This window comes from Schistocerca gregaria, chromosome 1 (assembly GCF_023897955.1).
Source record: "Schistocerca gregaria isolate iqSchGreg1 chromosome 1, iqSchGreg1.2, whole genome shotgun sequence".
Lineage (NCBI taxonomy): Eukaryota > Metazoa > Arthropoda > Insecta > Orthoptera > Acrididae > Schistocerca > Schistocerca gregaria.
The window spans coordinates 894,556,216-894,700,394 of NC_064920.1; the positions used below are offsets into that span (position 1 = coordinate 894,556,216).

The 144,179-nt window shown below is 40.7% G+C and overlaps 2 protein-coding genes across 4 annotated transcripts in view; one reads left to right on the forward strand and one right to left on the reverse strand.

Moving 5' to 3' along the window:
* Positions 1–7,273: 7,273 nt before the first annotated feature.
* Positions 7,274–74,473, reverse strand: LOC126273974 (3-hydroxyisobutyrate dehydrogenase, mitochondrial). Of its 3 annotated transcripts, none has more exons than XM_049977072.1 (7): positions 74,406–74,473; positions 67,097–67,179; positions 60,869–61,047; positions 42,707–42,828; positions 39,039–39,249; positions 14,725–14,851; positions 7,274–7,669 (listed from the first exon to the last, which is right to left on the reverse strand). In XM_049977072.1, exons 1-7 carry the CDS (start codon positions 74,425–74,427, stop codon positions 7,487–7,489), a joined length of 927 nt encoding a protein of 308 aa, XP_049833029.1. In that variant the 5' UTR covers positions 74,428–74,473; the 3' UTR covers positions 7,274–7,486. The 3 variants fall into 3 exon arrangements, with proteins under 3 accessions (XP_049833029.1, XP_049833030.1, XP_049833028.1); XM_049977073.1 differs by lacking the exon at positions 74,406–74,473 and adding an exon at positions 73,907–74,107; XM_049977071.1 differs by lacking the exon at positions 74,406–74,473 and adding an exon at positions 73,696–73,842.
* Positions 74,474–99,739: 25,266 nt separating this feature from the next.
* The window catches only part of LOC126274010 (uncharacterized), a 163,131-nt gene continuing 118,691 nt past the window's right edge, over positions 99,740–144,179 (forward strand). Inside the window, exons 1-2 of the mRNA XM_049977074.1 lie at positions 99,740–99,987; positions 132,655–132,827. Of these exons, the coding sequence (XP_049833031.1) occupies positions 99,919–99,987; positions 132,655–132,827 (242 nt within the window). The 5' untranslated portion in view covers positions 99,740–99,918. The remainder of the gene's footprint in view (positions 99,988–132,654; positions 132,828–144,179) is intronic.

Sequence of the window (144,179 nt, forward strand, 5' to 3'; positions counted from 1 at the left end):
CATAGCTGGTTATGCAAATACAGCATGTCCAGTGACACCTAGTGAAAAAGGGAACTACACTCAATTGTTCAACACAGTGCACAAAGGCAATGGAAGAACTTAAAATTACATTTCAGCAAACCATTTATTCTTTCAATAGATGCTTCAAATTTTGCTGCTGGTCTTATTTTGCCTCAAGAAATTCATGGCCATGAACACGAAATATCGTTTGCTTCCAGACAATTAAACATAGCAGAACGTGACTATACTAAAGGAGAAAAGGAGCTTTGTGCTTTGGTTTTGGTACAACACATAACAGATCTTTTTGACAGAAAGAGAATTCACAGTGATTACAGACAGTGCCATGCTTAAATGGCTATTGAGCTTACAGGACCCAAGTTCCAGACTAACAATGTGGGCTTGAAAACAGAGAAAGTTTCAGTTTAAAGTTGTTTGTCGCTCTGTCAAACTACATATACATGCTGACACGATGGGCTAAAAGAAACATATTTGGGGTACAATAAGTTGTGAGGAAGAGTTAAAAGCAAATCAAGAGGTGGATCCTTAGTGTAAAAATATGGGAAATCAATCAACATTTTGTTGAAATCTATGGACTACTGTACAAAATCACTAGTAAAGGACACTGCCTAGTTATTCCAGAAAGCATGAGGGAATGATGCGAGTCTTTTTTATCTGGACATTCTGGTAAAAAAAGCTAAAAGTAAATAAATAAAATAGCTTAAATATACTTGTGGCCAAGCCATAAAGCTGATGTGTTTGAGTTTTTTTCACAATGTGTTTCCTGTAACAGATGGAATAATATGGAAAAACTAAGACACCATTACAAGAACTGACAGAGACTAGTGAACCATTTGAAAGGATAGGACTTTATTGCATTGAATCTTTGCCTAAGACCAAAAATGGGTATAAATATATATTGACCATGTGAGATCATTTCTCCAGATATTGTCTGAGGATACCAGTACCTGATCAGAGTGCTGAGACTGTGGCTAAAGTTTTTGTAAAAGATTTAATTTTAAAGTAAACTACTGCAAGATAATAACACAGTTTTGGAAATGGAAACTTCTTGTTATAACAATTGGGTTAGCACTAAAATGCAGGGAGAGTCCATATTTACTAATTATAAAAAAGAGAGTAATTGTTTCTTAAACCTCTTGCCACACAAAACCTCGATTAGGTGCAAATGTGCCTGGTTTGATTTTGGAGGAAGTTTCCGTCTTACTGTATTTGGTGCTTTAACCAGCAGAGATCTATTGTATGTTAAAGACAAACTTCTCGCCAATGAAGAATAGTCTACTATGAATTCAATTAACATCTCTAATGGAATAATTTTATTAAGGAATATGCAATATGTTTTTATTGAACAAATTGTAAAGCAATTTATTACAAATTCCAACATAATTCATGGTGAGATGAGTGCAATGATTTGTGAGTTGTTTGAAAAATTAAATGCATTGAGTGCTCATTTATATTTAAACACTCTGCTTTTAATAAATACTGACAGTCTATTGAATGCTAGAACTGAAGATCTTAGTTGATTCAAGGCCTGCCATGAAAGCCTTCATTCTACAATCAGTTCTAGGTTGGTTAGTTGATTGATTGATTTGGGGGAGTGGGCAAAACACTGAGGTCATTGGTACCATCAGATTAGGGAAGCATGGGGAAGGAAGTTGGCCGTGCCCTTTCAAAGGAACCATCCCGGCATTTGCCTCAAGCAATTTAGGGATATCACAGAAAATCTAAATCAGGATGACTGGATGAGGGTTTGAACCGCCTTCTTCCCAAATGCGTGTACAGTGTGCTAAACACTGTGCCACCACGCTCAGTCAACAGTTCTAGAATGTAGTTCAAATGATCGCTTAAGCAGTATACTGTTGCATCCAGACAAATTCTTATTGATTGTTACTGTCAATTGAAAGCAAGTTATATTCAAATTCTACTACGATTTACCCTGTTAATTCTTATAATTTGTATGCTTGCTACAAGTTAACTACAACACACTCTTTAATGATTGAAGATGAATTACCCATTACTGTTTCTATACTCATTGCTACATCAAAACATAATTTTGAAATGTATACGACTTACACTTACCCTGTTATGTGGCATGTCATTTATCAATCAAAGGATTATTTACTGACTAAAAATGACTGAAGGCATTTTTTATCTCTGGATGAGCATGATCTGCTTATATGAAGACACAAGTTAATTTGCCCAGAATCAGCAGTATTTTTAGATAAAAAAGTATACAGCTGTGACAAAGAACTATTTATGAATATTTCTCCAAGCAATGATTGCCCTAGGAATTTAATGAAACTGTATCAGACATTTCTTAAAAGAGGCTCTGAAGGTATAATTTACACCGTCAGTTCAACTCTTGATGTCACATTTACACCTACAACTTCTGGTACACCAGATCAACCTTTAACACTCAAATTAAATGACAGTGGATTAATTTTAAATGCCAGCCACTGAGATTTATCATGTTAGCTGTTTGATATACCTTATGTATTGCCAACTACTTTTCTGCAGCTCGAAAGCTCCCATTAATAGAATATTACCAGTTAACTTTAACAAATCGTATATACTAATACATTCAAACAGGTCCCTGTTTTCCCAAGAATAATGATTTAATTACTGATATCCAAGAAAATGTATTGGCTATTACATTCAAGCAGCAAATAAGATTAAGTGTTTTGAATCTTCAAGCAATGTTAATCCATACTTAGCAGTCAGTACTGTGTATTTCTTACTTTTATTTATTTGTCTTGTGTCTACAGCATGTGTCACATAGCAAGTTGTGATTTTAAAAGCCTTCTCATCAGTACCAGTCGTCACTGTGTCTGCAAAAGAATAAGAGTTGCAATGCCTTCTGATGCTACAACGGGCGAAACAGATTCATGGCGCCCAAGTGGTCATCCTGAGCAACATTTGGTAGCTCATCTTCCTTGGGCGGTGTAATGTAAGGGTCACAGACTTGAATGCAGCTGCCTCGGGCGAGTACGAGTGTGACCTGGTGGTATCTTGGAAAGCTGACAAACTGCATATCAGTATAAACTGGCTGCAGAGCACTGCCACACACACAGTAGTTATGTCCCATCACTGGCTGCCTGCATGGGAAGAACTGTTTCTAATGCTTATGGTTTCAATGCAGAATTTATGTCCTTTTAGGCTCACAATGGAGTCTTGACAAATTTGTATTCATTCATGGTAGTACATCAGACACAATTATGAACAAGGGAGGCTCTCAGCCAATGACACTACCTTCATAACCATCCTATAAAATACTTTTTTTATGTATTGACAATATAGGAAAAATAGATTACTATTTACCATTATGATGGCATGCTAAGTTTCAGAAACGCGCAATTAAAAACCTGGAGTTCCCATTGTTTGTTTTTACATATTTAAGTAATTAAGATTTTTATACAAAGCATTGTTTAGATAAATAAAATCACATATTTTTGCGACTTAGGGAATATATTTCTGTTAAATTACTATCAAACACAAAAGTTCATACAGAAACAAGTCAGCTATTCAGAACTGTAAAAACTCTATTGCAATTTATGAAATGTATTCAAAAACAGTGTGTATGTTCAACATTCATTATTGTAAAATTATAAAACCAGCATGGTGGTAGCCGTGTGTGTCTCAGTGATGTAACAGATTTTGTGATGTCAAGACTGTTGCATGATGCAAAAATTTTCCAATAAATGTTTTGAAGTTAAATTCCGAGTTTTCATGCATAATTTCATAGTTACCACATCAAAAATTGCCTAACAATGCAAGAAGATGGACCTCAGGCAACATCTTTAATGGACAAACTATAAAATCAGAAGTAACAGGACTCTCTATTTCAGTGACAGATACCAAGATGAGTAGTTGAGTACTGGTATGTCCCCTTCAAACCTGGAAACATTTCAGCCCAATGTCACAAATCAAGAAATATGCAGTGCACAAAGAAACACAGAGGACACTTAAACTGGTTGTAATACAAAGGTCTACTAGCCATTATAATAGTCAATTGTTTGTAGTGGGAAAACAGAATGAGGAAGTATGAATCATGTTAGATGCAAGGAAAGCAGATCGTATTTTTGAACCAGAATAGAACCACCCAGAAAATCTAGAGAGACCCTCTGCACAAATTTAATGAGACTTTCAATATTTAGCATTCTAGACCTAATGATGGGTTATCATCAAGTCCAATGGCATGACGAATCTTGGGACTCTGCAATCCTCTATTGTGGTAGATGCTACCAATGTAGGATGCAACCTTTCCAACTGAATATACCTGTGGCTACTATTATCCGGACACTGGATAATGTTTTAGAGGACAAATTGCTTAGCATAATCACAGTATGTGACAATGACATATTAATCATTTCAAGGAAGTGGGAAGGAGCATGTCAAAAATAACACGAAATACTATCGCAGAGAAGCAAATGAAATAGCACAGGATGGAAATGAGAACGGCATATTTAAAGTGACAGATAGAAATACCATACCACCCTTTTGGACTGAATCAGGCAGCAAAGTTAATACAAAAGTGATTGTTTGTGAAGGAAATCGGGTGAATAGGGACTGACAAGAGAAATTTAGGGTTTATATCAAAGTGTAGGTTAAGTGGTTGAATTTCTACCAGATCCTTAGGCACAATTTGTTTTTACTTCATGTGTTCAACATGTCAAGAGCTAATGGCAACAGTGGTGGCAATGATAAGTAACAGTCTGCACCAGGTAAAGCTTCCCTTCCACAAAACAGAGAGCTGAGCCCAGTCCAAACACCAACACTGCACAGGTGCAAGATGACTCTGCTCATCCCACACAGTAGCAACATGGAGGCCTCTGGGCTTGACTGTGCGTGTGCCTGAGGTCTCACCCCCGGTCACACTGCCGGAATCAGGCAGGCACCGTGACTACACCTGGCAGACTTATTTGCTTGTACGCTCACGCTAATGAAATAGAAACAGAGAAATTTTGGTGTCAGAATTATGGCAGAGGAAGATTATTGACAGTTCAAAACTGCCGACAAGGCACGCAGCTGGCCAGGTAGAGAACACTTACCTCTGACTACTTACACTAAGCCAGCCTGCTGATGTTTGTAAACAAAATCGCACATGCTGTAGCAAGGGTGTGAAATCAGCAAGCTGCCTTGCCACAACAGCCCACAAGATATATATGATCACACCAACATATTAAGAGTGCTTCTGTGTGTGTGTGTATGTGTGTGTGGGGAGGGGGGGGGGGGGTGCTCTATGTGAGTGTCATAATCTGAGAAAGTGCATTTAATTTCATGTTTTGTTAATATTCCTTCTATTTTCTTCAGCAAACGATTAGAATGTAGAGAATGTGAAAATGAAAACCTAATGGTGACTCAGATTCAATATGATGCAACTGCAAAAATATAATACTTTAATACTTTCACTAAAAAGAACAGAATATTTGTAGAATTGAATTATTGGACTAAAGTTTCATGTCAGGTTGCCTTGTGTAGCAGTTAATCTTGTTATTCGACATTGCTATGTTTAAACGACGGGACACTGAATTTTGCACATAGATTGGATCTATTTGATGCATGCAGAGATGTGTAATGTTTTTAAGGCATTATATGATAAACACATTGGCAATAATATTATAATAATAGTGCATAATTGCAGGTTATATCAGTAATATCATTTTAGTTTGTGTGATTTCAGTTTTCGTGACCTGAAGGGCATTTTTCTATCTTGCATTTTCCAAATTCATAAAAGTGTTCAGTAGGGGAATGTAAGGTATCTTTGTCTTTCTGGGGGTCTTTGGCTTCATCTGGAGATAAGTGCAGGCAGTTGGCAAGTGGTTATTGTGGCTAGTTTTTCAGCCAAAATGGTCTATTTTTCGAAGTTAAGAATTAACCAGAATACTAAGCGAAGGAGATGAAAAATGTATATGCTTTCATTCATTTGTGATCAAGAATAAGTTTCTGTGGCATAAATATTTTTGGTTTAATTGTAGCGTTCAAGGAGTTTATTACTATGAATGTCCAAAGTGGTACAGGAGCTCATGTATGAATATTTGGTATGTACTCCCCACACCAATACCCTTCACAGGGTGGTGTGGCACTATACTACTTGAGTGCTGACAAACTCACCATCTGCCTGTTGGACACGGCAGTGACACATGTGGGTGACAGGAGGCTACTTGCTGACCTATGCATGCTTCACTGTCTGAGAATAGCATTTGCTCTAGGGTCACCCTGATTGATGATGAGATGTAGTAGTATATGAAATTACTGTTTTTATGAGTGGATGTTGGACATCCACATGGTACCTATTCACCACATTGCTACATCCACTCTCAAGGTGGATAGCTGAAGGCATTCCTGATCATTAACAGCCCAGTTCCACCACCCACCACAAACGCCATTCACCCCTGACGTCTACAGTCAAATACAAAATCCATATTGCATAGTGAAGTGAATGACATTTCATTTCAAGTAGTTAATCTACATCTACATGAACGCCCTGCAAACAACTCTGAAATGCATGGAAGGAAATAATTACAATTGTACCTGTATTAGGGCTCTTCCTGTGCCATTCACATGTGGATTACATTATTACCAATTACTGGTTAACAGCTGGCAATGTAGCAGAATGCAGGCCGTTGTGAGAGAGCTGGCATCTTTCTTCAAGTAATCAGTTCATTCAGATTTTTCATAATTTTGCAACATTCATCCATTGGTCAGGCAAATTATGTGACCATATGTGCTGCCCTTTTCTGTATACAATCAATATCCAGACAATTACATGTTGGAATACCAACAACACGAGTAAAAGATAGATTGCTACTTACTGTAAAGATGCCACATTAAGTTGCAGACAGGCACAATTAAAAGTCACTTACACATTAGCTTTCAGCCACAGCCTTCATAAAAAAAAACCATACACACATTCATTCACACAAGCAAGAACACCTGATGCACACATGACCATCACCTCCAACAGCTTGGACCAGAATGCCCGAGCTGCCGGAGATGATGGTCATGTGTGTGTAACGAGTGCTTGCTTGTGTGAGTGGCATTCAGTGTCCTTTATTAGTTTTAAATGTGTATGAAGTAAGACAGATAGGGGGCAAAGCCTCAGGATAGTTCATGATCAGGTAGGCTGTTGACTAGTTAATGGATGGGGACAGAAAGTCTTGTATTTCAGAAAATGTTGAAAAAGAAGCTGAAGCCTTAGTACACATTACAACTGCGTAGGAGAAAGGGACTAATTGCAGACATAATTCCAGGATAGAAATTGTAAAACACATGGTCTCAAATAATATTTAAGGAAGTATTCCTGGTGTATACAAAATCACTTTGCTACTAAAAACTGTGCTGATAACTGTGCTAACATAAAACACATACCTCCATTTTCAATACAAAGTCGATTTTGACATTTCTTAATGTAATACATTTATACAGCCATTTGTATAGGAAACTATGAGTGACATATTAGACAACTGCAGATTTATTTCGCTTCACTTAGAAACTTATATATAACAGAAAAATCTTTCTTTCCATATCCTTGTGCAACTAAAATGCGATAAATCTGATGTGCTAATGAACCTAAGGGAGTAGGCACTTGATTTTTTGTTGATGCTTCTTGTGCAATACCAAGATCCTTTGCCATAAGATGTGTGCCAAAGCCACCCTGCAACAACAGGAAAAAAGTATAATTTAACACAGTAATATCACAGTTTTAGTTACTACCACAACCCTTATTTCTCTATTTTTACAGTAATTGTGCATATGTTGCATGATAATAAATTGCACAGTGAACTAAAAGTATACACAAAAGGAAGGGGAGAAGATTAGGGTTTAACAATGTTGATAATGAAGCTATTATTTTATATTTGAGAAACCTGTTTTTTGTCTTTGCTATATTTCTTTGAACTTAAGTTGTCACTTTACTTCCTCCTGCTGCCTCTATAGTTACAGCACTGTGACTTATTCATTTCCTTGAATATGTTACTCACCCATATTTATGATTGGCTCTGTTTTTAATTTCTAATTATGAGGATTACAACCACAGCCAACACAGTACACATTTTAATTAAATTGTTGCTTTGTATGCTCATAAGTTTATTTTTCACAACTGCAAGCATCGGCCTTGAAATCATTCCCGTATTTATTTTTGCTCTCAACTGTATGATCCACTACAAATAGCATTTTATCCTTAGCACTTCCCCACCATCCCTGCTCTAATCACTATATCAACAACACCTTCTTCGTTTCTCTGTCCTCATAGCTTTTTCCTTAAGGAATCATATGTAAGAAAGTCATCAAGTGTGCAAAAATTATGACAACTGTATTTGGTGGGGGTCCCCACCCCTTGCCAGAGGAGGACACAGATTATTATTATTTTTTTGTGTTGGTGGCTGTGCTGTGAGTGACGGGGGAGGAGGGGGGGGGGCAAGCATTAGAATCATGAACATGTCCTTATGGACTTTCTGTATCTAATTTTAAAAATAAACACACACACACACTCATTACATATACATATAAATGAAATTTGTAAATAAAACAGAAAGAAACTTCCACATGGGAAAAATATATTAAAAATAAAGATTCCAAGACTTACCAAGCGGGAAAGCGCCGGCAGACAAGCACATGAACAAAACACACACACAAAATTACGAGCTTTCGCAACTGGCAGTTGCTTCGTCAGGAAGGAAGGAAGGAGAGGGAAAAATGAAAGGGTGTGGGTTTTAAGGGAGAGGGTAAGGAGTCATTCCAATCCCGGGAGCGGAAAGACTTCCCTTAGGGGAAAAAAAAGGACAGGTGTACACTCGCACACACACACACATATCCATCCGCACATACACAGACACAAGCAGACATATTTACAGGCAAAGAGTTAAGGGCAGAGATGTCAGTCGAGGCGGAAGTACAGAGGCAAAGAAGTTGTTGAAAGACATGTGAGGTATGAGCGGCGGCAACTTGAAATTAGCGGAGGTTGAGGCCAGGCGGATATCGAGAAGAGAGGATATACTGAAGATATACTGAAGGGCGAGTTCCCGTATCGAGAAGAGAGGATATACTGAAGGGCGAGTTCCCATATCGAGAAGAGAGGATATACTGAAGGGCGAGTTCCCTTATCGAGAAGAGAGGATATACTGAAGGGCGAGTTCCCATATCCTCTCTTCTCGATATCCGCCAGGCCTCAACCTCCGCTAATTTCAAGTTGCCGCCGCTCATACCTCACCTGTCTTTCAACAACTTCTTTGCCTCTGTACTTCCGCCTCGACTGACATCTCTGCCCTTAACTCTTTGCCTGTAAATATGTCTGCTTGTGTCTGTGTATGTGCGGATGGATATGTGTGTGTGTGTGTGCGAGTGTACACCTGTCCTTTTTTTTCCCCTAAGGGAAGTCTTTCCGCTCCCGGGATTGGAATGACTCCTTACCCTCTCCCTTAAAACCCACACCCTTTCATTTTTCCCTCTCCTTCCTTCCTTCCTGACGAAGCAACTGCCAGTTGCGAAAGCTCGTAATTTTGTGTGTGTGTTTGTGTGTTTTGTTCATGTGCCTGTCTGCCGGCGCTTTCCCGCTTGGTAAGTCTTGGAATCTTTATTTTTAATATATAAATGAAATTTGTTTTATTGCAGCCATATTTTATCACAGTCATTATTACATAAGATGCAATGAAAGTTTCCTCTTGTGATTCCTAAAAAATTCACTGTTGATGCAATACCGTATTTACTCGAATCTAAGCCGCACCTGAAAAATGAGACTCGAAATCGAGAGAGAAAAAAAAAAAAGCCGAATCTAAGCCGCACCTGAAATCTGAGGCTTGAAATTCAAGGGGAGAGAATAGTTTTAGGCCGCACCTCCAAATCGAAACAAAGTTGGTCCATTGTATTATGAGACACAATTTAGGTCGAATGAATGACGATACCGCTATAGTAGTTTGGTTCGAGTCGTAAGCTTCGCAGTTAAGCTTTACCAGGTAGCCGTTGCTATGCATCAGGCGCTCCGTCCATATTTATACAAGTACCCTTCCTTCTTAACGTGTTTCGTCTGGTTTGAATTGACTGCTTATTGTTCTTTGATCTGACCAGTGCCATTCTCTTTGTTATAGGTGTTTACGTCACTCAAAGCTGAAAATGCATTACTGTACTGTGTCATGTATTGTTTGTCGCATTCTGATAATGAGTGTTTACGACCTGTCGCCGCTCGCGGCATGGCTTGCTTTTAGGTTGGTGCGCGCTACCGCCGCTTACAATTAAGAGAGAGAGAGAGAGAGAGAGAGAGAGAGAGAGAGAGAGAGAGAGAGAGAGAGAGAGAGAGAGAAGGGGGGAGAGAGAGGAATCGTCTCATTAACGAAACAATGGCAAGAGACTGCAATTTGTTGTTACTTACACTGCTTCTTTCTTTGATAATGATCAACAAGAACCAAATAATAGACTGCGTATGATTGTTCTGAACGAGAGTTTAGCGAAAAATTTTCTCCGTTTGAAAATCTTTGCAGACGCCTCTTTAGTACATTACATTCTGCACAGAAATTAGAGTCATCTTAGATTTAAAAATCTAATCACCCATAATGGTTTTTGTCTTTTTAGTGCACTTGGTGCACCAAATCTAACAGACATAGAAAAGTGGTGATTGTGGGTGAACTGTAAAAGCTAACATAGTTTCTTGCAAAATTTTCTGTAGGGGTTTCTGACTTCTATATTATAGTACAACATCAAATTACGTACCCCTTATTGAATGGGCAGTGTGTTGTTGCTGTCAAACACAAATCAGGGTAGTGACATCAATTTGCTTGTTGCAAATATTTCAAGACTTTGATGTAAAGAGTTTGGTCCTCTGTTGGACCTGGAGAAACATACTCATGGTGAAATAGTTTTTACTATCAAAGAATGTGATCAACATTGTCTTTGTTATCAAAGATTGTCGTTTGACATTTTCTGAAATTGGTGATCCAAGTGTCCACCATAAAGCACTTTGATGTTTTTGTGTGGGGATGATACTACCAGCACCAACTTTCTTCCGCAGCAATAATCTTTGACAGAAATATAGATCACATCTGGCTCTGTCCAGTAGGTCAGCAGAAATTCTTCGTTTTTTCTCTTTCTGTTTGTGTGTTAATGTGTGAAGGATGAGTTTTGTATTTAGTTTCCGTTTCTCAAAATCTTTGCTTAAAATCTTATGACTCAAATCTTGATTCAAATGAAGTTCTGATATGGCATGCACAGTCATATGATGGTCTTTTTGCAATAACTGCCTTACATGCTCCACATTTGCATCAGTTTGTGCTGTAGATGAGCAATCAGCTCTGGGATCATCCTGCATCGAAAATCTGTGTTCACAAAACCTTTTGTGCTACTCGAACACATGACTTCTTGGAAGTGTCTCACTTGCATATGCTTGCTTAATCAGTGACCAAATTTCACTAGGGGTTTTCCTGAGCAGAACTTAAATTTCAATCTTTGCTCCAATCAGTAGCTATTGTGTTACCATAACTAATTGGCCAAGAACTCAAAAATGTGTTGCTAAGCACAGCCCTGCTACCTAGTGACTTTGCATGGAAACATGGCCCCAAGGTCATTTCAATGATGCACATATACCGAGTAACATAATAAAGACAACATTTATTCCTTTTTAGTATTGCAAACTCTGAAATAAAAAAAGCCTGCCCTGGAACTTTAATGACAAAGGGAGTATAAATAAATAGACACTATTACTAATCGATGGAGGATATTTCAGAAATGCTTACAGGTGGCACTCAGTTTACGTAGCAGTGTACAGCTGTTCTTTGAACAGACCAACAGACACAATTTTCAGCCACAGCCTGTAGAAGTGTATTAGCATCCGTCAGTAATCACACCTTTTCTCGATCATTTGTTACATGAAATATCATTAAGGCTCCCTACAACCCAGCTAAAAAGAATAGGGCATCTACAAAAATAGCATTTGCAGAACTTTAGTGATAAAGATATACAGCATGTTTGGCAAAATGTTTCACCATACAAAGACGATATCCCTTGATGGTAATTTTGAAGGGAAAGCTACAAATTGGTGTTAGCAAATATTAGAGTCTTGTGTCAGTTACTGTACACATTTCCTGTAACAACCAGAAGTGTGGAGAGACCTTTCTCAACCTTACACAGTCCGAAGACATATCTTCTCAGCAGGATGACAGAAGGTCGTTTAAATGTACTGGTACCAATGCATATCCATCAAGGTACCGTATTTACTCGAATCTAAGCTGCACTTTTTTCCGGTTTTTATAATCCAAAAAAACGCCCGCATCTTAGAATCGAATGCAAAGCAGAAGTTCTGAAAAATATTGGTAGGTGCCGCCACAACTAACTTCTGTCATCGAATATATGTAGCGCTTTGCACGTACAACAATAAATACTGGCACCAAAACCTCTGCGTCAGTAAATAAATTTAAAAAAAAAAGGTGGAAGGCGAGCTTTTTTTTCTCCGCCCTGAGTTTCGACCACTGCATTTTCAAACATTATCCAACGAAGTAAATACAAATTCCGTATTGTTCATATTCGAATGTAGCAGCATTTCAAAGTACTATGAAAATTCGACTGGCAAGACTGTTTGGGATGTTTGTCAGTATGGCCAACTCTGCGTTCTGAATTTTTTCCTACCTGTGAGAAGAGATGGTTGCTAATTGGAACTTTTATGAATTGTGTATCACTTGCAGTATTCTCTTCACCATAATAATAATACGAATATAAACATTTTGTCATGTATACTTTAGTGTTAGCTGCTATCTCATTTAAATCCTGTCTGCCTAATAAACTACGAAACTAGAGTGAGACAACAGCAAACGCAGAAGAATATACATATCATGTCATGTTTACATTCGTATTATTCTTATGCCGAATAGTGATACAGTCAGAAATGAAGCACGGCAATATGTTCTCATGGACTTTTGTGTACATCTTTTAAGATCTACAGTTTTGTATTTCCCAATTTGACATAACTCTTATTGCCTCAGCAACATATTGTAAAAGAGTGCACTGGTTACAAAGATTTTGCTGCTTGATTCACTATTATTGACTGTCAGCACCTTTGCCTATTGATTTAACTTTTTTGTAAATAGCCTTTGTTCTTTCTCAGGATTCAAGCTATCTCCATATCTAATTTCATCACATTTGATTCGGAAGTTCTCCGGTGGAAAGATGACAGAAAGACAGACAGAGTTATTTTCACGTTTATAATATTAATAACTTATGGATTACTCACTGTGTCTTTCAACAACAAAAAACACTCTAAGATATCATGATTGAAGTATGTTGGTTACTGAAAAATGCCAAACAGGACAGAAGATATTATTTACCAACAGGAGAACTTTGGCAAAATGTCAAGGCACATAGAACAACAAATGTGATGACCACAGAAGCCTTATCAGTTGATTGTTATCTCAAAAGAGTATTTCCATCTCTTTCATTACAATGACTTATTGACATTGAGACCAAAGTAAGTATAATGCTGACTGACGGAAAGTTAAAATTTGGTGGTACTAGTTTTTGCTAACCAATAAAATAATGCAGAATGTTCAAATATTTACTGAAAGTATCTGAATGTTTGAGCTCAAATTTACTTCCATAGCAAGTAAAACCTACACAATAGCTCATTTATCTGCTACGCAATTGTGAAATGATAGATGATATCATGTCTTATTACACTTTTCTTGTAAATTTTGACAAAAAAAGAAGGTATAGCACAACAAGTCACAGTTATTCATGGAGGTATGTTCCACCTATGCAAATAAATGAAAGGCAGTTTGTTTATTGCCAAATACGTTTCACTTCTTTTGTTTGTGCAGCGTCTTCAGTGGCCTGTAATAAATGTTTCTTTTTAAACATGTAATAAATTATTACATAGTAGTTATAATATGTTACTATGTTACATTTTGTCATGTTTTTCTCTTGTTTTTCAGATTCAAATAAACTTTTTGTAGCACAAATTTCTTGGGGTGAAATTATTGTTAGGTGTTACTTATGATTTCCAGTGCTGTTAGCACACTCACATTCCATTAATTCCAAGCTTTCTGAATTTTTTAAACTCACAATTACTATAGTGGTGGACACACAAAACTGACTACAATAAGTCACCCACAAGCCATTACTTAGCACACTTTGTGATATTCAATCCACATCTGTGCATTAGAATGATCTGAAGCTTCTCTTAAATCACCTAAAGTCTCATGCAATTGCCCTGTCTGAAACATGGCCAAAGCTACATATATCCTCTGAATATGTACACCTCTGAATGACCTGTTGAGTTGCAGACGGGCACAACAGAAAGACTGTTACACATTATAGCTTTTATTAGCCCCAATAGACCACAACACTAACATCCTTCCAGCCAGAATTTTACTCACTTTCATCTCAATATGAATAAGTCATTGCAATGAGAGAGAGAGAGAGAGATGGAAATACTCTTTTCAGATAACAATCAACAGAAAATAAATCTCAGGATATTATTACATTTCAACACAAATATTTGTCCATTACAACCCACATTCATATGATGTACAGTCACACCAACATAAATGTAATCTTGTAATTGCAACAAAAAAGGTTAACAAAGTAAAAATTATTATACACTGGCTCATTGCCTCTTAGTTAATTACATAATATTTGTGGTCTATCCTGTGAAATTATGCTATATAACTTATCAGAACACTGAACATATGGATTTTACGATTCCAATAGCAGAAATCATTTGACAATAAATACCTCATAGTTATTGGCACTTGGTACATTGCTGATTGTTCCTGGTACAGGATTATATTGTTCTGATGACCAGCAACGTCCAGAGCTTGTGTTGAAGATTTCCATAAGGACATTTGGTTTCAGGCCCAGCCTGCAAAAGAAATAAAGTAACAATGTACATGCTAAGATATATAAGTTAAAAAACTAAATTTAGAAACACATTGTTGTTGTTGTGTTCTTCAGTCCAGAGACTGGTTTGATGCAGCTCTCCATGCTACTCTATCCTGTGCAAGCTTCTTCATCTCCCAGTATCTACTGCAACCTACATCCTTCTGAATCTGCTTAGTGTATTCATCTTTTGGTCTGCCTCTATGATTTTTACCCTCCATGCTGCCCTCCAGTGCTGAATTAGTGAGCCCTCGATGCCTCAGAACATGTCCTACCACCATATCCCTTCTTCTCATCAAGTTGTGCCACAAACTCCTCTTCTCCCCAATTCTATTCAATACCTCCTCATTAGTTATGGGATCTACCCATATAATCTTCAGCATTCTTCTGTAGCACCACATTTCGAAAGCTTCTATTCTCTTCTTGTCCAAACTATTTATCATCCATGTTTCACTTCCATACATGGCTACACTCCATACAAATACTTTCAGAAAAGACTTCCTGACACTTAAATCTTTACTCGATGTTAACAAATTTCTCTTCTTCAGAAACGAATTCCTTGCCAGTCTACACTTTATATCCTCTCTACTTTGACTATCATCAGTTATTTTGGTCCCAAAATAGCAAAACTCATTTACTACATTAAGCGTCTCATTTCCTAATGTAATTCTGATTAAATACTAAATCACCCGATTTAATTCAACTACATTCCATTATCCTCGTTTTGCTTTTGTTGATGTTCATCTTATATCCTCCTTTCAGGACACTGTCCATTCCGTTCAACTGCTCTTCCAGGTCCTCTGCTGTCTCTGACAGATTCAGAATGTCAACGGCGAACCTCAAAGTTTTTATTTCTTCTCCATGGATTTTAATACCTACTCTGAATGTTTCTTTTGTTTCCTTTTTGCTTGCTCAATATACAGATTGTATAACATAGGGGAAAAGCCACAACCCTGTCTCACTCCCTCTCCAACCACTGCTTCCCTTTCATGTCTCTAGACTCTTATAACTATCATCTGGTTTCTGTACAAATTGTAAATAGCCTTTCTCTCCCTGTATTTTACCCCTGCCACCTTCAGAATTCGAAAGAGAGTATTTCAGTCAACATTGTCAAAAGTTTTCTCTAAGTCTACAAATGCTAGAAACGTAGCTTTGCCTTTGCTTAATCTATTTCCTAAGAGAAGTCGTAGGGTCAGTATTGCCTCGTGTTCCAACATTTCTACAGAATCCAAACTGATCTTACCCGAGGTCAGTTTCTACCAGTTTTTGCATTCGTCTGTAAGGAATTTGTGTTAGTATTTTGCAGTGATGGCTTATTAAACTGATAGTTCAGTAATTTTCACATCTGTCAACACCTGCTTTCTTTGGGATTGGAATTATTATATTCTTCTTGAAGTGAGGGTATTTCACCTGTTTCATACATCTTGCTCACCAGATGGTAGAGTTTTGTCAGGACTGGCTCTCCCAAGGCTATCAGTAGTTCTAATGGAATGTTGTCTAACCCCGGGGCCTTGTTTCGGCTTAGGTCTTTCAGTGCTCTGTCAAACTCTTCAAGCAGTATCATATCTCCCATTTCATCTTCATCTACATCCTCTTCCATTTCCATAATAGTGTCCTCAAGTACATCACCCTTGTACAGACCCTCTGTATACTCCTTCCACCTTTCTGCTTTCCCTTCTTTGCTTAGAACTAGGTTTCCATCTGAGCTCTTGATATTCATACAAGTGGTTCTGTTTTCTCCAAAAGTCTCTTTAATTTTCCTGTAGGCAGTATATATCTTACCCCTAGTGAGATAAGCCTCTACATCCTTACATTTGTCCTCTACCCATGCCTGCTTAGCCATTTTGCACTTCCTGTCGATCTCATTTTTGAAACGTTTGCATTCCTTTTTGCCTGCTTCATTTACTGCATTTTTATATTTTCTCCTTTCATCAATTAAAATCAATATATCTTGTGTTACCCAAGGATTTCTACTAGCCCTTGTCTTTGTATGTTCTTGATCCTCTGCTGCCTTCACTATTTCATCCCTCAGAGTTACCCATTCTTCTTCTACTGCATTTCTTTCCCCCATTCCTGTCAATCGTTCCCTAATGTTCTCCCTGAAACTCTCTACAAACTCTGGTTCTGTCAGTTTATCCAGATTCCATCTCCTTAAATTCCCACCTTTTTGCAGTTTCTTCAGTTTTAATCTACAGTTCATAACCAATAGATTGTGGTCAGAGTCCACATCTGCCCCTGGAAATGTCTTACAATTTAAAACCTGGTTCCTAAATCTCTGTCTTACCATTATATAATCTATCTGTAGCCATTGAGTATCTCCAGGCCCCTTCCATGTATAAGACCTTCCTTTATGATTCTTGAGCCATGTGTTAGCTATGATTAAGTAATGCTCTGGGCAAAATTCTACCAGGCGGCTCCCTCTTTCATTTCTTACCCTCATTCGCTATTCACCTACTACTTTTCCTTCTCTTTGTTTTCCTACTATCGAATTCCAGTCACCCCTGACTATTAAATTTCGTCTCCCTTCGCTATCTGAATAATTTCTTTTATCTCATCATACATTTCATCTGATTGTTGCCAGCATCATATTTAAAGTACCAGGGAAGCAGGTTGCTAGCCTTACTTGCCCTGAGTCCCATTGGGTTTTACCCCTAATGGTTGAGGGACTAACCGGTGGATTTGGTAGTCTTTGCCGTATGAGCACAAAGGTGACCACAACTCAGAATATGTCCGAGATGCCCAGCCTTCATCCAAAGTAACTGGTATCCAGACTGTCAGGACCACTTACTTGGCCACTCATACGTTGCCCATGGTTCATGAACTAGGACATTACTACAGGAACCCACACCATGAACCATGCACTGTTCAATCTCTTGACCAACTTTGTTGTATGGGAGCAAAAGCTGGGTGGATTCAGGTTACCTTATCAACAAGGTTGAGGTTACGAATATGAAAGTAGCTAGGATGATTACAGGTACTAGTAGATGGGAACAATGGCAGGAGGGTGTCCACAATGAGGAAATCAAAGAAAAACTGGGAATGAACTCTATAGATGTAGCAGTCAGGGCGAACAGGCTTAGATGGTGGGGTCATGTTACACGCATGGGAGAAGCAAGGTTACCCAAGAGACTCATGGGTTCAGCAGTAGAGGGTAGGAGGAGTCGGGGCAGACCAAGGAGAAGGTACCTGGATTCGGTTAAGAATAATTTTGAAGTAATAGGTTTAACATCAGAAGAGGCACCAATGTTAGCACTGAATAGGGGAACATGGAGGAATTTTATAAGGGGGCTATGCTCCAGACTGAACGCTGAAAGGCATAATCAGTCTTAAATAATGATGATGATGATGATGATGATGATGATGGTACATTTCATCACTCTCTTCATCATCTGCAGAGCTAGTTGGCATATAAACTTGTACTACTGTGGTAGGCGTGGGCTTTGTGTCTATCTTGGCCTCAATAATGCGTTCACTATGTTGTTTGTTGTAGCTTACCCGCACTCCTGTTTTTTTTATTCATTGCTATACCTACTCCTGCATTACCCCTATTTGATTTTGTATTTATAACCCTGTATTCACCTGACAAGAAGTCTTGTTCCTCCTGCCATTGATCTTCACTAATTTCCACTATAACTTACTTTAACCTAACCATTTCCCTTTTTAAATTTTCTGACCTACCTGCCCGATTAAGGGATTTTCCATTCCACGCTCCAATCCTTAGAATGCCAGTTTTCTTTCTCCTGATAATGATGTCCTCCTGAGAGATCCCCGCCCGGAGATCTGAATGGGGGACTATTTTTACCTCTTCAATATTTTACCCAAGAGGACGCCATCATCATTTAACCATACAGTAAAGCTGCATGCCCTTGGGAATAATTATGGCTGTTGTTTCCCCTTGCTTTCAGCTGGTCATAATACCAGCATAGAAAGTATGTTTTGGTTAGTGTTACAAGACCAGATCAGTCAATCATCCAGACTGTTGCAGTGCAACTACTGAAAAGGCTGCTGCCCCTCTTCAGGAACCACACGTTTGTCTGGCCTCTCAACAGATACCCCATAGTAAGTTGGCAGGTTGATTACTGAGGAAATAAATATGATGGGGGAAGATGTGGTGGTGGTGGTTGTTGGCAAGGGTCCAGTCTCTAAGATGTACATGGAACTCCAATTCCTGATAGTATCAAGGACAACTCAAAAAATTTTAAAACATTTTCATATTCAATTTAGTGCTGCCTAAAATAGAAGACAGATCATTAGGAGATTCTAACAAAAAGACTTCGTTTATTTGCTATTACATCTCTGATTAGCAACCTAGAAACAAAAACAAACCATGCAACTGCTATTGCAATCACATGATGTTGATGAAGTCCCATACTCCTCGATGGAGCGTAGGAGAACGATGCGAGAGACCCGCACCGTCGTACTAGGCAAGGTCCTAGTGGAGGTGGTTTGCCATTGCCTTCCTCCGACCGTAATGAGGATGAATGGTGATGATGAAGACGACACAACAACACCCGGTCATCTCGAGGCAGGAAAAATCCCTGACCCCGCTGGGAATCGAACTCGGGACCGCGTGCTGGGGAAGCGAGAACCCTACCGCGAGACCACGAGCAGCGGACATTGCAATCATATAAATTAAGAGAAAAAAAATACATTAATTACATACTAAAATACATTCTAACAATAAAAATTGATTATTTTGCTATAGCTTCAAATTAATAAAATTCTAAATGAAAACTATGATTTGACCCAGTTATCAGCCTGCAGTGTGTTCATTTTACCAAAGCATTTTCTCATGCTCTGGTTCTACATGACACTCACTGGTGATTTCCAGACTGCCACCAAGTCATTATAAACCATATATCTTCTTTTCTATATAATAATTACTTTCTTGTAATTAGTTGTGGTGTGATACACATCACAACGGTTGCATTGCATATTATTGGGACTAACACATCTTGGTATCACCTCACATGTTGTGTCTACCATGAGGCACCCTCAGAAGGCTCTCTGTTTCCCGTGACCCTTGCAGATTGCTTCCAGAATGTGATATCACTCTCAGGTTTCCACTTATATCCAAATTCCTTTGAAACAGTGGCCTGCAATGGCTTCCCCAATTATCTGCATTCATATGTGCTGCAAATATCGTGCCACCTGTTGCACATTATTATTTACAATTTATATACTACTTTGCGTTAATTACCAATATTTTTACATACAATGTGCTTCATATTACCTATGGTTTATATTGTATAGCTGATTAAAACTGAGAAATTATATAGACAGTAACAAAAACTATGGCCTTCTGTGGAAAATACCCAGTACAAAGTAAGATCCGTTTGAAAAATAAAACTCTGGAAAGAGTAAACACATTCACACATTTAGCTATAAGCTGTTCTTTCTTGAAGGAACAAACGTAGATGAAAAATGTGTCAGTTATACAAAAACAATGGGAATTACTAATAATGTAATGACGCCTTCACTGGTCCAGGGGAATACCAAGCGTATACTTTATTAACACCTTACCAAGACCTGTGCTGTGCTATGGCAGCAGAATCTGGATAATAAAGACAACATATGGAAAAAGACTAACAGCCTATGGAAGCAAATTGTTGAGATGAACAGCTGGTCACACCAAACAGGATCACAAAACAATGAAGATTTGTTGAAGGAACTTAAAATGGAGCCCGTCACACGTTATATACAGAACAACTGGAGAAAACATACATAATATATGATGAATAAGTTCAAAGCATCCGAAAATCCATATTATACTACCAACTCAACAGTGCAAGATCACTACATTGATTGAAGAAAAGATAGCAAGAGAGCTTTTCAACAAGGCTATAAAATGCCAGCAGACCTAACATTGGAAGGGAGACCATGAGGCAGAAGACAAATAGCATGTTTAAGCTTACAGAAACATCTGAAACTTTAGCTATTTAATCCTTGCAGCTCCTCTTGAGTGGTATCTAGGCCGCTCCCAAGTATCACTGATGTTCTCCTTCCTATCTTTATGCTATTTCACTTATGCTAGCTGTGCTGTGTGGTATCTTCTTGTAGTTGGATCCTGTCTTGCCAGACATAATTCCAGTCCATGCTGTAACACCTTTTTATATACTTTGTTTAATACCTCATATAATCCTCAGTCGCGAAGTGTATTATAAACACAATTATTTCTCAATAGGTCTCTCTACCCATCTGTGATATTTGCATGTAGGTTATACTCAATGACAATATGTTCAGGGGCTCTCATCAGCCCACAAATGTAGACATCACTTTCACTTCTTTTCAGGTAGATGGGGTATGTACCATGTCCAATATTGAAGAGAACAAAACCTCTTGATGGGTAAATATATTCCATTAACAACCTTTCCTCAACAATAGGAAATATTTTGTACACTCATCTCCCAGTAGTAATCCTTTCTCAGGTTCATTGCCACTCCGTTAATAACTTATTCATGATTCCCTGTTTTCTGTTTATATATTCTCTTAAAATGGCTTTAACTTTCTCTCATCCTTTTTTTACTAGTCAATACACTGCACTTCTGTAGTGTGTGATGTAATCCAGTGGCTAGGGCCCAAGAATAGAAAAATGAGCATCTGCTGCTGTTGTTCAATATGCTTCTTCTCTGTGCCCTTTGTATTACCTGGGCCAACATAGTCCTCAACCTGTGAGCCCATATACTCAGTCCATGTGTTACGATGCCTGATAAGATATATTCATGGCATATCCGTATTAATTGTGAAGCCATTCTAAATTTATTTTATGCTATACTAACAATCTTTTGCATAACTGCAGCTGCTGTAGTACTGGTTTGTTTTGCATGAGCTGGAAAATTTTGCCTTCTATCACGTACAAATCCCAGACCCTACCAGAAACTTCACTTTATAGTGGTTCATTGTTAATTTTATTCTACGATTTCTTTTGAATTATAAGCATCCTTTTAACAATGTATTAACTATTTTCACATAGGCACTTTTAGTTTATATACTTGAAGCTGACACTATTCTTACACAATCTGCATTGTGTTTGTTCCTCTCCCTTCAATTGTGTTCTAGTTGCCCCACACATAATTAGTAGGAGTCATCTGCATTTGCTACACTGTTCTCAATTTCTGCTACAGTACACATTTTCTCCACTAGAGTTCTGACTCTTCATCCTAGAATATGGGCCCACATGCTGGACTCTGATGACAATCCTTCCTTATGCTTTTGGTTGGCCATGTACACTTTGCATACAGATTTCTGTAAATAACCCCTTAGGCTCCCGAAAAGGTGGTATGATATTCTGTTTTATGCATCTGTGAGATAAGGTCAGCCACATTGGGCTGTTAAAGGCACCTGTGATATCTAATATTATTTCCACAGCACAGACTTCAGACCTCATTTGAGTTCTGAACAAAGGTAAATGCCTGGTTTATGACATCTTTGATTGGATGTCCCTTTCTGAACTTATTTATTTATTTTATTTATTTAGTTGGCAGCTTATGATGTACATCTATGGGGTAATTGCAAGTACATATTTGCTTTGTCAGTTTTGCAATAAAATAAATTACTTTTACTGATTCTAACTATAGTTTTGCTAAGACAACTAAAAAATGTTAGCTACAACATTTCTAAAAATTAACATCATAGTTACAAAATTTTAGAAACTGTAAACTGAATGGATTTTATGAAGATACATGATCTGTGTACCTAAATTACAGAACACTTAATTTCAATAATTCCATGCTATGGGTTCATCATTTTATATATATGGTATAATACAGTCACGTAGCACACACATATCCTAGATCTCGTTTTATTTACATAAAAAAAATTAACAGCAATAATACTGTAGAAAAACAAAATCCTTAGATAAAACAATGCTGTTAAGAAGTTAACACAGTTTACTTTTTTTCTCTATATCTGTGTATATTTTTCTTTTAGTGCACTATGCCTGTTTGCTTCAGTTATTTTCCTTTGAAGGAAATTCTCTGATCGAATTTAAAGGGGTTTCTAATAGCAGTTGTTTGATTGACTGTTTAAACTTATTCTTCAATTTGGCATTAGTGAAGTATGGTGGTAAAGAGTTTTACAACTTAACTGCCATGTAAGCACTGCTTCTCTCATATTGAGTTGTGTTTCTGGTGTGGTGGTGGTGTACATCTTCATTTTTGTTGAACTTATCTTTATAATCCCAAGCAAGGAAACATTCCACGTGGGAAAAATATATCTAAAAACAAAGTTGATGTGGCTTACCAAAGAAAAGCACTGGCAGGTCGATAGATACACAAACATACACACAAAATTCAAGCTTTCGCAACCAACGGTTGCTTCTTCAGGAAAGAGGGAAGGAGAGGGAAAGACGAAAGGATGTGGGTTTTAAGGGAGAGGGTAAGGAGTCATTCCAATCACAGGAGTGGAAAGACTTACCTTAAGGGGAAAAAAAGGACAGGTATACACTCGCTCACACACACACATATCCATCCGCACATACACAGACTCAAGCAGACATTTGTAAAGGCAAAGAGTTTGGGCAGAGATGTCAGTCGAGGCGGAAGTACACAGGCAAAGATGTTGTAGAAAGACAGATGAGGTATGAGTGGCGGCAACTTGAAATTAGCGGAGGTTGAGGCCTGGCGGATAACGAGAAGAGAGGATATACTGAAGGGCAAGTTCCTATCTCCAGAGTTATGACAGGTTGGTGTTAGTGGGAAGTATCCAGATAACCTGGACTGTGTAACACTGTGCCAAGAGGTGCTGGCCATGCACCAGGGCATGTTTAGCCACAGGGTGATCCTCATTACCAACAAACACTGTCTGCCTGTGTCCATTCATGCGAATGGACAGTTTGTTGCTGGCCATTCCCTCGTATAAAGATTCACAGTGTAGGCAGGTCAGTAGGTAAATCACGTGGGTGCTTTCACACGTGGCTCTGCCTTTGATCGTGTACACTTTCCGGGTTACAGGATTGGAGTAGGTGGTGGTGGGACGGTGCATGGGACAGGTTTTACACTGGGGGCAGTTACAAGGGTAGGAGCCAGAGGGTAGGGAAGGTGGTTTGGGGATTTCATAGGGATGAACCAAGAGGTTACAAAGTTTAGGTGGACGGCGGAAAGACACTCTTGGTGGAGTGGAGAGGATTTAATGAAGGATGGATCTCATTTCAGGGCAGGATTTGAGGAAGCCGTATCCCTGCTGGAGTGCCACATTAAGAGTCTGATCCAGTCCCAGAAAGTATCCTGTCACAAGTGGGGCACTTTTGGGGTTCTTCTGTGGGAGGTTCTGGGTTTGAGGGGATGAGGAAGTGGCTCTGGTTATTTGCTTCTGTACCAAGTCGGGAGGGTAGTTGCGGGATGCAAAAGCTGTTTTCAGGTTGTTGGTGTAATGGTTCAGGGATTCAGGACTGGAGCAGATTCGTTTGCCACAAAGGCCTAGGCTGTAGGGAAGAGACCGTTTGATATGGAATGGGTGGCAGCTGTCATCATGGAGGTACTGTTGCATATTGGTGGGTTTGATGTGGACGGATGTGTGAAGCTGGCCATTAGACAGATGGAGGTCAACGTCAAGGAAAGTGGCATGGGATTTGGAATAGGACCAGGTGAATCTGATGAAACCAAAGAGGAGAATCTGATGAATTCATGCCTGTCTACCGGCGCTTTCCCGCTTGGTAAGTCTTGGAATCTTTGTTTTTAATATATTTTTCCCATGTGGAAGTTATGATGTGACTTATCAAATGAAAGCGCTGGCATGTCGATAGACACACAAACATACACACAAAATTCAAGAGGTTGTACAGAGTTTCAGAGAGAGCGTAAGGGAACAAATGGCAGGAATGGGGGAAAGAAATGCAGTAGAAGAAGAGTGGGTAGCTTTGAGGGATGAAGTAGTGAAAGGATCAAGTAGGTAAAAAGACAAGGGCTAGTAGAAATCCTTGAGTAACAGAGGAAATATTGAATTTAACTGATGAAAGGAGAATGCAGTAAATGAAGCAGGCAAAAAGGAATACAAACGTCTCAAAAATGAGATCAACAGGAAGTGTAAAATGGCTAAGCAGGGATGGCTAGAGGATAAATGTAAGGATGTAGAGGCTTATCTCACTAGAGGTAAGATAGATACTGCCTACAGGAAAATTAAAGAGACCTTTGGAGAAAAGAGAACCACTTGCATGAATATCAAGAGCTCAGATGGAAACCCAGTTCTAAGCAACGAAGGGAAAACAGAAAGGTGGAAGGAGTATATAGAGGGTCTATACAAGGGCGATGTACTTCAGGACAATATTATGGAAATGGAAGAGGATGTAGATGATGATGAAATGGGAGATACGATACTGCGTGAAAAGTTTGACATAGCACTGAAAGACCTAAGTCGAAACAAGGCCCCGGGAGTAGACAACATTCCATTAGAACTTCTGACGGCCTTGGGAGAGCCAGTCCTGACAAGATGTATGAGACAGGTGAAATACCCTCAGACTTCAAGAAGAATATAATAATTCCAATCCCAAAGAAAGCAGGTGTTGGCAGGTGTGAAAATTACCGAACTATCGGTTTAATAAGTCATGGCTGCAAAATACTAATGTGAATTCTTTACAGACGAATGGAAAAACTAGTAGAAGCCGACCTAGGGGATGATCAGTTTGGATTCCGTAGAAATATTGGAACACGTGAGGCAATACTGACCGTACGACTTATCTTAGAAGCTACATTCAGAAAAGGCAAACCTACGTTTCTAGCATTTGTAGACTTAGAGAAAGATTTGACAATGTTGACTGGAATACTCTCTTTCAAATTCTGAAGGTGGCAGGGGTAAAATACAGGGAGAGAAAGGCTATTTACAATTTGTATAGAAACCAAATGGCACCTGTAAGAGTTGAGGGTAGCAGTGGTTGAGAAGGGAGTGAGACAGTGTTGAAGCCTCTCCCCGATGTTATTCAATCTGAATATTGAGCAAGCAGTGAAGGAAACAAAAGAAAAATTTGGAGTAGGCATTAAAATCCATGGAGAAGAAATAAAAACTTTGAGGTTCACCGATGACATTGTAATTCTGTCAGAGACAGCAAAGGACTTGGAAGAGCAGTTGAATGGAATGGATAGTGTCTTGAAAGGAGGATATGAGATGAACATCAACAAAAGCAAAACAAGGATAATGGAATGAAGTCAAATTAAGTCTGGTGATGCTGAGGGAATTAGATTAGGAAATGAGACACGTAAAGTAGTAAAGGAGTTTTGCTACTTGGTGAGCAAAATAACTGATGATGGTAGAAGTAGAGAGGATATAAAATGTAGACTGGCAATGGCAAGGAAAGCATTTCTGATGAAGAGAAATTAGTTAACATCGAGTATAGAGTTAAGTGTCAGGAAGTCGTTTCTGAAAGTATTTGTATGGAGTGTAGCCATGTATGGAAGTGAATCATGGACAATAAATAGTTTAGACAAGAAGGCAATAGAAGCTTTTGAAATTTAGTGCTACAGAAGAATGCTGAAGATTAGATGGGTAGATCACATAACTAATGAGGAGGTGTTGAATAGGATTGGGGAGAAGAGAAGTTTGTGGCACAACTTGACTAGAAGAAGGGATCGGTTGGTAGGACATGATCTGAGGCATCAAGGGATCTCCAATTTAGTATTGGAGGGCAGTGTAGATGGTTAAAATCATAGAGGTAGACCAAGAGATGAATACACCAAGCAGATTCAGAAGGATGTAGGTTGCAGTAGGTACTGGGAGATGATGAAGCTTGCACAGGATAGAGTAACATGGAGAGCTGCATCAAACCAGTCTCAGGACTGAAGACCACAACAACAACAACAACAACAACAACAACAGGCTTAAGTTTTTATTGTCATTTCCTGGTGACTTTACTGTTTCTCCTTCCAAGTGCTTCTGACTTTGTTGGGAGCTTGTGTAATAACATTTCCATTGTACAGTTTTTTTGCAGCTATTAAAGTTTTATTGTAAATCTTCTTATTGGCTCCGTAATATTCAAGAAAATGAATAGGCCTATCTGGAGCTTACCAAATTGCATGAAGAAGTTTCAGGGTTTTGCAGGATACTCATAGACCTTTTGTTAGCCATGTCAGATTTCTTTGCTTTTTCTTTATTGGTTTAGTTTTGGTTGGCAAACACTCTTCAATGATTTTTAAATATATCTAGGAAACTGTTATATTTATCATTAACACTATTAAATAAGTATATTTCTGTCCATTTTTCATTTTGTAGTTTTTATCTTTAGGTCTGTTATGTTAGAACTTCTCATATCACTGTAAGGGATAAAGCCGAGTGAATCTAATTTCCCTACTTGTTTTATTATTACTGTCTGTGAGTTGTGACCTGATAAATTCATGTCTTCTACAAGGCAGTTATATCTGCCAGACTGAATATTTGTAATTATGTAATCAATGGCAGTTTGAGTGTTAATACCTATTCTTGTATAGTTTTGAATTGTGTTCTGTAAACCATACATTATAAGTAAGGTCTCTAATTCCATTTTATATTTTGATCAATACTAATTACAGTCCAGACCTTTTTAAAATTACCCTGTCTTACATAAAAGGTGCTTGTATTTTTGCCAAATTATTTGTATGGCAAATTGGGCGATATGACTGGGAAATTAGGATCTTTATGTTCCCCCTTTTTTCAAAGATAATAACTTCAGCTATTTTCATGACATTAGGATTCTTTCCTTTTACATGATTTAGACTTGTCAAAAATAGTGTTATGTTATCTTCTTACCCCTCAGAGGACATCGAGGAAAGTACCGTCAGGTCTCAGAGTCTTTTCCTTTTTCTTTTTTTCTCTAACTGTCTGATGATTACTTCCTGCAGTATGATTATCATCCAGCTTTGTCCAAAGATGTTTTTGATTTCATCTTCATCCTGTGCCGTATCATTTGGTAATAATACTTGCACCATCAGCTCAGCAGACTTTTGCCAGGCTTTGGCCATTTCTCCATTCACTCTTTTCAGAGTTAACAGCAATGTAGGTGGTCTTATTTGAGACTACTTAATTGATAATGCAGTTTTTCCTCGAATTATTTCTAATTTTAATAATTTTCTCACTATACTCCTGCCCACCCCCCCTTTTTTTTTTTTTTTTTTTTTTTGCCAAAATGACATTTCCGTCCTCCCTGCCTCAGAGCCATTGATACAAATGTCCACATCAAAATATCATGGTTCTTGCAAAATGACAAAAAAATTGTAATAAGTTTTCAAGCAGAAAATGTTATGTAAATAATACTAACCTATCTTGTGGAGTCAGAGGTGACAATGATTGTTGGTCATATTTACATACCATTCTTGTTTTTCTTGTTTGCTGTAGATGACCTGAGGTGATTTTTTTGGATGAATTGACCCTCTACTACCACTGAACTGTGAGTGACTGACTGATTGACTGACTGCCTGCCTGACTGACTTAACTGACGGACTGACTGAACCCTGTGGTAGCAGCCGCATTGACTTTTATAACTTCTTGACAGTCATCAACTCTAGCATCTTACGCATGTATATCTTATATGGGAAAATGAGGAGATGTTAGATATATTAAGACAGCACATAGAAATGTTTGCTTGTGAATTAATACTGAATTAACTGTAACTTTATGCAGATCCCCAATCGGAAATTTTGAACTGCTTATGATGAATTTGGACACCTTACTATGTTATCTGTCACAGAGCAGTAAGCAATTAATAGTCTGTGGTGATTTCAATGTAGATTCTCTTAATGATTCTGATAGAAAGTATGATCTGGAAACTGTACTGAGATCTTAAAAATTAATCTCAATAATAAAATTTCCATCATGGATGGATAAAGCCTGTAATTGATACTGTTTTCTTTGATTACGCTTAAAACAAGAAAATGATTGTTCATCCAGTAGCAAATGCTTTCTCTTACCATGATAAACAGTTGGTTAAGATAAATAAGATAGTGCCTTCCAGTACTGGTACTCATTAGTATAAATTAGTTAGAATAATTAATGACTCCAGAAGAAATGTTTTCAAGAATAGCTTACAAGAGATGACCTAGGACAAAATTCACAATGAACCAAATGCTAACATATAATTTAATCTATCCCATGATAAATTCACATTATTATTTGAAAACAGCTTTCTGTGTACGCTAATCAGAAAGGACATTAAAGAGCCATGTAAAAAGGGAAAGTATCTTGTGGAAGGAGACAGGAAATGTCTCTGTTAGTGACAACAAGTAAAGATATTGTAGTAGTTGCACATTACACAAACTACTCACAGTTACTAAGATAGGTTATTAAAAAAATCAAGGAACATTCACATTACATCAAAAATCAGTAATTCTGTCAATAGATTTAAGAATACCTGGAATGTAGTGAAACAAGACTAATCAAGGAACAGAATAACATCACTACTGAATTGAATCAAAGGGCTGTAAATGATGAGTCACAACTTCTTAAACATAATAGAAAATATGGTGACAAACTGTTCAAGAGAAAAACCACAGACATATATCGAAAAAGTAACTCTCATAAAACTCAGTCATGTATGAAATTAAGACAATTGCATATTCTCTCAAAACATAAAACTCATAGTTCCAACAGAGTACTTAAGATTTGTTCCCATACAATAAGCCCAGTTTCATCTGAAATATGTAATGCAATGCATCACTTACTGGGGGCATTTTTCCAGAGAAACAAATGTGTCATTGCTAAACTCCTCTATAAGAAAGGTGAGACGAGAGATGTCAATAACTACTAACCTGTTTCACTACTGACATCATTTACCAAAATTTTTGAGAAAGTCAAGTAAAATTTCCAAACATTTAATAAGACAACAGCACAGGTTAATATTTTCTGAACACGTCTAAAGCATTCCACCCTGTGAATTTCACTATTCTCCTTGACAAACTGGAGTTTTATGATAATGATGGTGTAACCAACCAATGGATAATGACATAGCTAACCAAAAGAATGCAGAAAGTTGTACATAGTAATTCAACCAATGTAATCAGGAGAAATTCTTCTGATTGGGAAGAAATCACATATGGGTTTGCTCGATGCTCAATCTTAGGTCCATTATTGTTCCTCATATAAGAGGCAGTCAAATGAAAATGAGACACATGGAAAACAGTAAGTAAACTGTTTAGTATTTCAAAAGAAATCACCATAACTGTTAATATATTTGTCCAACTGTGAAACAATACAGTCAATGGCTTCATAGAAATGTTTGTGGTTGCTTTCAGAACCACGATTGTATCCAGATGTGTATCTCTGCAACTGATGCAAATTGACAGCCATGGATATCTTTCTTCAGGTCTCCAAAAATAGGAATTGCATAGGCAGCGATTGTCACTACTGCTGTGCGTTAATTGTGATGCTATGTTCCAGAAAGTTGGTGAGCAGTGGATTGATGAACAGCATCATTCTGTTGCAAGATAATGCCCGCTGACATGCTGCCAAGACTTTTCAAATATGCTGTAGAAATTTCACTGGGGAGCCTTTATACGTCTTCCATACAGTCTCGACATCCTCTCATGCAATTTCCACAATTTTGGAGTCCTGAAGAAAGACATTCATGGCCTTTGATTTGCTTTGGCCGAAGAGGTGCACACTTGGATACAAACATGGGTTTGTGAGCAACCACAAACATTTTTACATGAAAGCGCTAACTGTCTTGTCTCGCCAGGCAGTCGTCTTCACTCGAAGACTTCTGCCGCCAGGGCTTACGCCGCTCGAAATCCTGGGAGAACCCATCCCATGGAGTGGGACGGCAAAATACCTAGGGGTTACCCTAGACCGCAGGCTCACCTGGAAGCATCACATCCGTGATGTGAAAGGGAGAGCAGTTGGACGCCTCCGCGCCCTGTATCCACTGCTAAACCCGCAGTCAACTTTGCCACCGCAACACGGCATCACGCTTTACCTAACAGTGGTTCGCCCACTGTTAGAGTATGCGGCCGTGGTCTGGGGGAAAGCCACAGATGCTCACATTGTGACTCTGCAACGGATACAGAACCGCGCCCTGAAGACTGCTATGCATCTTCCAAGGCGCTTTTCGACGCGCCAACTCCACAAGGACACCGGAATCCTGCCTCTTTGAGAAAGGTTCCGCGCCATCGCCAGGAAATTCTACGAGAGGACGGAACACTCCCGTAACCGGCTCATCCGTGGACTGGGCCAACAACCACATCACAGGCCAAGCACGCGCTGGCCTGACCTGCTGAGGGATTAAGTTTTACTAATCCCCCAGCAGAGTGTGTTACTTTTCTCTTACAGGTCACACCAGCATGGAAAAATCGACAAGTGTGTTAATATATTTTTCTTTTCTCTTCCACAGGAACCGCAGGAATGACAAATCTGTCTAGACTGCACCATTCTCGAGCCAAGGATCGGCTCGTCTTTACAGCGTCAGCGTCAGCGTCAACTGTCTTGTCTCACAGTGGGATAAATGTATCAACAATTATGGTAACAATTTTTGAAACAATAAGCGGTTTTCAACTGTGCTAGTTTCCACCTTTCTTAACACTATGCAATATAATTAGATGTTTATCAAAATTTTTGAGAAAGTCAAGTAAAATTTCCAAGCATTTAATAAGACAACAGCACAGCACTTGTTAGGAGTTAAATGGAAACAGGGTGACCCAGAAGTCCATTAACATTAGAAAATTCAATTTTCACAGAGTAATGTAGGTAGAGAGACACAAACTGAAACAAAACATGTTTGGAATGAAACAGGGTGCTATTAAAACAAAAAAAGTGCACAAAATAACTAACAGATGGCGCTTTATATGACACAAAAGCAATAATTATTAGGCTGAAGCATAACTTTGTAGCATTTTTTGTTATCCCAGTTGTTATGGCTTAACTAATTGATTGTCATTTTTTATTCATAGTTCCCTGTAGTCTACATATTGTGATTTTGTCATTTGGAAATAGTGAGTGGAGCTGCGTGGACACTAGAATATGGAGTGCCACGTGGAGAAATTGGACCATTTACAACATATTCTTTTGTTTCAGTTCAATAGAGGGGTGGCAGCAGTGGGAGCAGCCAAAACACTTGTGCTGTTTATGGGCCACTGGACAGAGCATGGCAAAAAAATGTTTTTTTTTATTCATTTTATCAGGGATTGTTTTAACATTAGTGACTCTGCAAGTTGTGGGAGACAATGATTGTTTAAATCCATTAATCCACAATGTTCCATGTCAGTGTACCTGAAAACTGGCAAGTGTGTCAACTGTGATCATTCCACCACCATTTGACATTTGGATACAATGGAGAAGGTTCAATAATATACTGCATGCTCCAAGCCAAAATCATAAAAATCTGCGGATGGTTATGTGTGCATCTCTGCTTGCTCAGTGTCAACTGGCTCATGAACAACGCTGACCATTTCTACCCCATATTGTTACTGGTGATGACGAATTGTGTTTTTATAAATTACAGAAAAGAAAGAAATGACTAAGCCCAAACAAAGAAGCAATTCCCGATACAAAGACCAGTGCACATCCACAATAGATATGTTACGCATGTGGTGTAACAGCAACAGTGTGGTGCTCCTTGAGGTGTAACCACCATTGCTGGCATTTGATGTCAGCAACTGAGATGTTTTGTAGACAAAAACCAAGAACAACAACCAGGAACACTGCATGAAGTGATAGTATTCTGTGATAATAACCTTTCCATGATAATGCTCACCCACATTCTGGTAGACAGCAAAAAAAAAAAAAAATACAATTAAGGAGTTGAGTTGGGAAGTCATTCCACATCCAACTTATTCACCTGCTATTGTGCCCTCTGCTTATCACCTTTTCCACTCTCTATTTAATAACCTTGAGGGGACTTCGTTTCTGGATGAAAATGTGCTCTGACCTTGGCTTGACGAGTTCATCTCAAAACACTTATTTTTACAGTCACAGAATTGAAAAGTTACCCCAGCATTGGTAGCCCGTCAGATATAGTGAAGGTGAACATATTACTGATGACTAAAGTCTCTGTTATGTGTATCTGTTGTGTTTATTAAACTTATGGAAAAACTGTTATAACCTTTAATCACAATAATTGCGTGGATATTCACACTCTCTCTTAGAAACAATAGCTGATCACATGATTACAACTCAGTCTCTTGTATTCGACTGCTGTGCCGTGACATGCGGCCGGCGCCGTTCGTAGCTAGGTGGGGCTCCCGCGCTCATCCGATTTGCGGAGCGCCTCTATCGCCGTTTGTGCATACTGTCGTGGCGGCACTGTTAAATGTCGTGGCACTATCACAACACTTTTCCCCCCTTGAAAAAAATAAACACTCACTTCCTTGGAGACATGGACAGCGCAGAGACATCCATGGCCTCTTGTGAGGCCCCGATTAGATCCCGCGCAGACACACGAGAGTATGGTCGAAAATGTCCAGGACGGAAGCTCGTGCGTGGAACGTGCCTCCTGGATGAGATGATGGGTGAAAACTCCGGAGCAGCATCCATAGGTGTCATTGACCTGGGAGTGTGCTCCAGCGAGATGGGTCCCGGAGAAGGCGGCATCGCGACTGGGGCCGGTTCCGGAGTACTTGGAAGCGGCAGCAACGGCGGCTGCATCAACATGGACGGTAGATCGGCAGCAGCGACAGGACTGGCGTCTCGGGCTGGTGGAGGCGAAGGATGGGGGGGTGGCACCGGCGTGGCCACCACTCGTGGGCGCATCTGGTCGTAATAGCGAACAACCGTGCCGCCGCCCGTACGGATTTCACAAAGCCGGTGGCCGCGAAGAGCCTTGACCACCCCTGGAATCCATTTAGGGCGAGATCCATACCCTCGTGCCCACACGTCGGCGCCCACCAAGTATTTTCCCGCACTAGGGGACACAGTACAAGGCCTGACAGGGTGAAGCAGGTGCAGTAGAGTGCGCGGTTGGTGGCCATGCAAGAGTTCAGCAGGGCTACGATCACCAGAGGCGTGAAGCGATAAGAACTCAGAAATTGCAGCAGGGCGTCATCTGTGGAAAAATCACTAAGGAATTTTTTCATCTGGCATTTGAAAGTGCGGACAAGGCGCTCGACCTTCCCATTCGATTGCGGATGGAAGGGAGGTGTGGTAACATGATGAATCCCTTGTCCAGTACAAAAATTATGGAAGGCCTGCGAAGAGAACTGAGGGCTATTGTCCGTGACGATCGTGAATGGAAGACCTTCTAGCGCAAAGATTTTGGACAAAGCCAGCGTCGTCGCCACAGTGGTGGGCTACGGACATCTAACAACAAACGGAAACTTCGAGAAGGCGTCAATCAACAGTAGCCAATAAGTACCAAGGAAGGGGCCAGCAAAGTCGGTGCGCACCCGTTCCCATGGCTGAGCTGGATCAGGCCACGGAGAGGGCATTGTACGAGGTGCCGCCAGTTGTTGAGCACACTGGCCACATGCAGCAACCATATGGGCGATGTCCGAATCAATACCGGGCCAATAAACGTGCCTGCGGGCCAGGGACTTAGTCCGAGAAATACCCCAATGGCCTCCGTGCAACAGTTTGAGAACATCTTTGCGAAGAGAGGCTGGCACCACGACCCGTGGAGATGCCCCATCCGTGGCCAGAAGAACAACACCATCACGAACAGACAGACGAAGGCGCAAGGCATGGTAGTTGCGAAGGGGATCCGATGCCCGGCCCTTGGTCCTGTCCGGCCAACCTCGTTGAACAAAACCGATCACCCGACGCAGGACCGGGTCCCGCGCAGTAGCTGACGCGACCTGCGAACCTGTAAGTGGAAAGCCCTCGACCGCACGACGTTCTTCCTCATCAATGTGGAAACAGAGGAGTTAATCACAATCGAAAACAGGGTCGGGGCCCATCGGCAATCGCGACAATGCATCAGCGTTGGCGTGCTGGGCCGTGGGGCGATAGTGAATCTCATAATGAAAACGAGACAAGTATAAGGCCCAACATTGCAGGCGGTGAGCTGCCTTATCCGGAAGTGACGCCGAGGGGATGAACAGAGAGACCAGCGGTTTGTGGTCGGTGATGAGGTGAAACTTAGAACCATACAAAAAAACGCTGAACTTTTTTAGAGCATAAATGATAGCGAGCGCCTCCTTTTCGATTTGAGAGTAACGCCGTTGCGCCTCATTGAGGGTCTTGGAAGCATAGGGGATGGGTCGGAACGACCCATCCTCATACCGATGGGCGAGAACAGCCCCTAGGCCATACTGTGACGCGTCAGTCGGGCGAGAACAGCCCCTAGGCCATACTGTGACGCGTCAGTCGCCAGAACCAAGTGCTGACCCGGACGGAATGTGGCAAGACAAGGCGCCGACTGCAAATGAGCCTTCAGGTGGACAAAAGCCTGCTCACACCCCTCGGACCAACAGAAGGGGACGTTTTTGCGTAACAGCTGATGCAGAGGATAAGCTACCGCCGCTGCGGATGGAATGAATTTGTGATAATAAGCAATCTTGCCTAGAAACGCCTGAAGTTCTTTGACCGTAGACGGGCGGAGTAGAGCGTTAATGGCCGCAACGTGCTCACGGAGAGGGCATATACCCTCACGGGACAAGTGGAAACCAAGATACTCAATGGAGGGTTGGAAGAACTGTGACTTGTCCAGATTGCACCTCAACCCAGCCGAATGCAAAACCCGAAACAGTGAACGTAAATTACGAAGGTACTCCGCAGTGGAGGCTCCCGTGACAACAATGTCATCCAGATAGTTTATGCAGCTGGGAACGGAAGCCGTGAGCTGTTCCAAAAACCGCTGAAAAATGGCCGGTGCGCTAGCGACGCCAAATGGTAATCGCTGGTACTGATACAACCCACAAGGAGTGTTGATAACGAGAAATTCCTTGGAAGGAGCGTCCAACGGCAACTGATGGTACTCCTCCGATAAGTCAAGTTTGGAAAAGAACTGGCCCCCAGCGAGCTTGGTAAACGACTCCTCAGGACGAGGAAGAGGATAAGTGTCAATGAGGCTCTGAGCGTTGACAGTGGCTTTAAAGTCACCACACAATCGCAGACTCCCGTTTGGTTTAGAAACCACCACGATCGGCGATGCCCATTCGCTGGAGGTAACCGGAAGGAGAATCCCTGAAGCTGTTAACCTGTCTAGCTCAGCCTTGACAGGTGCACGCAACGCCACCGGAATAGGGCGTGCCCGGAAAAACTTAGGGCGAGCCGTAGGTTTAAGAGTAGTGTGGGCTGCAAAATCCTTGGCACAACCCAGACCAGCAGAGAACACGGACGAAAATTCGCAACACAATCCATCCACAGCTGTTGATACGGAATGTCCTCAGATATGAGGTGCACATCATCATCGATGGAGAACCCGAACAACTGGAAAGCATCATAACCGAACAGGTTTTCAGTGCCCGCATGATCCACCACATAAAACGTGAGGGGCCGAACAACAGACTTGTAGGCAGTGGAAGCATCAAACTGGCCCATGATAGGAATTTTCTGCTGATTATAAGTCCTCAGATTGCGCGTAACTGGAGACAAAGGAGGGGAGCCCAACGCCAAATACGTGCGAGAAATAATGAGAGGTACTCCAGAGCCAGTTTCCACTTGCATGCGGATGTCCTTATTCAGAACACGAACAGTAACAAACAAGTTATTTGTTTGAGAAAGCACACAGTGAACATCCATGTCCGACGCCTCGTCCTCGTCGACAGGAACTTTATGGGACTGACACACAGAAGCAATGTGGCCTTTTTTCCTACATGAATTACACGTGGCCCAACGTTTTGGACACGCTGCCCTGTCGTGCTGTACGAAACAACGGGGGCAAGAAGGAAGCGCGAAACGAACCGGCTTCTGTGGTTGCTGGTTTCGCTGCGAGCGTTGCGGCCCAACGCGACGTTGTTTACGCGAGTGAACCGCCGCCACATCTTCGTTCTCCTGTGCAACAGGCAAATTGTCCTTGTCGAGAGTTGACTGTACAGTGCCTACATCACACCACGCATCTATTTGCGCACCAGCAGCGTGAGACACTTCAAAGGATTGAGCGATGCTTAGAACTTCCGACAACGACGGGTTTGGCAGTTGTAGGGCACATTGCCGAACTTCTCTATCAGGAGCAAGCCGTAGAATAGCATCCCTAACCATTGAATCAGCATAAGACTCGTGATGAGTGTCCGTGACAAACTGACATTTCCTACTCAGACCGTGTAGTTCCGCCGCCCAAGCCCGGTAAGATTGATGGGGCTGTTTACGACACCGGTAGAACGCCACGCGGGCGGCAACGACGTGGGTGTTTTTTCGATAATAGGCAGACAATAAGTCACACATTTCTTGGAAGGACAGGGAGGCTGGTTCCCGCAGAGGGGCTAACTGAGATAGCAGCTGATAGACTCGAGGGGAAATCCAAGATAGAAATAACGACTTACACATAGGAGCGTCGACAACGCCGAAAGCCAAGAAGTGTTGCCGCAAACGCTTCTCATAATCCTCCCAGTCTTCAGCGGCCTCGTCGTAAGGAGAGAATGGAGGCGAAGAAGAGGAAGACAGACGATGAGTAAGCGACGTCGACAACGCCTGAATCGCTGCTGTCAGCTGTGTTTGTTGAGCCTGAATAGTAGCCGTCAGCTGTGTTTGTTGTTCAATGAGCGCTTGCATAAGCTGTTCCATGTCTGCCCCGTCACGAACACGCAAATCCACAACGCGGTGAAAATATCCCGACCTCGTCGCCAAAAAGTGTTATAACCTTTAATCACAATAATTGCGTGGATATTCACACTCTCTCTTAGAAACAATAGCTGATCACATGATTACAACTCAGTCTCTCGTATTCGACTGCTGTGCCGTGACATGCGGCCGGCGCCGTTCGTAGCTAGGTGGCGCTCCCGCGCTCATCCGATTTGCGGAGTGCCTCTATCGCCGTTTGTGCGTACTGTCGTGGCGGCACTGTTAAATGTTGTGGCACTATCACAACAAAAACACTATCCACCAACTCAATAACATAACATCCACCAACTCAATAACATAACAACTGATTTTTTACCAAAGATGATGTTCTTTACAACAAATGCTCAAAATGCTATCAGTCATTCAACAACAATACCTGTAGTCAAAGGACAATGATGTTACCAGCACATTACAGCATATCAGTAGGTATGATGAGAAATTGCTTTCAGATGTTGTTTTCCAGCATTCTTAATGAGGTTGTACAATTGTGGTACACTTAAGACATCAGATAAACCCCAGAACCATTAATAACATGGATTGAGGTCCAAGGGCCTGGGAGACCAAGCATGACCGAAGTGGCATCTCAGCGCATGATCCTCACTAAGCGATGTGCACAACAGATCTTTCACACGTGTAGCAATATGGAATGGAGCACCATCCTGCATAAAAAGTCGTACCTTCCAGCAAGTGTAGATCAGACAGGCTATGGATGGTCTGATTCTGTAGCATATCAGTGTATCTCACACCTGTCACTCTGACAGTTTGTAGAGCAGCTCCCTGCCATCCAGTGTTGTCTGTTGGTGAGTTTTTGCAGCCTTTTTGATTTCAATATACACCATGTCATTTCAGTTGTGGGTGTCAAGTTTTATCTCTCTACCTAAATTATTCAGTGAATTAGTTAATTTTGAAAGGTTAACAGACTTTTGGGAAATAGTATACATTTTTTCTTGCGGAAGCCATTTGGAAATCAGATTTGAAAAATCTTAATTTATCAGAAATTTTTTTCTTTCATTCCACTTCCTTTATCTCACACAATATTCATACATTGAAAATATAATGTAACTGGATGGATAAAAGATATACTTACCAAACAGCAGAAGGAGAAAGCATATATAAAAGATAAGTAGATGTGCAAGTTTTCAGAGTTGGTGGTCCCTCCTGGCAGAAGCACTGAAAGGTAAGGAAGAGAGATGATGGAAAAGGACTGGTGAGGTTTAGGAAATGGGAGAGAGTTTGGAAAAGTCATCCAGAATCCCAGGTCAGGGGAGACTTTAATAAATAAATAATTTGCAACACAATTTGTTTACTTTTTATACTCTGTTTTCCTCATGTTTCTCAATGTGTGACAGCCAAAAGTACTTTCTTAAGATAAACAATGCTTATGCTTTTAAGTCTTTCTCCAACAGCAATGCATAATAAGTCCTGTTGGAAATGGAGATACATTGAGTTCATAAAAAAATCTATATTTTATTTAACTGATAATCTGAAATTAGCTAAGATGATTAATAGTGCTGCAGTGGATTACAGTTAACAAAACGAGGTTTAAAGAAAATAGTGAAGTCACTGACCTTATGCCAAGATTCATTGCTTCTGCAGTACCAATCATACTTATTGCCAGCAACATATTATTACACATTTTAACTGTTTGTCCTGAACCCACAGGACCACAATGGACAGCACGTGAACCCATATGCAACAGAAGATCTTTAACAGTTTCAAAATATTTGTCTGGGCCACCAACCATGAAAGTTAACTTTCCTTCTTTTGCTGCAACCACGCCTATAATGAAGACACTGTATGAAATAAATTGGATGATTTCACTAACAGGTAAGTTATATCTTACACACACATTAGGCACTGAAGGTAGTAGCAATTTCTTACAGTTACAGCCTGTAGATGAATAAAAACAGGGGAATTAGGATTAACACTGATGAAACATGCTTGCTTGAGAAACCCTTGAGTATTAGCAACAAGTTGATTTGTAGTGAATTGCAAAGTGTGGTACAAAGTAATTTAGGAAAAATAATTGCAAAAAATATTTCCTACAGAATCAAGGGACAAGAGGAGATTTGGTGTGTCACAAATACAACAGTAGAAAACACAGCCATGAATGTTGGAGAAAAGAGTCACAGATCCATGTTTGCTGATAGATTTCAGAGTAGTTTGTCAACTACTCCTCATAAAGTCATTAAAAAAAGAGGATAAGACACAACAAACATACCTCTTTAAAAAAGACCACTTCAATTAGCAATTACGATAGCTCAAATTTTAAATATGAATGAACCAGTAGTCTTCAAACACAGAGGTTCTGTACACAAAGTCGTGCTTCGGTAGCTCAGATGGTAGAGCACTTGCCCGCAAAAGGCAAAGGTTCCGAGTTCAAGTCTCGGTCGGGCACACAGTTTTAATGTGCCACGAAGTTTCGTATCAGCGCACACTCCGCTGCAGAGTGAAAATCTCATTCTGGAAACATCCCCCGGGCTGTGGCTAAGCCATGTCTCCGCAGTATCCTTTCTTTCAGGAGTGCTAGTTCTGCAAGGTTTGCAGGAGAGCTTCTGTAAAGTTTGGAAGGTAGGAGACGAGATACTGGCAGAAACAAAGCTGTGAGTACCGGGTGTGAGTCGTGCTTCGGTACCTCAGATGGTACAGCACTTGCCCGCGAAAGGCAAAGGTCTCGAGTTCGAGTCTCGGTTGGGCACACAGTTTTAATCTGCCAGGAAGTTTCATATCAGCGCACATTCCGCTGCAGAGTGAAAATCTCATTGTGAAGATAACAAAAGTTTAGATAAAATGAGGCTATTCAGAAATGAAATAGCAAAGTCCCACTGAACACAGGGTCAAAGAAGAGACGTGCAGGAAATGAAGAAATGCACAAATTTAGCCAAACTGTCCTAGTTAATTTCAGGCACGCATTTATTCACAACCGCTTATGAAGCCAACACGTCTACTTCCATCCTTAGCACTACACCATGGTTATAACAGTTTGAGCTATCTTACAAACTTGCTTTCATTAATTCACGTCTTACATTTTATATATCCTAACAGGAAGAGAATACACATGGATGAGGAATGAGACAAGATTATAATAAGAAACTATTATTATACTTGTGTACTCTATTCAAACTTCTTGTTATAATGGTCTTTAGTCCACAGACTTTTTTTGACATACCTGTAGCTCTGCTGAAGTCTGTGCAAGTCTTTCCATCTCTGCATAACTACTGCAACCAACAATCATTTGAATCTGCTAGTAGTCTTCAAGCTATGATCTCTGTCTGACAGGTGTGAATATGACAATGCCATTAATTTAATAACTCACTGTTGCAAAATACTGACAATTTTTTTATGTATGAATGAAAAAACTTGTAGAAATTAAACTTGGGTGAGATCAGTTGAAGATAGGGTACAGAAAGGTATATCTCTGTTTATAGCATTTGTAGTATAGAGAAAGCTTTTGACAATGTCAACTGGACTGCACTCTTTGAAACTTTTATGGTAGCAGAGGTGAAATACATGGAGCGAAATATTATTTACATCTACTAAAGGAAACAGATTGAAGTTATGAGTTTAATGATATAAAAGGAAGCAGTAGTTCAAAAAGGAATACGGCAGGGTTGTAGCCTATCCCCAGGCTTATTTAATCTTCATGCTGAGCAATCTTCATGCTGAGCAAAAAGAAAATCAAGGAGAAATTTGGAAAGGAAATTGAAGTTCATAGAGAATAAATAAACACTGAGTTTTACTGATGACACTGTAATTCTAGCAGAGACAGAAAAGAAATGTTGAATAGAATGGACAGTGTCTTGAAAAGAGATTATAAGACTAACATCAATAAATGTAAAATGAGGGTAATGGAATATAGTTGGATTAATCAGATGATGCTGAGGGAAATAGATAGGACATGAGACACAAATGGTAGTAGGGACTTTTGCTATTTGGAGATCAAAATAACTTATGATGGCTAAAGTAGAAAGGATATAAAATGCACATTGGCAATGGTATGAAAAACATTTATGAAAAATAAAACTTTCTTAACATGGAATATAAAACTGAGTATCAGGAAATCTTTCCTGAAGATATTTGTCTGGAATGTAATCCTGTAAAGAAAAGAAATGCGGACCATATGTAATTCGGAGAAGAAAAGAATATAAGCTTTCCAAATGTTATGCAACAGAATAATGCTAAAGATTAGGTGGATATATCAAAAAACTACTGAGGAGACTCAGAAAAGAAGGATTTGGTTGACAGGAAACATCCTGAGGCATTAAGGAATTGTCAATTTGGTGAGGAATGGAAGAGTGTATGTACTCTCTCTCTCTCTCTCTCTCTCTCTCTCTCTCTCTCTCTCTCTCTCTCTCTCTCTCTCTCTGTGTGTGTGTGTGTGTGTGTGTGTGTGTGTGTGTGTGTGTGTGTGAGAGAGAGAGAGAGAGAGAGAGAGAGAGAGAGAGAGAGAGAGAGAGAGAGAGAGAGAGAGAGTGAGTGAGTGAGTGAGTGAGTGAAAGGGGAGCAATTTGGAGGGGGGGGGGGGGGGGGGGGGGACCTGTACATGAAGACCAAGGCTTGAATATAGTTAGAAGGCTCAAATTGATATAGGTTATAATGGTTTTGCAGAGATGAAATGTTTTTCACAGGAGAGAACAGTATGGACTGTTTCATCAAAATGGTCTTTGGACTGAAGGCAGCAATAACAACAGGTACATATCAACCTTCTCAGACCTTAGAAGATACGGTAAACAGGTGCATGAATTAAAAAGATGTTTCTGGATAGTAGAATGTTGGTTGTGTTAAACATACCTCTGAGTGAAAATTGTCTCTATGGCATATTTGGTAAAAATATTTAACGGACTCTTAGTGTAATTCAGGCAAGAATTCACTTCCACGGATGCTCAAAGCACTTTATTAAGAACAGATATATGAGGTTAATCTTGTACAAACAGGATCAAGGACAAAACATAGACAAGTCAATAATGGGGGTACTTCTGCTGTTAGTTTAGTGTGTCTTTTGCTCTGCATGTTGAGCATATCCATAATAAATTCACACACTATAGCAAATATCCACTAATTTAGGAGAGCTACAAAAGTAATTCATAGGATTTGATTTATTTGTGTGTGTTCTGCATTGCCACTGTTATCTATTAAACAACTCTAACTTTATAAGTATCAAATTATGTGTCAAATTTGTCAAACAGGAAGAAACTGAGAAATGTGAAGTTTATTCATGACACACAAAGCTGCTTACCTCCAGATACTGGGGCATCAAACTGCAAACAGCCTCTTTTTGTAGCTTCCTCAGACAGTTCTACAGATAAATCTCTGTCAATGGTGCTGCAGTCTATCAGAAATGTGTCTCTGCTGACAGATCTGAATAAGATGTTAAAATATACAAGCATTAGTAAGAATCTAATGATCAACATGAACTGAAGAAAAAGTGTCTTCCATTGCTAGCCTAAGCTTTTGCAGTCCTTTGTTCAATCCTACATGACTGCTGTTTCCCTTCATCCTATATCCCAGTAGGTTATTTTATTCATGCCCATGGATCAATGAGACCAAGTTATGGAACAAGACAATACAGATACAGGCCACAGAATGTTGATTAGGAGATAAAAGCAACTGATTTGCAATACTGTATACATATGATTGCTACAGTATAGTGAAAGGCTCTAAATTACTGTGAAGAACTCTTATGCAGAATAAAACAACTGTGCTACAAGGAAGTCTTTCAACTATGATTTACAATTCTGAACCTTATACATTTTTAACTTTTGATGATAACCTATTGGAACAAAATTTACAGAATATGGTGATAGTTCTTGTAGACTAGTTAGAAACATTTTATCCATATGCCAATGTTTTCTTCATCTGATTTTTTATCAAGCAACAGCTGCAAATCCTTTTGAAATCTATATTAACAACCAAAGATCTCATGAGGGAATCTATAATAAACTGAAATGGCAGAATTACAATCCAATGACACTTTAACAGCAATTTCCAGAATGTGCACAGACTGATGCAACAGATTGTGTTGATGTTTCTTATGTGTGCAATAAATATCTTTTTTTATGCAGGAGTTGTCCCAGTATATGATACAATAGACCAAAAATATACAAAGGAAATGAGCTTTCATATTTGACTGTTAGTAAGAGTAGAGGAAACTGTGATGGAGAAAACATTTCAAATAGAGCCCTCCATCTACCTTCAGTTCCATAAATTTGGAATATTTAAATTAACTTATTATTTTACAATCTTCATATACTTAGGTTGTTAGGGTATTTCACCTCAACAGCATAACTTCTGTTGTGCAGTGCCATCTTGTGAGTTGTTCCTTCATCATAACTTTACGAACATACTTCAATAGTGCCCCAAATGCAAAAAAGCATTAATGGTATTATAGCTCTGCAGCGATTCAGGACCATATTTAAAAAAGCCTAGTGACAAAATCTGAAACAAACTTGTAAACCGACATGTTGTAGCGGAACAACTCTCTACCCAAATACACCATAACAGTTTAGTGATCACTGTTGCGTAAGGGGCTCTGAGGCAGGCTGATCTGAGACAGTCACAGCCTTTTCTTTCTGAAATTGAATCTTCAATTGAGAGCTTCTCTCTCCGATATCTCCTCCACACCACCCATTGTCATCTTCTGACATCCTCTTGATCTCCATAACTTTCTTTCAAAACATACGGCATTTCCATACCATTATCTCTATCCCAAGGTCTCTTGCTGTGAAACTCACTCTATGTACTCACCATTCATTACTTGTTCCATCTCCATCACTGATAGGCCTTACAATATCATCAATAGATCAGCTTACAAAACCTTGCACACTGTTTATATTTGACCCATGTCCATTGCCCAATTCTGTAGCATCCAAGTCATTTTTTTAAAATTTTGTAATTTTATTTAAAAACCAAAACAACAATTTTGTTAATTTGTTTTTTGTTGTGGTGACATTTTAAAACAATCTTATTATAATCAAAAAGGTTTTCATAAATCAATTGTGTTAAGGATAAATATTTACTCTTTTTAATGTAACTGATCTGTAACATCTCTGTTCATCATTCCATATCTGACAAATGCACAGTTTTGTACATTGTTGTGTTTTGTAACTAGAAGTCAGTTGCAAGACAGAATTGTGAAATGATTTTGATGGAGTTTATTTGCAAGTATTGTTGAAAATTTTAATGAAGACTAAACTTGTTATCTGATTCTGGAATATCTGACTAACATGATATATGAAAAGGATAGATTGCTATTCACCATAATGATGATACATTGAGTTTCAGACAACTATAATGAAAAGACTGTTACAAACTGAGCTTTCGGCCAAATCCTTCTTCAGAAAAGAAAGGAGAACACACACATATTCACACAAGCAGGCACACACGACACTGACCCTCCCCCAACCTGTACCCTGTTACCCCTCCCGCTTTCCTGCCCCACTCAGGTTCGGTGCTTTTATTCAGTGCAATAGTTGCAGTCTGGCCCGAGCAGCCGGAGATAGTAATGATGTGCATGAGGTGTGCCTGCTTGTGCAAATATGGTCTGTTTTCCTATCTTTTCTGAAGAACAGGTTCACCAGAAGCTCAGTGTGGAACATGGCCAAAAGCTCAGTGTGGAACATGGCCAAAAGCTCAGTGTGTAACAGTCTTTTCGTTGTGCCTGTCTGCAACTCAACATGCTGTCTTTACAGTGACTGGCAACTTATCCTTCTCATAATTGTTGATATTCCAACCTGGACTTTCCATTGTTTAATGTGATAAATTAAAATATAACACTGAACTCAAAAAACCTGAGGAAGCTGTTTAACAATAGGCTATAAGAATTGAATGACTGCAACAACATTAATCAGATTAGTATTAAAAAAGATTATAATGTGCTGAACATTTGCATTACTGGAATATAACACACTTCAAAGTATTAATATTTCATGCTTGTGAAAGAATTAATAAGTTACACTTTCTAACATATTCTTGCATTATCAAACCCTCCTGGACATAACCCCCATTAACATACAATCCCCCTCCCCCTCCCAACTCTCTTTTTCTTGCCCCTTCTCTCTCTTTCTTTGTTTGTTCCCCATCCTCTACCCCATACCTGCCAAACAAGCTCTTTCTCCTTCTAATTCTACATCCATCATTACTTATCCTGTCATCTGTACTGAAATGCACTTCTCTCTCTCTCTCTCTCTCTCTCTCTCTCTCTCTCTCTCTCTCTCTCTCTCTCTATGACACCTTTCAATCATACGCATCCTATCCCTCTTTCCTCCCCATCCCCAATGTATAGTTCTAAAAGATAGGACAGTTTCTTAAGGTTTCATATCTGTCTATCAGCAGTACTGACTTTTGCCTCCTGAAGGTTAAGTACAGGCACACTAGTCTGTCACATAATTTAATAGTATTTTTACTTTCCTAAAGAAACGCCATTAGTCTTTATTGAAGTGACATTTCAATTAAAAATGTTAAGGAAATGAGCACTGATTATCACTGTTCTATGATTAGACTGAAACACTTGCCTGTGAAGTCTCACATCAAAGAAGAACAGAAAAATTATTGTTAAAGTTGTTATTTAATAAGCTTTCATGCATTATTTCATTTATTATCAGCATGACATTAAATTATGTGATTAGGTCTAAATAACTCTTGTATTATTATTATTATTATTATTATTATTATTATTATTATGGAGAATGATATGAAGGCACAAATAGTACATTCAAAGCTGAGAATTAAAGGTTTAGCATTGTATGAATAGTTTCTCAAGCTACATTTGCATGCATCTTAATCTGCAAACTACATAGAATGGAGAACAGACTGTAAGAGGAGTCTGAAACATTTATAGCTGTACACAACAGTTACCATATGGACTGTTTAAAGCAGCTTAAGACAGATTCAACAAATCTGAGAACATCACTTCAAGAAAATTAGCAGAAATATCTACACTAATGCAAGCTTCTTCTTTTTTTTTGCTACAGCTGCAAGTTACAATTTCAAGCAAAAGCAAAGGCTGTTTAAAGATCCTTACCACTGAAAATGCTTCTGAAATTTTGCAATATTTCTGTCGAGCAATCTGAAATAAGCATACAAAAATTTGTAGTTACTGGAGCACAACTTATAGATCAAAATTATTATTTTTCTCTCTTTAAAAAACAAGGTTTTAGAGCTTGCATCTGAGGACCACACTGAAAGTTTCGAGAGGTGTTTTTTTATTTGGTTTGAGTGTATATGTCTTGAGTCATTGCATTTGAGATTATTCCCCTTATTCTTTGGGTGGTTCAGGTCAGGTAACAAGGAAATTCTCTTGAAGATGTAAGTCAATTACAGTGTTTAGTTGGTACTGGAGAAAAAGTGTCTTTAGATAATGATTTAATAGCGTCTTTGTTGCATCTACCAGCACATTCCGTGCACTTTTGGAACTGGATATGCAAGCATCTCTAAGTCGTTACTCCGAATCCTCAAATCGGGAAGATTTGTAATTTATGCATACTGTATTACCCAAAACATCACCAGAAGGCTGAATTTTCAGAAATCTTCCAAGAGATGCTTACTTGCTGTTATTTTTGAAGCTCAAAATCAGTATATGCCAGTTTAATTGGTGACAAGATGTGACTGTAACATAATGAGCACAAGATAAATAAATATTCTATGGATATCCGCCTGGTGCAAACCCTTGCGATTTTATACTTCTTCAGTTCTTTGTGTATCAATTTTGCTGCCTGTTTAATCAAATAACTTCTCAATTGGCTTAATGGGACTGAGTGTAACTGTTACAGATCTTTACATATAAAGAAATCCAAGGTGGTAACTAGGAATCAAACTGGGACCTCTGTCTCTGTAGTGAGAATCACTAAATCATGGAGGTGATTCTCACAGATCAAACAGCACTCATGTATGTGAATATTCCACAGTGGAAGTTACTGAACAGAACTGGAGAAAGTAAGAAATGCAGCAAAAGAACAAAGTAAGACCAAGACCACAGAATATCAAGTCACTATATGTCATCTTAAACCTCTCAAAAGAATCCCACAGCAGTGGGCAAAGAAAGGTTGGCATCTATGAAATCTGCCTCACCACAACAGTGTGCCTGTTCATCCAATGATCATATCAGACCTGCAAAACAAGTTACAACAATCTTCACCATCAGCTAAAACCTACCATAATGCCCCTTTTATCCTGCTCATAAATTAAAGACAAGTCACTGATGAACATAGTTTTAATTTCTTCAAAGAGTCTATGTCCATTACAAAATGTTGTTGACCAACCTTCCCATTACACTGAGGTGACAAAAGTCACTGGATAACTCATAATATTGTGTCGTACTTCCTTTTGCCAAGCATAGTACAAAAACTCAATGTGTAATGGACTCAACAAGTCATTGTAATTGCCCTGCAGAAATATCAAGCCATGCTACCTCTACAGGTACATTTAATTGCAAAAGTGTTGCTGTTGCAGGGTTTTGTGCACAAACTGACCTCTTGATTATGTCTGACAAATGTTCAATGGGATTCATGCCAGGTGACCTGAGTGGCCAAATCATTCTCTCAAATTGTCCAGAATGTTCTTCAAACCAGTTGTGAACATTTGTGGCCCGGTGACATGCCACATTGTCACTGACAAAAAATGCATCGTTGTTTGGGAACAGGAATTCCATGAATGGCTGCAAATGGTCTCCAAGTAGCCAAATGTAGCCATTGCCAGTTATGATTGGTTCTGCTGAACCAGGAGACCGAGCCCGTTCCTTGTAAAAACATCCCACACTGTTATGGAGCCACAACCAGCTTGCACAGTGCCTTGTTGCCAACTTGGGTCCATGGCTTCATTGGATCTGTGCAACATCTACCTCTACCATCTGGTCTTACCAACTAAAACTGTAACTCATCTGACAGGGCAAAAATTTCCAGTCATCTAGAGTCCAGCTGATATGATATTGAGCCGAGGGAGGCACTACAGGTGATGTCATGCTTTTAGGAAAGGCATTCGTGTCAGCCATCTGCTGCCATAGCCCATTAATGCCAAATTTCACCACACTGCCCTAACGGATACATTCATCGCATGTCCCACATTGATTTCTATGGTTATTTCACGCAGAGTTGTTTATCTGTTAGCACTGACAACTCTACACAAACATCACTGCTCTCAGTCATTAAGTGCAGGCTGTTGGACATTGTGTTGTCTGTGGTGAGAGATAATGCCATAAGTTCAGTATTCTCCTTGGCACACTCTTGACACTGTAGATCCCAGAATATTGAAATCCCCAATTATTCCCAAAATGGAAAGGGAGGCACTACAGGTGATGTCATGCTTTTAGGAAAGGCATTCGTGTCAGCCATCTGCTGCCATAGCCCATTAATGCCAAATTTCACCACACTGCCCTAACGGATACATTCATCGCATGTCCCACATTGATTTCTATGGTTATTTCACGCAGAGTTGTTTATCTGTTAGCACTGACAACTCTACACAAACATCACTGCTCTCAGTCATTAAGTGCAGGCTGTTGGACATTGTGTTGTCTGTGGTGAGAGATAATGCCATAAGTTCAGTATTCTCCTTGGCACACTCTTGACACTGTAGATCCCAGAATATTGAAATCCCCAATTATTCCCAAAATGGAATGTCTCATGTGTCTAGATCCAACTACCATTCTGTATTCAAATCTGTTTATTCCCTTTATGTGACCATAACCATGTCAGAAATCTTTTCACATGAATCACCTGAGTACAAACGACAGCTCTATCAAGCTATACCTTGTATGTGCAATACTACTAACATCTGTACATGTGGATATTACTATCCAAAGACTTGTGTCAGTGTAAGTCTTCATTAGAGTGTTTTGCAAACTCAACTGTGCATCAAACTTTAAAGATGTGTAGTACTCTAATAACATATAACAGTAAGTTTTTGTAATAAACGAAATTCGTTTACATTTTCTCAAAACTTTCAGCACGGACCTGAGGAATTTAAGTCAGTAAGATAAGAGGCTCTAAATGAAATTTATTAGCAGTAATTTCTTAGAAACAGAGAACTGTTTAAACTCTTTAAACTGAAATATTGTCCACAACTTTTTATTAATATTTAAGTTATTATGATGGCATTAGTTCATATCATGTGACTGAGGGTAGAACATGGGAAACGGCCACAAGTAATGTTAGATATGGTGCTTCGCACTTTCTTTTGGAAGATGAAAGTTACCTTTCCTACAGTTATCCCCAGGTATATTTCCTCATAGTTTAACCAACAATTCTGTAGACTCTAAACCAGCTGGTAACAATTATAGCAACATATTTCCAAAACCCTGAAATAGCTTGCTTCAAGCCAACTTGAGGACCCCAAATAGACTAGTGACATCAAGGTAAAGGCATCATAAATAAAAGTGTCTTGTAAGTGCATGCCATCTCCATTTGCAGATGCATTAAAATTTCCCAAAATTTCCCAGTTAAAGAACTATTGTTTTCTGCAAATGTCTTTACAGACATGTGAAGCTTCAATTTAAGAAACAATTAAAAGCCACATGGACAGACAGCTGCTCTTTACAGTGGATGCATTAGAATAGTTTGTCTCCAGTGATCTATTCACAATTTGTGGAGAAGTATGTACTGCAATACATAAAATATCCATAACAGCTGAGCCATGGCAGACTGGCGCCAGCTTGGGGTACACTCATTAGATCGTTGCGATTGATTCTGGTAGGTATATGAGATCTTTGCATATCGTATGGCTTTCTTCTAGGTTGGCAGGCTTCAAGAGTTGTATATTAGCTTTTGAAGAGGACAACATAGAGAGACATGGGACATCTCCAGAGAAAGGAGTGTCGACTGCGACCAGGTGTGCCCTATCAGTGTGATATACCATGCAATTGTATTGGTCGGCAAGTCTGTGTTTTGGGGCAGATGGGGCATCCAAGTTTTGTGATTTCTATAAAGGGAAAGGTCCTTGAAGGAATGTGGTTAAGCTGTTTGAGCCTCTGAGTTGTGATGTGTGCAAACATCAAGTAAGTTGGCTGTTAGTGTATGTGGCTGAGCGAAGCTATGAGAGGTGTTTCACTCCTTAGATGATTGTGGAACTTACACAGTCATTAATTGAAAAGTACATGGATGAGCTCCATGTGAGCTGGTTAAATGTTGGCTTTGCAGTGAAGTCTTAGTTATAAGTGTATTAAGTGATTGAAAACTGCACCTAAGTGATATTATTATTATTATTATTATTATTATTGGTGAACCGTCCTTGAGTGGTTTCAATTTAAAGGGTAGTGGTTGCTGTGGACAGAACATTTTGTAGACTGATGCACGTATATCTGATGCAAGGATGCTGCCCTTTATTTTGTGTGTGTTTCAGAGAGTTGCAATTGTCCTGTGTTTGTCAAAAGCTGCTGTAAGCACCAACGCGGGGAATGAGGTGTAACCCACAGCCTAGGTCACACTGTGTTTACATAACCCTGCGACAGCCAGGTTGCTTTGGGCGAAGACTCTATACAAAAGGATTAGTATATCTTTTCCTTCCAAGGTGGGTAAAATGTGTTTTGTAATTTGTGAGTTTCTGATGTTTAAACAAATAGACCAGCAACTAAGTGTAATTTGGGTTTCTTTCAGGCAATATTTCTTGCTTCTGTTACATATCTACGTTCTAGTGAATTGTGGTTAACCACGTGAGATTTAAGTGTTGTTTGGGCTGTGTAGTATTTAAATGCAATTAAGTGGCTGGCCCACTCTGATAGGAACTGTAGTGTTAGTTGTAAGCTTCTGTTAAGTGTGACGAAGCCACGGCAATACTGTGTTGTCTAGTTGTTTGTGAACTGTTTTACATGCATTTTATGGTTATACTTGTATTGTTTCAATAAGAACTTGTACTAAGTAACCTCTGCTTATAGTGAAGATTGTGTGGATTGATCTGCGGGAACCTTATGTTAATAAATTAAGTATGGGTACATCAAAGTACGACTACTAACCATGATTCACCATCCTGTTTCTCATCCTGATAACAGTTGTGGTATGGATTGTGCAAGGTCGTGTTAAAGGGGCCACATACCATTTGGCAGCAGATGATATGGGGGGTGGGGGACTTCTCTTTTGACTCACTCTCCTCTGGTTGGTAGTCATTCTTTTACTTCTTGTATTCTGCTAATTGCTCTTGTATCATTCAGGAACTCACGCACCACGAGTATTCGAACCTGCCCCGGTCTCACCTATTTAGGTAAGGATTAGTTGTTTTACAAACTCCGTATCCACGGACTGCCGGTGGATGGAAATGTTGGTGATTTGGTAGCCCGCCTTCCCACAGTGATCAACACTCCTATCTCCCTACCACCCAGCGTCATTACTGAGATAGGTGATTTGTTGTCTAACATTACAACAGCTTTAGATGATATCGCTCGAACGGTTGAATTTCTTGCCTCTGACCAACTGAAGCATAAGCAGATATTTTGTATACAGGCCCACTTGACCCATTACTGTAATTGTTTGACGGATTTACCCTCCCTCGATCTTGACGATCTCCTGTGGCCCCTTTGATGCAAACCACTTGCTATTGCTCAGGGTTTATAGTCTCGCATGGTAGCACTTGGGTTAGGGGGAGAAGGATTAAGTACTGATGCCATGCCTGAAAGGGAGGTGGAGGTCACACGAGTGAAGGGTATGGAGCAAACTTTGAGTTGTTTTTCCAATCTACCCAATTCCATTATGAGTCTGTTGAAAGACAAATCCAATCTTTATCTTGAAAACTTGGGCCACATTCAATCTTTCCTGTTATTATTAGTCCATCTACAAACTCATGCTGATGTGTTGCATGTGCCACATCCAGTGGCTAGAGGCGTGATTAATTGTATTATAGTCGAGGAACTGAAGCAGCAGGGTACATTAGCACAGCTTCGTCAGCGCATCTTGGAAAGAAGGGTGTTTGGTGCGTATGCGTGTTGAGTTGGAACGAGAATATTACTGGAGAGTGCAGGCTCATAATGATACTCTAGATCAATATTTTAAGATGGTTTGTATGGTTGTACTGGCATTAGATATGCAGGTGTCAGATTGTGACTGCATCGAGCATATGCTGGAGGGCGTGTGTGCTCAGGATTGCTCTATGTCAACTTTTGTAACATGTCCTCAGTCCTTGGAGCAGTTTCAGAGCTTAATTGATTCCATTAAATTGCTGTCATGGGCCAATGAACAGTGGGTCACCATGCAAGACAGAGATATTCCTAGAGTGCAAGCGTGTGATAGACCTAATGATAGCAGTCCTAATTCTGTAATGCGCCATTGCTATCGATGATGTGCTGTAGACCACTTGGTATGGGATTGTCCAATGCCTAGGGGCCCTCGCCTGAACAGTTGACGCCAGAGGACAAGAAGGGGAGGAAATGTACTAATTGGCCAGTAAATTGTAAAGCAATTGAGGGGGCGGATGTTCCGGCTCTACCGTACTTGTGTGCGAGAATAGGGCAAGAGCCAGTCTGCACCTTGTTAGATTCAGGGAGTGCTGTATCTCTAATTGATTATGAGCAGTATCTGTAGTACAGACATTTGTGCAGGTTTTCATCTCCTCAAGCTCTCGTGCAGAGATGTTGGGTGGCTGACAGCTGAAAGTTACCTCTAGTTGGGGGTTGCGGGGTGGGTGCACGTTGACAGGTTCTCATGGCCCCATAAATTTCTCATCACAAAACATTTGACGATTCCAGTATTGCTCGGGTGTTATTTTATTCTCATACCAGGGTGGCAGCAGTGTTGCTTCAGGAACACGAAGGGGAGAGGCATCCTTTAGCCTATGCATCTCGGCGACTGACCGCCCCAGAATCTAATTACTCCGTATATGAATTGAGGCTCTTGCTGTAGTGTTCAAGCTGGAGAAATTTTGTTTCTACCTGGAGCACAAAGAGTTTGTACTAGAAACGGATAACCAAGCCTTGAGCTGGGTTTTGGGCAGGTCGTGGAAGACAGGCTGAATTGCCTGTTGGGCGGTGCATATATCCGCGTTCCGTTTCCAGGTGAGACACATTAAAGGTTCCGATAATGCAATCACAGATGCGCTGAGTCGCATGTTCATGCAGGACTCCCAGGAAGAACAGGACCTGGAAGGGGAGGTTAATGTCGAAGCCATCTTATCAAAATTGCCAAAATTATTTTGCAACCTTAATGAGAAACAATCACAGGACCCCTTGTGTGGAACGGTTCGAGGAAAATTGATGGCCGGGGTTTCTGTGGCAGGTTATTGCCTTAGGCAAGGTTTGTTGTGTAAGCAGGTTAGGGGAGACCAGCAGTGGAGAGTGTGCTTGGCTATTAAGTTGGTTTCCATGGTTTTCCAGCCCTACCACGACTCGGTACTTGGGGGTCACTTGGGGCTATACAAGACAGCCACAGTATGGGAAAATTTTATATGGCCATCTCTTTATCGTGACATCAGGCATTTAGTTAATCAGTGTGACCTCTGTAAAAGGACAAAACCTGATTCTGGGGCTTGTCAAGGCCTGTTGCAGTCTCAGAGGGAACAGTATCCGTTTGACAAGGTCTTCATTGATTACATTGGCCTGTTACCCCGGACCAAAAAGGGCAACCGGTACATCCTGGTTGTGGTGGATGCCTTTTCCCAGTTCACTTGGTTGCTGCCTACTCGTGAGATTACTGCTGTGATTACTACAAATCAACTCTCAAAGGTGATAGCTTGGTTTGGGCCACCTAAATCACTGGTAAGTGATAATGCGCCTGCCTTTCTCTCGCAAGTGTTTAAGGCCTATTGTTTTAATCATGGTATTAAGCACGTTACGACCACACTCTACTACCCTAAGGCGTCTTTTGCAGAGAGGGTTAATAGGGACTTGAAGACCACTTTAACCATCTATTATGCCCGCACCCCGAGTAAATGGGATACCACCCTCCCATGGATTAACCAGGCATTCAATACTGTGAAACACAAGGCAACCGAGGTACCACCGGCCACGTTGATGTTCACGTATACCCTCAGCTCTCCCTCATTTAATCTGTGGAGCATCAATGATCTTTTACCATCAGTCATTACTCTGGAAAGTCTCCGAGAGAATTGGCAATGGGCAAGGCAGAACATTCAATTCAAATCACTGGTGACAGCAACTAAGTTATAACAAGGTTCGCTGGCCGTTTGTGGGGAAGATTGGTGATTGTGTCTTCATTCGTAACTTGGTGGTTCCTTCTAACCAGGACATGAAGGTCAAGCTAAAACCGAAGTACAGGGGCCCTTGTCAGATTTGTAAGATTCTGAGCCCTGTCAATCTGCAAGTGAAAGAACTGGGGTCTGGCAAAGTATTCTGAGTTCACCTGAGCCAAGTCAAGCTTGCATGATCCACAAGAATAGGTGGGCGAGGTTGAGCCATGGTAGACTGGCACCAGCATGGGGTATGCCCGTCATTTCGTTGTGATCGATTTTGGAGGGTATATGAAATCTTTGCATATCATGTGGCTTTCTTCCGGGTTGGCAGGCTTCAAGAGTTGTCCATTAGCTTTCAAAAAGGAACACATAGAGAGATGTGGGACATTTCCAGAGAAAGGAGTGTCGACTGTGACCAGGTGTGCCCTATCAGCGTGATATACTGCAGATTTATATTGAACGGTAAGTCTGTGTTTTGGGGCAGCTCGGAGATCCAAGTTTTGTGATTTCTATCAAGGGAAAGGTCCCTGAAAGAATGTAGTTAAGCTGTTTGAGCCACTGAGTTGTGATGTGTGCAACTATCAAGTAAGTAGGCCATTAGTACATGTGGCTGAGTGACGCGTTGTAGACGTTTCACTCGCTAGATGATTGTGGAACTTACACAGTTGTTAATTGAAAAGTATATGGATGAGCTCCATGCTAGCTGGTTAAATGTTTTCTTCACAGTGAAGTCTTAGTTATAAGTGTATTAAGTGATTGAAAACTGCACCTAAGTGATATTATTATTATTATTATTATTATTGGTGACCTGCTCTTAAGTGGTTTCAATTTAAAGGGCAGTGGTTTCTTTGGATGGAACATTTTGTAGACTAATGCACATATGTCTGATGCAAGGATGCTGCCCTTTATTTTGTGTGTGTTTCAGAGAGTTGCAATTGTCCTGTGTTTGTCAAAAGCTGCTGTAACCACCAATGCAGGGAGTGAGGTGCAACCCGCATGCTAAGTTCTATTGTATATGTGACTGTAGGCTTTCCCGACGTAAACTATTGCTGAAGATTTCTCGGGTCTCCAGCTGGGTGGTAGCGTTGATATCTCGTGACATTTTGGGAAGTGTCGCGAGATATCAGTGCCATCACCTGCCTGGAGACCTGAGAAATCTTCATCAATAGGTTCTGCTGTGTTTATGTTACCCTGCCACGGCCAGGTTGCTTTGGGCAAAGACCCCATACAAAAGGATTGGTATATCTTTTCCTTCCAAGGTGGGTAAAATGCGTTTTGTAATTTGTGAGTTTCTGATGTTTAAACAAATAGACCTGCAACTAAGTGTAATTTGGGTTTGTTTCATGGCAATCTTTCTTGCTTCTGTTACATATCTATGTTCTAGTGAACTGCGGTTAACCATGTGAGATTTAAGTGTTGTTTGAGCTGTGTAGTATTTAAATGCAATTAAGTGGCTGGCCCACTCTGATAGGAACTGTAGTGTTAGTTGTAAGCTTCTGTTAAGTGTGGCGAAGCCACAGCAATACTGTAATTTATAGTTGTTTGTGAACTGTTTTACATGCATTTTATGGTTACACTTGTATTGTTTCAATAAGAACTTGTACTAAGTAACTGCTGCTTGTAGTGAAGATTGTGTGGAATGATCTGCGGGAACCTTATGTTAATAAATTAAGTACGTGTAAATCAAAGTACGACTACCAACCATGATTCGCCATCCCGTTTCCCATCCTGATAACAGTTGTGGTATGGATTGTGCAAGGTCGTATTAAAGGGACCACGTACCGACAGCATTTCTTGCTCATTATTTATAAACCCTTTTCAAGTTTAACAAAATTTCACAGTAGACTAAACCAGTGACATTTTGTTCATTACATGGGCTTCTCCTTTACAAAAAATAACTAACATGGAGCCAAAGTTTTGAACATTTTTATAGTTTTTGAGTGCATTTGCACATGTGTGTGTTACATAGATCATGTCATTTGCTTTCAGGTGTTCATTGCTTGCAATCAAGCAATTAAGAAAAAAATTATTTTCTTGTTCTTCATAATATACAGAAACTGTATGTGTTAGAGGCAGTCAATTATACTTGCAGTATTAAATCAAGATTTTCCAGTACCGATTAGACACACATCTTTTAATAATCCAGGTTGTCCCTTCCAGGAATTGTCCATAAGGCCCAAGGATCCTTACACGTGCATATACTATAAACACAATTTCTTCCCTCTGAAAATCATGACAGTATTTTGTCATACTTTGTTTACTCCTAACTTTTTCATCATGAAAAGAAATAAGTAACTGTTTGTTTTTTCGCAGGCCTAAAATGAAACATAGCATGAAACTCTTGATGGGATTTAGAAATTGTGTACTTACATTTCCATGACAGTAGTGGTAATGTGGTGTATAGTATCATACAAACAACAGAAGACATGGCTGTGCAACAAATGGTGAAGACTATGCATCCCTACGTAAGTTTTCAAAAGGAGTTCTACATTCTGCTGTAAAATTCTTAAATAGCTGCTCAGCAGACACCAGTAAGGAAATTGGAAATCCCTAATATTCAAAAGTAAGCATTCCTTACTATCCAGTACTATAATTTAGAAGAATACTTGACTTGGGGATGTAAATTCCAGTTAACATTAATGTTCACATGAAACAGGCTTTAACTTCACCAGTATACTGATAGCTTATAGTGTTCTGTAAAAGCTACACAAATGCTAAGGATGAAGTAACAACAAAATGGATATACATGCTTCAAAGTATTTATGTCAGGTCTCCAGCCAGAACATATCATCATCTGTACACAATATTTTGGCAGCCGACCTGGCTGCCATCTTCAGGTGTGTAAGCCGCCACACTATCTCACTGGAACTGAAATCAAACACACCGCAGTGGCTTCTTTGTACACCGACTGTGGTCCACCATGCGTGCGTGAACATAACTGCCCTCTAGCAACAACTGCAACAGTACAAAGGTGATGAAAGCTTGTGGAAACTATAAATCAGTATCAAATGCTACTGACAGTTTTCGATGACTGAAACAAGGACTGTTGTTTCTTAATGTCAAACAGAACAGAGTTAAAAATAGTTAAGGCCTTTGTGGCCACTTGTTGAGAAACTGCCTATTGGCTTCTGTCTCGGGTTCTTTGGCCGACATTCATCTAATGATTTTACTGACTTTTCGCCAGCACGAGTGGCTGGCATTGTCAAAGCTTCACCCTCCATTGCCGTTGGTGAACTGGAGCTGAGCTCGTGGCCGCAGACCATATGCACCTGGCACACCATCTCTCACTTAAAGGATACCCCTTGTCTCCATTTATAATATTGTAAGATACCTGGATTTCAATGGCTTCTTTCACTACACAGTCCCAACACCACAGCACAGGGGCATCTACTCATGTCTAATCATACAACATTTATGTCCTTCAGTAAGACAATGTTCCACCACTGCAGATTTTTCTGGCTGAAATAAATGCAGTGGTGATGATGCTCCACCCAACGATCTTAGACTGTACAAATCGCATGTCTGATATAGGATTTTCCGCAATGGCAGGGAACCTTTTAGACCCCGGGCTTTCTCAAACCCAAATCATCCTTCAGTGAACCCAGCAGAGCTCAGGTCTTAGCTGGCAGAGAGAATACACTATTAATATCAAATTTCTTTAAAATTCTTCCTATTTTTGAAGATATGCTCCCCGCAAAAGGTAGGAATGGCACCAATTTGCTTGTATCTTATGTTGGTTCCTGTGAAGGTCCAATCTGTAGAGTATGATGGATCTGATTGTCAGGTTTACCATTCTGCTTGAACACAGTGTTTAGATGATCCAGTTCTTGAGTCAAACTATCTGCATCTGAGATGGTTTAAGCTCTTTTTACCAATGTACATGGGACCCCGTTGTGTTACTACAATGGATGACAACTTGATGCATAAGCTTATGATAAACACTATGTCCTAATGTCCCATCATCCTTCCTGCAGACCAAGACACCTAAAAACAGAAATTTTCCATCCTTGTCAACTTCCAATGTGAACTTAATACTGGAATGCAGACAATTAAAATGATCTAGGAAATGATCCAGAGCATCTTTCCTTTGTGGCCATGCCATAAAGGTATCGTCGATGTATCTCCAGAAACAAGTTGGTTTCAAGAATGCCGTCTTCAGTGCCATGTCCTCAAAATCTTCCATAAACAAATTGACGACTATGGGTGATAATGGACTCTCTGTAGCCACTCTGTCAGTTTGTTCAAAGTATTTGTCATTAAATAAAAAATCCATCAATGTCAACACTTGGCAACAAAGCTTAGCTGTTTCTTCGTCCAATTTTTCACCAATTAACTGCAAAGCATCTTCAGGAGAAACTCTGGCAAATGGAGACACAACATGAAAACAAATTACCAAATCCATTGGACTGAGACACAAAGACTTCAAACACTGAATAAAAACCAGAGAATTAGAAATATGGTGTTCAAATTTTCGGACATGGGGACTGAGAATGGACGCTAAGTGCTTTTCTAAATTGTAAGTAGGAGCACCGAAATTGCTAACAATAGGTCAAAGAGGAACTCCTAGCTTGTGTTCCTTAGGCAAACTGTATAATCTCGGCAGGACTGCAGCACTAGGTCAAGGTTTTTTAAGAACATCATCAAACAAAGTCATCTTCAAAAGTGAAAGCATCTTGCATTTTATATGTTCAATTGGATCATTCTGCAATCTTCAGTATGCCGAGTCTGCAAGTAAAAGGTCCATTTTACCCACATAATTGTCCCATGAGAGAAGAATCATTGCATTGCCCTTGTCCACTGGAAGAATTACTATCCTGGTCTTCTCTGATGGACCGGATCATGGCTCATTGAAGCAAGACGTTATGTCACTGGGGGTGGCACCCGAAACAACATATAAAAGAAATCTTGCCTAACCTCATCAGTTAGATTGTAGGGAAATCTGGACAATGCTTTTTCAATGGTGCATCCTCGGATTGGGTTGACAGTTCGTCCTGGGCAATATTAGGCTGGGCCCATGCAAACGCCATCAGTAGCAATATTTGAAGTTTCAATGGCTTTTTTCTTAGCCTACATAAACGGATGATGACACCTATTGACATGCTGTGATCAATCTCACAACCAAACAACTGGACGATGCTATGCAGGCAGTATTGGGAAAGGGATTGAATTTTGCCCCTACACCCTGGAATTTTCCCATTACAGAATTCATTTCCACTGTTGAACAAGTGTCGGGTGCCACCCTGCAACATAACATATCCTCATTTGAAAGAGCAGTGATCTGGTCCATCAGAGAAAGCCAGGATTTAGTAATTTTTCCAGAGGACAAGGGCAATGCAATGGTTCTTCTTTCGTGGGATGAATATGTGGGTAAAATGGATCTTTTGCTTGCAGACTCAGCATGCCAAAGATTGCAGAACGATCCAACTGAACATATAAAATGCAAGATGCTTTCACTTTTGAAGATGACTTTGTTTGACGATGTTCTTAAAAAACTTTGACCTGGTGCTGCAGTCCCACTAAGATTATATGGTTTGCCTAAGGTACACAAGCTAGGAGTTCCTCTTTGACCTATTGTTAGCAATTTCGGAGCTCCTACTTACAATTTAGCCAAGTACTTAGTGTCCATTCTCAGTCCCCATGCTGGAATATGCGAACATCATATTTCCAATTCTCTGGTTTTTATTTGGCGTTTGAAGTCTTTGTGCCTCAGTCCCATGGATTTGGTCATTTATTTTGATGTTGTGTCTTAGTTTACCAGAGTTCTTCTTGAAGATTCTTTGCAGTTAATTGGTGAAAAATTGGATGAAGAAACAGCTACGCTTTGTCAGCATGTGTTGGCATCAATGTATTTTATATTTAATAACAAATGTTCGTGCACCTGTGATGCTGCCGCTGCAGTGTATTTGATTTCAGTTCCGAAGAGACAGTGCGGTCGCTTACTCACCTGAAAATGGCGGCCAGGTGGACTGCCAAAATATTTTATCCAGATGATGGTATGTTGTGGCTGGAGTCTAGACATGAATTCACCCAATTATTATGCTGGGAAAGTTGACAGAGCTACATGCTTAGTATGTTAGTATACACTATACAAGTAAGCTGTAGGGCCTATATCCATCAGTCAATGCATAATTTGACTTGTTCTACATCCCTGAAAGTTCTCCTTAATAATGAAAAATAATTATGCTTCTATTTTTATTGGATTTTCATATTTTATTACCCTCATATTTGTAATTTCTAGTGAGTATATTGTCCATGCACATATGCATCTTACAATTCTCGTACATATGGGCCATCTTACTTAAAGATTCCTCTCTCTCCAGTATATGTATCTCGCACACTAGCACTGTGGGGCAGCATAGTGACGATGCAGTCCGACTGTGCTGCTACTTCCTCAGGGCAGCTGCAGGCTGTGGCACCTTCTTGTGCAATGGTATTTACAACTTCTGGTTGTACATCAAAGACTGACAATTTTTTCCCCTGTGTTGAATAAAGTTGTTTGTTAGATAACAAAATACACAAGAATGCAGCTACAGTTCTTTTTGACAAGACGTTGGTCATTTACAGTACCTTATTCACCACGAGTAATTGTAAATACAACATAATACTGATGGGGAAAGAAAGGAAACTGGTAACTCTGAAATAAATTAATGCTGATCATTATGATGGAACAAATGAACTACAAAAAGAGATACACTGTTACACTTGGGAGAACATTATTTTAAAGTTAATTGCAGTAAAATGTTTACTGTCAGTTACACATTGAGTAAATTGTTAAATGACTGAAATTGTGTACAAGCACATAGGCAAAATATAAATTACCAACCTGTGGTAACATGAAGTGTCAGCCTTTCGGTGAATAGGTGTTTTGGCAGCCCATTTTACTTAAGCATCAAAACAATAGTTAAAGTCTCATTACCTTTAAGAGCACATCGACAGTTAAACATAATTGTATTCATAACAGCCTTCAGCCTGATGCTTAATGTGTAACAATGTCGTACAAAACTTTCGAAGAGCACACAATGACTGTACTTCCTACATAATACAAATTGACAATGTGCAAATGTTATTCAGTAAGCAAAGGCAATTTTGCAAGGAAAAAAGAAACAGGCTGTAAGATATAATAATTGTGCTTATAGGCAGTGAACAGTAATGACATCCTCAAGTTCATTAGAGCCTCATTCCGTTTCCTGCACCACTAGTAAAATGAGTGAGGGAAAAATTGCCATCTATATGCCTGTGTATGAGTCTCAATTTCTCTTATCTTGTCTTTGCGGTTCTTATACAATATGTATATTAGTGGCAATGGGGTCATTCTGCAGACATTAATCTTCTAAGTATTGCACTGGCTACATTGGCCTGGTGCTCACTTTTGTCAGTACTGCCATGCCCACTCAAAGCTCTTGACCAGCAGCTCGGAGCGGTCAGCCATGCCCAACTACACACAAGGTTCATCTGTCACTAATTCAGGCTGGACACCATTACATGACGTCTCACTGGGATGCTTTGAAATAGCATATCACCATATTCTGTATAAAAATATTGGCCTCCCTCTGAGATCTCGTTATTTTTACACCTGCTGTGTCACCTACAGGTGGCATTGTGGCAATTTTTTTAATTATGTAACTGGAGTTGACCTAAAAAAATCCTGCTCATCACATCTTTCATTTGACACCCAACGTGAACAGAAAGTGTCGGCTCATTTCCCATTAATTAGTCTAGTGCATTATTCATTTTATCAATATGTATTAATAGGAACAGTAAGACACAAAGAATAATCAGTACTCGGGGAGCAACTAAGCAGTGTTTCTGCATGGCAGCAGCAATCAGTGCGGGCCAGGGCAGTGCTCTTGCTGCTGGAGTACTTGTTAATCTTCATGTTTTACTGTTCCTGTCAATACATACAGATAAAATGAATATCACACTAGACTAAACTGGGACCACTACATCAAATGTACACATAAGATTCCACTTTAAAAATTATTTTGTTTGTAATGGGAAACAGTTTGCACAGAAGCAATTCAAAGTCTGCGGCATAACAACATGTGCAAATGGCAAGAGCAGCATGATAACTAACAGTAAACAGCACAGTGTAGATTGATCCTGGGAAATTCACATCGGCCTTGAGATAGACAAGCACCGACGTCACCAGGACTGGCGGTGCTAGTTTCAAGTTGGCACGTGCAGACAGAGGCTGACTGCATTGCCTCTGATGTCGGTCCCCACATCCGCAGCTAGCGAGCCTTAGCTTAGTGCATGAAGTAACTTCTGTGGCACACCAGCGCAGAGTTAGTTACTTGTGCAGCCAGTGAAGTGTACCAATCTGGAGCACAGAGGACGATGAAAGGTAGGGGTAACTATGGGTTTATTACACACGTGGTTTAATAGGTGCAAAACATATACACTCTTGAAATATATTCAATGTTGTTCAATAGATGATCCATCTTTTTCCATTCTTTTTAACTCCTGCATTCATTTCCACTTACAAACCATTCTTCTTCCTTATTCTCTATCCCTTTTCTGTTTTCAGTTGTCTTTCATTCCACCTTATCATTTCTTTCTTTCATCTTTCATGTGCCCTGCTTTCCCTTCATTTGTGTCAATGTTCTTTTTCTCCTTTCCTTGTTCTTACTCTCTACCTTGTAATTAATTCATTGTTCAATTTTTGTTTAATACAAACCTCTTTAACTATTTTGCAGTCATTTTAGTCTTCTGTAGTTTAGTCCAATTTTTGTATAGATATCCCATCATGCAGTCTATTTTCTTGTTTTTTATGCACTTGAACACACAGTAATTGTGCAGTTTACCAAATTGTTAGAAGTTATATCATTTTAATAATTTTTTATTTGTAGCTTCTTCTCTCTTCCCCATTGTTTAGCTACATATTACTTACTGCTTTGTGCTGCTCTGTTGGAACAGTCTCTGCAGCAGTACATAAAAACTGAATGACACACATGAGCACCAATAGAAATTTATTCAGTAAGGAGAGAATAAAATTGCCATTTTATATGTTTTAATCATCACTTTAAAATATACTTAAAAAATTCATTGTTTTGTTTGTTTGCAGGTACATTTCGGCAGTCCTCACACAAATTTGAATCCTCCTGCCAAAGTACAGTAAGAAACTGTTCGAGGAGGGTGGGGAAGAGGGTGGAAGGTGGGAGAGGGTGGGGGAGAGGGTGGAGGGTGGGGGAGAAGATGGAGGGTGGGGGAGAGGATGGAGGGCGGGGGAGAGGATGGAGGGCGGGGGAGAGGGGGGAGGGGGGAGGAGAGGGGGAGGGGGTGGTACAGGGGGTGGGTGGAGGGAGAGGGGCAGAGGGGGAGAGTTGGGTGAGGGGTAGAGAGGGAGAGGGGAGACAGAGTTCCAACATAGAGTGGCATGCTTCATTATGGGCCATTTAGTAAGTGCGAGAGTGTTATCGAGATGCTCAACAAAATATAGAGGGGTCCACTACAAGAGAGGCGTTATGTATCATGGAGAGACATGCTACTGAAATTATGAGAGACTACATTCCAATAATAATTGAGGAAGATATTATTTCCTCCCACATATCTCACAAAATAGCAACCATGGTTCAGGGCAACTTTTCTGAACTCTCCCCATTTCCTACACCTCACCAGTCATTTCCTTCACCCCTTCTCGTTCCATTTCAACACTTCTGCCAGAAGAAGGAGCCACTGGCTCCAAAAGCTTGCAAATTTTAATATCTTTATATGTGTGTTCTCCTGCTGCCACTCGATGTGTACATTTTTTATTTATTTTATTCATTAAGGAGACCTACTTCATAAGACATGGACAGTTCCCCGAGTAGATTTTCTCTTTTATCATTCTTTAGTTGTCATAATGTGTTGCATATGAAAATAGTTTATTCACACTATGCCTTTGGTGGGAACCAGCTCATGAAGATAAAGTAATTCAACTCTTCTTCACTAACACTACTCAAGTGTAAGCAGGGCAGGAAGCAACAATAATGTCAAGTACTACTTCTCTCCCAAATGAAATGAAGTAGATTTTCTATGTGCATGTGACTATGCAGTTCTGGCAGACCAGAAAAACGGTACTCAAATCTCTTTGAGGCAGCAGGGTATGGAGGCTTCAATGATTCCAAGATGTCCAGCATATCCTTTTTGCAAGAGATTAATGATTTCCTTTGCTGTTCTTATACCGAGACCCCTACTAACCTCATACATAGAAAAATGGGTTTTGCCTTCTTAAAAGTGCTGTTTTACTTTATGGGGCAGCTTGTAAAGCATACTATCCTCTATAAACCTCTCAGCTATTTGGTACAATACACATATCACAACACAGAGAAAATTTACTACTTATAGTATTTTTTATAGTATTCCTGTATAAGATAAATTATTTTCTTTTTTATTTCCTAATAACTACAAGCAAATTGATGGAAGCCACTTACCACTGAACATATTGCAAAACATGATGAAAGAAGACAGACAGTTGTTCTGTTATAAGAAATCATGAGCAAATGTAGGACAGAAATAATTAACAATAGCTTCAACACAAAGTAATGATTCAAAAAGGTGCACAATAATTTATAATTCTAGAATAGAATAGAATAGAACAGAATAGAATATTTTTATTAGCCTTTCAGTATTTTTCATACAATTGGCTTCGTCAAAGTTTACAGAGCGTTTTACTTTCAGTACGATATTCAAATAGTTACAGAAAGGGGAGAAAAGGAACTAAAGGCCTTTTCTACAGCATTATGTAAAACAATGTTTTATACAGTAATTAAATACACACATATGAAAAGAATCACAGTAAATAGCTAGCTTATATAATACCAAAACATTTTCTTCATAACTTAGGTAAAACATATATTTTGATGATTAGTTTCTAAGAATTCTTCAGTTGTATAGAATTCGTTGTTTTTTAGCCAGGTTTGCAATGTATTCTTATATTTATTTAGTGGTACTGTACGAGCTCAGCATGGTAACTTATTGAAAAAATTTTATGCTTAAATACTTATAGTCTTGTGGAAGGCAAGTCAAGCAGGTGACTGTTTCTTGTACTGTGTGCATGCACATCACATCTCATGTTCAATTTTTTCAGTTTTTCTCTGGCATATATTAGACAGTTATATATGTACATGCTTGGCACTGTCATTATGCCAAGAGATTTAAAACAATTTCTGCAGGACTCTCTGGGTGCTAACCCCTCAATGCACCTGATTGCTTTCTTCTGCCATCTGAAAATACATTCAGCCCCTGGGGAGTTACCCCAAAGCAATATTCCATATTGCAGTTGGGAATGAAAAAAAGCATAGTACGAGTGGAGTAGCAATTGCTTGCTCACACTGTTTTTTAATTTATACAATAAGAAAAGTACTCGTGCTAGTTTACTACATAGATAATCGGTGTGTCCTTCCCATGAGAGCTTTTGGTCTATGATTAGCCCAAGTAATTTCACTGTTTTGTTTTCATTTTTAGTTACTTTGAGATTAAATATTATTTCTTCTGTTTTTGTTTGATTTACGCACAGCTGGTTAGCCTGACACCAGTAATTAGCCATTTGCATCATTTCTCTATTTTTGTCCAGTACACTCTGTAAGTTCTCTCCTGTACTTATTAATGTCATATCGTCAGCGTATACAGTATATAGTATGTTCTTACACGGTATGTATTTCAAGAAGTCATGTATGTTCTTACACGGTATGTATTTCAAGAAGTCATTAACATAGACAATGAACAGAAAAGGTCCAAGAACAGAGCATTGGGGTATTCCTCTTTCTATAGGGAGTATTTCTGACCTCTGCCTATTTGCATATACAAGTTGTAACCTATTGCTTGGATAAGATCTGAATAGTCGGAGTGTGTCATCTTCAATGCCATAGTATTTTAACTTTTTGATGAGTATGTCATGGGACACCGAGTCAAAAGCTTTACTTAGGTCAATAAGTGTTCCAGACATTGATACCGTTTTTTCATACCCTTCATAAGCATTGCTTACCAAAACTTCTACTGTTTTTACAGTTGATAGGTTTGACTTGAAGCCAAACTGTTGTTCATTTAAAATATTGTTGGTTTCAAAATACCTGTATATCTGCTTATGCACACAATTTTCTACCAACTTGGATATGATTGGTACTATTGAAATGGGTCTGTAGTTATTTGGGAGGTTTCTTTCATCTTTTTTATGCACAGGCAATGTAACTGTGAGCTTAAGACAGTCGGGGAATATTCCTTCATCGAGTACTCTGTTTGATAGTGAGAGAAGTGGCATTTCAATTTCTTTTGCTATACATTTAATGATGAGATTACTGAGTCCATAATAATCTTCTGTTTTGGAATTACTTAATTTGTTTATTGACTTATGAATATCATTTAATGTGATTTGGGTCCAGGTGAACTTCTCACTTCTTGTCTGTTTTGCACAAGTGAGCAATGCTTCTGCATCAGAGGAGATCAAGCATTATGCTTCTTAATAGATAGTATCAGTACTTTAATCTAAATAAGTAACTAATGGTCAGTCATTAGTAAATGTTAAATACAGTATTATGAAATGAAATACCTTTTTCAGAAGATTTCGTGCCATTGGTCCACCCATGTTCCCAAGTCCAATAAAGCCAATTTTGTTTATGCATTTCAGTGTGTCTGTAATACAATAAATAGATATATATTAAAGTGTTTAGGATTTTTACAAAAGTTTTCTTAGTGCTCATATTCAGACACAAGAGATAACATTTCTCATGATTACCACTAATCAATTTCAATGAATTTAATTAACCAAGGCACAAGGAAGTGACCTAACTGTTGTCAGTGGTTTAATTTGAATCATCAGCCATCACTGACACATTAAGTACTGACAGTTTTCTCAGGTTCTTGATGTCATGGATACAGGTTACATTGGATGAATTAAAAGCAAATAAGAGTATTTGTAGGGAGAGTGTTGGAGTTGTGCAGGACAAGCACTGCCTTAGATAAAAGTGAACAAACAGCTTATTTATTAAAATCATTTTAGGCTTCCAGCTGAAAGAGATTTTTTTTTGACACTATGTATTCATACTTGCAATTTATTGGCATTGACACTTGTAAAACAGAGATCAAATCTTTAGAAAATTCTGTTGTTGCAATTTTAAGTCCTAAGACTATATTGTGACAACTCTCCACACTTGTCTATATCAATAATAAAACTGGAGGAACATGTGAAATTTCTATGCTGGCAAATAACAGGAGAAAATTAGCTATAGAATATCCAACACAGTGAACTCTCATTAATTTTCAGTTGAAATACGGTATTGGTCACATTCCCATATCGCAAATGTCGTAATGCAGAAATTATGCCAACTCAAGTGGGAGATGCTCAAGCACCTGCCCTATTATTCTGATCTCTCCCCAGGTGATTATCACACCTTCAGTCCCTTAAAAAGGGCCTTCAAAGGTCAATGACTCCTGTCAGACAAGGATATGCAGCAGACATTTAGAGACTGCTTCACACAGTAGGACAGAGTGTTTTACCAAATGGGTATCTCCAACCTGGTGCTACGGGCAGATTGTTCCTAAATGCTCATGGCAATTTTTCCTGATTAGCATAACATTTCTGGTTGTATGGCTGTCAAACAAACTTTTTGACTGCCACTTATACCCCTTATAATTGCTGTCAGTTACCTTTGGGAGTCAAAATTCCAGTACAGCTGACAGACACTTTTGAAAGTGAAAAAGACTATTCCTAGCTTTTGGAACTATTAGTTCCTTCCTCAGGGACGAAGAGGGATACATTGGGGTGTGTAGAAAGGAGGGGCAGATCACTAACACCCTTGAAAGAGAGAGAGAGAGAGAGAGAGAGAGAGAGAGAGAGAGAGAGAGAGAGAATTGCAATGAGGCTGAAGGGAAACAAAGATTTCTTTTCCCTCTCACCCTGAGGTCTGAAATAGTTGCCCCTCTTTCTAATCTTAACCCACACTTGCCCGTATTTCCTTCCTAAGAAACAACCTAACAGTTCCAAAACCTGCGAATAGTTTCTTTACTTCTGAATATGTATAATTGTATTCATCACAGGAAAACAAGCCCACGAGACAACCTAGATCTTAGAATATGAACTAAGCAGAGTGAGAGGGTGGCTATCACCGAGGAGGCAAACTCATGAAAATTTAGACCGGAATGCCCGCATCCCTTATTTCACTAAAACGCTAAGTTCTGCTTGCTTTTTGTTACTTGTCATTAGTACCATTTGTAGTAGATAGAAACAGAATTGTTCAACTTGGCTTACATCTAGTCTCCCATCCTCATTTTTCAATTAATAATAAGACAAACAAGAAAACTATTTTCACCATATAAAAATGATCAGTCGGGATAATTACCAACAGTTCAAGGCTAATGCTCTCAAAACAATGATTTCAACAGCTAAATATTCTACTGTTGCCATGTGCCTATATATAAAAAAGTGGATTAACATAAAAAAGTACACTGACAGTTTCAAAACTAATTCAGATCTTAATTCCTACAATACAAAAACGTGCAGTGAAATCCATATAGTTCATCATATTTGTATGTGTAGTTCTGAAAGTGATATGTAGAGTTATATACACTTTAAAATCTTTTATGCTATGTTATTTCCCACAACATTCATGCAATGTATAATGTCTCTGGATGAAACTGCTGCTGCTGCTACAACATTGGCTGTACTGGAATTTTGCCTCCAGAAAGTAAGTACTGGTATTGCTCAGCCATTATGTCTCTCTGTAATTTTATAGTTTTCTGAAGTGAATTTTCCTTTTAGTTTTGTTGTTGTTATTGTTGTGGTTTACAGTCCAAAGACTGGTTTGATGAAGCTCTCCATGCTATTCTATCCTGCACAAGCTTCTTAATCTCAGAATAACTACTGTATATCATTATGCAGTAGGTAAAACTACAATGTTGTTGTTGTTGTTGTTGTTGTTGTGGTCTTCAGTCCTGCGACTGGTTTGATGCGGCTCTCCATGCTACTCTGTCCTGTGCAAGCTGCTTCATCCCCCAGTGCATACTGCAGCCTACATCTTTCTGAATCTGCTTAGTGTATTCATCTCTAGGTCTCCCTCTGCGGTTTTTACCGTTCACGCTGCCCTCCAATACTAAACTGGTGATCCCTTGATGCCTCAGAACATGTTCTAATAAAACCATCCCTTTTTCTAGTCAAGTTGTGCCACAAACTCCTCTTCTCCCCAATTCTATTAAATACCTCCTCATTAGTTATGTGTTCTACCCATCTAATCTTCAGCATTCTTCTGTAGCACCACATTTCAAAAGCTTCTATCCTCTTCCTGTCGAAACTATTTATCATCCACGTATCACTTCCAATATGGCTACACTCCATACAAATACTTTCAGAAACGACTTCCTGACACTTAAATCTATACTCTATGTTAACAAATTTCTCTTCTTCAGAAATGCTTTCCTTGCCATTGCCAGTCTACATTTTATATCCTCTCTACGTCGACCATCATCAGTTATTTTGCCCCCCAAATAGCAAAACTCATCTACTACTTTAAGTATCTCATTTCCTAATCTAATTCCCTCAGCATCACCTGATTTAATTCGACTACATTCCATCATCCTTGTTTTGCTTTTGTTGATCATCTTATATCCTCCTTTCAAACCACTGTCCATTCCGTTCAACCGCTCTTCCAAGTCCTTTGCCGTCTCTGACAGAATTACAATGTCATCGGCGAACCTCAAAGTTTTTACTTCTTCTCCATGAATATTAATACCTACTCCAAATTTTTCTTTTGTTTCCTTTACTGCTTGCTCAATATACAGATTGAATAACATCGGGGATAGGCCACAACCCTGTCTCACTCCCTTCCCAACCACTGCTTTCCTTTCATGCCCCTTGACTCTTATAACTGCCATCTGGTTTCTGTACAAGTTGTAAATAGCCTTTCTCTCCCTGTATTTTACCCCTGCCACCTTCAGAATTTGAAAGAGAGTATTCCTGTCAACATTGTCAAAAGCTTTCTCTAAGTCTACAAATGCTAGAAATGTAGGTTTGCCTTTTCTTAATCTAGCTTCTAAGATAAGTCGTAGGGTCAGTATTGCCTCACGTGTTCCAACATTTCTACGGAATCCAAACTGACGTTCCCCAAGGTCGGCTTCTACCAGTTGTCCCATTCATCTGTAAAGAATTCACATTGATATTTTGCAGCCGTGACTTATTAAACTGTTAGTTTGGTAATTTTCGCGTCTGTCAGCCCCTGCCTCCTTTGGGATTGGAATTATATTCCTCTCGAAGCCTTAGGGTATTTCACCTGTCTCATACATTTTACTCACCAGATGGTAGAGTTTTGTCAGGACTGGCACTCCCAAGGCTATCAGTAGTTCTAATGGAATATTGTCTACTCCCGGGGCCTTGTTATGACTTATGTCTTTCAGTGCTCTGTCAAATTCTTCATGCAGTATCATATCTCCCATTTCACCTTCATCTACATTTTCTTCGATTTCCATAACATTGCTCTGAAGTACATCGCCCTTGTATAGACCCTCTATATACCCCGTCCACCTTTTTGCTTTCCCTTCTTTGCTTAGAACTGGGTTTCCATCTGAGCTCTAGATATTCATACAAGTGGTTCTCTTTTCTCCAAAGGTCTCTTTAAATTGCCTGTAGGCAGTATCTGTCTTGCCCCTAGTGAGATAAGCCTCTACATCCTTACATTTGTTCTCTACCCATGCCTGCTTAGCCATTTTGCACTTCCTGTCGATCTCATTTTTGAGACGTTTGTATTCCTTTTTGCCTGCTTCATTTACTGCATTTTTATATTTTCTTCTTTCATCAATTAAATTCAATATTTATTCTATCACCCAAGGAGTTCTACGAGCCCTCGTCTTTTTACCTACTTGATCCTTTGCTGCCTTCACTACTTCATCCCTCAGAGCAACCCATTCTTCTTCTACTGTACTTCTTTCCCCCATTCCTGTCAATTGTTCCCTTATGCTCTCCCTGAAACTCTGCAAAACCTCTGGTTCTGTCAGTTTATCCAGATCCCATGTCCTTAAATTCCCACCTTTTTGCAGTTTCTTCAGTTTTAATCTACAGTTTATAACCAATAGATTGTGGTCAGAGTCCACATCTGCCCCTGGAAATGTCTTACAATTTAAAACCTGGTTCCTAAATCTCTGTCTTACCATTATATAATCTATCTGAAACCTGTCAGTATCTCCAGGCTTCTTCCATGTATACAATCTTCTTTCACCATTCTTGAGCCAAGTGTTAGCTATTATTAAGTAATGCTCTGTGCAAAATTCTACCAGGCAGCTCCCTCTTTCATTTCTTACCCCCATTCCATATTCACCTACTACGTTTCCTTCTCTTCCTTTTCCTACTATCGAATTCCAGTCATCTGAATAATTTCTTTTATCTCATCATACATTTCTTCATTTTCTTCGTCATCTGCAGAGCTAGTTGGCATATAAACTTGTACTACTGTAGTAGGCGTGGGCTTCGTGTCTGTCTTGGCCACAATAATGCGTTCACTATGCTATTTCTAGTAGCTTACCCACACTCCTATTTTTCTATTCATTATTAAACCTACTCCTCCATTACCCCTATTTGATTTTGTATTTATAAACCTGTATTCACCTGCCACTGAACTTCACTAATTCCCACTATATCTAACTTTAACCTATACATTTCCCTTTTTAAATTTTCTAACCTACCTGCCCAATTAAGGGATCTGACATTCTATGCTCCGATCCATAGAATGCCAGTTTTTTTTACTCCTGATAACAATGTCCTCGAGTAGTTCCCACCCGGAGATCTGATTGGGAGACTTTTTTTTTTTTCGCTCCAGAATATTTTACCCAAGAGGACGCCATCATCATTTAACCATACAGTAAAGCTGCGATAGATCCATCAAATATACATAAAATTATTTGATAGAAATAATAAACTGTGTGGAGGTCAGTTATCCAGGTCAGGGACATATTTTTTCTGCATTAGTGACAAAACTGGATAGAACTTTTACTAAATACAAAAAATACGAATTGAATACACATTAAAAGTATTGGCACAACTCTTCTTAGTGAAGAGACCACAGTGAATTTCATATCCTGGAATGCTATTCTCACTGTAGTGATTGAGAACGTGTCTGTGTGTTGCAGTGTAATATCTTCAACTCTGTAAAGGAAGATCGCTGCCCTCGAGGTAGTGGGAGTTAGCATCCTCTGTGTGTTAGCAACACACCTGTTATGTATATATGCTTACTAATAAATAGTGTGGAAATAGTATCTCTATACTGTGTCACTATTCTGCTGTTACACTGCCGGAACCCCATTCCCCACTAATGTAACCAACATTTACAAATTATTTCCAGTAAGTTCAACCTAGATTGCTGGCTTTATTGGCTGTAAATAACATTTCATAATATTCATTTTGTTCATCTCCAGATATTTGCAGCTGTGTACTTGTCTTCATTTTTGGGTCTAGGTTGAGAAATGGCAATGGGAGATGTGGGAAATATATCAATTAAGGGGAGAACAGTATTTCCCAATTTAATAATGTGAATAATATCTATTATGTCATACTTAGAGTGACAATGTTCGCCCTACAATATAGAACACCAATACATTACATAAGAGATGGATATGCAATTGATAGGTCTAATATCAGGCTAGCAAAAGCTCACAACAGTTTTAAACAGATTTTGATCACATGGCTTTTGACAAACAACTTAAGGTCCCAATTAGCTCTTTTGAATGAATTCAAGAGTATACTGACGAAACTTAGATGATACTTAAAGCATTTCATACAATGTGAGAATCACAACAGTGTAATCAAACAATCTAAAAGTTCTGCTGTTTAACTACAAAAAATTGAAGCACCATTAAATAGTAATAATCTGATCCAAATAGTATGCCACACTGTATCATATCAGTACATACAAGGCAAACTGTAATTACACAACAATCTTCAGAGTACGTTCATCAGTAGACCACAAGAAAGTTTATTAAGATGATGATCAGTCTAATTGCTGTCTAGCTACAAAATTTTAATTTTAGTTTGATCTGCAGCCATGACAGTTTTATTTGATATTGTAATTATAGTAGCACAGAAATTTTTTATTACAATACCAAGTGCAGACACAATAGCTTGCTACTGAGTACACACATTCTATTCTAGTTTCAACGCGAAAAACGTACCTCTAACGCGTAAATCATTTTTATGACATTGCATAATCTATGACTATGAAATAAGGTGTTACGTGCCCAAAAAAATGCCAAAATCTATGTTAGGAAACATCGTATAAAATCGTTTATTAATCTCCACAGCAGTAATTTTGTAAGGGTTTTGCAACGTCATTCACTGCAGTGCTATAGCGCGCAAAAGCGGGTACACTGAGGACATACGTACTTGAGATCATTTTCGAGCTTCAGAGAACAATTCAAAGTTTGTACCGTAGCAACTTAGAAGAATACTTAAAATTTATTTTGGTATCAAGGCAAAAATCTGGCAGCTAGAGGACGCTACAGTTCACGCACTCCAAATGCTTCCACACACGTGAAAGCTACGGAAATTACGTAAACAAAGTTACGGAAGGTTAGTAAGCGTTCTTATCTGGTCGCTAAATGGTTGTCTGAAATCTGATAACTGCATTTTATTTCGTGTGCATACTGACTCCAATACATATTTTAAATAGTTTACGACTTTACATTAAGATGTTTTCATTCAACATTACGATGACTGGAAAACACCTGAGTATTAGTTATAATATAAACTGTTAATATAGTAATATAATATAAGTGAAAGTCTCGTTTAATACAGAGAGAGTCAAGACTGGTTTTATCACTAACAAAAGCATATTTGTATAAGCTTGTTTGGAAACACATCTAACAAACAAATCCACATTTACATGTGTCATCGAACGATATCATTTGTTTATTTATTTATTGATGAGCGATTACTGCCACGTGCGTCCACACACTGCCATTTTGTGTCCTACTTGGGGCAAAACTTCGAACAGCATTTGTGTATGCATAATTTCCTGGAAATTGAGGCCGTGCGTGAAGCGCACTGCTTCCCGGCTTCGGTAGGAATCTTTGCGCTTTTTAGCAGACGACAGGTGGCTTGGGACCATATGTGTTTGACTATGCTTCTTTGGCGCTTTTTAGCAGACGACAGGTGGCTTGGGACCATATGTGTTTGACTGTGCTGTCGTAGAGGTTAGGCTGTGAAGCGATTTACATGCGTTGATGTCTGTTGAGTCTGCTGGAGGCACGCTTAAATTGAAAGATGATTACGGAGAAAGAAAAGTCGTATGTAATGCCGCTTCTAAAGATTATTTGAATAAAAAATTTAGATGTGGTACCCTGAGCGTAAAATACTATATAAAGTTTCCGAATATATTACCGTGAAGAATAAAGTGCCATAAGTTTCGAAGTAGGAAAACAGAGAACAATAAGCTAAAAATTTATAAAAAGTATGTATGAAAACTGTGGACGAATATTCATGCTATGCACGGAGTGATGCTACGGCGACTCCTGAACAACAAAAATGTTTGGGTGCGTGTAGCTCCTCAACAAACTACTAGAAATAAAAATGTAGGACACTGATGACGCAACAAGTACAAAAATTGAAAACACAATTTCCGTTCTAGTCTGCGAAATTCCCAAATTTGTCGAGTCTGAGGATTTCAATATACATACAATCTTTCATGATTAAAGTTGTGTAAACAACTATTTTCCTTAAAATGAAAAAAAGAAATGCTAACAGTTAATTAACCTTCACATAACAACTAAGAAACTTCCTTATTTAATTTTCAGGCATAATCGCTGAAATGCTTTGTATTGAAATACGAAATAAATAGTTCTGGTATTTTTATTTAGTATAAGTGGCCGGTTAGTATAGCTAACGAAATGTTATTTCCGGCCTTATCGCTGCAGTTTCCTATGCAGAAAATGGAAAATCTCGCTGTGACCTTATGAAATTTGCAATCAAAACGTTATTTAGATGCTTCTTTATCTACAGTTGCTTTCGCTTTTTCATTTTCTGCCGCCTTTTCATCACACTAAACGCAACACAAGCTTGCAAGTGGATTGACTGCAGACTGTTTGCGCAATGAGGCAACGTGTGGACACGAAAATGCCTATGTGTTCCTTCCACACTTTTTTGTGTATGTCAGCATTACTCTTCATTACTTCCCTCTTCCACCACACGTTCTGACGGTGCTTCCTACTAAAATGGACGAGACTTCCAGATCGCGTGATTTTCGGCGGAGGAGTACGAGATTCTGCCAAGTCTGCAATACATTCACCAGTCTTTTTGTTCTGCGTCTAGTGTGACTTGTCTGGTTTGTACGTACCAGTGTGAGAAATGCAACAAGCGGGTTTAAGGCGATTGATGGAAGTCTATAGTAGGCATCGTGACGCCCTGCCCACCGTGTTTCTGAAGGTCGTTTCACGGAGAGTGTACAATTTAATTTGTATTGTAAAACATCCCGACGGTTCGTCGAAACAGAGGAAAAAGAGTAAATTTGCTGTGAGAAACGGAAAAATGAAGTTGCTTGTGTACAACACTGCTGCAAACGATCCTACTAAGTTGAGGGAGTGGGCTACAAACAGAATGTACACACCGAGAGGATTGATTCGTTTAATTATAGCTTGGAGACCAGAGTAAGTACCAGCCATATTGCTTGCACTGTCGCATGATTGACCACTGTGCAATTTACTTAGGAAATTTATTAATGGAATCAGCTAATTAAACTGAATAGTTTACTTAATTTCGCACATAACTTATAAATCTTTCAACAGGAAATTCATCACTAGATACAACAAAAGACAGCTGATCGACATGTGTAATATTGTGGTGGAGTCTAATATGGTGGAAAAATATTTAGTGTCCTTCACTACATCTATAATATTCTTCACCACCCTTTATGCCGGAATTGATATAAACTTTTCACTCATTTGGAAAGGAAGACGAAATTTCCGCATGTGTGCACTCAGACCCATGGTTGTTACCCCTGAAAAATAGGTATTGTGTGAAACAGTTTTTGACCACACCAACGGCTCGTTTTACCATGTACCCCCAATATTTTTTTATTTTAAACATCTAGTCCCGTAGGACCAAATTGACGAGCAAATGTCCTGTGTTATGGAACGTGTTAGTACATTCAATTACAACATGAAAGTAATAACTGGTAAAATAAAATGTTTATGAACCTAAAAAAAGACAAGCCATAAGTTTATGTATACGCAATCAACAATATAACACAGGAACCAGCTAAATGTTTCAACGAACTCCAAGACAGAATAGAAGGAGTGACCAACGAGGAAACACTTCAGTTTCGAGTTAAAAGCGTGTGGATAACTGCTAAGATATTTGAATTCTTGTGGTAGCTTATTGAAAATTGATGCAGCAATATACTGCACAACTCTCAGCGCAAGAGTCAAAGTAGCAAAACCAAATGCAGATTGGATTTCTGCCTAGTATTAACTGAGTGAACGCTTCTAATGTTAACAAGAAACGAGAACAAAGAATATATGTACTGAGAGGCCAATTTCAGAATACCTGGACTAATGGACAGGGGTCGACAAGAGTTTCGCGAACTTACACCACTTATTGCCCGAACCGCCCATTTCTGAGACAAAAATATCCTTTTAGAATGCGAACAGTTATTCAAAAATATATTACCATACGTCATAAGCGAAAGAAAATAAGCAAAGTAGTCTACCTTTCGTGTTGAACTGCCACTTACTTCAGATACCGTTCGAATAGTAAAAATGGCAGCATTAAGTCTTTGAACAAGATCCTGAACGTGGGATTTCCACGACAGTTTACTATCTATCTCAACACCCAGAAATTTGTGCTGTTCAGTTTCACTAATCATACGCCCATTCTGTGAAATTAAACGTCGGTTTTTGTTGAATTGAGTGTTAGAAAACGTAAAAACTGAGTCTTACTGTGATATAGCATTAGTTTACTTTCTACAAGCCATGAACTTATGTCATGAACTATACTATTTGAAACAGAGCCAATTTTGTGCACAACATCCTTTACTACAAAGCTAGTGTCATCAGCAAACAGAAATATTTTAGAATTACCTGTCATACTAAAAGGCATATCATGAGGAAAAGGAGTGGCCCCAGCACTGATCCCTGGGGCAGCCTGTCTCAAGCAAAGACATTAGTTTCTTGTCTATTCTCCCCGTGATTTGTCCCCTAATTTTGAAGTTTACATGTTTGTTCTGTGTTCAGATAAATTTTCATGGGCAGTTAATCGTGACTGATCGTTTTTCCAATCATTTACTCCCTCATTAGGTTTTGCAGACTGTGATGTTCCATTACACAATAAACATGGGACATAAAATACAATACTCTTGCTTCGACAGTATATTAAATAATTATATTCTTCTTCATTGTTTGTCGCCATTATTCATGGACCTAGAAAACAAATTTTTTGGAATGTCAGTATACTGCCTGCATTTATTATTGAAATTACAATCCATATTCTGTGTCACCTGACCCTGTTTAGCAACATGATCGTGAAGGAGTTCATTCATTATCCATTTCGAAGTATTGTGAGAAACGGAATCACTATCATTGTTCACTTTATAATTGTCATTTGGGTCAACTCAAATGATTGTTCCCACACCATTACTATTGGTAATAATATCGGATATGCCTGACTCAGATAAAGCACACGCTGTTTTTTCGATACTATTCATCAAATTATTGTACACTACACTATTAAACTCTGATGTTTCTAGGCTTGAGCTCGAGCTGGAACTACGGTTGTTAGATTACATTGACAAAATTACCGACCATGTCTTTGTGAAAAAATTTAGCGAGGTGAGGGTGAAAACACATACCTGTAGCAACATTAAAAATTATGAAACTTCCTGGCAGATTAAAACTGTGTTCCGGACCGAGACTCGAACTCGGGACCTTTGCCTTTCGCGAGCAAGTGCTCTACTCTTGGTTTTAATCTGCCTGGAAGTTTCATATCAGTGCACACTCCGCTGCAGAGTAAAAATCTCATTCTGGATTAAAAATTATATTTATTGTTCTTAGTTACAACTGTCAATAAATTTTTGTTACCTTAAAATTTTTGGTAAAAGCCATTGCATGTTGCAGACTTCAAATTACAACGAATTAATAATTATGTTTTTATCATATCGATACTCAGTTTGATTCTTGTGTCAGACCACAATTGATTCGAGCTCCACATACGCAATGCCGCATGGAACTGCCATTATCCTTTTGATAATTTTTTGTGTTAGGCGTTTCTTCTCGAATTAAAAACGTTTTCCACCAAAAAGGAATTTGTGAACGTAGAAACCTAGCTTTGTGAATGTTCCAAAGATTTATTTGGTATACAGATTTCTTGGTATAACCGATCATTATTAATGCTGCTTCAGTACTCAACACTTTTTACGTTTTTTACATATTTTTTGTATGTATAATTTACTTTTTCCTATATCCACGCAATTTAAAATCTTAAAAGGAGAGTCAAACTACTTCTTAAAATAATCGTCGTCTCTTTAATAGGCTACAAGAGCTTCATTCTTGAATTTGTTTCACTCACTGTTATTTAGTTTTAACATTTCTGGGTTAGTTATTGCTCTGAAGAAACAATAACTCTAATGTGATTCAGGATCTTTTAATCTGAAAATAATATTATAAAATTCTACAGGATTTATGTATTTGGATTCCAGAATTTTAATACGTTTCAGAAATAAATTTAGTATACTATGTACAAAACAAATGTAGCACTCTGGGAATCCACTTCCTTCGTTAGCTACAAAAGAGCACTTACAGATACTGCACTCACTTATTAAAGGAGGGAGGTATAGCTAAAGAAATTCTTGGCCATAAAGTAAGGATTATATGTGATTAACATGATCTTGTAACACACTGATATTAACTTGCCAAGTCAGTAGGAATCTTCCTTTATGTTTCATTGCTCCACAAACAGGTTAGATACGCATAGGAAACACTGCACACAGTAACACCAAAATGCAACTGTATTCAGCTATGGCGCTTAGCTGATTAACTGGTGTGAGCTTCGGCTGTAGGGCACGGTTATTTTGAAGGTCAATAAATAAACTAGCGATATGAAAGGAATTCTAAAAATTCCGAATCACCCACACGTCAGTGCTGAAGAAAGAACGCCAGGCTGAAATATCCGAATAGCTCGGGTAAAAAACGGATCACCCAGAAAACCATCCTGTAATTAGCTGGCTTTATTTGATTGTTAAATAACACATCGATTATTACAGTCTTTGTCACAGTTTCCTCTTTGTTCTTTGCTTTATCCTTCTCTAGTTTCCGGTACAGGGAAGCACTTACTCTTCTCTGTCTGTCATCCATTTTCATTAATACTAAAATATAAATCACAAATTAAACACTAAACAAGTAAACTATTGGGTGTTTGAAATTAAACTAAACTGCCAGCCAAGCAGTCGGCTGTTAGAATGCAGGCGAAATTTATTTTGAATTTGAAGTTTAAATTAGCATTGTTGAGTGTTGACACTGGCTATTCCTGTGACAACGTTAGCGGTGTCTTCCATTACAAAGCTTAATTACGAGCAACGAGATTTGCCTTCCTAATGTGCATACCATATGAGACGCAATGACACTGAATAAAGTGAATAATGGTCACATTGTCGCGATGTAACGTCATTACAAAAACAAAATCTTTCCTTTTACAGTGCCGTAACAGACCACTCATGAAGTTTGAGCTCATTTATGCCAATATTATGGATATCCATTTCATTGTGAGTTAAGTTCGCATTCTCTTCTCAAGAGCTGTTAGTAAAATGTCTTAAAAAACAGTATCAGCTGACAATCCACCCCCTTAAAATCCACAGTCCCTTAAAAACCGGAGACCTAGGCAGCTGCCTAGGCCTAAATACGCCTCTGCCCCCTCGCTCTCTCCATATATTCCACCTCCCACTCTCTATCTCCTCCTGCCCTTGCCTTCTGTCCATATGCCACTCCCATCCCCTTGTGCCCATCTACTATTCCCTTGTCTCTGTTCATCTCCTCCTCACCCTTTATTTGTACATCGCCTACGCTCCCATATCTGTGTCCATGGCCTCCTTCCCCCTCTCTATCTGTCCATGTGTTCCTCCTCTTATTCTCCGCATTATCATCCCATTCGAATAGGAGATCCCTGTTTCTTATCCCCACAGTATTTCTTTCCAGACAGTAAGTAATATTTGTGTGATATTCGGCTGAAATCCATCCAGAGGGCTTGGCCCACACTTCACATATATTTAATATATTTCACGCATATTTGTACAGATATTTCATATGAACTATCAAATTTCGTTTCCATACAGCTCAATGTTTATGACATCATATCTCCTGATCTGTGTTTCGGACAATGATATAATTTTGCAAGATACTGCTATTGGTATCCGCCAGGGTAGCCAAGAGCGCTAATGTGGTGCTTCCTGGACTCAGGTAGGCGCGCCGGCCCTGGTTCGAACACGCTTGGTGAATTAACGTCGAGGGCCGGTATGCCGGCCAGCCTGGATGTGGTTTTTAGGCGATTTTCAACATCCAACTAGGTGAATATCATGCTGGTCCCCAAGTTCCGCCTCAGTTACACGACTCTCAGACATTTGAACAAGTTCGCGCTATTACATGGCTTACACTAGATGCAGATAGCTGAGGTTCGCTCATTCTTCCCTGTGGGTTAGGGGGGGGGGGGGAGGGAGGGCACAGGAAGGGCATCCGGCCACCCTCTGTAGCTAACACTGCCAAATCAATGGTAACACCCTGACCCGGCAGTAGGCTGGAGCTGGATCCGGATACAACAACATCTGTTGGTATGTGGGGACACCATCTGCGAAATGTGTCGTGAATATAGTAGTGAAGAAGTAATACATAATAAAACGTCATACCTGATGTAGCCAGTTTTCGTCTGTCTCAGTGTTCACGACGCTATATCTCCTAAACTACTTCGTACAATTATATTGCTTTTTAGGTACTTTCAGTGGCTTTTGTGAATACTCTCGCCAAACTGGTTTGCTAATAGAGTTATTAGTACAATAGTAATAAATCAAAAGGTCATGCCTGACGTGGCAGTTTTGCTGGATAAACAGAGAAGATGTAGAAAGTGATAATTTTTTCCTTTCATCGCTTTGCGAGAGGTGACCGCAATAAAAAGTCTCGCGAAGGTTTCAAATTATGCGCGAAGTTCGTTGCAAGTCACTAAACACTCTCTTCTTAAATACTTGATTAATAGAGTCCAACTAACTGCTTATCCCCCTTTGAGAGGCAGGTGGTTCTTAATCCCACAGTGGTTCTTTCCAGACATTAACAAAGTGATATGTGTACCAACTTTGGATGAAATTGATCTAGTGGTTTAGCAAGAGGCGCGCGCGCGCGCCCACACACACACACACACACACACACACACAGAGAGAGAGAGCGACTGAAGCAACGAATGAAAATATGTACCAAGGCCGGAACTTGAACCCATTTCTCCTGCTCACTAGGCAAACGCGCTAACCAGTACGTCACCCTGGCACAGTGGCTTTGCACAACTGCACTTATTACCCTAGCATATCTCCTTCTTCACTCCAGATTCCATTCACGCCTCAACCAAATAGGTATTTCCTCCTAAACTCGAACAGCATTGCAGAGGCTCTGCTGTTGTACTGAAATAGCAGATCAGTATTGAACGAACTTGGAGACCCTGTCTGAAACCCAGGTGTAATTGCTTTAATCAAATGAAGCTATATGATCCCAGAAACTTTTTTTTCTAGTCTGACACATATATAGTGTATATACGCAGACTGAAGCAACACACGAAAATGTGTACCAAGATTGATATTCGAACTTGGATCTCCAGCTCATTTTGCAATATCCTAACTACTATGCCACCCTGACACAGTGGGTTTGCATAACTGCAAGGACTACCCGAGCATGTCTCTGTCCTCAGTCCAATGCTGTTTAAGTGTAGTGGGAATACCAAGTGGGCTGAGACATGAACAGGAATTGGGTTGAGAACAGAGCCGTTAAGCTGAAGCGTGAATGGGAATTTAGATTGAGGACATATAAGTGCTAGGGTAGTCCTTGCAGTTGTGCAAAGCCATTGTGCCAGGGTGGGGTAAGTGGTTAATGCATCTGTCTAGTGATCAGGAGACCTGCATCTGAATCCTGGGCTTGGTACAAATTTTCATTTGTCGTTTCCATCTGCATACATAAGTCAAAGGATTTTGAGACTTGAAAAAAGATCGGAACCGTAAAGTTTCAATTGAGCCTTATAATATGTACGTATTTGTTGTTTCAGAATGGCAGCAGCATGTTGTTGAGAATGCCCTGTTTGACCTGTTGTTCAAGGTGAGTGGGAGTTTGAAAATCCTTAGATGACATGTAACAAGTTTTAAAACAGATCATTAATACAAAAGATTTTTTCCAAACTTTCCGCCGTTCTCCCATAACTCAGCAACAGTTTTAAATTAGTGTTGTCCCTCACTTGCATATGAGATTAATACATTACCAGGGAATTAAAAAAAAATAAGAGCATGGAGTCTTGACAGCAGACGTTCTTCCTGGGCACCATTTGCGACTAGAATGGGAAAGGGGAAAGAAGGAATGGCACCAAAAGTACTCTCAACAACACACACAGCGTGAGGTGGCCTGTGATGTAGGGATGCAGATTTTGATGTAAATGGAGATCACATTAGGATGAAGAAGAATTTGGAGCAAATTATTTGATATGCGCAGCTGTACAGTTGTTTTATCAGTGACAGCTTTCGATAGTATACTTCGACAAACACACAAATCCCGTGTCAAACAAAATAAAACCAGTAATTAAATAAAAAGTTCATGTACATAGCAGTGGCTGCAAAGACTGACGCGAATGGTGATGCTGCTTAGTATCAGATAGAAAACATGATTTCCATGCACAGTTTCTATTGTTTTTTCACTTTCTTATAAATTATGTAGGAAAGGGCGCCCATAGGATAGTTTGTAGAAGGAGGAGGGTGGGCTACATGTGAGTGTTGGAATATTTTTAAGGTTTTTGAAGGTGAATGGCGACTTGAAAAAATCCATAAAAAAGTTCCAGTTCCGATCCTGCTAAAAACCTGCGTAATACTGACTTTTAAATCATTTTCTTGAAAGAAAAGACATTCTACTATGCTATCTATTTACTTTGCCTGGGAGCAATTGGGGGTGGGGCTGGGGATACTCCCTCCATGCCCCCTTTGACCCTGGGTATAAGCATCCCTGTCTGTAGGTACGAACTCTCTTTGTTCTTTTTTATGTTCTAACTACAAAAAAAGTAGCTATGTGCTCGGCGTTGCCCGAGTATTTATTTATTCCATTCTTCCATTTGTCCAGCTCCTCTTTCTCCCCCCGTCTGTCCGCCTTCTTTTTCCCCAGTCTGCAAAATGTGTTGCAAATAGAGTGAGTAGTAGAGCAAATAGAGTGAGTAGTAGAGAAGTAATGAATTAAAATGTCATCCATGATGCGGTAGTTTTTCATGCATTTCTTTATGACGTCATATTTTCTGAACAATGTGTCGGACAATGATGTAATTTTGCTGTTGCACTTAGTAGTACATGTGAATGGTGAGTACAAAGTGTGTTACGAATACAGTTATCATTAATGAAGATAAAACGGCATGTCTGATACGATATTTTTACTGCATGAACAGCGAAAATGTAGTAAACAGTAAACGTTTTTCGTTTCATGATTTTGTGGGGGTTGTCAGTGAGAAAAAGTTTTGGAAAGGTTTGAAATTGCGCCTAAAGTTTGTTCAAATCATTCTCAAATACTGGGTGAATATAGTATCCCTATTTACGTGTCGTGAGCTATGCCACTTTTCCACCCCTACCCCTTTCAAATGTGGGTGGTTCTTACCTCGCACAGCTATTCTTTTCACACAGTTTTCTTCCAAGTTTGGTTGAAATCGGTCCAGAAGTTTAGAAGGAAATGTGGAACATACATACAAATACGAAGACCCCACAGAATAAACGGGGAAGGCCGTTTAAGTACAAAATGAGTTTAAGCCAAATTCGATATCCAACAGTCGGTACTACAAGGTAGTTAAAACAACTTTCAAATAAAGTAGTGAGGCACCGAGATGTAAAGGGTTTTACTGTTAGTGGTAACGGAAAGAACGTTCTAAATCGACCTTCTCAAAGAAAGAATAGTCCAAGTCCAAGGTTTGCTTCGACTGTTTGCCATACGCCTGTTAGGTCAGCTGGGCTGCTGCTGCAAACATTGAGTTTCTTATAATAATAGCGTGTAATTTGAAGTTTGTTAGTAGTGTGGTCCTCTTTGGATCTTTGAAATGTGTGGATCATCACAAGATGAAGACGAGGAGACATCGGTTAATCAATCAGTTAAAAAGAGAAAAAGTTGTGACAGAGTGAGTAATGTCTGTAGGGATCTTAGGGCATTGTCTCATGAGTTAGGCAGTGATTGCAAATGCCCACTGTTGGCGTGTTTTAAACAAATTGACCCCACGGAAGAGAGCAGCTTATTAATTTATTAGCTGACTGGAGTGAAAAATCGTCCTATTTAACCATCTTAATTTCGGTGATATTCATTGCTCATACAAGGCTTAGGCATGACGATTACAACGTCAGACATTACTCTTTACGATACACTGTAAGAGTCAAAATAAATGGCAGCATGAGTGAAATTCCTGTTTACCAATAGGTTCTATGTTTTGCATGGAATTATCGGTTTCCTATTTCAGCGTCCATTAAATGTCCAACAGTGAAGCAATGTTTTTTACTTACACTGAAGGTTTAAGGAATAAGGGAGCGAGTAAAGTTATTATTTTCTTGCATTATTATGTGAGTGAAATCCTTGATCCAAAAGCAGGAGTTCTTTTAATATTCTGTGACTCGTACTGAGGACAGAATGAGACATTATGCTGTGCTCATATGCCGTCAGTATCTCTTTCACACCATTACATGATTAGGTAGTGTCAAAATAGTATTCCCAATTAGAGGACATTCTAACGTGGAATGTGATAAATACTTTGGTCTGGTACGAAAGAAAGTTATTGCAGAATTACCAAAATGGTTTTGAAACCGCAAGAGTGATTCCAATGCCTTAAAAAGTCATTCCTGTTCAATAAAAAAGTATACGAGACTGAACGACTTCTTTAAAAGCACGCTACAAACGGAAGTGTTCTTTCAAGACACTATCGCTCAGTTTTGATCTAGCTGTGAAGGAAGATAAGCTGTTCAAATACAGGTATACTTACGATGAAGCCTGGACACCAATACATTTGGACCATTCTGTAGACGTTGAGCCTGAGTATCAGCTGCAGGGACCTGACAAATGCTTACTGTCTCATCAACTGGTGTTCTGTAATATACTTTTTGAAAGGTAAATCATGCTTGTTTTGCAGATAACTAATTCTGAGATTCTATTTTCCGAGCTGAAAATACCTTATGAAAAATATGTAGACTTTCAAGAACTTAAACAATTTTGTCGTCAAGACGCAAGAAATTTCTATTCCAGTCTTCCACAAAACGAACCAAAATCCAAGACTAGCAAACAGAAGCTTCGAGTGCTAAACAACACAAAGAAGTTACGAAACTTATCAGTAAGTGGTGGATTTACCTCTTCTTTTCGTGCTGAAGATATTCATCTATTGCATGTAATTTCAATTGTCATTCTTTTCTAAGATACAACCATTAAATGTGACATCATAAATATATTGGTTAAAGTCGACTGGAATGTTTTATGTACTTTTTTTGTAATCCTGAAGTGCCCAAAATGTGACTTACCCTGTTTTCTGTGGACTCTTCATATGTAAACAGACATAGAACCATTTTATAAAATGTATGGACAACGTCCTCCCCCCATGAACCATGGACCTTGCCGTTGGTGGGGAGGCTTGCATACCTCAGAGATACAGATGGTCATACCGTAGGTGCAACCACAACAGAGGGGTATCTGTTGAGAGGCCAGACAAACATTTGGTTCCTGAAGAGGGGCAGCAGCCTTTTCAGTAGTTGCAGGGGCAACAGTCTGGATGATTGACTGATCTGGCCTTGCAACATTAACCAAAACGGCCTTGCTGTGCTGGTACTGCGAACAGCTGAAAGCAAGGGGAACCTACAGCCGTAATTTTTCCCGAGGACATGCAGCTTTACTGTATGATTAAATGATGATGGCGTCCTCTTGGGTAAAATATTCCATAGGTAAAATAGTCCCCCATTCGGATCTCCGAGAGGGGACTACTCAGGAGGATGTCGTTATCAGGAGAAAGAAAACTGGCGTTCTACAGATCGGAGCGTGGAATGTCAGATCCCTTAATCGGGCAGGTAGGTTAGAAAATTTAAAAAGGGAAATGGATAGGTTAAAGTTATATATAGTGGGAATTAGTGAAGTTCGGTGGCAGGAGGAACAAGACTTTTGGTCAGGTGAATACAGGGTTATAAATACAAAATCAAATAGGGGTAATGCAGGAGTAGGTTTAACAATGAATAGAAAAATAGTAGTGCGGGTAAGCTACTACAAACAGCATAGTGAACGCATTATTGTGGCCAAGATAGACACAAAGCCCATGCCCACTACAGTAGTACAAGTTTATGTGCCAACTAGCTCTGCAGATGACGAAGAAATTGAAGAAATGTATGATGAGATCAAAGAAATTATTCAGGTAGTGAAGGGATACGAAAATTTAATAGTCATAGGTGACTGGAATTCGTCAGAGGAAAAGGGAGAGAAGGAAACATAGTAGGTGAATATGGATTGGGGCTAAGAAATGAAAGAGGAAGCCACCTGGTAGAATTTTGCACAGAGCATAACTTAATCATCGCTAACACTTGGTTCAAGAATCATAAAAGAAGTTTGTATACATGGAAGAATCCTGGAGATACTAAAAGGTATCAGATGGATTATATAATGGTAAGACAGAGATTTAGGAACCAGGTTTTAAGTTGTAAGACATTTCCAAGGGCAGATGTGGACTCTGACCACAATCTATTGGTTATGACCTGTAGATTAAAACTGAAGAAACTGTAAAAAGGTGGGAATTTAAGGACATGGGATCTGGATAAGCTGAAAGAACCAGAGGTTGTACAGAGTTTCAAGGAGAGCATAAGGGAACAATTGACAGGAATGGGGGAAAGAAGTACAGTAGAAGAAGAGTGGGTAGCTCTGAGGGATGAAGTAGTGAAGGCAGCAGAGGATCAAGTAGGTAAAAAGGCGAGGGCTGCTAGAAATCCTTGGGTAACAAGAAATATTGAATTTAATTGATGAAAGGAGAAAATATAATAATGCAGTAAATGAAGCAGGCAAAAAGGAATACAAACGTCTCAAAAATGAGATCGACAGGAAGTGAAAAATGGCTAAGCAGGGATGGCTAGAGGAAAAATGTAAGGATGTACAAGCTTATCTCACTAGGGGTAAGATAGATACTGCCTACAGGAAAATTAGAGAGACCTTTGGAGAGAAGAGAACCACCTGTATGAATATCAAGAGTTCAGATGGAAACCCAGTTCTAAGCAAAGAAGGGAAGGCAGAAAGGTGGAAGGAGTATATAGAAGGTTTGTACAAGGGCAATGTATTTGAGGACAATATTATGGAAATGGAAGAGGATGTAGATGAAGACGAAATGGGAGATAAGATACTGCGTGAAGAGTTTGACAGAGCACTGAAAGACCTGAGTCGAAACAAGGCTCCCGGAGTAGACAACATTCCATTAGAACTACTGACGGCCTTGGGAGAGCCAGTCATAACAAAACTCTATCAGCTGGTGAGCAAGATGTACGAGACAGGCGAAATACCCTCAGACTTCAAGAAGAATATAATAACTCCAATCCCAAAGAAAGCATGTGTTGACAGATGTGAAAATTACCGAACTATCAGTTTAATCAGTCACAGCTGTTAAATATTAACACAAATTCTTTACAGACGAATGAAAAAACTGGTAGACGCGGACCTCGGGGAGGATCAGTTTGGATTCCGTAGAAATGTTGGAATACGTGAGGCAATACTGACCCTATGACTTATCTTAGAAGCTAGATTAAGAAAAGGCAAACCTACGTTTCTAGCATTTGTAGACTTAGAGAAAGCTTTTGACAATGTTGACTGGAATACTCTCTTTCAAATTCTGAATGTGGCAGGGGTAAAATACAGGGTAAGCATGAAAGGTAAGCAGTGGTTGGGAAAGGAGTGAGACAGGGTTGTAGCCTCTCTCCGATGTTATTACATCTGTATATTGAGCAAGTAGTAAAAGAAACAAAAGAAAAATTTGGAGTAGGTATTAATATTCATGGAGAAGAAGTAAAAACTTTGAGGTTCGCCGATGACATTGTAATTCTGTCAGAGACGGCAAAGGACTTGGAAGAGCGGTTGAACGGAATGGACTGTGTCTTGAAAGGAGGATATAAGATGAACATCAACAAAAGCAAGTGAGGATAATTGAATGTAGTCAAATTAAATCGGGTTATGCTGAGGGAATTAGATTAGGAAATGAGACACTTAAAGTAGTAAAGGAGTTTTGCTATTTAGGAAGTAAAATAACTGATGATGGTCGAAGTAGAGAGGATATAAAATGTAGACTGGCAATTGCAAGGAAAGAGTTTCTGAAGAAGAGAAATTTGTTAACATCGAATATAGATTTATGTATCAGGAAGTCGTTTTTGAAAGTATTTGTTTGGAGTGTAGCCATGCATGGAAGTGAAACAATGACGGTAACTAGTTCGGACAAGAAGAGAATAGAAGCTTTCGAAATGTGGTGCTACAGAAGAATACTGAAGATAAGGTGGATAGATCACATAACTAATGAGGAGGTATTGAATAGGATTGGGGAGAAGAGAAGTTTGTGGCACAACTTGACTAGAAGAAGGGATCAGTTGGTAGGACAGGTTTTGAGGCATCAAGGGATCAGAAATTTAGCATTGGTGGGCAGCGTGGAGGGTAAAAATCGTAGAGGAAGACCAAGAGATGAATACACTAAAGCAGATTCAGAAGGATGGAGGTTCTAGTAGGTACTGGGAGATGAAAAAGCTTGCACAGGATAGAGCTGCATGGAGAGCTGCATCAAACCAGTCTCAGGACTGAAAACAACAACAACAACAACAACAACAACATGGACAACGTATCTTAGTAGTATATACAGCGTCACCACAAGTTTTCCCAAGTGAACTTTTGTATTGGTCCTGCGTTTGAGCAGAAACTTTAAGCACTGACATCAACATCTTTTGCAATGAACTGTTTTTAGGTTGGAGAAAGCAAGCTACATGGTATATGTGTCTCATTAACATCACTGTTGTTATTTTATCTCAATAAAACGAAAAAATCAGATATCTCTGTATTTTCTTGCAAATAAAAAGACAAAATTAAAATTTATTTCAAACATTATACTCACATTTAGTTTGTGAGATGGATAAATATTTAAAAATTCGCCGAACTCGGTCAAAAATTAAGATATATATCATTATATAGTTACAACACATTTCAATGGAACAGTAACAAGCAAATTTAAACACGTTCCATTAAATTTCGGGCGTACAGTCGCACACATTTAGCCTATACTACTAATATTTCGGCTGTGCAACGTCCAGTCATCTCCAGAATGAGCCGACAGAGAGATGGCTGGACAGTATACAGCCAAAATATTAGAAGAAGAAGCAGATATTATGCGCAGCACGGCCAAAATTTAATGGAGCAGTCATTTTCTATGAAAACATCAAAATGCACAAATTTAAAGGTATTTACTCACCTATGTCGATTAAAATAATAGCAGTTCATCAACATTGTCCTCTGCCTCTTTTTCAGTTGACGTGCTGGATTGTTAGTCTAACTGCTCAGCAGCCATTGAGTCAATTTGCTTCAAAGTGTGCTCTGATGAGATGTAATTATGACAGCACTTGTTCACAGTATTGGAACAAGGGGGATTCGGCGACAAGGTACCGTTATCCAAGATGGCAGCGATAACGTCATCCAAGATGGCGGATTTTGGCGGTAAGTTTGAATTTTGGCGGGAAAGTGCCACGACCTCCTCCGCCAGAAAAATTGTGGGAAGTTCAATTTCCAACATGATAATTCGTCACACCTAGGAAAATAGCGGGAAAAATCCACTTTTCTTTATTATGTAACCAATTTCAAGCATGTGTGTTGGACACTGGGTCTGGACTCCAACTGACTTAGTTCATATTGTCGTCACCAGACAGTGCCACTGTGACATCAGGTCATGACGATTGTACTGTTGTTCAAGATGGCTGCACCCAGTGTATCTACCATGTGGCTTGGTACACTGAGGACACTGTCTTGACGTCAGCTTATCACGTGAGTACCATTATTCAACATTGCTCTGACATCCAGAACACACCACGCCATCTGACAGTTCTCGAGCACATTGGAGCTGATGACAGCTGCCACGTTTGTCTGACAGTTAGCGAGCAAGTGGGACAGCTCGGTCGCTGCAGCTGACGCATGGGACCGCGCTAATATCAGAAGATGCTGTCGTCCTTTTCGCGCCGTAAACCAAGATGGTGAGGGAAAATGGTGGGGAAATGACTCAGCCTGCTCTCGGATGTTGGGGAGAGTAAGGATTGAGTACACTCTATTTATTTTGAAACAACTTATTTGATGATATAGTATATCTATCACACTGATACAAAAGATCCACCCTGATGTGCCTAGGGCCATGTTGCCGAGCCCACAGACACGCAACCAACTCGTAATTTCAGTACACATGAGCCCACTGCTCCTAAATAATTCTTCACACTGATGTGTAGACATGCTCAGTACTCATAAACTGTCCAAATAACGCATAGCAGGGCCTACAGAGCCGCTCGCGAAATAATGCAATCAACGTGTGCAAGCACAGTCCACTGCCCCCTGTCCAGTAGAGTACACAGGAGGTAGTGATAAGTGATGCATCAGTCAGATGTTCAACCGCACGTACCTGCCCCAGCTTGACTGACACATCACCATCTAAAACATTTTCAATGCTATTCTTACGTCACATGGCTTTGTGAAAAAAAAAAAAAATCAGCCAAGCCCAGCTCTCTGTAATTTTATAGTACCCCAGAAATAGTTAACTCTCGCTTTCTTGTTATCTCAGCTTGTATACGCCAAAATTCCTCCCCTAACAGAACCTGTTTACCAAAATATCGCCTAATCCAGTCTTCTTCCCAGACACAATGTGATAGCCTTTCTGCTCTCAACATACACAAATATTCTCAGTACTCCTATATCCCACCACAATCAATCGAGCATTTTCTTTCTGGGGCTTTCTGTCGTTATTTTACAAAGATTGCCAAATTGCTCAATGTATACACCTCCCGCCTGTTCTTTCTTTCTACAGACTCTACAGTCCGTGGCAATCAACTATTTTACACTGATCACCATTTTTCACCGAAAACTAAACATCGCAAAGTTTCCACAGGTCATCAAATATATACGTGACCTGCAAGAATATTGGAGCGTCAAGCCAATCTCCAAACAGGGAATATATCACAGAGTACTGTCTCGATTTAGTAAACATGCAATTGATATCCTCCACCATACCAAATCATCCCTTTTACATCAGCGAACCGAAGTCACTCTCTCAAAACTGATGTTCAAAGACAGGCTCATTTCTCCGTGGCACAAACGTGTTACTGTTTCAGCTTTCTTGCTCGCATTTCTACAGACACATCCATACTCCTCGATTAAAAGAACAACCATTTTTTTCACCATAATATTATACAATTTTCGCTGTACTTCTCGATATCAAGCACACAGCAGTAGCCTCCCGACCGCTAACACGACATAATGCAGTAGATATAGACTGTAAATTATTTCTGCACAAAGACCAAACTTAAGTGAGGTGCAGCATGCTGTAAAACATTGACTAACTAGAAACAAATAGAGTATACTTATATTTGCACTCTCAAATACCGAAGTCGGTGATGTAACAGATTCCAGATGATCAATATTTTTTACAAACCAACTACGGTCTTTCCCACGTCTAGAGAACAGACAGACGTGTGTCCAACACACCACAATCGATATTCCCTCAACTTTAAAAAGGCACCAAATGTACAGAAGCAGTCGACCAAACAATTTACGTGGGAGGGAATAACGCTCCATCGCAATCGCACCATCTTCTCAAAGTTACACCTGATCACGAAAGCCGCCCAGCGCATACAAAGTGTTAGTTCAGTATTGGGTCATCTAGAAGATGGTAAAGTTAACTATGATACATTCCTACACTCCAACAGGCCTCTGCATTCGGAAGACTGCTAGCATTAACATGGGAATGCGAACCAATACCACCATAGACTTTGCATACACGAACACGTTATAGAAAACCCCTCACATATATCTCCTATCATTATACTTACAATTAAATCTTACTATCGCAGTCTCAGGGGACTGATGACCTTAGCTGTTTAGTCCCCCTTATACATCCCAACAACCACCACCACCGCAGTCTCAACTGAACAGTATTCGGCAATGAGTGAAGTGTTGGAAATACACTCCGTTGAACACTGTGGCTCTGGAAATACCTGTAACTTCCTTACCACTGTATATACTCTTCCCTTAGCTATCACATTACTCCAAGTCAAATCCATACCCTCCCTACAACTGCACATAGACATTTCCTTTACACAAACAGATATGCTTTATAAACCTAATGCTCAAATGTGAACATATCACATACCCGGCACTAATACTAAGTATAATATTACTTCCTCAATAACTGGATGCATACGACACCAAATAATACTGACCGAAAATCAACGATGCGGATGCACACAGATTCCGCGAACCCTTACAGGAAATGATAAGAATGTCTTCCACGAGTATTGAGTGTGTTGGGGTGGGACACTACGAATGTAGTGTGTGGACAATCAAGGTGAGAACGTGGGTCTCGCAGGAGGCGCGCCCGAGATAGTCCCTGCAGTCGCACTATCCTCTGTGCCCTCGGTGGCTCAGATGGATAGAGCGTCTGCCATGTAAGCAGAAAATCCCGGATTCGAGTCCTGGTCGGGGCACACATTTTCACCTGTCCCCGTTGATAAATATCAACGCTCGTTAGCAGATGAAGGTGTTAATATAACTGTAATTTCGCTCAATACACAGGTTTCTGTTGCATGCACTGTGTGCATACAATACATGGAGGTGGAGTTTGTTTCTCCCGCCCCATCCTCCCCTCGCAACCCATCACTCCACGCAGCGTAGCTCGCCCGCTCTCCCCTCTGCCCACAAATCCCGCTCGACTGATGCCAAGTTGCAATTCACAAGAAGTATCGTACACTAATTCAATCTGCTCACCGTCCAGAATTCGCGGCATTAACTCATAGAACAAAGCATATTTTTGTTAGTATGTTGTTGGTGCTAGAGGCATGTATCGCATATGTAAACCCAGTTCGAATCCTGGCGGTAGATGATACTTTCGCTGCCAGTATTTGGCCGGCCAGGGAAGGAGAGAGTGCTATTAACAAGGGATTTCAGATCGATTTCGTATTTCTGGATTTCCGGAAGGCTTTTGGCACTATACCACACAAGCGGCTCATAGTGAAATTGCGTGCTTATGAGATGTCTCAGTTACGTGACCTGATTTGTGATTCCTGTGAGAGAGGTCAGAGTTCGTAGTAACTGACGGAAAGTCATCGAGTACAACAGAAGTGACTTATGATGCTCCCCAAGTTAGTATTATAGGCCCTTTGCTGTTCCTTATCTATACAAACGATTTTGGAGACAATCTGAGCGACCGCCTTCGGTTGTTTGCAGATGATGATGTCGTTTATCAACTAATAAAGTCATCAGAAGATCAAAACAAACTGCAAAACGGTTTAGAAAAGATATCTGAATGGTGCGAAAAGTGGCAGTTGAGCCTAAATAACGAAAGGTGTGAGGTCATCCACATGAGTCTACAAGGAACTCGTTGAACTTCGGTTATGCGATAAATCAGTCTAATCTAAAAGCAGTAAACTCAACTAAATACCTAGGTATCACAATTACGAACAACTTAAATTGGAAGGAACACGTAGAAAATGTTGTGGAGAAGACTAACCAAAGACTGCGTTTTATTGGCAGGACATTTAGACAATCTAACAGACATACTAAGGAGACTGCATACACTACGCTTGTCCGTCCTCTTTTAGAATACTGCTGTGCGGTGTGGGATCCTTACCAGATAGGACTGACGGAATACATCGAAAAAGTTCAAAGAAAGGCAGCACGTTTTGTATTATCGCGAAATATGGGAGAGAGTGTTACAGAAATGATACAGGATTTGGGCTGGAAATCATTAAAAGAAAGGCGTTTTCTTTGCGACGGAACCTTCTCACGAAATTCCAATCACCAACTTTCTCTTCTGAATGCGAAAATATTCTGTTGACACCGACCTACATAGGGAGGAACGATCACCACAGTAAAATAAGGGAAATCAGAGCTCGTACGGAAAGATACAGGTGTTCATCTTTCCGCGCGCTATACGAGATCGGAATAATAGAGAATTGTGAAGGTGGTTCGATGAACCCTCTGCCATGCACTTGAATGTGATTTGCAGAGTATCGATGTAGGTGCAGATGATAGTGTTAACTTCCTGATCGCCAGTTTTTGCACCAATGTCTGGATTAAATTCCAAAACTCTCCACAATCTCTCATGAAGAGAGGACATGTGACACTGTCGGTGCTGATTCGTCTGTAGAATGGGGATGTTAAGCTGTTCGAGAGAATTACGTTATGTGCCAGAAGCGAGTCCCAACCTCTCCCTCCTCATCCACAGAAATACAAAAACGGCACCTCAAAGTACCAGCATTCATAACAGTCATCCCCTATTTACAAAAACACGCTCGACACTTCGTGAAAGGTCAGAGAAGGGAAATGGCAAACCACCTCTACTCGGACCCTTCCCAGGATGGCGTTTCAGGATTCGTGCTTCTACTCCCTACACTCAGTTCGTGAGTGCGGGACTCTTACTTGCTATTGTATCTTCGTTTCCAATAGAAATTGGAGCCATTTGCCACCACATAATGTTTACTTTGCTGAGTTTGCCAGTCATCAAAGATATTTGATACTGTTAGCTAAAAAATTGTCTTGTACAATGCTCATTAGGAACAAAATCTAAGGAGTTAATTTCAGTTCAGTTTTCAGTTATGTCCTACATATATTTAATTTGAATGAACAGAACAGAAATACAGCCCGTTTTTGCAACCCGCTGAGTGAAACGTAGAGTTTCAATATAAAATATCCATGGCACTGTCTTGCAGGTGCACAAAGATATGTATTCAGCATAGTTTTATCAAAGGATTTTTTTTTTTCAAAATTAAATGAAATCAGAAAAACCTGTCAAAAAAAGGCCCAGGTTTAATAACATCCGTCAAAAAATCCGTCAACTGTCAAAACTAAATTTTACCCGTCAAACAACATGAAATTCCGGCAAATTTGACGGGAAATCCGTCCAGCTGGCAACGCTGTTGCTAAACTATCGGCAAGACTGCAAGCTGAGGCGAGGGGTAAGAAGGAGAGAAGTAATGGGCATGAGGGAGTAGGGAAGCAGCGCACGTACTCTCCTGCACTCAGCAAGTAAACAAAAACAAGGTTTTTCCAGTGTATTTTTAGATTTTTCTGGTTTTCCTGACACGTATCAAATTCCCTGATTTCCAGAACTTGTGACAACCTTGAAATAAGAACTCCTGTTCAGTTACATAGGTCGAGTAGAAATGAACCCATCACGTACAGTGACAGGTACAGCCATCATAGCAGTTCCCCGAATTGCAGTGCAATGTCTGTCACAGTGCAGTAGACGAAACATGCGACTCTTCTGTAGCTCGCTGCTTTCTGTAATAGTTCTGCAGCCGTTATTTTAGATGGCAGGATTTCCACGTTTGTGAAATTGAGGCATGAGTCCATGCTTACATGCGTTTGGTCTGTGTTTCGTGAGCTCAGTGAGTGACGACATGCCTGACCCCTGCGAAGCAGAAGCCGAGAAAACTCAGCATTTTTTGGAAGAAAGTGATCTCAGGGTTTCCAGTAACGGTGCAGACTATTACAACGTGAGCGAGACATCATTAAAATGATCTGGAAGTACACAAACAAGAGTGGGCAAGAAACGTATGCCGATGTGACAACAAACTACTCTGCGGATTGTTCTAAGGCGATTTATTAGGACTAAACAATGTAGCTAATCATCATAAAACTATTATTTGCGCTGTAACATCTGAAACTGGCGCTACGGTTCTACGACGCCTGGAACAAAAACCTAAAGAACTTCAGATCGTAAATGACTTTCTAATAACGCAATTTTTTTCGACTCCACCCCAAGAGAAATTAACATTTGTGCAAGAAAAAGTCAGAAGATGGGGATATTTTTCAATGAAAATGAGGTCGACTCAGAAAAATACAGGTCTCTCGGAACGATGTAAAGTTTGCTCGTGATCGAGAGCATTGTAGTGAAAATCGTTTTGAATTTAACGCAATTAGGTAAAATTCCCTCTTATGTGGTCAAATGTTTCACGGTATACCAAAGCGACACAAATGAACTATATGTGAATATTTTTGACAAAGAAAACGATTTATGATGCACCGTAAACAATGGAACTGTGTGTAAATGATTATAGTGTTATTAGTCCTTAGACAAGTAAATTCCTTCTTATTTAGTGAAAAATGATGAATATGTGAGCCGCTAAAGTATGTGGTAATAATACTCATACAACTATGACAAATATGCTCTCAAAAAAGACTGGTATGATTCAGCTCTCCATGCTACTCTATCCTGTGTAAGCTCCTTCATCTCCCAGTACCTACTGCAACCTGCATCCTTTTGAATCTGCTTAGTGTATTCATCTCTTGAACTCCCTCTACAGTTATTACCCTCCACGCTGCCCTCCAACACTAAATTGGTGATCCCTTGATGCCTCAGAATATGTCCTACCAACCGATCCCTTGTGCTAGTCAAGGAGTGCCACAAATTTCTCTTCTCCATAATTCTATTCAGTACCTCCTCATTAGTTGTGTGATCTACCCATATAATCCTCAGCATTCTTCTGTAGCACCTCATTTCGAAAGCTTCTATTCTCTTCATGTCCAAACTATTTATCATCCACGTTTAACTTCCATATGGTCACACTCCATACAAATACTTTCAGAAACGACTCTTAAATCCGTACTCAATGTTAACCAATTTCTCTTCAGAAACGCTTTCCTTGCCATTCCCAGTCTACATTTTATATCCTGTCTGCTTTGACCATAATCAGTTATTTTGCTCCCCAAATAGCAAAACTCATTTACTACTTTAAGCATCTCATTATCTCATTCCCAATCTAATACCCTCTGCATCAGCCGATTTAATTGGACTACATTCCATTATCCTCGTTTTGCTTTTATTGATGTTCATCTTATATCTTCCTTTCAAGACACTGTCCATTCCCTTCAGCAGTTCTTCCAGGTCCTTTGCTGTGTATGACAGAATTACAGTGTCATCAGCGAACCTCAAAGTTTTTATTTCTTCTCCATGGATTTTAATTCCTCCTCCGAATTTTTCTTTCGTTTCTTTTACTGATTGCTCAATATACAGATTGGAAAACATCAGGGATAGGCCACAACCCTGTCACACTCCCTTCCCAACCAATGTTTCCCTTCCATGCTCCTCGACTCTTACAACTGCCATCTGGTTTCTGTACAAATTGTAAATAGCCTTTCGTTCCCTGTATTTTACCCCAGCCACCTTCAGAATTTTAAAGAGAGTATCCCAGTCAACAACATTGTCAAAAGCTTTCTCTAAGTCTACAAATGCTAGAAACGTAGGTTTGCCTTTCCTTACTCTATTTTCCAAGATAAGTCTGAGGGTCAGTTTTGTCTCACGTGTTACAACATTTCTATGGAATCGAAACTGATCTTTCCCGAGGTCGGCTTCTACCAGTTTTTCCATTCGTTTGTAAAGAATTCGTGTTAGTATTTTGCAGTTGTGGCTTATTAAACTGATGGTTCGGTAATTTACACATCTGTCAACACCTGCTTTCTTTGGAATTGGAATTATTATATTCTTCTTGAAGTCTGAGGGTATTTCGCCTGTCTCATACATCTTGCTCATCAGACGGTAGAGTTTTGTCAGGACTGGCACTCCCAAGGCTATCAGTAGTTCTAATGGAATGTCGTCTATTCCCAGGGCCTAGTTTCGGCTTAGGTCTTTCGGTGCTCTGTCAAACTCTTCACGCAGTATCACATCTCCCATTTCATCTTCATCTACATCCTCTTCCACTTCCTTAATATTGTCCTCAAGTACATCACCCTTGTATAGACCCTCTATATACTCCTTCCACCTTTCTGCTTTCCCTTCTTTGCTTAGAACTGGGTTTCCATCTGAACTCTTGATATTCATACAAGTGGTTCTCTTATCTCCAAAGGTTTCTCTAATTTTCCTGTAGGCAGTACCTATCTTACCCCTGGTGAGACAAGCCTCTACATCTTGCATTTGTCCTCTAGCCATCCCTGCTTAGCCATTTTGTACTTCCTGTCGATCTCATTTTTGAGACATTTGTATTCCTTTTTGCCTGGTTCATGTACTGCATTTTTATATTTTCTTCTTTCATCAATTAAATTCAATATTTCTTCTGTTACCCAAGGATTTCTAGCAGCCCTCGTCTTTTTACCTATTTGTTCCTCTGCTGTCTTCACTATTTCATCCCTCAAAGCTACCCATTCTTCTTCTAGTGTATTTCTTTCCCCCATTCCTGTCAATTGTTCCCTTATGCTCCCCTTGAAACTCTGTACAACCTTTGGTTCTGTCAGTTTATTCAGGTCTCATCTTCTTAAATTCCCACCTTTTTGCAGTTCCTTCAGTTTTAATCTACAGTTTATAACCAATAGATTGTGGCCAGAGTTAACATCTGCCACCAGAAATGTCTTACAATTTAAAACCTGGTTCCTAAATCTCTGTCTAACCATTATATAATCTATCTGAAACCATAAGAGAGGAAAAGATCTTATCTTTTCTTCAGTTACAGAATTAACAATGTATTAGAATTAATGAACATACAGAACTGGTTAATATTCATACTGCTTGTGTAGCAGTCCTCACTTTTCTATCGTCTCTTACAATCTAGGTCCCGAGCTAAATCTAAAAATAACAGAGAAAATAGTCGTTTTACTGGCGCACAAGTAGTTCAGTAGTCAACAGTAAAGGGAGAAAACAAGAAACAGTCTTCGAATTTCAGACGTTTAAACAGTATTTCCCATGGCTGTAGTGAATGACATTTCCTGTGAAGAAATCCATAAATAGAAGTATCCCGTGACTAAACAACTTGCAGACGGCTAGCGTTAGTGTCCAAAGGCGATGCCCCTGACTGGGTCGCTTAGCGCGCCGTCTCACGAGTTCAGGGTGGCGCTGGTCACGCGGTCCGCTGCCTCAGTTGCGTGTTTACGTTGAAAGCCGAGCGAGCTAGCGACCGTTCGGCACGTTGGAAGATCAGTGAACGGTTCTTTTCGAGGATGCGCCACGTTTTGGTAACACTCATAGTAATCTTTTCTCATGGTGAAGGTGCAGGGTACTACGGACAGGTGAGATATAATCTACTCTATAATTAAGCTTTTGGCGTTGATATTTGCTCGGTCATTGCAAAAAAAATTTGCATGGGCTGCAGAAGCGCCGCGCAATTATTTGTTAATGGACAAGATTTCTGAACAAATCAGTTACTTTGTATAACATATTGATGGAAAAGCAGCGAATGCCGTGTCCCAAATTAGCCACTAATAAGTCCTGTATATTTTATAGGACTACGGACTTACGCTGGGCGTATTATATGTTTGAAGGAATTGCGTGAAAATAAATTTTTTTTAACATACTTCATGGATACTACTACTGTCAGTGATGGGTAGATAAATTTCGACGGGGAAAGGTCAGGATAAACAATCGTTTTGTCGTTTGCTACGTGTAATCTGCCCAATTTCAGTGGAACGATATCCCCTAACTTTAATTGGTTCCGTCGTAATATCATTGTTTTTCAACATTTATTGAAGTCATATAGTTCTACGTTGCAAAAATTAAACATGTAAACAGTTCTAGCAGGAAAATGACGCGGACGAGTCATCTATGCCGCTAATTTTTGAAAGAAATACTCACTCGTAGTAAAAGTCAGCCTCTGGGGAAAGACTGACTTTTGCAGTGTTGAATTATGTAAAGTTTTCTTTGTTGACCAACTTTTGACTAACCTGTAAAATTTGTAAGAAAAGTGTCAGGAAAGAATGTTTCGTACACAGATTTGAATGATTGTGACATGGGACAGAGGACTACAGTGAAATAAGTAGCAAAATTACTGCAGAAGAAATAGTATTGCACGGAAGTAGTTCAAACGATCCACTTAGATAACTGAGTTAAATAGTAAATTTTACCACTCCATAGCCGGCCGCGGTGGTCTCGCGCTTCTAGGCGCGCATTCCGGAACCGTGAGGCTGCTACGGTCGCAGGTTCTAATCCTGCCTCGGGCATGGATGTGTGTGATGTCATTAGGTTAGTTAGGTTTAAGTAGTTCTAAGTTCTAGGGGACTGATGACCACAGCAGGTGAGTCCCATAGTGCTTAGAGCCATTTGAACCACTCCATATTTTCAGACGAAATTATTATAGTTTATGCACTTGTTCATTACGATGTCTCCGGCTGTCACAAAATAAGTGCAAAATGTTGTGTACATCCTATTCTGACAATACCAAACTGGCAGGAATCCAGAATTCGTAACACTTTAGATCGTATATTTTACGAGGGTTTGGTAATCTAGGGTTAAGCGCCAAATACTTCCAATTTGGTTATAGGCGAATATTGCATTGTAACATTTTTCAGGCGAATCATTGTTGACACTGCAGTGAAAGCGTGATAGTTGGCAATATTTAGCTTGCCTGTTGGGGTCAGACTTAGTTTTTGCTCGTAAAGGCAATGCCATCATATTCTGCAGAAGGGAACTTCGAATTGCCCATCCGATAATACTTGTATTTTCCGAAAATTAGTCTAAGTGAATGTCTTGATGTTTCTCTTGCAAGGGGGTTTCAATTTTGCTCATACTGATCCACAGTGTCAATTCTAAACGGCTTCTATCTTGGGCACCTAGCTTCTCTATACTGAATTGTCCTCTACGGACGTTACTCTAATCGTCACTTTTATTTATGCCCTCGACGATTATAAGTAAACTACCAGTCTGGAAGGGTTTTTCTGAAACTTGTCAAATCATACAGCTTCCAATTCTATTTTGCTCCGCAGACTTTCTGTAGCGTGTGTTCCACTGAGAACTAAATTTGTGAAATCGATAGATTTCTCCACTTTTATAGCAGACTGAATTACTTTAAATCATTTTTCATTCATCTGTCTGGTTGATGTGGCCCGCCACCAGTTCATCTTCTGTGCAAAGCTTTCCATCTGAGTAGCAATTGCACCCTGCACCTTCAATTAATTGCTGGACGTATTCAAATCTCTTCCTCTACAGTTTATACTCTCTACCGCTCCCTCTAGAACCGTGGAAGTTAGCCCCCGATACATTAAGATGTCTTATTCTGTCCCTTACTGTCAGTGTCTTCCATATGTTCCTTTCTTCACCGATGTCGTGGAGAACCTCATTCTTCCGTTATTCATCGAGCGAGCGAGCTGAGGATGTTAGCAAGCTGGCCTGTCAGAACGGTTCAAACCCGCGTCCGGCCACCCTGATTTAGGTTTTCCGTGATTTCCCTAAATCGTTTCAGGCAAATGCCGGAATGGTTCCTTTAAAAAAGCACGGCCGATTTTCTTTCCCATCCTTCCCTAATCAGTTCTTGTGCTCGGTCTCTAATGACCTCGTTGTCGACGGAACGTTAAACACTAATCTCCTCCTCCAAACCAACCAACCTTATCACTCCACCTAACACACTTCTGTACCACCACATCTCAAAGGCTTGGATTCCTTTCTGTTCTGGTTTTCCCTAATCTCACTACCATACAATGCTGTGCTCCAAATGTACATTCTCAGAAATTTCTTTAAGTTAAAACCTATGTTTGAGAGTAGCAAGATTTTCTCTTGCCGAGGAATGCCTTTTTCGCCAGTTACAGTCTCCTTTTTAATTTCTCCTTGCTCCGTCCTTCGTAAGTTATTTTGCTGCCAAAGTACCAGAATTCGTCAACTTCGTCTATGTGATCCCCAATTATAAGTGATTCGCTGTTCTCGTTTCTGCTACTCATTACTTTAGTTTTTCTTCGATTTACTCTTCATATTCTGTAGTCATTACTGTTCATTTCATTCAACATAAACTGCAGTCGTTCTTTTACTGAGGAAGCAATGTCACCAGCGAATCATATTTCACCCTGACTTTTAATCCCACTCGTGACCTTTTATTTCCCTCATTGCTTCTTCGATGTATTGAACAGTAGGGGTGGACTACATCTATCGTACACCCTTCTTGGTCGGAGCAGTTCATTCTTGGTCTTCCAATCTTATTGTCCCCTCAAGGTTCTTGTATGTACTGCATATTACCTGCCTTTTCCTATAGCTTACCCCATTTTTCTCAGAATTTCGAACATTTTGCTCCATTTTACATTGTCGAACGCTTTTTCAAGGTAAAGTCCTGTGAACGTCTTGATTTTTCTTCACTCTCGCTTGCAGGTCCCAAATCTGTTTTAGACACTCTTAAAACGACATTCCGTATGAGCCACAGCTGTAGCGGCTGCAAAGAGCTGAAGTATTAGCATTATTATTATTACAATGCTAATTAACCCAGGCTCATTGTGTGGCGCCAGCTAATGATACAGTAGCTAGCTGGTGAGAGGACCCTGCTAGAAGAGCAGTGGTGTTGCACGTAGCGATGTAGTGTGGCACTTGACTATGGGTAACAGTTACGATGAAACGCCAATTGGACTAATTGCTTGTCCCGTAATTCTTGGTGGCTAGGCAGTGCAGTGCAGTGCAGAGCAGATATTTCGAACGAAAAATCAAAGTTTATTCAAAATATTAAGCTGCTTTAAGTTTCTTACCTTTCGGGGCCACTACACACGCACCAATTTATCGACTGGCAGACCAATTTCCTGGCAGGCTACACACATCCCGTCTGCACTCAGTGATTACAGCGCATCCGGATGTTTTATCTCCAGTTCATTGTTTGTTCTAAGGGACCCCACTTGCTTTTACACAGAAATTAAAACGGGGTTTTTGCTTGGCTATTTTCGAGGTAGCAAGACCAAAAAAATTCAGAGAAAGCTGTGGGCAAAGTGGTTAAGGCAAGGAAAGAAATTCACCCACCCTGTGTTACTTAAGCAGCTGGGATCCGATGATTTTTCGTAATTATCTAAGAATGGATGAAGCTTGCATTCCGGAGCTGCTGAAAATCACTCTTCTTAACGAACAAGATTAATAATGAGGTTGTAAGCTGCGAGGAGAGGCTGTTAGTTACCTTGATTTCTAGCGACTGACAGTTTAGAGGGCCTCAAATTAAGTGCTGTTGTATACCCACAATTACTAACTACAGTGATTCCTGAAACGTGATGTATAGTTGACCATGGTGAAACAAAATAAGTAAAAGACGTTCATGTAAACGTTATTAATTTATGCACATAGCATAAAAGATGGCATGTAAGTTTAAGAAATTCATAGAATTCGATGAAGACTCCACATAATAAATAAAACAGATGTGTAAGAAATGAAGTATTTAGCAAATGTAAGACCACGCTTCGCTCATAGCAGAGGGGTTTGGATGCATGGACTTTAACACAACAATGAAGTAAATTTAAGATTAAACGCCCAGTGGATGTAGATATTTCGGTTTTTAGATTTCATAAGAAATAAAACCTAGAAACTGCAACACGGGTCGGTGGACTGTTCTATGTGCCAAGCGAAACCATTACGGATTCGTTAAAAAGAGAAAAGTGCTTCATTTCTTGCACCTATATTTCTTGTCGCACGACGCGTCTCATAAACATTTGCAGTCTTTTAGTTTTGTCTGCCTCGTACACTCTTTCACCCACATCAAAAGTTTTGCATCACCCCGGTTCCCAGAACTCCTGAAGACAGACGTTGACTGTGGATATTTTATCACAGACAGTCCCTTTGACTGTTCGGAGATGTCACTAAACCCGTCCAAAGATGTAAACAACCATGCACGAGCAGCGCCTATTAGACGGTGGGGGACCGACAGCCGATCATTCGTCATTCCACCAGGAAGGAGGTACACGGCTCGTATTTAGTTCAACCATGTCTAGACGATCAATACCGCAGTTCGATCGCGTCCGCATTGTTACTTTGTGCCAGGAAGGGCTCTCAACAAGGGAAGTGTCGAGGCGTCTCGGTGTGAACCAAAGCGATGTTCAGATATGGAAATACAGAGACAGGAACAGTCGATGACATGCCTCGCTCAGGCCGCCCAAGGGCTACTACTGCAGTGGATGACCGCTACCTGCGGATTATGGCTCGGAGGAATCCTGACAGCAACGCCACCATGTTGAATAATGCTTTTCGTGCAGCCATAGGACGTAGTGTTAAGACTTAAATTGTGCGCAATAGGCTGCGTGATGCGTAACTTCACTCGCGACGTCCATGGCTAGGTCCATCTTTGCAACCACGACACCATGCAGCGCGGTACAGATGGCCACAACATGCCGAATGAACCGCTCAGGATTGGCGTAACTTTCTCTTCACTGATAAGTGTCGCATATGCCATCAACCAATCGTCGGAGACGTGTTTGGAGGCAACCCGGTCAGGCTGAACGTCTTGGACACTGTCCAGTGAGTGTAGCAAGGTGGTTTCCTGATGTTTTGAGGTGGCATTATGTGGGGCCGACGTATGCCGCTGGTGATCATGGAAGGTGCCGTAAAGTCTGTATAAGTGAATGCCATCCTCCGACCGATAGTGCAACCGTATCATCAGCATATTGGCGAGGTATTCGCCTTCATGTTCTCCAGACATGAAACCTATCGAACATGCTTGGGATAGATTGAAAAAGTCTTCTATTGGACGACATGACTCACCAAACGCTCTAAGGGATCTACTCCGAATCGCCGTGGAGGAGTGGGACAATCTTGGTCAACAGTGCCTTGATGAACTTGTAGATAGTATGCCACGACGAATATAGGCATGCATAAATTTGAGGACGTGCTACTCAGTATTACAGGTGCCGGTGTGTACAACAATCTGGACCACCACCTCTGAAGGTCTCGCTGTATGTTGGTACAACATGTAATGTGTGGTTTTCATCAGCAGTAAAAAGGGCGGAAAGGTTTATGTTGATCACTATGCCAATTTTCTATACAGGTTCTGGAATTCTCGCAACCAAGGTGATACAAAACTTGTGTATATTAGAACAGCATTTAATTTCGCGCGCATTGGCAGAATTAACTTATCGGAAGGTTGGCACGACCTTTTTGTCTTTTTCATACCTTGAGGAACGACACCGCTACGCTTGGCACAATTTGTTGGGTGGAGTGGTGGTGGTCGGCGTTCGGGTGGTCCTATGTACCCGACATTACAAGAAATGTTCGTCGAACGGCCAAAACGCCTACATGTGGTACTGGTCGCTGAGTAGGTTGGCTGGTTGGTATAGGGCACTTTTTCTGTATGGAATGTTTCCTTAAGGGTATGATATTAACACCACAGACGTTTTCCAAATAAGTTAGACGTGGATGAAATTCCTTAAAATTTTTAACAGGAATAATTTTGGAGTATTAAAGCCACCATGGAAGCGAGTGATATTGTAAATAACTGCAGTCTCTAGAACAGAGCCTTAGCTTCGTGTTGTGGACGCGAGTTCAAATGCCAAGGAAGTTTCACACTGCTTAAATTTACACTTCGCACTTTCTAGCGGCGACTCAAATTCACGAATCTTGCAGTAAAATTGAATCATATTTTCCGTGAGCTAATATGGGTACAGGTTGTACTAGATAACCGGAATAAATAATGGGTTACTTTTACCGACCCCCCCTGACTTACTTAAAGGTTGAAAGAAACCTTGAGTATAATCTCAAATAGGAACTCTAATTATGTAATTGGTGGTGACTTTAATGTACCCTCGATATGTTGGATGATGACAGTGGTAGGCATAGAACATCGCCACTAAAATGAATCTGTTAAACTTCGGTTACACGATAAATCGCACCGATATAAAGGCTGCCAGCTCAATTCCAACGGGTAACCATACAGAGAACTTAAATTGTAGCTATCACATAGAACACGTGGCTGGGAAGGCGAACCGAAGTATTAATTTCATTGATGCCACACACAAAAGATGCAACAAATAGACTGCCTACACTCTTGTCCATTCTTTGCTAGAGTATGTTGTGCAGTATGAGATGTTTACAAGATGGGATTGACGAAGGAGTTGAAAAAGTTTAAAAAATGTTAGCTAGTTTTGTATTACCACGAAGTAGGAGTCACAGATATGATGCCCCCTCCAGGGCTTTGTGCTTGGCCACCACGGGGACCCAGCTTTCGCATCATCTATTCCATTCCGTGCTACGTCTCCCCTCTCGCTATTCTGTTTTCCCTTCCTTGGGAAACATGTCTGGGGTATTATTGGTAATGTTCCGCATTGTCTGTCACTGACAAGAACGGTATGACCACTGTTTTCCGTTCCCTCTTTCTTGCCTTGTCTCCTTTCTCCTGCCGTTCTTCCACTTTGGCATTTGAAGTTCCTGTTTTTCTTCTTCCTCCCTGTGCGATCCTGACGGCTGGCCCTCTCATCTGACGCATAACTACTGACTGGGAACGCGTAATTTCCAGCCCTGGGTCGACAGGTATGGTGCTCATGCAGCCCCAATACAGGCCAGGCCCAGGTAGGGGTAACTGCCTGAGCTGCTGCCTTCCCGAATTGCCGATTGGTCCCTCTGTTAGGTTTTCGGGGGGGTGTGACATGAGATGTGACCTAAGGCAGGTGCATCCCTTCGTGAAGGGGCCCCCCAGTTGGAAGGAGCGCTCCATTGGAGATGTTGGCAATCATAGGGATTTTCCTGCAGTGAGTCAATTATCTTAACACTCAACGTCTATGAAACGGAAACATAATGTGTCTAATGATTCAAAGACCCTTCCTGCTGCACCACAGTTCCTCGTGGTCTCACGTATGGAAGACTGTCCTTTGCCACTGTAAATCCGTTTCTTGTTCAGAAGGATGTTAACGCACTTGCCGACCCTGTGAAATCCTGCTCTAGTTGGCGGAATGGCACTTTGCTTTTGGAGACTACTTCTGATTCTCAAGCACAACTGCTTGCCGCCTCCCGTCTCCATGGATACCCTGTTCATGTTGAGGCCCGTATAACTTAGAATTCTTCCTGTGGTGTTATTTACACTTTGCTACTCGACAGTCTGATGCCGAAATACCATCTTACCTCTCTGATCAGGGTGTCATTGCCGTCCATCGTGTAATGAGAAAGGTAGATTCCTGGGTAGTGCCCACGATCACTCTCTCACCTTTGATAGGGTGGTGCTTTCGTCCAAGATCAAAGCAGGCTATGAAATTATCACAGACTGGCCGTACATTCCGAACCTGATGCGCTGCTACAGTGTCATCGTTTCAACCACACTAGAACGTCTTGACACCCAGCCAAATGTGTAACCTGTGGTAGGATGTGCACGAGAGCAATTCTTTGCCTCCTTTCCTCCGCTATATCAACTGCAATGGCGGCCATGCTGCCTTCTCTCAGGATTGTCCCATGTATCTTGATACCTGGGCTGTCCAGGAGATCTGGGTAAAGGAAAGTGCCTTACCCAGTCGCTCGGAAGTAATTGGCTAGTTGCTGACCCTGTATTTTCCCGTCTGGAACCTATAGTTCTGTTCTTGTTACCCCCTTGCTCCATGAAAGAACATGTCCACGCAGACATACGACCTCCAGTTCACTTCTGAGGTTGTGAAATCGCCCAGTGTCAAGGTAGCATCGCCTTCCCCCCCCATCCAGCTGTGCAACAAGTCATCAAACTCTCGCCTCAAGGGCAAAGGCACCATCTACACAACTGGTTCACTGGAAAGCGCAAGAGTAGCTCTCCCATGAACACTTCCTATATCCTTCCAGCCAACCAACGCCAGAGGCTTCCTCTAGCCAGAAAAGTTGGAAGTCCACCAAAGACAGTCTTCTCCTTCACTACCTCGAAGATCCTCTTTGACAGTGTCACCAGACGATACTGTAGCCCAGCCGCTCTGTCGCCAGTGCACACCACCAACCTTTTCTCAGCATCGGACTCTACAGACTGACCGCACAAGAAAGCCTATGCTTCTGTGGACACCATGGAGCAGGATCCTCCTGCTTTTGTGCCCCATAGCGGGGACTGTTTCACAGGCTGTCACTTGGCAGCTGCCGAGGTGACACCTATACATGACTTCATGACTCTTTCAATGGAACATTCGGGGACATTGGTCCTACAAAGATGATTTACGGCTGCTTTTAGAATCACAGCATCCCATTTTACTCTGCCTTCAGGAAACTAAATTGCGTCCTCACAACTGGTTTGGGGTTTCACGTTTCTGGGAAATGTGCCCTCTGCCCAGAAGCAGTAGTACATGTTAAGCAGAAAGTGCTTGCACGAAAGGTGCTGCAGCACCTTCCCCCTGAGGTCGGTATTCCATCTTGTGGGGGCATCATGCTGCTCATACAGGATAACATATATAGTCAACCCATTACCTGCCTACCCATCTTCAAGCTGTTGCAGTTTGCCTTTTCCTTCCCCATCTGACTACTTACCTCTGTACCATTTATGTCCCTCTGTCATTCGATGTCTACAGGGCAAACTTCCTTCAGCTTTTTGGGCAGCTACCTCCCCCATTTCTGCTACTTGGTTACTTTAATGCACATCATCCCCTTTGGGGTTCTCCCAGAACCTGTCAGAGGTGCTCTCTTGGCTGACCTTAATCAACTTAACCTCTTCTGCCTTAACACTGGAGCACCCTCTTTTCTTTAACTCCTCGCACACCTATTCCCATTTGGACCTATCTTTCTGCACTGCCCAGCTTGCCCATTGTCTTGCGTGGACTGTTCTGACACCTATTCGGACGACCATTTTCTGTGTGTTTCCATTTGCTGACTCCTACCCCATCTGTGTGCACACTCAAATGGCAGCTTACTAAGGCTGACTGGCAGCATTACTTCTCCCTGGCGACCTACGAGGAACAAATTTCCCCAGTTGTGATGACCAGGTGGAATATCTCACAAGCGTTGTCCTTACTGCTGTAGAACGTTCCATTCCTCTCACTTCCTCTTCACCACGTCGTGATCCAGTCCCTTGGTGGACTGAGGCATGCTGTGACGCAATTGGCGCATGGAGATGTGCTCCCTGCGTTTTTAACTGTCATCCTACGAAGGCAATTGCATTCATTAAAAACACACGTTCAGTGTCGTCACGGTCTTCGGGATAGCAAAAGAGTTAGATGGATTTCATTCACTAGTTCTTTCAACAATTCCACCCCTTCCTCTGCCGTGTGGGCCAACCTCCGACGGCTCTGTGGGGCCAAGATCTATTCCTCAGTTTCCGGCCTGACAGCAGACGTCATTTTGGGACCTATTGCTATATTAAACACCTTGGGCTGCCATTTTGCGGACAGTTGGAGCTCTTTCCACTATAACCCTGCCTTCCTACATCGGAAACGAGCGGAGGTGGCTCGTGCGATAAGCTTCTCTTCTCCGAATCGTGAGTGCTACAATACCCTCTTTTCTATGAAGGAGCCAGATCATATTCTCATTTCATCCCGAGACCTCAGCCCCAGGGCCAGACGCCATCCACATTTAGATGTTGCAGCACCTTTCGTGCAAGCACTTTCTGCTTAACACGTACAACTGCTTCTAGGTAGAGGGCACATTTCCCGGAAGTTAGCGTGAACCCACCATCATACCCATACCTAAGCCCAGTAAGGACAAAAACCTTTCTAGCTACCGCCCCATCTATCAACAGCTGCGTTTGCCAGGTGATGGAATGTGTGATGGAATGTGTGATTGATGGCTGGCTGGTAAGGTGACTCGCGTCTTGAAATTTACTCACAGAGGATTTCGAGCGCGGTGTTCTCCAGTTTACAATCTCGTTACTTTGTCCACCCATGTCATGACTACCAGACTGTGGCAATGTTTTTCGATTTGTAAAAGGCCTAAGACACCTACTGGAGAACCTGTATCCTCTGTACTGTTTACACGTGGGGCTTCCATGGCTACTTGCTGTTTCCTTCAGGAATTTTTAGGACAGTTTTCAAAGTGCGTGTGCGTTCTGTCTTGTCGGAAGCCTTTATCCAGGAAAATGGTCTCTCTCAGGGTTCTGTCCTGAACGTCGTCTTTGCTGTCGCTATTAACCCTATAATGGCCTGTCTACCGCCGGGCATCGCTGGCTTTCTTTTTGATGATGATTTCAGTTTTCCACGGATCTGTCACACTGAGCGGCGTCTTCAGCGATGTCTTGGTCTATACTCCTGGGGCATCGACAATAGCTTTCGCTGTTCCACTGACAAATCCGTCTGTGTGAATTTCTGGCGACGCAAGTGGTTTCTTCCATCTTTACATCTTAGGCCTGTTGCCCTTCCGTTCGTTGAAACTACAAAATTCCTGGGGCTCATGCTCGATAGGGAACTCTCGGTCCTCCCATGTGTTTTACGTGGAAACCCACTGTACGTGGTTCCTCAATGCCCTACATGTCGTCAATTGTACTTTCTGGGGTACCTATCGAACCACCCTCAGTTTGCACCGGTCCCTTGTCCGTTCGAAATACGACTAGGGGTGCCTGGTTTATGTATTTGCACGTCCCTCTCTTATACTGCCACACCACTAGTCATCATTGTGGTATCCGTTTGGCCACTTTTGCCTTTTACACTAGCCTGGTTGAGAGTAGCTGCAGAAGTACTCCTGTGCTACCACCGTGACTTTCTCCTCAGTGGGTATACATGCCGTCTGTCTGCCATATGTGTGGTCTCCCATCCTATGCCTCCTTCAATGACTCATTTGATCGCCAGTATGGGGAGTGTCCCTCTTCTGTTACCTTCTAGAGTCCACTTTTGGCACTAGCTATGGTGGCTTGACTTCTCACTACCTGCAACCTTCCCGGTGGGTACGAACTCACCACCACCTTGGCATCATGAATCGGCCCATGTTAACCTTGGCCTTCATTCGCTTCCTAAAGACACTACTCCATCCTCGCTCTATCGCCTTCAGATTCACGACCTACGCATGGAACTTCATGATAGTACCTTTGCGTACACCGATGGCCCTCGGACTGACTGGAGGCGGGGATTGTCATTGTCGCCCGCGTCTTTCGATATCGGCTTCCGGCAAACTGCTCAGTTCTTACAGCCAAGCTCTTCACCCTATATCAGGCCACGGAGTATATTTAGCCAGACTGACTTATCAACTGTGTCCTCTGCTCACTCAGCGCCCTTCAAAATCTTTGTGCGCTGTACAGCGCCCATCCGTTAGCGCAGCGGGTCCAGGAAACCTCACTTGCTGACTCTTGGTGGAGCCACTGTGATGTTTCTGTGGGTTCCTGGTTATGTTGGTCTGCCAGGAAACGAGGCTGCTGGCGCTGCTGCCAACGCTGCAGTACTCGTACCCCAGCCCGCCGTGAGGGGGTCAATTTAACTAGGCTGCGTATTGGGTACTGCCTTTTTAGTGGGAGGGGGCGAGGGGGGAAGGGGGGAGAGAAGCTGGAAGTCGAAGACTTCCATTTTGCACGTAATTAGAACCACATATCAATCACTGTTAGTCCATTGTGTATTTTTATTCTTACAGTAAGATAAGTAATAATTAGTTGTTAACGTAACTTCCGCGCTTATAAAAGTACAGTTTACATGCACATACATAAAAATGTGATAACTATATTGTATTCAATATAACATTCATCATGATCATGATAAAGTGCAACAGTTTCCTGTTCATAAATGTGATGGTTGTTTATGAATAACAAACATATTTTATGTAAGTTCGACGAAGTATTGAAGCGAGTGTTTGATACATTTCTTTTGCGGTTTTTTATTTTACCTTGTTGAGGAAATTTTCTGGTGCTATTAGAAATTTGTATTTTTATTTTGACAACAATCATGTTTCACGCTACAAATAGTTTCGAATAAAACCTGAATAAACATTCACAATTTCAATTTTGCTATAAGCAGTTTATTTTTGAGTAACAGACAGGGGATAAATAAGTCGAACAAAACTGTTCTGTAGATACATCCTTTCAGTCAGTTTCTAGGGTGTTCACTGCTTCCGGTGTTTAGGTGAAACTAGTAACACTGATCGTAGGTGTAAAGAAAGTGTTTCCTATGATGCAACGCCAGACTCGTATGCAATACACCTAACGTACAGATGAAGTATGTTCGACCTTAAGTGACCAAAGATATTAGGAAAACTGCCGTAGTCTATGCTTACTTATGATTACATAGGGTAGCTCATGGCAGCGTTAGAACTGTTGCTAATGAACGCGTTACCAAAAAGACGTTATACATTAATCTTCCTTGCTTCAGTTGCACGTAAAGTCTCAAAAACAATATGAACGAGGTAAATGTAGTAAAGATATTGGTACTCAGTAACAGCTGTATAAGCTCAACTTGTGTAAAAAGTGAAAACTGTGTGCCAGATCAGAGTTCAAACTCAAACGGCCTTCTCGAGCGGGACTGCGAATGAACCAAATCAGATAATCTCGTTGCTGGCTTGCCTGTTCTCTTCGAATTAAGATGCATCTGCAGTTATAGGCGCAAGTGTCCCTTCGAACTACCATGGGCTGGGAGTGGCTGCTTTACGTGCATGTCTCAGCCAATAACGTAACGCGATTTTATAAACGCCTCTAATAGCACTGCTCCTGTGTTGTCACAGTTATATAGATTGCTATTGGTTCCACCTGCAGCCATTTGTGCTTCACTGCTGAGCTGGCAAGTGCTCAAAGCTGTCAGGGGTCTTCAGTATCGACTACCGCTGGTAGCGTTGTATGTGATTTTACGATCTCAGTATAATGAGAAATAGACGCAGACAACGGACTCGGTGTATCACGATTATTTTCCATTTGGCAACGCACTGCGACTAATATAGAAAACAGGATCCTAAGGGGGAGGTTGAGAAAATATTCACAACTTAAGTCTCCAATACATAGAAGCATCTACCTCCATACTCAGCAAACCACTGAAGTGTATGGCAGGAGGTTTTTCCCCTTTGTACCACTGTATTAGTTTATTCCTGCTCCGTTTGTGTGGAATGCGGAAGAATGCGCTTGAATGTGTGGCTATTAGTCTAATTTGTCACTGCATTTGCTATGGGAGCAATATGCAGGGGGTGTGGAATATTCTAGATTTCAGTGTCAGTGCTAGTTAGACTGTTTCACAGGAGGTATGAAATCGCTCAAGCGCCTGGCAGCCCATGTTTTTCATTATTTGGTGATGCTTTAGAGTCGGCCAAACAAGTACATCCGATCATTTGTGCAAGCCTTCTTTGTATATGCTCATATCACTTGTTAATTCAGAGCATATTTTAGGATGGTCCACAAGAGTATTTGATAAACAATCTCCTTTTTAGACTGATGGCATTCACACAGCCTTCAAATAAGACTACCTCTAGCTATCTCCTTAGATTTTGTCATTTCATATTCCCTCTAGTTTTTAAACAAAGGTAATTTGTACGAGTTGACTGTCAGTCGACTAATTGATGTAGTCTAAGGCACTAAGTTTTCTACATTGTTTCGCGAAATGCAAAATTTCAAATTTCTGAACATTCAAAGCAATTTAACAATCTTCGCACCACTCTGACATCTTAACTTTTTCTGGACAGTTCTTCATTGTAGATAACTGCATCTGCAAAAAGTCTAAGATTACTATTAATATTTCTACTAAGTCATTAATATAACAAGATGAACAGTAAGGATCACAATACTTCTGGTGTATGGCTGCTTGTTATGCTGAAGCTCCTAAGTCATGGGATATTGAACGAGTTATCTTAGGGGACTTAGTATTGTTTCGGGATTTTTATCTGAGATTGTAGCCAGACGTTCTGATTTGCCCTGCCGTGCAAGAGTTCCATACATTGTCAATGGAAAAGTTGCATTAAATTCTTGCAACTCTGAGGTAAGTTTTCCAAAGTCAGAAACTGCCCTCGACCAATACCAGCACAGGAATAGTTATTTAAATACGCTTTCACTATATGACTACGGATATCTTAACGGATTTAAGTAAAAAATGTGTTCATATGCAAATGCAAAAGCAAAATAAATAGTACTTAAAGTGTAATTTGTCTATGCAATGAGGAGCTTCATCTGCCAAGTATTAGGGATCTCCCTTCCTGTTCCGCTTGCAAGAGAGGGTAAAAAGACCGTCTATAAGCCTCTGTAAAAGCACTAATTTGTCTGATCTTAAATTTGTAGTTCTTAACGAGAACTTCTTGGTGGCTGTAGGATATTACTGTCTGCCTCAGATGACTAAATTTCCTCAATAGTACCTCGCAAAAGTCTTCCCTTCAGGGATTCCCATTTGCGTTCACAAAGCATTTCTGCAATACTTGGGTGCTGACCAAATCTACTAGTAACAAATCTAGCTGCACACATCTGAACTACTTAATGTCTTCCTATAATCTTAGTTGGTGCGATTCCAAACACACATGCTGTACTAAAGTGCCATACTAGTGTTCTATATGCCATCTTCATCATAGGCGAGCTACAGGTTGCCAAAATTCTCCCAATAAAATGAAATCGACTATTTGCCTTCCCTATTAGCAATCTGACCTATTCGATCCATTTCATATCGCTTTTCAACATTATGCAAATATATTCAATCAATGTGATTCTGTCAAACACCATACTACTAATACAGCATTGTCATACCCTTTTGATATAAATATGCTAATGACTATGGATCCAGACCAATTCTAAATGTATCTTTCTGTATGTAAATGGTGTGAATTAAAGTGCAAAGGATTATTGATATTGTGTAGTAAAATCCCACTTCTCGCCTTTAAAGCAATCAGGCTTGACATGAACCTATTACACAGGCACACAAATGAATAAGCTAATTACCTTAAAATGAGCAGACATGTAGTATATTTAGCTGTAAATTATTCATTAATAAGATGCATAATATTTAAATAACAATTATCATTGTGATAGGGTCTACAGCTGTGATGAAGTTTTTGAGAGATTTCGTGATGGATTCAGCTCCCGTTCTTTTTATTTCAAGTAAGATTATACAATTTCTGCGTCTGACCATTTTCAAGTTTTTTAGGGATTATTTTTTATGCCTTGTATGATGTTGCTCCTATGACTCAGTTATGCTCATAAATCAGATGTTTTACGCTATTTTAGGAGCACGTCACGAATATCTCAGATTTATTTTATGAGCGTAACACAGTCATAGGAGCAATGATATGGCATAAAATATAATCAATAAAATAATTGAAAATGGCCTAAGGCCGAAATTGTACAATCGTACTTAACATAAAAAGAACAGCAGCTGAAGGCATCATGAAATCTTTCAAAAAATGTAAACAGGCAAAATTTACTAATCCTGATACTGGTGGAAGGAATGATACTGTTAATTATCAAATAATTATGAAGGCTAACCAAATACGGAAGCTAAAGTTGAAAGTAAGATTGATAAATTTGCTAATTATATAATCATTTTAGTAATACATATTAATTAAAAATGGAGTTCAGTGGTAAACTATTTAATGTTAAGAGTTTGGATTAATTAAATATGTAGAAAGTGGCATGTTACAGCTAATAGTGCCAATGCAAAAGTTGGCTGAAAATACCAAATTTTTGTATTCAAAAGAAATGTCCATGCAATCTAAAATATTTGATCTGCCCATTAAAAAGTTTGTGCTTGTCCTAGTTCATAAGTCGCGGCTGTCTGGCGACTAGTCAGTCATACGTTGTCATGCATCTAGCGGAACAGAGCATACTAGAACAGAATTCTGTGGCGTGCAGATGTGCTAGTATAATTGCGTTAAAATTTGAATTGCAAAGAAATTAAGATAGTTGACTTTGAAATAGTTAATAAACTTCACCCCTTGCAGGTAACACAGCATTTAGTGGTAATGGGCGACTTATCACTCCATTGTTTTATTTTGTAATTGCAACATTATGAAACGTAGACATTGATCGATTCAGGTATTAACATAATGTTTTTACATATACTCTTGAGTGCTTTAATGACATTGTGCTTTAAGATATGCGAATTTCTTTAGTGCTCACTGGGTAAAATATGGTAAGTTTACATGCAATCTGTTATCACTTTTCTATCTCTAGAGCAAAAGACATCTTGCTTGCTCCTGCGGTTTTTGTGGGTCTTTTTTAATTTGGGGAGCTCTTACACTACTGGCCATTAAAATTGCTACAGCAAGAAGAAATGCAGGTGATAAATGGGTATCCTTTGGACAAATATATTATACAAGAACTGACATGTGATGACATTTTAACGCAATTTGGGTGCGTAGATCCTGAGAAATCAGTACCCAGAACACCACCCTCTGGCCGTAATAACAGCCTTGATACGCCTGGGCATTGAGTCAAACGGAGCTTGGGTGGCGTGTGCAGGTACAGTTGCCCATGGAGCTTCAACACGATACCATAGTTCAAGAGTAATGACTGGCGTATTGTGACGAGCCAGTTGCCCGATCACCATTGACCAGACGTTTTCAATTGGTGAGAGATCTGAAATGTTGGCCAGGGCAGCAGTCGAACATTTTCTGTATCCATAAAGGCCCGTACAGGGACTGCAACCTGCGGCCGTGCATTATCCTGCTGAAATGTATGGTTCCGCAGGGATTGAACGAGTGGTAGCGCCACGGGTCGTAACACATCTGAAATGTAACGTCCACTGTTCAGAGTCCTGTCATTGCGAACAAGAGGTGACAGACGTGTAACCAATGGCACCCCATACCATCACGCCGGGTGATACGCCAGTATGGCGATGACAAATACACGCTTCCAATGTGCGTTGACCGCGATGACGCCAATCACGGGTGGGACCATCATGATGCCGTAAACAGAACCTGGATTCATCCAAAAAAATGCCGTTTTGCCTTTCGTGCACCCAGATTCGTCGTTGAATACACCATCGCAGGTGCTCCTGTCTGTGATGCAGCACCAAGGGCAACCGCAGACATGGTCTTAGAGCCGATAGTCCACGCTGCTGCAAACGTTGACGAACTGTTCGTGCAGATGGTTGTTGTCTTGCAAACGTCCCCATCTGTTGACTCAGGATCGATATGTGGCTGCACGATCAGTTACAGCCATGTGGATAAGATGCCAGTCATATCAACTGCTAGAGATAAGAGGCCGTTGGGATCCAGAACGGCGTTCCGTATTACCCTCCTGAACCCAACGATTCCATATTCTGCTAACAGTCATTGGATCTCGACCAACGTGAGCAGCAATGTCGCGATGCAATAAACGTACGCGCGCGCGCGCGCGTGTGTGTGTGTGTGTGTGTGTGTGTGTGTGTGTGTGTGTGTGTGTGTAACCTAATATTTTGAAGCATCTGTTTCCAAATTGTTTCGAGCAATGTTAGCAGCTTTCGGAATTTTCACGCTATTTCGTCTTTGGGTTTACTTTTTAGGATGTACTTTAGACTACAAAAACCCATTCTTACCTCAGACTGTGTTCATTGATGATGCTGCCGCCTCATCGTTGTCACCATCTTCTGAACTGTAGCTCCAATCTGTGTTTACCTTGTATTTCTTTGTACTCCTTTGAAATCGAGCTGAGTGCTGTTGCTGTAACCTCCCACCAAAACATTTCTCACGGTCCTCAAACCTTGAACCATTCACATTTACAGATTCCATACTTCAAAAAATGTTTTAATAGTAAGACGTAGTGCAATGTGTGCACACCAGGCAATTCTCATATTAGAAAAACATGTGGATCTAGAGCTTGCTCTATAGTAATGTATAATTATTTAGAATTGGCTTGCAGTTAAAGCAAAAGAAGTCATCTTTTCTGTGTCATTTTAATGTTTTTTAAATTGTTTGCTCACTTGCTTCCATACCAGTAACTAAATCTTTTCTATCAGTGATTCTCAATAATAAAAATTTTAAGACGGAGCAGAATCCAGTGACATAATTTAGTATTTCACCCTTTTTACCATCAGTTTTAGTACTGGTGTGACAACTTGATGCTTATGATCCATTTGTTACGTAAGTTGAACGTTGGCGGAAGTTATAAATAAGCGCATGTACACTCGGCCACGAGACCGGCACAGCGGCGTGAGACGTTCTCAGTCACGTGTTTCACACGTCTACACTGACTTGCACATAGGCTGCGAATCTCCAGCGTGCGCATGTGCAATGCGCTTTGCTTAGCACCAGACTTGTTAGAAACTTATGCGAATGATGGACGAATACAGATAGACATTATTAATTAGTCGTGAATAACAAATATTGTTAGAAACATTATACACACGAATAAACACATACAAAATGCCTCGTCTCAAAGACGCACGCATCGGACTTCATTGTTTGATATGAGACTTTTCTCCCATATTTGTACATTTTTATCATTTGACTGATTGTCTTTCAGCGTTCAGTCTGGAGCATAGTCCCCCTTATAAAATTCCTCATGATCCCCTATTCAGTGCTAACATTGGTGCCTCTTCTGATGCTAAGCCTATTACTTCAAAATCATTCTTAACCGAATCCAGGTATCTTCTCCTTGGTCTACCCCGACTCCTCCTACCCTCTACTGCTTCTACCATGAGTCTCTTGGGTAACCTTGCTTCTACCATGAGTCTCTTGGGTAACCTTGCTTCTACCATGAGTCTCTTGGGTAACCTTGCTTCTACCATGAGTCTCTTGGGTAACCTTGCTTCTACCATGAGTCTCTTGGGTAACCTTGCTTCTACCATGTGTGTAACATGACCTCACCATCTAAGCCTATTCGCCCTGCCTGCTACAGTTTTTCTTTGATTTCCTCATTGTGGACACCCTCCTGCCATTGTTCCCATCTACTAGTACCTGCAATCATCCTAGCTACTTTCATATCCGTAACCTCAACCTTATTGATAAGGTAACCTGAAGCCACCCAACTTTCACTCCCATACAACAAATTTGGTCGAAAGATTGAATGGTGCACAGATAACTTAGTCTTGGTACTGACTTACTTCTTGCAGAAGAGTAACTCGTAGCTGAGCGCTCACTGCATTAGCTTTGCTACACCTCGCTTCCAGTTCTTTCACTATGTTGCCATCCTGTGAGAATCCTAAGTACTTGGAACCGTCCACGTGTTCTTTGTTCCTTTGGCACTCAATCCGTTTATATATTTCTTTCCCATTGACATTGCTTTCGTTTTGGAGATGCTAATCTTCATACCACAGTCCTTACATTTCTGATCTAGCTCTGAAATATTACTTTGCAAACTTTCAATAAAATCTGCCATCACAACTAAGTCATCAGTTTTTCATGTAAAATGTATTGCTCAGGAATAGAGGAGTCACTATTTTCCGTATGTTCCAATATTTATGAAAGTGAACTTAGTCAACAGCGCATAAAACAATAAAATTATGGGAAAATAATTTATAATTAAAGTATGTTATGAGAAAAAGGCATAATGAGGTTTATTCAAATGAAACCTGGCCAGTGCGTCTACTTTGCCTTACACGTCATGTTGCGCCACGTAACTACAAGTAAGGTGGCGCCATCTATTGGTAGAGAGATTGACGCGTGCACACAGTTTGATGTTACATAGCGCCAGTGTGGTTTCACGCCGAAGAGAAGGTGGTCACACAAGTTATCGTCCACTACCGAACATCCAGGAGAGTAAGCAGGAACGAAGAGGAGTGATCAGATTTTTGGCGGCGGAGGGAGTTGGAGGCCGTGAAATATATCGACGGAGGAAGGCTGTGTTCCGTGAGTACAGTCTGAGTGTTGTCCAGTGGTGTTATCCTCCTGCATGATACTGCCCGCACACACGGCCAGTGCGGTTAAGAAGACATTGCAGCAGTTTCGGAGGGAAACGCTGGAACATCCACCGTACAGTCCCAACCTTTAACCGTGTGACTTTCATGTGTTTGGACCTCTAAAACAAGCTATTAGAGGACAGATTCGCAACGGACGACGAAATGTGTGAATGGGTGTAGGCCTGGATCCCACAGTAGCCTACTAGCTTCAGGCATGGAATCAACTGGCTAGTGTCGTAATGAGATAAATGTGCCAACAGTTTTGGCGACTATTTTTGAGTTTGTCCACTGTGTATAACTAAATTTTTGAGTTAATAAAATAGTTACCGCCCTTCACCCTCCTCTCCCCCTCCTCTCCCCCTCCTCTCCCCCTCCTCTCCCCCTTCTCCGCTGCTCGACGATCTTAGGTGGGTTCATGCTTGTCCACCATGGGGCCCCAGCCTTTGCAGCATGCTGGATGTCTCTTCTTTTTTCCTATTCTTTTTCCCCTTCCTTGGGAAACATGTCTGGGGTGGTGTTGGGAATTTTATGCATTGTTTGTCGCTGACATAAAACACCACAGTTTTCTGTTCCCCTTTTTCCTTTGCTTGTCTCCTTTCTCCTCGTTCCTCCACTTTGGCGTTTTAGGTTCTGCATTTATTAGAAAAAGTTGCGTTCAGTGTCAGAGTTCTTCAGGGTAGCAAAAGAGCTAGCTGGATTTCATTCACTAGTTCTTTAAACAGTTCCACCCCTTCCTCTGCCGTGTGGGCCAACCTCCGAAGGCTCTGTGGGACCAAGATCCAATCCTCAATTTCTGGTCTCACAGTAGCAGACGTCATTGTGGGGCCCTATTGCTATATCAAACACCTTGGGCCGCCATTTTGCGGACATTTCGAGCTCTTCCCACTATCACCCTGGCTTCCTCTATCGGAAACGAGTGGAGGTGGCTCTGGTGATACCCTACTCTTCTCCGAATCGTGAGTGCTAAAACGCCGCCTTTACTACAAAGGAAGTAGATCTTGCTCTCAGTTCATTCCGATCGTCCACCCTAGGGCCAGACACTGTCCACATTCAGATGTTGCAGCACCTTTCTCTTGCGTGCAAGCACTTTCTGCTTAACACATATAACTGCATCTGGGCAGAGGGCACATTTCCTGGGCGTTGGTGTGAAGCCACCATCATACCCATGTACTTAAGCCTGGTAAGGACAAGAACCTTCTTTCTAGCTACCACCCCATCTCTCTCAGCAGCTGCGTTTGCAAGGTGATGAGACGTATGATTCATGCCCAGCTGATATGGTGGCTAGTCTTGAAATTTATTGACGAATACACAGTGTGGATTTGGAGTGCTGTGTTCTCCATTTGACCATCCTGTTACTTTGTCCACCCATGTCATGGTTTTCTGCGAAAATCCAAGACTTTGACAGTGTTTCCCGATTTGTAGAAGGCCTAAGGCACCTGCTGGAGAACTGGTATCTTCCATACTTTTTACACGTGGGACTTCCATGGCCACCTTCCCTGTTTCTTTCGGGAATTTTTAAGACCGTTCTCAAGGTGTGTGTGGGTTCTGCCTTGACAGACGCCTTTATCCAGGAAAATGGTGTCTCAGGGTGCCATCCTGAGTGTCGTCTTCGCTATCGCCATTAACCCTATAATGGCCTGTCTGTCTCTGGGCCTCTCTGGCTCCCTTTTTGTTGACTATTTTGCTATCTATTACAGTTCTCCAATGGCTTTTCTCACTGAGCAGCGTCTTCAGCGATGTCTTGATCGTCTATACTCCTGGAGCATCGACTATAGTTTTAGTTTTTTCCACTGAAAAAAACGTCTGTGTCAATTTCTGATGACGCAAGTGATTTCTCCCACAATCTTTCCCCCTTGTGGGTATGAGGATTAGATTAGGCCTGAGGTATTCCTGTCTGTCGTAATAGGCGACTAAAAGGAGTCTCGCACGTTTCGGCCTTTGTGATGGTCCCCTGTAGGGTTTGACCTACATTTTTCGAAATTTTCCCAAAGAGCGAGCCAGTTTGAGAAAGGCACCTTGTGTGGTTCATAGTGTCCATCATGCACTAGACCTCTCGCGTCCCTCAACGTGGATCTGCACTTCAGCTCATTCTTCAGCTGTTGGGCGAGGTAACTCTCCTGTGAGTTCTCCTCCATCCTCTGTGCAGCATTGCTTTCTGTGCTGTCGACAATAATGGACTGACCTTATATCCATCATGGTAACCGGTCTGTTGTGGTGGGGCCACCATGTACCCTGTTGGTTGTAGCCCCCTGACCACACAGGGATCGCTCTGCTGATGCCTGCGCTGTTAACTCCCTACGTATGCCAAGGGGTAATGCCCATCACCTTGGGACAATGGGACTCCAGGCAATGTCCATCGTGCCAGGTGACCTTTGCTGTGGCTGGGTGGCATCCATGGAGAGAGCCCCTGGTCGGAGTAGGTGGCATCAGGGTGGGTGATGCACAATGAAGTGTACCACATCACTTTCTGGTGATAAACATCAGCAGTCTTTAAGTGGTCAAGGTCTAACTTCAGTGTTAAGAAATATGGCCCCCAAATCGCCCTCCCTTCCTGGCTATACCATCAGAGGAACGCCAGGCTAAGGATGACAGCGAAGGTTATTCATCCAGGTATCTTGTATGTGTGAGAGTTGATGGGGAATCTTTGTCAATGAAACCTCAATTTTTTGTGGAGCATTTAAACAAGTTTGGGGAAGTGGAGAGCTTGTCTAAAATGCAGGCAGGGTCTTGATCAAAACAGCATCCTCTGCCCAGTCACACACTACTCGCCTGTGACAAGCTGGGATGCTTCTGTTTCCATCACACCCCATAAGAGCTTAAATATGGTCCTGGGTATCATATTTCACAGGGACCTTCTTTTGCAGTCTGACGATGAGTTGCACGTCGGTTTAGAGTGGCAAGGTTTCCATTTCATCCAGCACGTCCTCTGGGGTCCGAGGGATAATCAAGTTGCCACTGGTGCCTTCATCTTCGTCTTAAATGGTGACACATTACTCAAGAAGGTAAAGGTGATGGTCTAATGCTGTGATGTCAAGCAATATATCCCTCCCCAAATGTGGGCCTTTAAGTGCTGGAAGTTCAGCCATATCTTCCTGCAGTACTTCCAGTGTCACCTGTTGGGATTGTGGATGTCCTTCATATCCCAATACTCCATGTCCCGCCTCCCATCTGTCAACTGCAGTGAGCACCATTCGCCTTCCTCGTCAGACTGCAAGGTTTCCCACAAAGGAAAAAAATGATGGAATAAAAGACCCTGGACCAACTGAACTGCACTGAGACTAAAAGAAAATCACTGGCTACATCATGTGCTTATATCATCACCCAACGCCACTGTTACAACAACGGTTCTATCATCTTCCATACTGCTGCATACAGTTGGCTCTCGGATCTGTCAGACTCCACCTGCCCCCTTGATGGTGGGGCACTTCCCTCCCTAATGCTCCTGCACAACCTATTTAAAGACCAACACCCCCCAACCATGTGGGACGTCAGTCCCTACTTCTCAGCTGGAGAAGAGTAAGTCTTGACTCCTCTGAGCAGGAAGGGATCTCTTGTCACTCCCTTCCCAAGTTCCTAGCAGTTGCAAAGCTGACACCCACCAGTGGCTGAAGCAACTGCAGGTAGCTGGTTGTAGGGCTTCATGTTCCTCCTCAGTCCCTAAGACTGAATCAGTAAAGCCTTCCCAGGCGGCAGACCTAAGGAGCAGCGAGAGAAACCTAAAGACCCCAAGAACGAAGGCAATGCAGTGGCACCCACACCACCACTACCTACAAGCTCTGTGTCTGAGGTGGAGATTCTGATGTCCACTGAGGACCTAGATCTCGCTGGTCACACAATGGGTGTTGATCGCACAGGCACTCATCTTGTGGCAGTGAGTGACCCTGAGGTGCAGACTGCCTCATGTTTCATGTCTTCCCTGTCTCATGATCACGTAATCCTCCAGTGGAATTGCAGTGTTTTTTCCCAACACTCAGCTGAGCTAAGGCAACTGTTGAGCTTTATACCTGCTTTCTGTTTTGCCCTCCAGGAAATCTTGTTCCTGGCAATGTGGACACCTGCCCTCCATGGCTATAAGGAATCTTACAGGAACAATAGCGACTATAATAGTGTCAGGTGGAGTTTGCGTCTACGTCCTGAACTCAATCTGTAGTGAACCATTGAACCTTCAAACCCCTCCTGAAAGTGTAGCTGTCAGGATAAGGGCGACCCAGGAAATAAGTGTGCAATGTATATCTTCCCCTAGATGATGCAGTACCCTTGAATGTATTGGCTGCTGAGATTGATCTACTCCTTAAACCTTTCCTACTTTTGGGAGATTTTAACACACACAATCTCTTGTAGGGTGGCGCCATGCTTACTGAGGGAGGGAGGGAGGGAGGGAGGGAGGGAGGGAGGTCGAAAATGTACTATCACAACTCGACCTCTGCTGATTAAATACAGGTGCCCCCACACATTTCAGTGTTGCACATGGCACATATTCGGCCACTGATGTCTCTGTTTGCAGTCCGGTCTTCTCCCATCTACATATGATTACCGGTGTACTATTTTCCTGTCACTCCCGAAGCGTCATGCCCGTCCACACTTGTCCAGATGGGCTTTAAACAAGGCGGACCGGGAAGCCTTCACACCTGCTGTCACTGCTGAATCTCCCCCACATGGTACCATCGATGTTGTTGTTGAGCTGGTCACTACAACGATCGTTTCTGCGGCGGAAAACGCGGTCTCTCTTCTTTTAGGGTGCCCCCGGTGCTGGAAGTAGCTAAGGCAATTAAAGAGCGTTGACGTGCTCTACAGCGACATAAGCAGCACCCTTCCTTAGAGTTCCTAATAGCCTTTAAGTGGCTCTGTGCCCACGTTCGCCAGCTTATAAAACGATGGTAAGAAGAGTGTTGACCATTGGGTACCATACGTCACATTTCCAAGTCTGGACAAAGATAAGATGTCTTTTTGGGTACCAGAACCCAACAGATGTCCCTGGCATTAACATAAGTGGCGTGTTATCTACCGTCGCAAACGTGATGGCCAATCCCTGCAAGCTGAGCACTATGCTCGACCCTCTGCGTCGGAGAAATGCCCCCAGCTTTTCGCACCCTCAAATGGAGGATGGAAAGCAAAGTTCTCTCGTTCACTACACACCACAGTGAACCCTATAATGCCCCATTTACAGAGTGGGAGCTCCGTGACGTCTTGCACATTGCCCCAACACAGCTCCTGGGCCACACCGGATCCACAGTCAGATGATTAAACATCTCTCATCTGACTAAAAGAAACATCTCAAGATCTTCCACTGTCTGGTACGATGGCGTCTTTCCATCGCAATGGCGGGATAGCACTATTATTCCAGTGCTTAAACTCGGTCAAAACCTGCTTGATGTGGATAGCTACTGGCCCCATCAGCCTCACCAACTTTCTTTGTAAGCTGCTTTGATGTATGGTGTGTCGACAGTTGGGTTCAGTCCTGGAGTCACGTGACCTCCTGGCTCCATGTTGGGGCAGCTTCCGCCTGGGTCGCTGTACCGCTGATAATCTTGTGTACCTCGAGTCGGTGATCCGAACATCATTTTCCAGACATCTGGTTGACATCTTTTTGACTTGCGTAAAGCATAGGCCATGACCTGGCGTCATATCCATGCCAAATCGTGAGACTAGGATCTCTGGGGGCCCGCTCCCAATTTTTATTCAAAACTTCCTGTCGCTCTGTGCTTTCCATGTCTATGTTGGTGCCTACTATAGTTCCCCTCGTATTCAGGAGAATGGCGTTCCGCAGGGCTCCGTATAGTGTCTCTCTCTTTAGTGGCTATTAACGATGCTGCAACAGCAGCTGCAGGACTGTCTGTCTCTTCTCTGTATGCAGATGACTCCTGCATTTCGTACTGCTCCTCCAGTGCTGGTCTTGCCGAGCAGCGCCTACAGGGAGCCATTCACAAAGTACAGTCATGTGCTTTAGCCTACGGCTTCCAGTTTTCAGCCGCGAAGTCGTGTGTCATGCATTTCTGTCCGTGTCATGCTGTTCATCCAGAACCGGAACTTTAACTTAACGACGATCCACTCACTGTGGTGGAAACATATCGATTCTTAGGACTGGTCTTCGACGCCTTATTGATTTGGCTACCTCACGTTCGTAAGCATAAACGGAAGTGCTGGCAGTACCTCAATGCCTTCCATTGCCTGAACAACACCAATTGGGGTACAGATTGCTCTACGCAGCAGCATAGGGACCGTGTTCAATCCCCCCTTGACTATTGGAGTCTGGTTTACGGTTTGGTGGCACCCTCAGTGTTTAGTCGACCCAGTGCACCACTTGCACTGGTCTCTTCTGCCTGAATTGGAGTATTTACCACTATCACCCCTGCACCTAGGCTGCAGATTCTTCCGGACCTTTTGTATGACCCTAAGGAGTCTGTTAACCATGTGGTACTCTATCACTTCCACTCGATCCTAGATATGTACTGGGGCCATGAAGTGGTTCACACAGACAGCTCAATGGCTGATAGTCACGTAGGCCTTGCGTATGTTCATGGAGGATGTATTGAACATCATTCCATGCCAGATGGTTGCAGTGTTTTCACTGCAGAGCTGGAAGCCATATCTTGGGCTCTTGAGCACATCTGGTCATGCCCTGGCGAGTGATTTCTCCTGTGCACTGACTCCTTCTGCAGCTTACAAGCTATCGACCAATGCTGCCCTCGCCATCCTTTGGTAGCGTCCAGTCAGGAGTCCATCTACGCCCATGAATGGTCCTGTCATTCAGTGGTGTTTGTGTGGACCCCAGGACACGTCGGAATCCCAGGCAATGAACTTGCCAACAGGCTATGTTGAAACCGCTTCTGGAAATGGGCATCTCCGAAACTGACTTGAGCTTTGTCTTATGCTGCAGAGTTTCTCAGCTTTGGGAGATGGAATGGTATAATGGTATGCACAACAAACTGCATGTCATTAACAAGACTGCAAATGTGTGGAAGTCTTCCATGTGGTCCTCTCACAGGAAATCTGTTGTCCCCTGCCAGCTCTGCATTGGCCATACATGGCTAACACATGGTTACCTACTCCTTCGTGAGGACCTACTTCGGTGTTGCTGTAGCTCACAAATGACGGTTGTCCACCTCTTGCTAGACTGCGCACTTTTAGCCACTCTGCAGCGGACTTCTAACTTTCCCAGCACCTTACCTTTGGTGTTGGGCGACAATCGCTCAACAGCAGCTTTAATTTTAATTTTAAGTTTTATTCGTGAGGGTGGGTTTTATCATTTGATCAAAGTTTAAGTACATGTCCTTTGCCCCGTGTCCTCCACCCTAGTGCTTTTAGGGTGCGTTGTTGCCATTTTGTCATTATTGTGGTTTGCTCTTTTCTTCCAGCTGTGTTTTGTATGTCTCGACTATTTCATTCTCACCCTTGTGGAATTATTTTAATCGGAATGAGGGGCCAATGACCTAACAGTTTGGCCCCTCTCACCCTTTAACCAACCAACCACCATCTTTACATCTTGGGCCTGTTTCCCTTCCAGTTGTTGAGACTACGAATTTCCTGGGTGTCAGGCTCGATAGAGAACTCTTGATCATCCTATGTCTCTTGCCTGGCTGCCCACTGTACCAGATCCTTCAATGTCCTACGTGTCCTCAGTGGTACTTCCTGGGGTGCTGATCGAACCACCCTCATCCCTTCACACTGCTCCCTTGTGTGTTCGAAACTCATCTATGGGTGCTTTGTTTATGCATCTGCATGTCCCTCCCTTATGCTGTCTCACCACTATCCACAACTGTGGTATCTGTTTGGCCACTGGTGGCTTTTACACTAGCCCGTTTGACAGTCTGTGTGCTGAAGCTGCTGAATTACCACTGTCCTACTGCCGTGACTTCGTCCTTAGCACGTATGCATACAGTTTGTCTGCCATGTGTGGCTTCCCTTCATATGCCTCCTTAGATCGCCAGTATAGAGGGTCCCTCTTTTGTTACCTCCTTGAGTCCACTTTAGGCACTTGTTCCATCAGCTTAACTTCACACTACCTGCATCGTGAAGTGGTACATATTAACTTTGGCCTTGATTCGCTTACTAAGGACACTACTCCAGCATCACTCTATCGTCTTCTGTTTCATGACCTTTGCATGGAACTTTGTGATAGTACTTTTTTGTACAATATGGCTCTGACTGCCCATGTGGTTGGGTGTGCTTTCGTCATTGGTACCTGTGTCATTCGATATCGGCTTCCAGCACACTGCTGAGTATTTACAGCCGAGCTCTTCACCCTGTATCAGGCCACGGAGTACATTTGGTGACACAGCCTTTTACGTTCCCACTTGGGTTCGCCATCAGAGTTATTGGCCATTTTAGCAAATGACATGAGGGCTCTCTATCTCGTTTTACTTTTTATTCACCAAAGCAATATGATAAAGGCCATTTTATTTTTAGTTTTGGGTCTCCATTTCTGTAGGGTGTCTTTTTAACCCTTTCTCCATGTGCAGCTGTCTTCTCTTACATCAATTTTTGACTGATATGTAGTCATTTTTAACTCATTTTCTATAGTTTTGACTTGAGTGTGTCTGACCCCAGTTGTTTTTTGTGCCCTAAAGCAAAACAAAACAAACAGCATTCGTCAAACTTTTGAAAAACCTGTGCCATTTCAGAAATGCTTGTGCCAGACCATCATAATATACACAGTCAAACTCAATCGTGTGCCTTTGCCATTCTACACACACAGCATTTTCACTGATGCTACATGTACCATGTGTGTGTGTGACTAGCAGTCATTCCTCACCAGGTGTTGCTGCTATTGCCTGGACGGGTTTACATCAATGGTAGCTCAGTCATGTTCGTTCTGACCTGTGTATGTACAACACTACATATAACAAAATTTCATGCTTCCAAAAAAATCACTTAAAATTCCACTAGCAGACAAAGTGCATGGGAATGAAATTCTACAACAAACTTTATGTTAAAGACGTAATGAGCATGGAGATAAGTTCCTTGACGTGAAAACTACATGCTCGCCTGGTGAAAAAATGCTGCTATTAAGTTGAGGAATTTGTTAATGATCATTTGAACAGTCACTATTTAATAAGTGTTATGTATAATACTGTGTATGCCAAATAATACTTGGGAAAAAAGTACTAAGTGCTTGAGAAAAACAACTTATATTGTGGTGGTCAGCATGAACCTGTACTGGTGAAAATTACTGTAGGGAAATTATGTAACAATTATGTGTCATAACCCAAAAATTGACATGTCTCCTGTACAATATGATCTGTAATATATTTTGAGATGAATAAAAATGCAAATACTTTCCTGTCTGGTCATGCCTTGATCAGTCTGACACACGTTGAGCACATAACTGCTTTCAGGTTGGTAAGGATATTTTTTCATTGATTTTACTCATGATAAAAATTTGTACAACACAGTGAACACCACATAGTAACAAAACTTGTACGTTGCTATGAGTGTAGTTATCAAATGTCACTTTCTTACGTTCTACTGTTTGTCTTGGTTGCATACTGAATTTTGCATTTCGAACCATAAGTAGTTGTGTAAGTACTATAAAAAGTTAAAAGTTGACAGTGGTCTAATGTTTGAGACATTGTTCATTTTGGGCTTAACAGAGGTTGTTAGTGAGAGTAACTCAAAACCTTGTTATCCTATTTGATGTAACTGTCATGTCAGATTCAGAAAAAATTGCTTTTTCAAGAAAGATTGTTTTGGTGTGAATAGTTTTCCATATTCAGGAAGTCTGAATAATTGATATACTTAATGAACTGTGACCATTCAACATTTGTGCTACGTTTGCATTCAGCAGGCAAGGTTCAGACTTCTGGTGTAAGAGTCTTAAATTTTAAAGTTCAAATGGGTGATTATCAACAACATTTGCTTTATCTGCACATTGTGCAGTATGTGTAACATTGTTACTGCTGATGACTTACGCCTTTAAGCTATTAAGAAAGTAATGGCAAAGTCCTAACAAGACATCTCCTTAAGTGAAGGGCATTCAGAACAGATATTTTGCACGTGATGGCGCACACACACGCACACACATAGTAGTTTGTAGCCCATAATCCACTATGTGCCATCACATGAAAAATGTGTTCTCAATGTCCTTCAGTCAAGGAGATGTCTTGTTAAGACTTCGCCATTACTTCCTTAATAGCTTAAAGGTGTAAGTCATCAACAGTAACAATGTTACACACAATGCACAATGTGCAGATGATAAAGCAAAAGTTGTTGACAATCACCCATTTGAATTTGAAAATGTAAGACTCTTACACCAGAAGTCTGAACCTTGCCTGCTGAATGCAAACGTAGCACAAATGTTAAATGGTCACAGTTCAATAAATATATCAATTATTCAGACTTCCTGAATATGGAAAAATATTCACACCAAAACAATCTTTCTTAAAAAAAGCAATTTTTTCTGAAGTAATCTGACAGATGACAGTTACATCAAATAGGATAACAAGGTTTTGAGTTACTCTCACTAACAACCTCTGTTAAGCCCAAAATGAACAATGTCTCAAACATTAGACCACTGTCAACTTTTAACTTTTTATAGTACTTACACAACTTCTTATGATTCGAGATGCAAAATTCAGTATGCAACTAAGACAAACAGTAAAACGTAAGAAAGTGACATTTGATAACGATACTCATAGCAACGTACAAGTTTTGTTACTATGTGGTGTTCACTGTGTTGTACAAATTTTTATCATGAGTAAAATGAATGAAAAAACGTTATCCTTACCAACCTGAAAGCCTGATCAAGGCATGCCCAGACAGGAAAGTATTTGCATTTTTATTCATATCATAAAATATATTACAGATCATATTGTACAGGAGACATGTCAAGTTTTGGGTTATGATACATAATTGTTACATAATTTCCCTACAGTAATTTCCACCAGTACAGGTTTATGCTGAACACAATAACATAAGTTGTTTTTCTCAAGATATACCTTTACTTAGTACCTATATATTCTTTTTCAAGCAGTATTTGGTACAAACAATATCATACACAACACTGATATTAAATAGTGACACTGTTTAAATGATCATTGATGAAGTCAACTCAGTAGCAGCATTTTTCCACCAGGCGAGCATGTAATTTTCACTTCAAGCATCTTATCCCCATGCTCAGTACATCTTTACCATAAAGTTTACTGTAGAATTTCATTACCATGCACTTGGGTGCCTGCTGGTGGAGTTTTAAGTGATTTGTTGGAAGCATGAAATTTTCTTTGTCTAGTGTTGTACATACACAGGTCAGAATGAACATGACCTAGCAACCATCTGTATAAATCTGTCCAGGCAATAGCAGTGACACCTTGTCCATCTCAGTCCCCAACAAGCAGTCTTTACTTCTCATCCTGTTCTATAAATCTCCCTGATTTGGTGTTGTGGGCAACTTTCTTGTAACTGTTTCCTGAACCTTGCTAGACCTTCTCCTACATCCTTATTTTCTCCTTCAACCCTTCTGTCAGGAGGAGCCCTGAAAGCTTACTCATTTCTGTAATCTTTGTGTGTTTCTCCTGCTGCCATTTCGTGAGTAGATTTTATCTATCCAGTTATATTAGTATATAGCATGTCTTACAATATGTAACAATATTTTTCTAACACCCCACCTAAATAAAAAGCTGTTTTTAAAATTGTTTGGCAGTGCTGCTAGTAAATGCTCAAAAGCAAATACATAAATAAAAAAAGAAATAAAATAATAAATATTGCTTCTGTACTGTAACTTTAATCTGAGTGTTTCAGGATATTAAGTGAGAAAAGTGCAAATTTGGTTTCTCATTACAGATGTTTTCAGAATACAAGTTGGTTAACACTGAAATGGTATTTGGTCATGAGTAATGGTTACTTTTCCTATCACAGGTTTCATTAAGAAATAAATACTGAGAATCAGTATTAGTGGTTGTACTCCTGTGAACAGGCACCTGCAACATGTTTTTAACTCTCACCACAAATAATTAGTACTGTAAGCTTAGGGCATAAAAAGATTCCAAAGTTAAAAATTAAATTTTTAAACACTGATACAACAAATGAAAGTAGACTCTCCATTAATGTAGTGTTGTAGGATGATACTGAAAGTTCATTGCTGGTTTTTACTTTAATGAAATATGTACTGGACTGCCACAAGGTGTTAATTTTCCACAGGTTTTGAAATTTTGTGTCATGAATATACCTTGTCATTTTGCCTAGATTATTATTTCATAACACAATCTTTGTTCAGCAACTGCTTGCTGCACTTACAAATTAGCATTAGCTTAATTGTTTGAAAGTAGTGAAAATTTAATGGAAATTTTTTTCTTTCTGCCTTTATATGAACACTAAAGTTAACGTATTTTAAGCTACAGGAAGAATCTGAGTGTATCACTTCTAATTTTTGGTGGTGTGATGGTTGTTATAGACTGAAATATTTTACAGGTATCATCTGTACTTAAAAGTTTACATGATGCTGATAACACTGCACATATTGTTCCACAACTGATATCTTCAGGAGTGGAATATCCGGTGTGTTTCTTCAGTACAGCAAACAGGAATATCCAACCATTGTGTAAAGTCCTATGCAAAACAGCTGGATTTCAGCTGTGTGAGAGGTAATAACTTTATCATAGCAGGAAGCTTAAATGTGTTGGTATGATACATTTTTCACTAAGTGCTGACCTAATGTAACTGTTAGCCAGTAAGTAGTGTATACTTAGCAGAAGGAAAATAGTTGTTACAGCATCTGATGGTTTACAGAAATGGTCTTGCTAGTAAAATCCAATCAGATTAAAAGTAAAAATAATATTGAAATCTTATTAAAACACAGAAGGGTTTGGGAAGAATTATGTATGGTGGTTCAATGACAAGTGCTTCCCAGCTTACCAAGTAGTGAAACTGGATAGATAAATCTACTCATCAAGCAATGGCAGTATAACATATATAAAGCTTTTTAAATTCAGGATGATTGAAGAAGGAAGAGGTGTGGAGGAAAGTGGCTGGAGAGATTTAGGAAATGAGGTAGAGTTCAGAAAAGTTGACCAGAACTTAAGTGGAATGAGAAGGGAAGACTGATTGCTGGGGACTGCACTGGACAAGATTTGAAAACCTGAGAACTTAAAGGTAGAAGGTAGTATAATAAGACATCTTTCCACTCTTATTAAACCTTGGGTAGGAATCTAAGTGCATTGCATTTGGTTGAGGTGGGTGGGGGAAAGGGGGAAATAGATAGACAGAAAATGATACAGGAAACTAAAAGGGTGTGAAGAAAGGAGCAGCTCCTATGAAGAAATACTGAGACCAAAGAAATTAAGACCAGTTGGGTGGTGAGAAATGACAGAACTTTGTAATGCCAGTTCTCACTTGCAGAGTTCTGAAACTGGTGTCTGGGGGAAGAATCTAGTTGGCATGTGTTATAGAACATGACTGCATGTTGTAGAGCATACAATGCAATAAGATACTTCATATTGCCAGTATACATCCTCTACACAGCCCACTCATCCTAATTGATAAATTGGAGTTCATCATGCTGGTGTAAAAGATGAAATAGTGTTGTGTGTTCGTCATGCTGATGTAAAAGGTGGAATAGTGTTGTATAGGACATGTCATTCCACAGGTGGCTCTACCTTTGATAGTACACCTTTTGCCAGTTAAAAGGTTGGTATAGGTGGTGGTAGGAGTGTGGATAGGGGCAAGTCTTACATTGGGAAAAGTCGCAGGGGTAGGAGCCTGAGGGTAGGGAGATGACTGCAGGAGCAGCATAGGATCTGACAAGGATATTGAAGAGATTGTGAGGTAAACAAAAAGCTGACCTACATGTGGTGGCTAAAATTTAGGGCAGAAAAGATTTTAAGAAATTATGGCCTTATTGAAGTAGTGGATTACTACATTAAAGTCGAGGATAATACTGAGTAACAAGATGCGTTCCCCCTAAGTTGTTTTTCAGAAGATTCAGCAGTACAAAGAATGGATGTGATGGCCTGGGAAACCACCTTTTGAATTAGGTTGGTGGTGTGATTACATCCAGTGAAGGCTGAGGTAAGAATGGTAGGATATTGTTCTAAAGTGTCTGGATCTGAAGAAATGTGTGTGCCTTGAATGACAATGCTGTTTGGGAGGGAATGTTTGACATGGAAAGGATGGGAGCCCAACATGAAGGAAAATGGCATGGGATTCAGAGTACGACAATGTGAAATTAACTTGGGAGAATGTATTTAGAGATTCCAAGAATTTTAAGTGTGTTTGCACCAGTATTATCAATTTCCTTCCTTTTTCATTTTCATATATTTTGTCAGTCTCTTAATATTATCTGTGATACATATGTCAGTGACAACAAAATGATCATTCTTGAAGTACAGCTTCTCTAAATTTATCTGAAAGTTTTTTCTGAGACCTAATACTTCAATACAAGAATTTCCGTTGGAGTTCCCAAAGTATCAACCAACCACAATACTGTTTCACCTGAGAGTGAGGATGCTTTAGTTGGTTTATTATGAGTTTTTATCATGATGTTTCACAGGGGCACACTGAAACAATCTGATAGTAAATGGACAACTGTCTTGAAATCATTGTGTGATGAGTTTTCCTTAGTAACCATTGTACTCATTTACTGTAATGTCACTGTATATTTTCAATAATGGCCATGGGATGCTAAGTGCAATAATATTGTGGTTGGATAATCCATGGTACCCTTCAATATGGGCTAAACTGACCTGTTTTGATCCTAGATGGGTGTATCTGAAGTTCTTATGAAGTCACCAAATGAATTCAGACACTGGAACAATACTAGCCTTGTATGCAAAAGCCTTTACAGGTGCTTTAGATTTTCTTAGAATACTCGTCTGACAATCCAATTTCATATTATTTCTTTTCAAGTAGTTGAGCCTAAATATTTGCACGAGTTGAAATGCTGAAAATGTTGATTACTAATTTTCTAATCGGATACTATTAGATTCTTTCTCTTTGCTATGAATTCTTACTTTTATCTACATTAAGGAGAGCTTGTAGCGATTCGAGAATTTCTGTGTAAATTCTAGAACCACTCAGCCTTTTACCATCTCGAATACACGATACTCTAGTTAAGAGTGTGGGATGGTAAAATACTACCTACTAAGCATCACACATTTGTGTGTGTGCAGGTTTAAAGTCAGTTGCGAGAAGAAAGTAGATGTGGTGGTCAAATGGCACCAACAATTACTAGTTGGGCAATCCACAGATGTTTTAGAAGAACCATGGAGTTTTTATGCAGCTCTGTGCCTATTGTCATTGACTACTGTTATTTGAAACAAGAACAGTTGAAAAAGTAATCTTGTAAACTCTTAATACAGCCTTGGTGGAGGCAAGACCTTTTTTAAGAGTCATGTGAAGTAGACAAGGTCCCAAACTCCGAGGAGCATAGAGGAAGATGTGGGAGACCAGCACTGCTGACTAGGTAAGGTCCTAGCAGAGGTGGTTTGCCATTGCCTTCCTCCAACCATAATAGGAATAAATGATGATGAAGACAGGCATCTCGAGGCAGGGACAATCCCTGACCCCGCCGGGAATCGAACCCAGGACCCTGTAAGCGGGAAGCGAGAATGCTACCGCAAGACCACGATATGTAGACTGTGAAGTAGTCATGGTTATTAAGCCAACTCTTTTATAAACGTGATTAAATTTCTGATGTTGGACGGAGCGAGTGAATTACTGGGAGTTGTATATGTATGTGGAAAGTGAGAATTTTCTTCTGTATGGAGTTCAAACACACCATTGGTTAATGAAAAGTAAAGTTCATGTATCTACTTATTTCACAAGTAGAGAGATGCTTAAATATTCCTGTACCTAACATAATTATACAGAGGCGAAGTCAAGAGTTTTCCAGCAGCCAGCTAGCCAGCAATGATTGGCTGTGAATCACGAGTAAGACACCTCTTATAACAGAGGTGGGAAGTTTGTTCATCTACTTCTCACTTTAAATTGCCGTCAAAAATATTAAAACGTGGTAACCTGTGTGAAAGGACCTGAGAAATGGGAATTTTAAGACAAAAACCTAGAAAGCAGTTATGTGTTGCCCTACCAACCACGCAAGGGGGTTTATTCTGAGACATTGGAATATGTTAAAGTATCCAGTGAAGCAAAATTTGAATGGAAAAATAGTGAAGACATGGAAAATTCAGTTATAGAACAGCAAAGATGATTAACACATTTGTCTAAGAAAAAATGTGTAAAACACTTAAACCAAGATGATCTAAGTGGGGAGTGAACAGCTCACACACATGGTGTGGACGCAGACGCAGAAACCATAAGAGTTAGTAAAGAAACACCTGACTGGGCTGAGTTGGTAAAATTAATCAAAGCTTAGTGCAACTCTAAGTTCTCAATTCTCAGTTATCAATTAAATAACTGGAGTGAGACTTTAAATGCTTAGTCTTAAATTAAAATCATTACTCACAATTAAATACCCAGAGTGAAACTATAAATAATCAAGTGACAAATCTAGGTTTGCTAAATGCTAAAGTTGACTCACAAAGCATAGAATTTAGTAATCTACGTGAAGGCATGGGTGCTCTTAAGATTGAATTTGATGCCTTAAATACTAGAGAAGAGAATTTAAAAATAGATTTAAAGAATGAATTGACTAATCCCTGACCATGTATATCAAATGTTTACTGACCTTAGAAACAGAATGACAATTTCAAAGTTTTATAAAAAATGTTAGAATTTAACTTTGAGGACATGTAATAACGCCTGTAGGTCCGGTGATTAGAATAGGCCCAAGGTATTCCTGTTGTAAGAGGTGACTGACATGAGTCTCACACGTTTCGGCCTTATGTGATGGTCCCCTACATGATTTGACCTTCATTCTCCAAAATTTTGCCAAAGAGTGGGCAAGCTGGGGAAGGGTGCCTTACATGGTGCATTGTGTCCATCGTGCATTGAGATCTTTAGTCCACTTTCTCATCACATTGCAGTCACACCCATTCTCCATCTCTCCAGTGAGGACTCCTTCCTGGGTGTGTTTTCCACCAAGCACTATGCAGTGTCACTTTCTGCATCGACGATGACCATGGACTACTTTGCACCTGATATCCAGCACAGTAGCCACCAGTCTGTTGTGGTGTGGTCGCCATGTATCCAATTGGTTGTAGCCGAATGACCACACAGGGATCTCAGTGCTGATGCCAGTGCATTAACTCCCCATATATTCCAAAAGATAGATGCCCAACCCCCTGGGGCATTGCGACTCCTGGCAATGACCATCCTGCCAGGTAGCCTTGGCTGCGGCTGAGTGGCACCCCCTGATCAGAGTGGGTGGCATCAGGAAGGATGACACGATGAAGTGTAATCCATTATCTCTTGCTGGTGGTGAAACATCAGCAGTATCTAAGCATTCACAAGCTCAATTCAATGCACAGAAGTACGACCCCAAATCGTTTCTCTCCCTGGCCACACCATGGGAGGAACATCAGGCTAAAGAGGGCAATGGACCTTATTTGCCCCAGTACCTTGTATGTTTGAGAGCTAATGGGAATCCTTAGTGACATCGAAGCCTTGGTTTTTTGTTGAACATTCAGAGGACAAGTTTTGGTAGGTGGAGGGCTTGTCCAAAATGAGATCTGGGTCAGTCTTGATCAAAACAGCACAATCTGCCCAGTCACGGGTGTTACTCACTTTTGGTAAGCTGGTGGATGTTTCTGTAACCCCTGTATGAGCTTAAATATGGTCCAGGGTATCATATTTCACAGGGACCTACTTTTGTAGTCTGACAATGAGTTGCGCAACAATTTAGAGCAGCAAGGTGTACATATCTTCCAGATTTCTCAGTGGGGTCCGAGGGATAATCAGGTTGCCACTGATACCTTCATCTTGGCCTTAGAGGGTGATACATTGCCCGAGGTGGTCAAGGTTATGGTCTTCTGGTGTGATGTAAAGCCCTATATCCCTCCCCCAATGCGGTGCTTTAAGTGCTGGAAGTTCGGCCAGCTGTACTTCCAGCATTTCATTTCTAGATTGTGGATGCCCATCGAATCCCAGTACACCGTGTGCCATGCCTACCATCTGTCAACTGCAGAGAGCACCATTTGACTTGCTCGCCAGACTGCAGGATTCTCCAGAAAGAAAGGAAAATAAACAACCTTGGACCGACTGACCTACACTGAGGGTAAGAGGGAATTTCAACACCTGCATCCTGTGCATATGACATCTTACGCTGCCGCAACAAAAGTTCTGGCACCATCAGGTCCACATTTCAGTGTGGCTCATAGTAGTTACTCGGCCATTGATTTATCAATTTGCAGCTCAAGACTTCTCCCATCTATTCACTGGAGAGCACATGACGACTTCTGTGGTAGTGTCCATTTCCCATCTTCCTGTCACTGCCCCAGTGTTAGGCCCACTGATGCCTAACCAGATGGCCTTTAAACAAGGTGGACTGGGAAACTATCACCTCTGCTGTCATTGCTGAATCTCTCCTGCACGGTAACATTGATGTGATGGTTGAGCAGGTGACAACAATTGCCTGCTGCATAAAACACGATCCCTCGCTCTTTAGGGTGCTTGAGACATAAGGCAGTCCCTTGGTGGTCGCCGGAAGTCGCTGAAGCAATTAACGAAGGTCGGCAAGCTCTACAGTGACATAAGTGGTCCCTTTCCCTGGAGCACCTCATGGCCTTCAAATGGCTCCATGCCCATGTTTGCCAGCTTATAAAACGACAGAAGTTGGAGTGTTGGGAGAGGTAAGTGTCGCCCATTGGGTGCCATATGTCACTTTCCCAAGTCTGGGCAAAGTCAGACGTGTTTTTGGATACCAGACCCCAACAGGTGTTCCTGGTGTTACCATAAATGGCGTGCTCTCTAGCGACACAAACAAGATTGCCAAGCACTCTGCTGAGCACTTTCCTCCAGCCTCTGTGTCAGAGAATTACGTCCCAGCTTTTCACACTCTCAAACAGTGGCTGGAAGGGAACATTCTCTCATTCACTACATGCCACAGTGGATCCTAAACACCCCATTTACAGAGTGGGAGCTCTTCAGTGCCCTTGCACATTGCCTGACACAACTCCTGGGCCTGATTGGATCCACAGCCAGATGATTAAACATCTCTCATCTGACTACAAGCAACATCTTGTCATCTTCAACTGGATCTGATGCGATAGCATCTTTCCATCGCAATGGTGGGAGAGTACCATCATTCTGGTGCTCAAACCCAGTAAAAACCCGTTTGACAGCTATCGGCTCATCAGCCTCACCAATGTGCTTTGTATGCTGCTGGAACATACGGTGTTGGAAGTTGGGTTGGGTCCTGAAGTCACGTGGCCTACTGGCTCCATGTCAGTGCAACTTCTGCCAGGGTCGCTCTAGCACTGATAACCTTGTGTCCCTTGAGTCTGCCATCTGAACAGCCCTTTCTAGACAGCAAAGCCTGGTTGCCATCTTTTTTTGACTTACACAAAGCATACAACACAATCTGGCGATGACATATCCTTGCCACATTGTATGAGTGGGGTCTCCAGAGCTCGCTCTAGATTTTTATGCAAAAGTTCCTGTCGCTCCATACTTTGTGTCAAAGTTGGTGCCTCCCATAGTTCCTTCCATATCCAGGAGAATGGAGGCCTGCAGGTATCTGCATTGAGTCTCTCTATTTTTAGTGGCCATTAACGGTGTAGCAGCAGCTATCTGGACCTATGTATGCAGCTATCTGGACCTATGTATCACATTCTCTGTATGCAGACAACTTCTGCATTTTGTACTGCTACTCCAGTACTGGTGTTGCTGAATGTCACCTACAGGGAGCCACCCACAAGACGGTCATTGGCTGTAGCCCACAGCTTCCAGTTTTCAGCCACAAAGTCGTGTGTCATGGGTAATGCACTTGTCAGTGTTGAACTGTTCATCTGGACCCAGAACTTTACGTTCATGATAATCCACTCACTGTGGTGCAAACATATTAATTCTTAGGACTGATTTTCAGCCCTCGATTGACATGGCTTCCTCATCTTTGTCAGCTTAAGCAGAAGTGCTGGCAATACCATGTCGGGTGCAGATCGCTCTCTGCTGCAGCTGCTTCACAGAGGCCTTGTCCAATCCTGAATTGACTATGGGAGTGTGGTTTATGGTTTGGCAGTACCCTCAGCATTGCATTTACTTGACCCTGTGCACCACTGCGGGGTTCAACTAGCGACAGTAGTTCTCCTGTGCATCCAAATTAGTCTCCTTTTCCGGCCTGCAGCCATCCATCTCCCACTTTGGCAGCCAAGGTCAGGGCTATCGATTGCAATTCACATGCGGCCCCTTCTCTCCGAACTAGTCCTTCCCTTTACCACGTCTACTTGCGGTCAGATCACGTATACCTCCATGGTGTATACCTCAGCTGCAGCTTTGTCTGGACCTTCCATGTGGCCCTAAGGACTTCGTTAACCCTGGGGCTCTCTGCTGTCCCTTCCTCTAGATTCATGACATGTTCCAGGGCTCTGAAGTGGTTCACAGCAACAGCTAGTTGGCTGGTGGTCATGTAGGCATTGCGTATGTTCGTGGAGGACATATTCAACAGTACTCCTTGTCAGATGGCTCCAGTGTTTTCACTGCAGAACTGGCAGATCTCACTATTGAGCACATCCACTCATGCCCTGGCACTTCATTTCTGCTGTGTACTGACTCACTGAGCAACCTACAAGTTATCGACCACTGCTATCCTCGTCATCCTCCGGTAGTATCCCTCCACGAGTCATCCTATGTTCTGGAATGGTCCTGTCATTCAGTGGTGTTTGTGTGGACCTCAGGACACGTCTGAATACCAAGCAACCAAACTTGCTGACAGACTGACCAAACAGGCGATGTGGAAACCACTTCTGGAGAGGGCATCTCCCGAAGCTGGAAAACCCTGTGGTGTAAGACAGAACACAGGTCAGTTTGAGATGGAATGTCATAACAGTATGCACAACAAGCTGCATATCATTAAGAAGATGACAAATATGTGGAAGTCTTCCATACGGTCCTGTCACGGGGAATCAGTTGTCCTCTGTGGGCTCCGCATTGGCCATACATGGCTAACGCATGGTTGCCTATTCCGTCATGAGGACCCACCTCTGTGTCGCTGTGACTCTCAAATGACAGTCGTTCTGCTCTTGCTGGATTGCCCACTTTTAGCCGCTCTTCCCAGCTCCCTACCTTTGGTGTCGGGCAACAATGCCTCTCAACAGCAGCTTTAGTTTTAAGTTTTATCTGTGAGAGTGGATTTTATACTTCTATGTAGGTTTTAGTGCATGTCCTTTGTCCCTTTGTGTCCTCCACTCTAGTGCTTTTAGGGTGGCAGTTTTAATGTGTTGCAGAGTGGTTGGCTTCTCCTTTTTCTTCTCATGGGTGGCCAGCCACTGTAATCTGCTGTCTTGTTTTACTCTCTTCTGTTTCTAGCTTCTGTTGTTTTCGTGTCCTCTTTTGTCCCTTTTAGGGTTTGTTGCATTTCATTTGTTCTTGTAGTTTTCCTTTCTTTCCATTTTGTGTTATGTCTCGTTCGTTTTATTCTCACACTTGTGGCATTGTTTTATTAGGAACGAGGGACTGATGACCTCATAGTTTGGTTCCTTCCCCCCTCTTTTAAACCAACAAACAACAGATGTAAAAATGTGGAACCTGAAATTAATGAAAAGTTAGGATCTTTTGAAAGTCTGTGTAATGTTAAGTTTAATGCTGTAAAGCAGGTATTGAATACTTTGAAAGAGAATGTAAATAAGAATAATGAATTAATACTGGTGTCAGTACAAGACTAGATAATGCAGAAAGAAATTTCAAAGAGAGTAATGCACTCTGATATCATAAATGTAAGTAGTTTGGAGGAACAATTTGAAGAAATTATTAACCAAAAAGTTAATGAGAGAATAACATCTGGGAACGTATCACCTATTCCTTCTTCTGAGCTCTGATACCAGGAAGGGTATAGGAGACCTATGGAGAGAACTTAAGCTTATTCAAGATAAAGTAGAAAAAAGGGTAATGTCACCTAATGTGGTGTTAAGAAGTGAAGCTGTGACTGTTTAACAAGGGGGTTAATTCAGAGTAATCTAGAAAATTTCCTAAATTTGAGCCTGATGGAGATGTACATCCAACCCATTTCTTAAAAAGATTTAACCAATCATTACCAAAACATTTGGAGGATACTAAGAAAATTGAATTTGCTGTGGGGTACCTTCTAGGGGACACCTCATAATGGGGTACAGTAAATACTGAGAATTTTTCCTTTTGGGAGGACTTCCAAAAGAAGTGGTCTGTCAGTGCACAAGAAAAGTTAATATCAGATCCATGGGACTGAGGCGGAGTCATTTATCCCCCAGGAACAGGAACATCCTGAGTTAACAGGCAGAGTGACGAGTGTCGGATCCAGAGTTGTTTTCGAAGTTTCTTCCAAAATTTCAAACAACCCTTACAAACAAGTGTGCCTGATTCATCATCATTTGCTGTTTTATAGGGTTGCTAGAATTTCCTTCGGGGACTTCGACAGTGAAGGTGGGACAAGGCCATTCAGTAGGAGACTATTTAACGCTAAACCACCTCTGATATCTCTAAAGTACCTGAGGTAGGGATCCTGGGGAAGGGGAGTGGGAAGGGTTTCCTGTCTTTGGGGCTATCTCCTTTCTCTCTTCAATCCTAGCATCCACATCTATTTTTTCCTTTTTTCCTTTCTTCCTTTCTTACTTCTTGTTTGAGGACCTGTCTATTTTTTCCCTCTTTACATATTCATAAAGTTCAATCATTGAAGTCCTTCCTTGTTTCCGTGGTTTCTAGTAGCCTACATCTGATCTTTAGATAAGAAAGCCGAAGAATCAGACTACATGAATACACATCTGCATATGCACAAGTATATACTTAGACACAAAAATACAATTACAGACTGGAAAGCCTGTCACAATGCGAGAACTGTAAAGTGTTGTAGGGGAAAATGTGGGTACATCTAGAAATATGCACACACATATATAGGAAGCTGTGACAGTTCTATATCGAATATACATAAGAAAAGGTGTATATAAACTAAGAGACCTGAGCACAGAGAAAATGAAAGTAGGGGAGAATGTTAAATCATGATGATCAATAAAAAATCAGTATAACTACTCTAATGAATTGAAGGATAGTGGGACATGAATAGTATGTGTTGACATAATATCTATTGAAAATATAGAAGCTGATAAATTGGGGAGGAATCTGGAGAGTAAATGATTTATTAAAGAATAAATGTGAAGCTTAAGATAGATTTATATCTTTATCAGAAAATACTTAATTATGTTATGCATAGAAACGTATACTAGGGTAATGAACTGTGAGGCCTACTCAAAAAGGATAATGGGCATGCCCAGCTTTCACTAAGTATAAAAGGCAGGCGTACCTACATGGAGATAGAACGACCTGTGGCCTAAAAAACAGGGATGTTTTATAAGGGGTTCCTTGCCAGATAGAATGAAACAAGAAAGTGCTCTCATAAGGTGAACCCACAAGTAAGGAATAGGTGCTGATCTTAGGAGGAGGGGACAGTATAGTGACAAGTCACAAATTTTATAGGAATTATTTTGGACAATACAAATTCCATGAATGACTGGCATTATTATATTTTGTTGAAATGAGTATCCAAAAGAACACTTTCAGTTTGCCGAGAGGTCCTCCAAACTAAGTGATAATAGTAAATACTAGAGAAAAGGTAGTACAAAAAGATATGAACAGAAAATAGATTACTCATGTGTAATAAACACCTGAAGTTTTCAATTGAAAAAGAAAATAAAGAAAAGAGATGTTTCTCAAGATTCCTAAATAATAGAAAAGCTGACTAAAATCACGAGTAAATGCTCACATCTTAATTTCAAAGTACAATAAGAATGAATAGCGAAACAGAAAGATTATTCAGTTATTGAAAGAAAAGAAATGTCTACTGTTGAAATATAAAATGTTGTGTGATATTAGTTGCATAATGATTATGTATAAAATATTGTGTGTTTGATCTAAGGGGG

Excerpts from the sequence above, each read along its gene's own strand:
- LOC126273974 (XM_049977071.1), bottom strand. The coding sequence starts at position 73,729 with ATGCAATGTCATAAAAATGATTTACGCGTTAGAG. Across the intron at positions 67,180-73,695 it reads AAATGATTTACGCGTTAGAG|ACACACTGAAATGCATAAAC; the intron begins GTACGTTTTTCG and ends ATTGTATTACAG. Across the intron at positions 61,048-67,096 it reads CACGAAATCTTCTGAAAAAG|GGGAAAAAATTGTCAGTCTT; the intron begins GTATTTCATTTC and ends TATTCAACACAG.